This window comes from Melanotaenia boesemani, chromosome 2 (assembly GCF_017639745.1).
Source record: "Melanotaenia boesemani isolate fMelBoe1 chromosome 2, fMelBoe1.pri, whole genome shotgun sequence".
Taxonomy (NCBI): domain Eukaryota; kingdom Metazoa; phylum Chordata; class Actinopteri; order Atheriniformes; family Melanotaeniidae; genus Melanotaenia; species Melanotaenia boesemani.
In genome coordinates this window covers 18,937,211-19,078,632 of record NC_055683.1, presented here as the reverse complement: position 1 = coordinate 19,078,632, position 141,422 = coordinate 18,937,211, and the positions used below count along the sequence as shown (strand labels likewise).

At 38.4% G+C, this 141,422-nt stretch overlaps 11 protein-coding genes and 1 long non-coding RNA gene across 26 annotated transcripts; 10 read left to right on the top strand and 2 right to left on the bottom strand.

The window, feature by feature from the left end:
* The first annotated feature begins 21,292 nt into the window (after nt 1-21,292).
* On the top strand, nt 21,293-39,823 carry LOC121657072 (neuronal pentraxin receptor-like). The gene is made up of 6 exons (XM_042012441.1): nt 21,293-21,400; nt 28,228-28,950; nt 34,178-34,460; nt 34,907-35,148; nt 36,537-36,716; nt 37,848-39,823. Exons 1-6 carry the CDS (start codon nt 21,293-21,295, stop codon nt 38,076-38,078), a joined length of 1,767 nt encoding a protein of 588 aa, XP_041868375.1. The 3' UTR covers nt 38,079-39,823.
* Nucleotides 39,824-63,952: 24,129 nt separating this feature from the next.
* LOC121657064 lies at nt 63,953-67,557 on the top strand. The gene is given in 2 exon segments (XM_042012431.1): nt 63,953-63,985; nt 66,409-67,557. Coding segments are annotated over 2 exon segments (1,182 nt in total).
* A 2,392-nt stretch (nt 67,558-69,949) lies between these two features.
* LOC121633475 (extracellular serine/threonine protein kinase FAM20C-like) lies at nt 69,950-82,834 on the top strand. Of its 3 annotated transcripts, none has more exons than XM_041975567.1 (11): nt 69,950-70,036; nt 74,961-75,497; nt 77,410-77,588; nt 78,954-79,032; nt 79,125-79,217; nt 80,511-80,626; nt 80,712-80,892; nt 81,921-82,030; nt 82,169-82,250; nt 82,395-82,454; nt 82,540-82,834. In XM_041975567.1, the coding sequence occupies exons 2-11, from the start codon at nt 74,962-74,964 to the stop codon at nt 82,772-82,774; spliced, it is 1,671 nt and encodes a 556-aa protein (XP_041831501.1). In that variant the 5' UTR covers nt 69,950-70,036; nt 74,961; the 3' UTR covers nt 82,775-82,834. The 3 variants fall into 3 exon arrangements, with proteins under 3 accessions (XP_041831501.1, XP_041831492.1, XP_041831484.1); XM_041975558.1 differs by lacking the exon at nt 69,950-70,036 and adding an exon at nt 73,477-73,772 and having other exon boundaries at nt 77,416-77,588; XM_041975550.1 differs by lacking the exon at nt 69,950-70,036 and adding an exon at nt 73,480-73,772.
* Nucleotides 82,835-85,006: 2,172 nt separating this feature from the next.
* Nucleotides 85,007-98,644, top strand: LOC121629919 (nuclear body protein SP140-like). Its single transcript, XM_041969846.1, has 16 exons — nt 85,007-85,410; nt 87,809-87,983; nt 89,489-89,698; nt 91,936-92,055; nt 92,329-92,462; nt 92,563-92,607; nt 92,691-92,730; nt 93,286-93,375; nt 93,488-93,580; nt 93,720-93,859; nt 95,207-95,275; nt 95,488-95,621; nt 96,457-96,574; nt 96,659-96,733; nt 96,892-97,035; nt 97,161-98,644. Exons 1-16 carry the CDS (start codon nt 85,267-85,269, stop codon nt 97,257-97,259), a joined length of 1,830 nt encoding a protein of 609 aa, XP_041825780.1. The 5' UTR covers nt 85,007-85,266; the 3' UTR covers nt 97,260-98,644.
* Nucleotides 98,645-98,789: 145 nt separating this feature from the next.
* Nucleotides 98,790-103,678, top strand: LOC121629924. Its single transcript, XM_041969858.1, has 4 exons — nt 98,790-99,331; nt 99,462-99,530; nt 100,682-100,974; nt 102,624-103,678. The coding sequence occupies exons 1-4, from the start codon at nt 99,109-99,111 to the stop codon at nt 103,488-103,490; spliced, it is 1,452 nt and encodes a 483-aa protein (XP_041825792.1). The 5' UTR covers nt 98,790-99,108; the 3' UTR covers nt 103,491-103,678.
* Nucleotides 103,679-104,129: 451 nt separating this feature from the next.
* On the top strand, nt 104,130-110,871 carry zmp:0000001062 (GTPase IMAP family member 7). Of its 2 annotated transcripts, XM_041969879.1 has the most exons (3): nt 104,130-104,438; nt 106,698-107,632; nt 110,637-110,871. In XM_041969879.1, the coding sequence occupies exons 1-3, from the start codon at nt 104,390-104,392 to the stop codon at nt 110,649-110,651; spliced, it is 999 nt and encodes a 332-aa protein (XP_041825813.1). In that variant the 5' UTR covers nt 104,130-104,389; the 3' UTR covers nt 110,652-110,871. The 2 variants fall into 2 exon arrangements, with proteins under 2 accessions (XP_041825813.1, XP_041825804.1); XM_041969870.1 differs by lacking the exon at nt 110,637-110,871 and having other exon boundaries at nt 104,342-104,438; nt 106,698-107,750.
* A 190-nt stretch (nt 110,872-111,061) lies between these two features.
* On the top strand, nt 111,062-119,112 carry LOC121632619 (cyclic nucleotide-gated cation channel beta-1-like). 7 transcript variants are annotated; one of them, XM_041974275.1, is made up of 13 exons: nt 111,062-111,088; nt 113,478-113,716; nt 113,832-113,891; nt 114,303-114,436; nt 114,515-114,565; nt 114,648-114,675; nt 114,784-115,029; nt 115,144-115,229; nt 117,188-117,233; nt 117,540-117,734; nt 117,866-118,057; nt 118,135-118,222; nt 118,304-119,112. In XM_041974275.1, exons 2-13 carry the CDS (start codon nt 113,527-113,529, stop codon nt 118,488-118,490), a joined length of 1,503 nt encoding a protein of 500 aa, XP_041830209.1. In that variant the 5' UTR covers nt 111,062-111,088; nt 113,478-113,526; the 3' UTR covers nt 118,491-119,112. The 7 variants fall into 7 exon arrangements, with proteins under 7 accessions (XP_041830209.1, XP_041830249.1, XP_041830224.1 ...); XM_041974315.1 differs by lacking the exon at nt 111,062-111,088 and having other exon boundaries at nt 113,302-113,716; nt 115,144-115,199; nt 117,567-117,734; XM_041974290.1 differs by lacking the exon at nt 111,062-111,088 and having other exon boundaries at nt 113,302-113,716; nt 117,567-117,734.
* ccdc97 (coiled-coil domain containing 97) lies at nt 119,097-121,879 on the bottom strand. Its single transcript, XM_041974330.1, has 7 exons — nt 121,394-121,879; nt 121,129-121,293; nt 120,464-120,617; nt 120,112-120,200; nt 119,856-120,033; nt 119,638-119,761; nt 119,097-119,377 (listed from the first exon to the last, which is right to left on the bottom strand). Exons 1-7 carry the CDS (start codon nt 121,544-121,546, stop codon nt 119,230-119,232), a joined length of 1,011 nt encoding a protein of 336 aa, XP_041830264.1. The 5' UTR covers nt 121,547-121,879; the 3' UTR covers nt 119,097-119,229.
* Nucleotides 121,880-122,597: 718 nt separating this feature from the next.
* On the top strand, nt 122,598-126,002 carry rpusd1 (RNA pseudouridine synthase domain containing 1). 5 transcript variants are annotated; one of them, XM_041995364.1, is made up of 6 exons: nt 122,598-122,682; nt 123,370-123,592; nt 123,679-123,802; nt 124,406-124,508; nt 124,790-124,891; nt 125,071-126,002. In XM_041995364.1, the coding sequence occupies exons 2-6, from the start codon at nt 123,402-123,404 to the stop codon at nt 125,466-125,468; spliced, it is 918 nt and encodes a 305-aa protein (XP_041851298.1). In that variant the 5' UTR covers nt 122,598-122,682; nt 123,370-123,401; the 3' UTR covers nt 125,469-126,002. The 5 variants fall into 5 exon arrangements, with proteins under 5 accessions (XP_041851298.1, XP_041851283.1, XP_041851288.1 ...); XM_041995349.1 differs by having other exon boundaries at nt 122,610-122,682; nt 123,347-123,592; XM_041995354.1 differs by lacking the exon at nt 122,598-122,682 and adding an exon at nt 122,689-123,003 and having other exon boundaries at nt 123,381-123,592.
* A 658-nt stretch (nt 126,003-126,660) lies between these two features.
* Nucleotides 126,661-129,864, top strand: slc25a17 (solute carrier family 25 member 17). Its single transcript, XM_041968376.1, has 9 exons — nt 126,661-126,815; nt 127,142-127,202; nt 127,312-127,378; nt 127,563-127,714; nt 128,090-128,206; nt 128,313-128,461; nt 128,805-128,900; nt 129,026-129,111; nt 129,453-129,864. The coding sequence occupies exons 1-9, from the start codon at nt 126,759-126,761 to the stop codon at nt 129,604-129,606; spliced, it is 939 nt and encodes a 312-aa protein (XP_041824310.1). The 5' UTR covers nt 126,661-126,758; the 3' UTR covers nt 129,607-129,864.
* Nucleotides 129,865-130,810: 946 nt separating this feature from the next.
* Nucleotides 130,811-131,634, bottom strand: LOC121628958. The gene is made up of 2 exons (XR_006008305.1): nt 131,581-131,634; nt 130,811-130,928 (listed from the first exon to the last, which is right to left on the bottom strand). It is a non-coding gene; the product is annotated as an uncharacterized LOC121628958 (long non-coding RNA).
* Nucleotides 131,635-131,728: 94 nt separating this feature from the next.
* On the top strand, nt 131,729-140,512 carry znf598 (zinc finger protein 598). 2 transcript variants are annotated; one of them, XM_041968364.1, is made up of 13 exons: nt 131,729-131,828; nt 131,949-132,068; nt 133,176-133,288; nt 134,107-134,236; nt 134,904-135,115; nt 135,222-135,439; nt 135,530-135,623; nt 136,280-136,473; nt 136,595-136,670; nt 136,763-137,634; nt 138,816-138,981; nt 139,093-139,240; nt 139,344-140,512. In XM_041968364.1, exons 2-13 carry the CDS (start codon nt 132,012-132,014, stop codon nt 139,716-139,718), a joined length of 2,655 nt encoding a protein of 884 aa, XP_041824298.1. In that variant the 5' UTR covers nt 131,729-131,828; nt 131,949-132,011; the 3' UTR covers nt 139,719-140,512. The 2 variants fall into 2 exon arrangements, with proteins under 2 accessions (XP_041824298.1, XP_041824291.1); XM_041968357.1 differs by lacking the exon at nt 131,729-131,828 and having other exon boundaries at nt 131,835-132,068.
* The last annotated feature ends 910 nt before the right edge of the window (nt 140,513-141,422 follow it).

Genomic DNA, 141,422 nt, shown 5'->3' with positions numbered 1-141,422 from the left:
GTGATGATTTATGGATGTGATGAATGTTTTTATGTCTTTTAAATGTTTTATGTGTTCTTACTGCTCAGCACTTTGGTCAGTATCTACTGTTTTTAAAGTACTTTATAAATAAAGTTGTCTTGGCTTGGCTATTTAAATTATAAATAGGAGTTTTAGGGTATTTATGAATTTGTATCTGTCAAGAATAACAGGACACTAAAGGATGAGGCCTGCATAAAGGACAAGTTTTTTCTTTCTTTGACTTTATGACTTAAAATGCAATGACAAGTATCAGCTTGTAGAGTGGATGTAACTGTTGTATTACTAAGGCACAGGTTTTATCTGTTTTGTTTTTTTTTTTTAATAAAAAAATCATGTATTTGAATTTTCTCTTTGCCAAGTTAGTTACATATTTTAAGTTTATTTCTACTTTCTTACTTGATCTAAGCTTCAGTGGAAAGTTGTTTAGCTGCTCCGCTTATCAGAAAGCAAGTCAGTAAAACTTTTGTGTCAAGACTTACAGATACCTTTTTGCTGATGCTACAAAGCTAAAAAAAATGAAACCAATAAGTGAAACTGTCAGCACAGATGCGTGACTTTATTAACAACGTTAAAAATGCACAATGGACACATTTACTTTTTCTTGTTGCTGTGCAAAAGTTGTAAACCTATTTGTGAGGGTGGACAATTTCATTTATGAGGTTAAGGTGTTGAGTCAGCACCTGTCCATGTTTTATAGGCATAGTCAAAGTTGTCTTTTATAATGCTAACACACTTTTGTAACGGGACTGAACACTATCTGTTGATGAAGCCCAAACAACATGGTAATTAGTCTGTCTGTCTTCAGAAACTCTTTATTTAGCAGAAACTAATGTAAAAATATCCTTTTGTTGCATCACTTTGTTTTTATGTCAAGCTAATCGTATCCATTTTGTTTAATCAGCTTTTGACTCATAAATTAGGTCAAAATAAAGGAGCTGGAAGAACATTGTAAACCCTGATTCTGAGCTCAGTCTGTGATTCGTTAGCAGATTTTGCCCAAAGCAGTATGGATGGCTAATGGCTAAGACATTAACCAAATGCAGAACGTTTACTACAACTTATGTAGTGGAGACTGAATTTGTCCAGCCTTAACCACTAGAGGATCAATTCTTTTAGTTTGTTTTGTCTTTTTTAATAATTCTTCATGCAGCGCCGTCTCTGGTAAGGAGGGTATTATGTTGCTTGAAAGGTTTGGTTCATTTGACGTGAAGCTACAGCAAATTCAGATCAGCTGAATGTTGTAACCTCACAAGTACGAAGCCTAGCTAACCTTTAAGTGATTAATCGGAAACTGCATAAGAAAATAAATGACCAGAGTTTAACTGCCCCCTGTTAGCAGGCAATCTTTTAATGTGGAGCTTTAGAGTTACTCTCCACCCCGATACATTATTTTAAACACTCTGTTACACTTTTCTATGGAGAAGAGGGAAAGCAGAACCAGCATTAAACTAAAGGTTTAGTTCTTTTTTTTTTAATATTGTTTTTATGTGTAGCAGATGCAGGTTTAAAAAAAAAAAAAAAAGTAAGCACACCTCCTCAAAGCTCTGTCTAGCACCATCGCAGAGTGATGCCTCACCTTCACAGTGCTGGCAAAGCCCAAAAACAGAGAGGAAATCAAAGCACAGCGTGATAATTAATGTAAGGAAAAAGAGGAGATAAATCTGATCGCACAGAAAGTTGTAAAATGCATGCAGAGAGGAAGTCGGTATTATCTCCTGCTCGAAATCATCTGCCCATTTAAAGTCTCTTCTTGAGGCTGCACCCCCATGTCATGAGGTGTTCTTATCGGTCAAGATTAAGGTCAGAGATCAAGTGATTTAACTCTGAATGCAGAGTGCGTTGTGTGTGTGTGTGTGTGTGTGTGCCAGTGACTGAGAGAAATAACTGAACTCTAATTTAGAGTCTCCTGCGGCTTCATTATCCAAGTTGGAGAATCACACACTGAGGCAGCAGAAACACCTAAAGCTGGACTATTTTCAGCTTATTGGAAATAAAAGGGATAAAAAAAAAACGTACATTCATATCACAGTCAGTAATACTAAAACATATTCTACTTTCTAAAACGTTTATTGACCATTAAGTGATGAAAAGGTATTAATTAGCCATGCTTACCTAAAAATAAACAGCAGGATTTATGTGAAAAAGCCAGGTGGAAGATAACAACCTTTTGTCATGTCAGTGATATTTGGCTGTTACATGAAGAAGATGACATTTCAGATCCACCAGAAACTGTAATAATATTGCTGATTTATTTGTTTTTGGAATTTCCCTAACTTCAGGTTTTTGAAAATAGATCTGTTGAGGCCTGATGACTTTAGTCAGAACTTTGATGTCAGTGAAATAAATACTTTGTCTTTCTCCTACAAGGCCTTAAGCAAGCATTTAATCCAACTCATTGCCCAAATATCATTACACTTAGGCCAGAATATACTTGCTTGCAAATTACACGTCCTTGTGTTTGTCATGGCTGCCTCGGGTATTTTGCCTTCATTTGATGTGTTGTGTGTGCACATCCTCAGAAATGAATTACGTGTTCACAAATTGCAAAATGCAGATAACCGATAAGGTAGGAGTAGGGGCCAATTTGACCAGATGCACACCAAGCAAAAAATTATCACCATTATGTGAAACATGTCAAAGTAACTTATAACATTTTGTTGTGACTTACCAGGAGAAGAGCTAGCTTCGAGCCAAATTGTCGCTTCTTTAGCTTTCACGGTGCTTTCCTCTGGAAATATCAGGCCAATGTTAATCTGGATTAATCCCAATGACCGTTGTTTTTTTTGGTTTTTTTTTCAATGCAATGTCGGTTCCTGGTTGTCAATGTTTCATGCCGCTCTCCACCATTTTGCTTCGAAAATATGAGCTGCCATTACTCTCTGGCTGGAGCCTTTTATAGGGCAGAAGGATCGAAGGCTCAGAGAGAAGGGAGGAGGCAGCAATTCACATGAACATACATTTACCAGGCTGGTAAACACAAGGCTGGAGATCAACATAGAGAGAGGGTGTGTGGCGTCATGCTATACTCCAGATGAACTTACACCTCTAGTTCTTTACATAGCCATTTTTTAATTTCCCCTAATCTAGAAATGATGAATTTGTCCTTATTGCCCCTTTAAGTTGTATTTTATGTCAAGCCAAGGTGTCCAAATTGAACGTGCTGCAGTCTGTTTTACTAACAATCCTCCTTTACCTCCAGATATCAAATATTGCTGCAGCTTAGGGACAGCAGCTTTTAGGAACAGTGGCATTTCCAGGAATTTCTAAGGAATGAGGAATCTCTTATTAGAGAGATTTCCATTGCTGTTTTTGATTCTCGTTTAGAAGATGTAAATGAGACAATGTGATTGGAAATTGTAAAACTTTTTGATCTTTTGAGGGATTACTTGTTTTCAAGAAGAAGGGAAACAACTTTGACCTGGAAAAAGACAAAAAAAATAATGTGACTCACCAGCTGTTTGAAACAAACTTTAATTGAGCAGCATCTTCCCAAAAATAGTCATAAGTTCCCAAATACTGACAGAGATGAAAGTAAGCCTAAAACATTCTGGTGGCATCCTGCTGCTGTGCTTCTTATGACTGCCATCAAGTGCCACCAGTCACCCCATTTGCCCCAATAGGAAGTGCTGCAACACAGCCTCACACCTGACCAAACTGCTGGCTTTTGTTGTTCTTCATAGTAGCTGTCAGTTGTTAATAGATAAGTTGAAAAATATTTGTTTTGATTGGTGATATGTGTTAGAAGCAGCAGAACAACCAACATAACAAAAATGTTAAACACATCTGTCCGCTACATGGTAAAAAAAATAGTTAGTATAAAACATGCATCTTTGTTATTAATATAGTGACTCATGAACTTCAAGATAAATTATTTTAGACTAACACATTGCTGAATAAATCTGGAAATATTCTAGCTAGCTAACTGTAACAAAGTTGCTACAGTTACTTACAATAAAGGCCATCATCCTTCTCTTTTTTCTTTTTATTTTATTTATTTTTATTATTTATTTTTATTTTTTTTTTGCATTTGTTTTCACAAATCTCCTCACCTCCCTGATATATTTTACCATTTAGCCAAACCTGACAAAATAAAAATGTTTACAACTTAAAAAAGAAAATCAGCCATATCAAGACATTTGTTAAGTTTTCAGTTTGGACACACTACTTAAACTTGGGGACCTATCAGAGGAGACATTATTTTCATAGGATTTGATGATGAAGTTGTATAATTTCAGTTATAAATAAGTAAATAGCCTAATCTTTTTTTACAAGTATGTTTGTTGTGTAACATTGTGCTATGAAAGAAAGAAAGAAAAATTGCTAAAGTATCATAAACAGGGTGCTGCTCCACTTGAATGGAGCAGGTGCAATCAGTGAAAGAACCTTTTTTTTAGGCCTGGCAATGCTTGCATTTAGGACAGTGTGGGGAATTTACACATTACACACTATGCCATTGAGAAGTCAGTCACTGCCAGTGTGGGGTCTATAACGGACACTAATAGGAGCATATGTTAACATATGTTATACAAGGCTATAAGTTCTTGAGCATGACTTAATTTTCAGATTTGTTTTCAATTGTTAAGGTAAAAGCTTAAGCTAAGAACAAGTTATTTGTCATCTAAAACTAAAAAACAGTTCAAGTGAGAGCTGCATCGCCGAGTTATATTCCACATCCTTTCATGGGTTACTATAAAGTACTTTAAAAATGTGGTAAAAAAATTAATTCCTTTCATGGCCACCTTCTGAATAACGTTTAGCTTAATTCACCAGAAAACCTTCTGATTTTCCAAACTGAGAGTAGCCTGACTGCTGCCAACTGCAGGTAAGACACTCACTACTTATAAATACTTCATGCACCCACATTTGTACGAAGCCCATCTGGTGACATTGATAGAAAAAAATATTAGCCTGTTAGCCTACTCTGCAGTAACCCTGTGGGGACATGTATTCTACTCTAAAACCCCAAAATATATTATATGGGGTGGACACTGGGCAAGCTGTGTACGCATTTTTAATCTATAGCTATGGTCACAAAATAACATCTCATTCCCACCTATTAGTAACACCTGGTCTAAAGCTGTTTTATTTACTTATTTTTTTAATATATCACCAGATGGGTTTCATACAGTAAAAAATAATAATGATTAACTATTAAAACAAGATTTTTCTGTTAACATTGAATATTACAGAAAGTTCCCTCTCACATTTCAAAACCATGAAAGCAGTGAATCCTAACAGTGTTTAATACCCACTATGCTCCATGGAGTCAATGGCCCGTTCAGTCATGTTCTATAAGAACACAGTCTTTTGAAGAGGAAGAAATACTGGAAAATGAATTTCATGGAGTGGAATCCAAACCAAGGCTTAGAAAGTTTCCAGCTCTCCCATCAGTGTCACAGCTTGCGACCACGCAGAGCTCAGGCTGCCAGTGTCCTGCAGGGACATCCATTGTCACGATAACCAGAGTACATGTGACAGCCAATCAGATGAAAACCCCCGGCCCACGTCAGGTCCCATGATGTCTTCTTTTTGCTTGCAATAAATTGTGTATGTGGGTGTCTGTATGTGTGCATACGTGTATCTGCTGGGTTACAACATGCCTGCTAGCTGTGGTGTCCATCTTGGCTGTGTCACCGTATGCTGACCTGTCAATGTTGATGGTATGTGACACTGTTCTGTCCTCTGCCTGTCTGAGCTGTATATTTATAGGAGACCATTTTGGAAAATGTGCATGATCATTGTGCTTCACTCAGGATAAAGTGTAAATAAGGAAAATCTTACGTAACCAACAGTTTGTTTATGTTGTTTTATGTGGATGATGATGTTGCTTTAGTTGCATCTCTAAAGACATTTCTTTACATCTTGACCAATAAGAGTTAGGAATGACACTGAGAAATAAGAAGCTTTCATGTGTGTGTGTTTTTCTGTGTGAATATGCATGTGTTAAGTGTGTTCCTGTAGGTATGAGTCTCCTGTTTACAGTGTGGAAAGTTTGCTCTCGGTTTGACCTCAAAGAGTGCTAGGCAAAAACTAGGACACCACGGGAAGTACACATTTGCATAAACACACATACAGAGTCAGCAGATTAATATCAAGCTGGCCAAAGCACACTGAAATGCATTTTTCATGTTGCTAGTATGTGCAATAAGTGAAGTTTCATGTTTGCTGTCATTCTAAAGGATAAAACTGACCTCCTTGAAGTATAGCAACACATAGAATTTTAAATACTTTTACCTTTATCAGATAGACATTAAAAATACTTCTCCAAGTGGATCCAAATGAGTATTTTTTAGCCCGAAATAATGATCTAAGACTTCAAATCAAAGAGGGAAATATCTTGAATCAAATTCAGTTGCACTTTAATTGTCCTAAAGAAACAGAATTTTGATTATTGTAGCATTTTATCAACCATGAAAAATACGTTGACGTTCAATACTAATAAAAGAACATTTACATGCTTTTCAAGGTTTTCCGTCACTTGACTTTTGCAGGCTCACATACTCGCAGCAAACAAACTGATGATCAAATACACCGAAATGGACAATATCATAGAAGGAAGATCCAAGATGTATTTTATCTTATCCACCTTAAAATAGTTGAGCTTTGTAATAACATAGATCCTCACATATTATCCAAGAATGACTTAAGCACTGAATCAGAAAAACATCAATTAATTTATTTCAAAGGGTTAGAAAATAACCTTAATCAGTTTAAAAATTGAAAGGGTTGGAACAGCGACAATCCAAGCAAATCCAAAGTATTTCCCAATACACCTAATATGGGGTTTCTGCAAAAACAATTCAGGATCTTCATTTTCAGTGTCATTATCAGCACATTTCATGTGTCGTGTATTTTGCCATGTCTTCTCATCTTGGTAACATGCCAAAATGGTAGGGATTAAGGTGAAATCAGGCTTGACATTTTTTTACAGTAAAAAAAATGGGGGTCCCTCAACTGCAGTTCTGAAACTGCACCATCCAGTACTACAGATGTCTCCTACTCCACACACACACTAGTTTCGATTGCGCTAGGTTGACTATCACTTCATGTTATGTACAACTAATGATTTAAATGTGATATTGAATTTCCCTTTTAAGGCCGTCCAACACTGCCTTGATAGGCTTCAGTTGTGTTTGACACTCTTGTTGCAGGAGTGTTTACTTTGGCCTTGATTTCAATACTTTTCTGTTGAAATAAAACCATTGTTATTTGGTGACATCCTTTAAACTATTTTGTGATCCATAAGTGTGGATTTAGAGTGTGTTGTTTCTGTTTTTTTACTCAAAAAGCTGTTAAGTTGTTTTAGGGGGATGTTCAAATCTTGATCTGAAGTCAAGGCAATTTCCAAAATTCATGGTGATAATCACCATAAATGAACCATTGATGCATAATAACCACTCACTTTACTTGAATTGGCATCTGGTTAATATGTATGTAATTTTTGCAAGACTATGAGGGATTACTCTCACTTTGTAATCCAGCCAGTGAAGAGGCTCTTCCATGGTCTCAGTAAAAGGGTACTAAATTTCACATGGATCTTATGGGAAATGAAGGACCTTGATTCATTAGTGCTATTGAAGCTGTATCAGAATGATACACCTATCCCTATCGGCTCTCTAGGAAATAGTTTTTGGCTGAGGATTAAAAGAGCTATTTTTCCAATATCAGTTGTCAGCAGATATACATCACTGTCACAAGCTAAGGACGAAGAGTTTGTTTATCTTGAAATTTATCACTTTCCTGTCATTCCTTTCTCCTAACCTTCATTTTTTTCCTGATCATAAATGTTTCATCTGAACATAAATTGTTATTTTCATCCTCACCTCTTTAATCTACACTGAATATTGCTTTTTAGGTTTATTTCCTTCAAGGATAATAAACCCATAAACACAGTCCCCAAACACTCAGAAGTCTGTGCATAACTTATCTTCAATTTTTAGCCACTAAATTAAAAATCTGTCTGACACACAAATATGAGCAAATACATTAGCAGAAATGTACTACTGAAGGAGCTAATGTCTGTCACATTCCACTTTTTCTCATATTATTTTCATCGTTCATGTAAAGTTAAATGGGCCACAACAAGTAGGCTTGTCCACTGATTTTTGTCCTTTTTCTCTAATCTCAAAATATGTATTTTTATGTTTCAGTCAATATGTATTGACAACTACTGGTCAAAGTTTATTGCTGTATTTTTCTCTCTCTCTCTCTTTTAATGAGAGAGCATTAATAAAAGGAAAAGCGGTGAAACTGACGAGCACACATATAAAGTCCGAGAGGCTGCAGCTAATTGGCTACATGTTCCCACGGTGGCTGGAACCACTTCCGCTGTTGTAAATGTTGTTGGTGCTGTTTTAACTTTCATTTGAGAAGAACCTTCTGGGTGGAATTAAATATTTATGATAGAACAGAAAGAAAACATCAAATTTAACAAACCTACTTTCAGCCCCATACTGTGAAAACATGCATACTGTGTGACAAAGTGCAGGGAAGGAGAAAATGAAATATGTTGAAGTATGTGTAATTCGTGTTTTGTTTTGTTTTTGTCTTTGAGTTACTGTTGTAAGAAGGAGGTTTTTTTTATTATTATTTACTTTCAGAAAGAGAAACTTTGCAATGCACAAGTAATTTTTCATCCAAACTTTAGAGCTTAATCACAGTTTCTTCTTCTTACTTTTACTATCTAGGTCCATGTCTCTTTGCCCTGTGAGCAAAAAGACATGACTTTTACCTTTAGGCTTTTACCTTCAACATTTTCTCTTGGAAGCTTGCTCTCTGAAATATTGATGTTAAATCTTGTCAAGCAAGTATGTTGCATTACCATTCTTTACAGAGTCATTTTCAACCGTTGGTATTTAACTACTGCTTTTTAAAGTTGGGTATGGAGGGACTAAAATGTGGATAAGTGAAGTAGTTGTCAGTTTTAATCAGTATTGTTGTTTGTTGAAGTTTAATCGGTTTCTTTAATCAGTATGTAATGTATTTTGTAGTGTATATTTATTAATGTATGTATCTTTTTTTAGATGTAACCTGCTTTTTATGCTCTTAATTTGATCTATAATTTTTATCGTTAGAGCTGTCTGTAAATGTAACTAACTCTTGTAAATGAGTCTCTGTGTGTCTCAGTGGGACTACCTGTATAAACAGAGGATAAATTAAATAAAATACTTGGTATTGTGTTGTAACTTGTCTTTCTTGCATGTAGTTGTCCAAGCAAAGTGTGTGGTAGTTAGAATCTGTGGATGTGACCAAAGATCATTAGATGGGGTTTTGTATTATTTACTTTTACACAGAAGAATCTTCTAGCAAACTTTGAAAGAAAAAGTGATGCAATAGTACAAAAGATACCATGTTTGACTAAGTTAATTTGCTGCTGGTTACCACATGGCTACTTAAGCAGGTTTTCTGGACTAGCATGGAGGAGCTGGATTATAAAATATCTGAAGCTATCTCTATGATAACATCTCAAGATGACAAAGAAAGATGTATGAATGTCATGACTTAGGCGGTTGGACTCAATATTAATCAGATGCCCAGGGATAGGTATGAGGATGTTTATTGTACAAAGTGAAAATGTGAGATAAACAATCCGGTCTCTCTCTCTGTCAGAATTCAGCCGCAGTAGTCCGTGTCTGATTCTATGAAAACTCCGGGACCAGATAAGGGGGAGGGAGACCGAAGGATGACCACTGGCTGATTAGGGAGAACTGCTGAACAAAGGACAGTTAGTGTGGAAGCCACAAACAAGGAGCAAGGGTGCCGAGTGTGGAAAGCAGCGGGCAGTGCTTCTGTAATTCTCCTTTAGGGGAAAAAGGGTCAAGTCCGTTATCCAATATCCAATCCAATATCCAATATCCAGTATCCAGAATCCAAAATCCAGAATCCAATGAACAATCCAGTATCCAGAATCCAAATAACAAAAGACGTTACCAGACAGGGGGAAGGCAGAATCAGTAATCCAGGTCAAAACGGGTCGAGGGTCAGGAACAGGTAGGCAGGCAGAATCTCAAGGCTGGAAGCATACAAGGAAAAAACCAAGACGATCTGGCAGGGGTGAGATGCCACTGGCAGGTATATAAAGGGCTCAGCGCAGGTGGAGCGCATCACCAATCAGTGAGCGTGGAGAGGAGGTGCATTCAGGGCTGCAGGAAATCCAAACTGTCAGACTGATCATGACAATGGAGGAGATTTGTAACTTTGCCTGTAAATGCTATGGAAAAAGAAAAGAGAATTCTGAACTTGGAACACAATTATGTAGCTGTAAATGTTCTCCAGACTTAATGTACAACATACAGATGAACGCTTTAACAACAGAAAAAATGGGTGGCAGGAGATATGAATACGAACAACTTTATTAATCCCGAAGGAAATTGTTGTGCCAGAGTACAGAAAAAAAATTAACAATAAAAATATTTTATTTTAAATATTGTCTAAAAGTAAAAGTAAAAGTAAGATAATAAATACAAATACAACTATAAAGTGTCTTAAGAAGCAAAATAAGTAAAGGAATGTTGTATAGGTGTATGAACCATCATCAGAATGATTGGACATTTTGACGCTAACAGTAGTTACTTGATTACATCCACTAAGAAACCCCTGATGAAAAGAAAGCACCCCAGAACTTCTGTATTTGCATGTTCGGAGGCAATGAAGTCTGCAGGAATACTTTTTCATTTCTCACAGGATGAGCTTCGTAATGTCCCAGTTAGCTACTTCATGCTAGCTGGCTATAAGTTACATAATGATTAGCTAACTCACTGTTTAACATTTTAAGTCACTTAAACTTGTGTGCAGGTAGAATATTTTAGAGGTTATCAACATACCGAGGTAGAAAAAAAGATAACTACTGTGAGGGTTTGGCTTGTTCTAAGTAATGCAAATGGCCAGCTTTTATAATCGCCCCACACCTGGTTTCCCTTTCTCACAAACTAGCACGAGGAGTGCAAACATTCAAATGGCCATATATTCACATTGCGTGATTATTCATGTTTTCTGGTGGTGTTTAAACAATGTATTATTCCTTAAACATCATCATAAGTTTAAAAAAGAGGTGTATTTATCCAGTTGTCTCTAACTCTCACTTAATGTTTTTTCAGAAGATTAGCTATAATCCCTTTATTGTTTACCTTGTAAGGTCAAATTTTCGTGGCAACTAGAGTATACACATTATCCACAGTGACAATTTTATTAGCACAAGTTTTTGAACTGCAGTAAACAACTCCTGATTACTCCTGGGCTGCAATGTATAGATATTTAGCATGTTGTGTGGGGAAAGGAGGGAATCAAAAGCTAGCAGACACCACAATAACAAGCTGGATACCTGGGAGATTGCTTCCCAGATAAAACAAGCGGTCCTGCTGGACAGAATCTGGTGAGCAAGCAGGTGACAGAGCTGTTGCTGACATAAAACAGGGGTAATAAGCAATTTAGGCGCATTAGGCTAATTGATCATTCAGTGGGGAAAAAAAAGTAAACAAAGCATGAGATAAGATCAGGACATTCTCAATCATCTGAAAAGAAGAAGCGTGTTTCTGTAACTTCTGTATGAGGCACTTCTAGTTACAGATGGTACGTAAGTTAAACACTGACCCCAAATATTTACATATATTTGACCACCTTGCTTCCCATATCATAGTTACTCAAGGAAAATATCTGACATCTTGTAAACTGATTAATATTTAGAAAGCTTGTTGGCCTGGTATGGATTTTTTTTTTTTTTTTTTTTCATTTTTTAACATAAATTTCTAATCTTTTGGCAACTCTCCATTTTTCTGCTTGCAGGTCCTAAAGGACCATGCAGACTGCTTTGGCATGTAGATAACTCTGTATCATGTAATTCTTTAGTTTCCAATAGAGCCAGCTCATACACAAGGTAGAGCCTGCAGCGGTTGTGTGATGCCTTCATGAAATCTATCATGACTGTTTCTGCAAAATGTGAAATGTACACGATGTATACTTAAAGGTTGTGATTAGCCCCTGTTGTTGGTGGTTTACATATTATTTTGCTGTTCGTTTGATGTTGTTTCATTTTATTAAAGAGGCATCTGTACATCATTTAACTTGAATAAATATTTTCTCATTTCAGTGTTACTTAAGAAGAAAGATTATGTCAAGTTTTTAAAATGTGAATACATTCAACCCCCAACCTTTTAATCAAAAGCAGTTTATATGCCAGAACTTAAAACAGATAGGTGTGTCAAGATTAAAATATGAATATGTGACACACACAAACATGGCACAGGCTGCCTCGTAAAGTCGTATCCTTTAAAATACATCCCTCTAGTGTTATAACTTCATAACGCAGTGGAAGAACATGCAGCTGTTTGATTTCCATAATCTCATCAGCCTTTATGTCTGTTTGTCCAACATACAAGGGATGTCACCAGTTTATTAATTGTATCTGGATATATATGAAACATGTTTTCCAATCAAGAAAGTGTGTGTGTAGAAGTGGTTATAGTAAGCCCTTGTGTGTGTCTCCATCTCTTTGTGCAGAACACTTACAAAATGTTATGATCTTTTGAACTGCAGTTATTTCACTCTAGTTCCTGCTGAAGGAGAACCCCTGGGTCTAAAAACTGTAAACAATCACACTTTGTAGAATGTTGTTTAAGGAATGTTTTTTAGTATTTATTTCTTGAGTGAGTACTCTCCCAGCACAGGCTAAAAATCAATGAAAACAGTATGGTTTTTTTCCCCGAGAGTTTCCTTGTGTAAACATTATTAAAATGTTGGTTGTGTGAACAACCTCCATGTATCTGCAAGAGACACTGTACCTGCCATTGGGCCTTGATGGAGGCAATAGGACACAAGGTTTGCAAGCAGAATTTGAATCACTTTTGTAGACGCAATGAGGCACTTATAAGTAGCTGAAGATTAGCTTGCATCCAAAATTTGGACGCAAACTTTTATTGTTTGCCCATTGCTTTGCTTTCGGCCATTTACAAGACAGGATGGATCTACTCTTTCATGTTATTTACACCCAGTTCTGAATGTGGCGGCTGAAATAGAGACTTATCAGACCAGACAGTATTTTTTCAACTTCTATTGTCCAATTTTGGTGAGTCTGTGTGGATGGTAGTCTTGGTTTCGAGTCCTTAGGTGACAGGAGCATCATCTGCCCATTTGCTTCAAGGCTGGATGTCTTGTGCATTCAGAGATTGCATTCTCCATACTTTAGTTGTAACCAGTGTTTGTTTGACTTCCTTTTGCTTTTCTATAATTTCCAAACAGTCTGTCCATTCTCTTCTGACACCAACAAAGGACTTACCTGGCACTTACTTAATGTTTTCTCTCTTTAGGACCATTCTCAGTAAACCTGTGGAGGTGGTTGTGTGTGGAAATCCCATTAGATCCGCAGTTTCTGAAATACAGCAACTATTTCATATTTAAAGTTACTTAAATCCCCTTTCTTCCCCATTCTGATGCTCAGTTTAAACTTCATCTTGACTCGTCTATATGCCTAAACACACTGAGTTAGCTGATTAGTTATTCCTGTTAACCAAATATTGAACAGATGCACCTAATAAATTGGCCAGTTAATCTATATGACAGTTATCTCATATGTTTGTTTTGTTGTTTAGATTTTAAGGTGTTAGAATTAATTAAAATATTAGAGAATGAAAAGCAGCTTCATCATCGTGTGCCACAAGAGTTCAAATGTCTCATCAAGTTCATAGACTCAAACAGCTCTGCTTCCAAAATTAGGCTCAAAGTAGAAAGTGAGCATCCTGTAATGGTGATGGAGTGCCCAAAAGTAGTTCCACTCCACAAAAGGCTGTAGAGGATGCATACAGTTTGACCTATCACACCTGCAGTGTCAGGGACCAACATTGACCTTCACACAGATAGGAATCGGAGTGGAGGATATGGTGGTGTTTCAATCTGGGAGCAGCTCCTTCATGAGGCGGCGTGGCTCAGTGGGTAGAGTGGTCGTCTTGTAGCCTGAGGGTTGCCAGTTCGATCTTCAGCATGTCAAGCTCATGTTGAGGTGGCCCTGAGCAAGACACTGAACCCCAAATTGCTCCTGATGGGTTGTGGTTAGGGCCCTGCATGGCAGCTTCCACCATCAGGGTGTGAATGTATGAGCGAATGTGATGTGAAGCGCTTTAGGTATCAATCCAAGTGCAGTAAAAGCGCTATATAAATACAGACCATTTCCCATTTTACCATTTACCATGTATGCAAACTGCTCCAAGCACTGCTCCCAGCTTTCTGCAGCCAGCTAACCTGAACAGTCAGACAGGTGTTGGCTGTCAGGTACAGGTGAAACACAGAGTGGAGGATAGGGACAGGTGTCTCTGGTGTTTTAACTATAAAGATACTGGCCAGTGTTGATGTTTTAGGACAATCTGAGCTACGTTATTCAAAACTGTAATTTCATTTTGACATTGATTTAAATAGGCTCTGCAATGGACTGGTAAACCATCCAGGCTGTACTCTGCCTCTTGCTTTGTAGCTGCTGGGATGCTGCATTGGAACAAGGTATAGATGGATGGATGGATGGATGGATGGATGGATGGATGGATGGATGGATGGATGGATGGATGGATGGATGGTTGGATGGATGGATGGATGGATGGATGGATGGATAGTTTAAAACAGTTCGGTGGTCACTATTTGTAGTGACTATTTCAAAGATTAATAAAGAAACAGCTATTCTTAGATTATTTATTTCAATTTAATTTATTAAAAATAATTTTTCATATCTAAACACAATCATAAATTATGTCCCCTGAATGTGACTAACAAGAGCAAAACCCTTCCCTTTTATGATAACTGAATTGTAAAAAATTTTTTTTAATTATTCTTTGCCTTAAACAGCTATTTTATTTAAAAGAAGTTGTAAATCTGAAGTTCAGTAAAGGATGCTTTTTACCTAAAAGGTAGCATTTAATCTCTTTAATCTACATTCTGCAGTTAAAAGCAGTTTTAATGTTTTATTGCCATCTGGTGGACAGATGACAACACAGCAGCATTGTATCGTGTCTGTAGTATGTGTGTGTGTGCGTATGTTTGTCTTCAGGGGATTAGTTTACCAACAGTTCACCTCTGTGGTTATGTCACTCATCCCCCTGTTGGATTTCTGTAAATGTTTCTGTTACTGTGCAGGAATGAAGAGGTGTGGTATGAAATCATTCCTGTTGCTCTTCTACTGAACGCCTGCAGTTCACAGTAAGTTTTCTCTGGATAATCTAGTCAAAATGTTCTTTTCTTCACTCCTGATCTGAGTCAGTGGACAGATGTCTGCAGGTATGCTCTGATACTCGTGATCTCATTGCTGCACTTATGCTGCCAAAACACAGCGACTACCAAGAGTTTCCATCAGCTGATGTGTGTTTAAACTGAGAAGATGAAGAGAAAGAGACAGCTTACACCAGCTCTGATGCTCATCTTCTTTTTTTTTTTGTTTCTTTTTTTTTTACAAATAGCCTACAGAGAAATTAGTTCAACATTGTTATTAACCATTAATTGGGAAATCAGCTCAGGGCCAGAAAAAATGGAAACACCTTCTTCAGACATGTACCTTAAAGGTAGATCGTGTAACATTTTCTGTTGTTTACTGGCCAAAATCGATGTCTGCATGCATATAATGAATGTATTATCCATGGTGTATTATGACTTCCGCTAATGATCTGTCACATTCTCGTAAACGAAGAATTTTAGATTTGTTTATACATATGATGGGTAAGCCGGTAGAGCAGTGCCATGATGGTCTGCCATCTTGAAACTACAGCAGCAAGGGACAAATAGCACCAACTACACGTATGTCCTGCAAGCCAGCGCACAGCGATTGAAATGTTGGATGAAAGATAAATGAGAGCGGCTTACTACTCCTGCAAGTTGGAAAATCTGTTAATTTGTTATTCACAAAAATGCGGGACCATGCATGTTGCAGAAGCACAGGAGCCATTTTCATCATCACCAAGAGAGCAAAAAAGGGGACTTAAAAGGCAGCGTGACCAGGCCCTACAACAAAAAAAGGAACATCACGCTAGCCTTCCCCAGATGGAAGGAGCACAAGAAAGTAAAATATTTTAAAAGGGATGTGGAAGTTACCAGCTGTCTCCTTGAAAAGTAAGTCAGTGGTACTGCCTTAATGAGCCCAAAGCTAACTTTTTTCATTCAGTTTTGACAGTTTTTCTCACAATCATGGGCACCATAACAGTAGATCCTGCTAAAATATACCAGGCTCGTTGCTATGGAAGGGTATGTTTCCAAGGTTTCAATCACTTTCATAGCCACAGGCCACTAAAGGCCAGTGGGAAGGCTTTATAAGCTGTTTTTTGCTGTGTGGAGGCCAGTTTTCCTGTTGAGATCTGGTCTCCCTGTGAGAACTATTCTTCTTCTTCTGCTTCTTCTAAACAAAGAGGAACGATACCTGACAGTCCGATGGGATGCAGTTTGCAATGTTTATGAAATCGTGAACCTCTTCATCTGAGTAAACTCTCCATGAACTATCGGATGACATGCTTTCATTGATGTTGTCGAGACACATTGGCTACCGTTGTTGCCATGTTTGAGAAAGTGAGAGGCTAGGATGCACTATATGTTAGAATGCGATATACAATTCCAGCGTTAGATGGAAGAAAAAAATCAGAAAAGCCTAAACTTTCCCAACACATCCCTATCATGATTCATGAAAAACCCACAAGAAGCAGCTGGTACAAGATCTAACCCTCTTTAAAAATGATTAGTTTTGTATTACAGTGAATGTCTTCAACCAGCCCTTTCATTTGATGCTGTTACATTTATTTACTGATTCTATTTAAGCATTTATAATATTAGATAAAAAATATATTTTTAATATTAATTAAAATGTTTTTCTGTGTTTTCTGTATTTTAAAAGGTACTTTCTTTAATATTTTACTGTATTTTTACAATTTTTAGTACTACTTTACCGTTACCTGTAAATGTGCTGTGTTTTCTATACATAATTTATTTCTGTGTGTCTCAGTGACTGTAGATGGAAATGAGCTCAGACAAGTATATTTTTTCTCTATGAATAATGCTGCTGTACATGGTCCCTGTTCAACAAACAATATAAACTAAACTCAAGAGTCCATATATATATATATGTGTGTGTGTGTGTGTGTGTGTGTGTGTGTGTGTGTGTGTGTGTGTGTGTGTGTGTGTGTGTGTGTGTGTGTGTGTGTATACAGACACAAGCAAAAACTCTTGCTTGACAGATCAGATCCTCCTCCCTTGTCGTAAAAAGACAAGACCTTCCTCTAGATGGCAGCATGCTTCATGTTGCTCCACACCCTGAGCCTGGATGGTGACTCTACTATGAATCATGTATGTTTTTAATGCAGTGCTGCCTGAGAGCCATAACGCGGTCAGTCATTGGTTGTCCCTTGTGTACAAAAATTTATCTGGATTTTATGACTTATTAATGATATAATTTATGATAGTTTCCCCCAAATTATTTGCAATTTCACACTGAAGAATGCTTTTCTTCCATTTGTAGTCTTTTTAGTGGTGAACACCTTTACTGTACAACCTCCCCCCTCTCAGGGATAATCCTTTTCATTTTCACCCGATGTGAAATTTTATGTATGAGAGGTTCCATCAAATTTTTGTGTTTTTTTTTTGTTGTTTGGTTTTTGTTTATGTACAAATCTTTTAAAAGTCCCTGAGATGGACTAGTTACCTGTCTTGGATGTACCCGACCTCTAGCCCGATAGATGCTTGGCTAGGCTCCAGGATTTCTCATGAATATATGTGACATTGCAGCATTTAGTTCATAGCTTCAGCTTTGCTTCCAAAAGTATTAGAGGCAATTTTACCACGTGTGAAAACCAACAGTTAGTTTTATAATAAATTTTATCTGCTCTGTTATGACTTTAAAGTGTGAGTGTGTGTGTATGTATGAATGGCTTTTAAACAAAAGTATGAAATGATTATATTTCCGGTCCACTGCTTTCAGGGCTGTTGTCTCCCCAGTACAGCTGCACCTCCATAGCTAATTATAATCTGTCTGGTCCCTTAGTTGATCCATCAGAAATGGTTTCAATAGAAGGATGTCAGGAAGAGCAAGAAAAGGCTGAGGAATGCCAGATGACAACAGAACTGGACTGAAAATCTGTGGTGATGGTGATGAATCCTTACTAGAGTCCAGATCTCAACATTATTGTAGCCATATGGGATCATCTTGACACAGAACAGAAAAAAAGGGATGAAGACATCTAAAGAAGAACTTTAGAAAGTCCTTCATGAAGCCTGAAGAACTATTTAAAGAACTTTTAAAAAAAGCTTGTCTAAGAAGAAAAGATAGTCAAACAAAATGTTGAATTTTTAAGCTTCTTAAAATTATATAATTTTTTTTTATAAAATTATTTCTTATAAGACTTCAGCACAGTACTATAATAAGGCCTCTGTCTCCATTAACCTAGATTAAGTTTAACATCAAATCTGTGATACAGCCTCAAGGAAATCCAAAAAATTTGCAAAATATTTCTCCCTAAAGAAAATTCAGCGAAGAGAGATCAATCTGATAGAGAAGCAGATTTTTTTGTTGCTTACCTTTGAGCACACAGACATGAACTGTTTTGTAAAAGCAGCACTAAAACCAGCAGTCACTCAGTGTTCAGTCTTGTGTGTTACTATAAGTGAACAGAGAGTGACCTGCTGCCTGTGCATCTATCATTTATGCTCCATGCTGACATTAGATGCATCTGCCAACATCTTCGGACCATGCACAAGCACATTCAGATGTACATTACACCACAGCTGAGCTTTGAACTGTGGAGTTGTCGTGTTAAAGAAATAACCCTGAACTCAGTACAAATAGCGTGATGTCTTTATAGGTGCTTTTAGATGTTATGTAACTTCATAAATTGATATCAAAGAGTACATACATATTGCACATGTATGAAAAAATAAGTGCTACCAGGGGTATATTTTGATATTTATTGCATAGAAGAAGATTTAGTTAAATTATTTACTTTAAAGACAAACAACTCATTCCCTGGACAAACACTCTTTGCATTTCTTGCTTGAGCATCATTAAGGTTGCATAAGGCAGTAGAAATATAGTAAAAACATGCTATGAAAAGTACAAAGAAGTGTCACAATTAGACAAAAAAAAAACAAGCTAAAACATTTTGAAATACAGTGTAACAGATAGGGAATAACTAATAACTATACATCAGACACTGAAATTGCACTTGAACCAAGCAAACATGGAGCCTAGAGCCGCTGCATCCCTGCACATTGCCATCTTTCCATGATTCAGGCTTCTCTATACTTGGAGAATAAGCCTTACTGCACATGTTCTGTTGTTACCTCACTGTATTGTGTGGAGGATGTGAAGCATCATCTATTACATTTAGCAGCTTGTGTAGTATTCCTTTCTATAATCAGCTCCAGAGTTGTCCCCAGCACAGAGCCAACAGTTTGTTTCGTTTGTTTTATTTATTTCTACTCATGTGTAATGACAAATGTTGTTAAATGTTTATCCTGGTGCTGTGTCAGCATCCTGAACAGCACTGGGTAGAACTACTTGTCTTTTTTTATTTGACTGAGCTTTATGGCCACTCCATGTTATTTTTAAGAGATTAGGCTGGATTTTAATAAGAACACTTCTCTGATCGTGTGTTAACAACCAGCCACACTGCGGTTTCTTTTCCTCATTGTTTCAGATTTTTTTTTTTTTTTGGCAAACTCAAGTTGTATTAATTCCTTGTTTTGACAAGAGTTCAAGATGAAGTTATGACTCAACCTGCCCTCTGCAGGTGGCAAATAGAGCTTTCTTAATCTATATTATATGTCTGCAGGGCTATTATCTGCAGGTAGTGTTGCTACTGATTACTTGTTGATGTAGCATTTATACGCTTTGATATTTTGAACAAAAGCTTGCTATGCAATCTATTTCTGCAGCCTAAATTTATTTCCACTTCATTGAAGTTTAAATTATAACACAATGAAGTTATAAAATGGCCATCATAGTGGAGTTTAATTCAACATCTGGGTTTGCTTCAAACGGTATAGGTAAAACCTCAGAAAAGAAAAAGGTGAAAACTGGACTGTTAAAAAAAAAAAAAAACTCTTCCTCTGTGTGTGGAATTTAAATAAGGGCTTGCTATGTTCATGTTCTGTCTACTGACAGCATCGTCATAACAACCTCATGTTTACAATCCTAAAAGCAAGACTATAATAGCAGGATTTCTAAAGCATGTGAACTCTGCATTGACTTCTAGAGAAACAGAAACCAATGCTTAGTATACAGCAGTTTTTAAAATATGAATATGACACAGAAATAACACTTTTCTTTCTGACTTTTTTGCCATTAAAATCTCAAACAGGATATTTGCCCAAAGACCACGGTGAAAAATATTCAGAACACACCAACAGGGGAAAAATAATTCTTATATCAGACTGCATGTGTGTGCATAAATACTCTCCCCAAACCCAAGACTTAAATTTCTTCTGTAATCAAGATGAGGAAATACTCTTAGAATTTTAAAATGAGTTTATGGAGTCACATTTCTGGCAGAAATTCTATTTAAAAGTTGTACACAGCAACTAAATAAAGCCTTCAGAAAGTGCCCCAGTTTCAAATCAGTTTTGTTTGAGTTAACTCACACAAAAAGCCACAGACTCTGTCACCTACCAACTAAATTCCCAAGATAGAGTGGTGCAGCTGATCACTGTTATTCCTTGACATGTATACATCTAGAATATTGCAGCAGACAGCAACCTTGAGATCCGCAAACCATTCAGCCAGGGTTGTGCAGCCTCTGAAAGAAATGAAAGTGAATTGTTTTGGACTGGATGTAGAGTTGAGGAGAAGAGGCAGCCTGGTGTGGCAGTAATCGACACCACCATTGCCTGAAAAAGACAGGAGTAAATAATTAAACGCGACTCAACCATAAAACACACTGACACATGCAGTGTGTGGTTATTACTGTGTGCACGCCACACTGTATGTTTTATTCAAGACTATTCTGCTTTCATGCTGTGATAAGAAATCAACAAACAAAGAAACAAAAAACAATCGTATGAACCTATTGCAGTTCTTGAACCATGTTGGTCTTTTTACCTTTTGGACATGTAATAAAATGTGATTTATTTACTATTTTTATTCATTTAGGAAAATAGTGTTCTGCACTGGCCACACATGAAATAGTTGTTAATGGAAGCTCTTCATGACCTTGAAATCACCCCTTTAACATGGTGGTTGGATCTGAGTACCCTTGTGATCCTGAGAGCTCAGGGTCTCCCAAGATAGATAGGTCTCAGGGGAGAGGTCAAACAAAGCGAGTCCTGGATGGAGCAACATCAGAGCCACATCAGAGAAACTAGGAACCCCACCCCACTGGAGACGGTTATCAACCCTCCAGAAAAAGAGCTGGAGAGTGTTACTGGGAAGAAGGATGTATGTTGCTCTTACACCGGTTGCCTCTGCAACCCAAGGATCCCATGGGTGTGTGGTTGAATGCATGAATGAGAACAACTCAGTGCTAGTTTAATGTCTTTATGAGATCAGTTAATGATAAGAAAAACAGAAATTCTCTTGTAGGAGCCATTATTTCTATTCATTGTTTGGTTCAGGGGAATGGCACAGGTGACCTATATTCCTCTTAACATTGGTGGCGATGTTGAGGGGAAATGCATATAGGCGTGCAGGTGACAGTGCACGGGGTGCTTCGGTGACGGGAGGTCACACGGTTTTTATCGGTAATAGTTTTCCGCTTGCATTGCTTCTCTGCTCCTTAAAGTTTTACCGCTCCTTAATGTTTTTCCACTCCTCAAATGCTTTTCCATGCGGCTTCCACCATACCTCCATACCTGTCATAACCTCAACACCATCCATCCATCCTGTTGCCGTAGACCGCCATCCTGGACTTTAGATATTCATTTATCCATGTGTCTTATTCCTTCAATAAATGGGAACACACCCCAAACTTGCTTTGCAGTCTGGACATTGGTTTAATGAAGCGCGTTATGACCAGGATCGCCCACACCCAGAGCGACTAAAATGATAAGACCAGATAGTCGCTACACTTATATGGGACAAACTTAAAATTTTTCAATTAGCCAAGATTGATGGTTTACAGCAGGGCCATTCAACTCTGACCCTTGAGGGCCACTGTCCTGCAGAATTTAGATGCTTCTCTGTTCCATCATACCTGATTCAATTTAAATGCATCCAACAGCTTGCTGTCAAGTTCTGTGCAATAACCCATTTATTTGAGACAGGTGTGTTGAAGCAAACATCTGAAACCTGCAGGACAGTAACCTTCGAGGGCCAGAGATGAATAGCCCCGCTGTCAATATGGATCTGTAATTTTTTTAAGACTAACATGTTTTAAAAAATACACTACCTAGGCAAAAAGCAACTCAACTACCATCAGATGAAAGATAAGGTACACCCTGGACATGTCGCCATTCCATCACATACAACTGTATTCATATAATAGTTCATAAAATGTTGCTAAGTAGCTGAGGAAACCAACAAAATATTAGTCATGTGCTGGCAATCTGCTTGAGAGTAATGGATGAAAACAAAACAAATATCACAACACCAGTCTAGTGATACTTACTAAAATAGAAAGAAAAGGAAAAAAGTTAATGACAGCATTAGGGACATATGCATGGAAAATCAAGAGAAAGAGAGCAGGGTGCATGATGGGAGATCCCACAACAGCCTAGATTTATAAAGGGATGGGGAAAAAAAAACATAAATAAAAAGGAGAGTTTTAAACCTAATTTTAGTGGTAGATAGGGTATCTACCCCTCTTATCCAAACTGGGAGCTCATTCCATAAGAGTGAGGCTGGATAACTTGGGCTCCACTTCCCATTAAACATTTAGAAACTCTAGGAACCTGAAGTAAAACTACAGTTTCTTTATTATTATTATTATTATTATTATTATTATTATTATTATTATTATGTAGAGTTAGCAAGTAAAATAAGATAAAATTAGAGGAATGTGATCTGCCCAGCTAAGTGTCCTCACAGCTAAGCTGCAGTATTTTGGATCACCTGAAAGTTTTTTTTAATAATTTTATGGGACAGTAAGACCATATGGAGCTGCAATAGTACAATCTTGAAGTAACATGGATTCAGAGTTTGCTTATATTTTTAAACCCTTTAATAAAGAGATGATTGCTTAATTCTTATTTGAAAAATATGTTTAAAAAACATAACCCTTACATTTGTACCATTTTGGAAGTTATAAACTATAATGCAAACAAGAGTAAAGTTGAATTACTATCATCAGAAATATAGGCACTATGTGCTATGTCAGTTGAAGCAAGGACAGTTTCCAAAGTCTGAGGAAATAGAAAAAAAAATCTTTGTCTGTTTCACACAGAGACAAAGTGTGTTGTTTGGCCTATTTGATCGAAACATCAGATGAAGGGCAGGAAAGATATTGACTTCTTTCTGTACATCAAACTTTACCTTCTAACTCCTAGTGCCCGACCTTCGTGTTGCCAAGCAGAAAAAACATACTGCCATGTGCTGCTCTGATCCTACAGCTCTGAAGACTGGAGGAGTTTTTCTTCTCTAACACATCAGTGAACTTGCTGTAGAAATGTGCTGAATGCATGGTGATCTTCTCCTATGTTAAATGTTAAATGCATACATGTGTGAGGGCTGATAGTGTTGTGTTTCATATGGAGAATCCAGGGAAGAAACCGGAGCAGTGCACCAAAAAACATTTGCTTCCTCAGTTGTTTATTCACACTGTGAGTGAGTGTAAACCCTAATGGAAGAGAAGAGATTTGTACAGTAGATGGCATCATAAACCAACGTGATGCATGACTGGAAAATTAAACATATACACCTACATTACAACAGTATACACATAACATCCATTGTCTTTTAATCTCTTTTTGTGTATTTTTCTTTCTCCTCTCCTCAATTAATTTCTGAGTGTTAAGTGTAACACACTCCATTAAATATTGATTAGAGATCAATGCAGGAGGAAGTATTCAGATCCAAACTTTGACAGGCTCATTGCAGCATGGTGAATGCACATCAACATTTGTGTTGGGATCTATGGATTTTCCTGTGGTTTTTGTTAGTTTCTTTTTTTTTTTATTTATTATTACTTTTTTTTTCTTCCTCCCTCCTCCTCCTACTGCCGCATTCCCATGGGCATGGCTCCCCAATCACACCTGATTGATCATTCTGCTCACCTATGACTGCACTCATGGCATCCTCCTTATAAATCTGGGTCTTTAGTTTATCGCTGGTATTGAAGAGGCATAAACTCTAAATCTCACGTTCACAAAGAATTGTGTGTGAAATTATCCAGTTTTTCCCACCCTCTGCCTTTTTTCAGGATTCTGTTTTCATTTCTGTATTTTCTGTTTTGACTGATGCTTTCTGTCTGGATTCAAACAGCCTTTTCAGGGCTCCTTCGTTTACCGAGAAAATAAATTGCTAGATATCTGTCAGTCTTAAAGGCAAAATAAGTAGCATGGACACCTAGTGTTCAAATCAGAACTGCAGTCAAAAGAGAAAAACAGGGAGAGCATCTCAGACTTCTCCACCTTTCAAACGATTCTCTTATATTGATCCTCGTTTTATTCTGTTTTTGGTTGTTTGCTTGTTTAGCAGGTTGCCAAGGCTTTGTAGGTTTTTCTGAAACTATTTCTGGTCCGCTTCTTTTACTAGCTTCCATACCTGCACGCTGCTGCTCTTTCGCCCACATTAAATACCAAACACTGGCTGTTGTTTGGCAACCGTGGGGAGTCGCATATGATTGGATAAGGAACCAGGAAATAGGAAAGAGCAACACAGTGCAATGAAGTTATTCCGGCACGGAACTCTTATTTTAAAGGAGAAAAACTTGACAAAGACATTGTTGATGTAGGCGACAGATTCTTTTTAGGGAAGCTTTCTTATATCCCTCTCAAAAAATGAGAACATTTTAAATTATTTTTACAGAAAATATCCTAATTAGTCAGCCTTTAAGCCACTCACCTTTCAGCTTGCTACTCTGCGTTGCTGCTGCCATCTGTCCTGGACGGTAGTTTCATGTTTATAAGGAGAACTTTCTCATGTTAGTTAAGCTCTGGTTTTTGTTTTGTTTTGTTTTGTTTTTTTTAAAGTCTCTTTTCAAGAACATTTAACCGGGGGACTCGTCTGTTGTCTTCCTTCCCATACTGTTTCCATCCTTGCAGGAAACATCATTTATTTAACAACAGTTATTTATTTAACTGGGACAATGCAGGTTAATGAATAAGTACAAAAGTGTATGATGTAAACAAGCCAGTTGTTAGCAAAATTGCTCATTTCCATCAGTAGTCTTATAAGGCAGATAAGAAGACATAACTGAAAAAGGATTTGTATTCAGACATAATACAGAATAGTATCTTAGAAGAAAAGTTCTCATGCGAAAAACTTTGGTTGAACTGTACTTATACTGCTTATGTAGTAATATGTTGACCACCCAAAACACTTACACTGCATGTCACATTCTCACACACACTGATATAGCACTTCAGTTGTTATTTATAATAAATGCTTTTCACAATCACATACGTTTGCACCCTAATAGATACATCAGGAGGCAACATGGGGTTTAGTTTCTTGCCCAAGGACACTTTGGCATACAAGAACTTTAGACAGCTGCTCTTCCTCTTCAGCTACAGCCACCCTGTCTTCATTTATTTCAAAAAGCCAAAAACATACTAGGAATATAAATTACAAAAAGAATATTTGTGTTTAGTTTATTGTATCTCTGATGTAACAACACATCTTGACAGTAAATCATAAACCATTGGAAACCCTGTTTATTTTTCTTTTACACGATGCCACATTTTTAGAGAAATTGTATTTGTAACATGAGCTGAGTTAAATACGTGGATTGTGCCAATGAAAAACTGATACTGGTAATTTCATAATTTATTCATTTATCAAAGAGAGGCCTTCATAGCTTGTGGAAGAACCATACACAGCTTGGCACCTACTCATGCTGGTGACCAGCTTAATAGTGCTGTGGGGTGGTATCCCATGTGGTTTTGTTGGTCACTCTGTCATGAAAGGCCAAAGCTGATCCCAAAAGTAATCAGTAGGGTTGAGGTCAGGACTGCATGTAGGCCACCCACTCCACACCCAACTTCTGGAGGTTAAAACCCAGCTCAGTGGGTTTTATCACAGACATCTCAGAGGAGTCCTACACTGTGGAGATATACAATTGCCACTGGCTGAAGGATGTCATCGTGATATCTCTGTACTGAGATTGCCTTCAATGATGACAAGACTTGTTTTTCCAGTGAGGGAGGTGCAGCTCCACACCATCACACTGCCTTCACTACAAGCTGTTGCTCTATCAGTGCAGCTATCAGCATAACATTCTGTGTCTCCTCCACGCTTTTATCTAACTGACTGCTGCAGCAGGGTTCATGCTTTAAGTGCATGGGGTACCAGAAGCTCAGAACAAGAGTCAATTGTTACCGTACGCGGGAGGTGAGGATCCAAATATAGGCTGACGAGGCAGGAGGTAGAGCAGTGCAAAGGTTAAGGTTTTAATACTGAGAACTAGACTTAAAAATACAAAGATGGGGGAAACACAACAGATATGACAAAGAACTGGCAGTGATAAGTGAAACCAAGGGGTATATATACAGAGGTAAACTAACATGGAACAGGTGGAGTAAATGAAGAAAATTAAGCCAGGTGAAATAACAACAAAAGCTGAAAGGAAAACAGAACACACAAGGGAAAACCTATGCAATAAAGCAAGGAAATCAGAACGAAAACATGACAAAACTACAAGAACCTAAACCAAAAACTGACAGATCATAATATCCATAGCTGAATAAACTGTTTGGTATTGAGAATATGTGGCAGGTTTTTAATTGGCGAAACCAACTCAGCTCTTCTGCTAATTCCACATGCATTCCCTTTACAAATGTGGCACCATTTAAAAAAAATCAAAAGTTTTTTTTCTAACAGTATAAGATTTATTGCTGAGAATTGTTAGAACAAAGATATAATCCACCAAACACAAATACCCTTATATATAATTACAACAAAATATATTGTTGTGTGTTTACTTTACAGGTTAAATACAAATCAGTGAGTTCAGACATCATTGTCTCTTATGTGTCTGTTTTCTATCTCAGTCTCTTGTTCCCATCTTTATAGGAGTATTTTTACTCTTTGGCTATTCTTGTGATGCAGTGAAGCCTGAGATCTTGAGCTATTTCTGCTTTGTGATGCTCCATCCTTGTTTTTGCACCCATCTTACATTAAAGCCTTTAGCTCCTGCAACTTTCATGAGTTTCAGCTTCAATCCAACTTGTTACATGTATGAGAACGCACTTTTTTTTAATCATCACACTGATTAACATACACTTAACATACACTTACTGGGTCAGGCAAGCATCAGATTAAACTTCTAAGAAGCAGCAGGTATTTATCATGCACTGACACACTCACACATGCTCACACTTGCAAGAGTTATCGTTCTCATGTCTTCTGCTTTAGAGCTGTTCCACAGGGAGCCTTGACGCTGATTTATGGCTATCACACATTACACATTACAGTACCCTGTAATGTGCAGCTCAGCTAGAAAATATTAAATCAGGGGAGGGAAAGCTCATTTCCTGATGTAATGTGGATTTTATGCATGCAGGAAATGTCTGATTCTGAAATGGCGTTTTAATTAATCTTTAGGAAAAATAAAATCAATATTTCCACATTTCTCCAATAAAATGCCCTCATAGCTCCAGCTGCAGCATAAAATGTTACGTTTTGCTTTGCAAGAAGACAAAACAAGGGTTACAGTTAAAACAAGTTAACTCCACTTTATATAATCGCGGAGCAAAATGGGTTGGCTATCAGGCTGTAAGAAGCAGTCCTGCATTTTTTATTTTTTTTTTTTTTTTTTTTTTTTTGTTTCCCTCCCTTTCTCGCTCCTCGCTTCATCTCACTATTAATAAGATGGATTTTGCCTGAATACGGGGACATGCGCATTGAAGGGGAGGACGTGTGGCACGTTTGCCTGTGATGGTGTGTGTTGATTCCACGATCACTCAGTTATGTTGCGGAACTCTCATTTTCTCAACCAATTTTCTCATAGTGAGGAAGAAAAGTGAAAGGTTTTCCAGGCCGTCATTCAAACGCAGAGAAAAAAAGGTTGCGGCTTTGCTGTGTTGGGAGCTTCTAGTTTCTTACATATAAAGTGTTACCCAGTTATTTGATTTTTCTAATAATCGATTTAAAAAGCCGCCAACCTGAAGTTCATTGTTATTATCTTGGCCGCCGGGATGGTGGCCTTCATCGGAGCGGTTATCTGCATCATCGCGGCTGTCCACACCGGATCCTCCAAGGCTGCTGCCGCACAGCAGCAGCCCGCAAACGACAACCACTCGCTGTATCCGGACGCGGCAGTGCAGACCCCGGGGACCGGGGGCTCCGTGGCCCGAGCCGGATCGCTGGGCGCTCTCCATGGTTCTGAAACGCCTGATTCAGAAGCTCCTACTTTCAACATCGGGCTGAGCGGGCTGGATGGGGTCAGTGGACTTACTGGACATGATCCGACGGTCAGTCGGCTCATCTGCACACCGATCCCCACTGGAGAGTGTAACCCAAGAAACTTTCAGCAACAAGCGGATGACCCGTCGCTGTACGCGGGCGAAGATTGGGGTTATCTCCGCACCACCGCGGAAGAACTCCGGCAGACGGTTCTGCAGCAGAAGGATCAAATATTAACCGACCAGCGGACCATCAGAGAGCTGACGGGGAAACTATCGGAGTGTGAGAAAGGACTAAGCAGCAGAAGCAGCGGCGCTGCGGCGCTGCGAGGGGGCAAAGGCGCGATGGAAGACATGCACCTGGAGCGGATCATGGTGCGGGACAGCCCGGCCTCGATGTCCGACGGTGTGCATTTACTCACCGTTAGAGCTGTGGATGAACTGGAGCAGGCTATCACTCAGCTCAAAGACCGCATAGAGAAACTGGAGGTAGGTAAAGGGTGAAAAAAAACAAATTAGCCCACCACAAAATCCATGCTTTGTAAAAAACTCAGTAATACTTGAAAAGGGTTCAGTTTTATCATAAAGATCATTATTAGAGCTATATTGGGAGCCTGGAGACCTAAATAACCTGTTTGTCACCGTTTGTCCTTTCATTCGATTTTTAGGGTTTTTTGGCATGACATGGCAAGCAAATGTCTTAATTTCTCTCTCTCGCTCTCTCTCTCTCTCTCTCTCTCTCTCTCTCTCTCTTTATATGAGCTATTTATAATGGTCAATCAGTATCTTGGTCAAGACAGTCGGTTTAAAGTTGGTTCCACTTTTATGTCAATTCAAATCATTCAGTCATTCAGCAATGATTTCTTTACCAATATGTATTGATAGCTTTGCAAAGGCCAGTTCCCATATACCAGAAAACATAATGAAACGTCAAAAAAGTGAACAAATATATACATATGCCAGGACTGAGGCAGGGAGAGCAGAGAGAAGGAGGTGAGAGAGAGGTACCAGGAGGAGGAGGAAAGAATAGAGTGTGAATATTTTTTCTTGACCAGAGTCAGATGATGTATAACCTCATTTTTGGCTAAAGAAATACCATACATAATTTATAAGGTGCCTACATTTGTTGTTGTGGATAATTTGTTCCTCTGTGGTGTTCATTCAGTTTTATATAGGACATGTGTCTGGGTCATTTTCTTTGTTTGGTGTTTTTTTTCTGTAATGCCACTGCAACATGCAGGCATCTGATATCCGAAATTACACTTTAGGAATTAAGAAACCGCCTGAGCAGCATCAAACAAGAGATGTTTTTGCAGGTCTCACAACAATGGCAGGATGCTGTTTGTTTTTGTTTTGTTTCTGTTTTGTCTTCCACTTTTCTACACTTTTTTTTTTCCTTTTACCATCCAATTCAGATGTAAGTCAGGTTTGTGTGATCAGGAGCTACTTGACCTAATTCAGTTTTACAATGGGCTTTTACTCCAGAATTTATGTACTAGTCAAAATGAAAAGACACCACTATTTGTTGGGTTAAATTTCCCCAGTTTTCCTCTTGGATGCATCCGGCTGCAGCTGTTTTGCTGATCGTACACCGACAGCTCTCAATGCTACAAGTAACTTTATGTCAAGTTGTGAACAATGAAAATATTGCATTTGAAGACTTAAAAACAGTAGAAATAATGGCATTGGAGTAATTCCTTTAGCTAATTCTTTTATTAATGTGTTTCAGGATGCACGTTTTAGGTTTTCTTTCCAGAGGATCTGCATATTAAATAGCTAAGTTACCTACATCTAACCTCAGGCTGCATTATTCGGCTCTCAGAATTCCTTGTGACCATCTTACCTGCCATGTCCAGAAAATTGTTTTTAAATTGAGGGTCATCTTCACTGTGTGCATGTTTTGCATAGATTCTGTTATTTATTCTATTTGTTTGCACATACACAGTAAATGCAGTAATAATAAAAATAAACACACACTTGGTAAATGACATGTATGTATAGGTGTGTGTTTACATTGATGTGACCATGTAGCCATGTTTTTATCAATATTTGAGACAAAGCATGTCTTTGATTATTTTCGTTTTTGTTTCTTTGCTTGTTTGTTTCTTTATCCCAAACAACTTTAATCATGATTTTTCTATCTAAATATAACAATAATCTAATGCCATTAAGGCCCAACCCATGAAAAAATAGTAAGAAAGTCCAATTTTTTTAATATAAGGTCTTTATTTGACCCTTTAACAAAATGTAACAAAAAAATTAACATTTTCTTGGGGGGTTATCTACCATTTATTACCATGTGGTGTATTAAAAATATTATAATGTGGTTTTCTGTGTATGGATATCTATTAGGGGACAGAAGACAAGTATCACATTGTGTTCAACAGGATTTTGAGCAAAGTTTATACCATGAATTGAAGCAAAATGTCTCAGAAACTGTATGTAACAAATATGTCACGTCTGGTTCTTATGGGTTAATTGTGGCTCACAGGAAAGTTGAAAAGTAAAATGTTCCTAGACAAGACATTACAGTCCATATAAAGTAATAGTCTATACAACAACATCACTATCAACACCGTTCTACAGCTTTATGAACATTTTGTGACATCTAACCCTTTCAGAGCCTTGAAAAATGTAATGTAATTTGTTATGGATGCTAAAACCTACATGAAATGTAAGACACAGATACACCACCAGTCTGGACACACTCTCCCACTAGATTTAATGACAAAGTGTGTCCAAACCTTTGACTGCTGCTATGTTATGGTTTACAAAGGCAGTCGGGAGCATATTGTGTTTTTGTAGCCCAGAAAGTGTGATGATTTGATTATTGGTTCAACATATCTAACTATCAGGTGGGAGACTGCCTTAGATGCTCTAATATTCTGGACTTTATAGCTCTTCTATAGGAATATAGAATATAATAAAGGCAATTATTTGTTTATTATTAAATTTTGTTTCTTAGAAATAAACAACTGACTGAATTGGCAGCAGGCATAACTTCCATTAAAATATTTCTTTTTTCTAAACAAGAACATCCATTTTGTTGAAATAACATACAGATTGACCCCTTGACAGCTTGTTCCAAATTTGTGACAAGCCACTTCTTGCCTTTTATTAATTGTTCTAATCTAACTAATCCATTTAATCTTCTTGCTTTCATTCAGTCTTGTTTATGTATTTCATATTTTTATTATTTATATTTATTTATTCATTGTTATTCATTTATTTTAAATTTAATTGTAAAATGTTATTCCAGTCTTTTTGTTATTTTTTCAGATATTATCCAGCATTTATTAAATAAATTAAGGTTTTAGGTGGTTATGGTGGATTTTAATGCAAGTTTTAATTCCGTTTTTAAAAGACAGTTTAATAATTAGAGCTAATGTGTTTAACCTTTAATTAATTTTATAGTGTTGAGACAGAAAAGGGAGAGAGGCAGGCGAAACACAAATATTAAAAAGATGTTGCAATCATTTTATTGGAAATTCAATCAGCCTGCTCTCTGAGTCTTTAGCTAAACAGTCCTATTCTCTCTTTAAAACAGGACTTTTAGTGTTAAACCCGACTGCATATCATCCCTGTTTGTCACAGTGAGAAGATATAGCTTCCCATTTAGTGTTAGAATATTTTTGTTAGAGTATGTTTGCTGCACACGGCATAGCTCTATATGTTGAGTAAAGAAGGTGTACTATTTGACATATTATCTGGTGATCTCTTTATATTTTAAATGAACATAAATAAATAACTCAATAATTATGATGGACTCAATTAGTTTTAAGAAACTTGGAGAGTCTGTATTTCCCATGTTTCTCCCTTTGTGGGTTGCATGTTTCCTCACTACTATCCAGCTGAGCTTAGCAGTTTCTTGGTGACTATTCTCTTGGCAGCTTTCTTGCTTTGTATGATTCATACTTAATTGAAAAAGATATCCCTTTAGACATGAGGGGGTTTAGCTTCATTAGGAACTGGACAAATAATCTTTTTTGTTTTGTTTTTTTTTTCTCTGTACCAGCAATACTTCAAGGTGTATAGCCTGATAAAGGCACATGTTACATATATTTTTACAGCATTTGTAATGCAGAACCTAAAACTCTATAGAGTCAGTTTCAGGCAGTGTTGCTGATGTAATGCTCCACCGAGATGTTAAGCTGTTGTAAGCTGTGAGATGCAATAATGCAGATTAAATGCAAATTTATGGTAATAGTTCAACATTTACAGAAATGCATGGAAGCAAACAGCCGCCACTATCCTCCACTATGTTCAGCATTAAGGCAACTGTCGAAAACACGAGACTAGAGAAAACTAGAGACTGCTTCCTTGTATTTACCGTCAGTATGTTTACATAATCTGAGAACAAAATTCAGTTTGTTTCTTTTTACTTTACTTTTACTTTATTCAAACTACACTACATGTAAACATGCCAATCAGACTGAAATCATCCTAAATCTAAAGGTTGGACCAACCACCAGATTTAGTTGTGTGTAATTAAATTATTCCTGCATGTTTATGTTTCAATGGACATAAGTATGGTAGGACAGAATAGACCTACAAGAATAATCGCAAGGGACAGCATTGTAATAAATTTGTAAATAAAAAAATTAAGTCTGAAGTTTTCCAATTTCCCAGTTTACATCATATCAACCAGCTAATATGCTTTAACGCTTAAATTATGGATCAAAACACTGAACAAACAGTTAAAAGGAGACATATCATCATCTAATGTAAAGGAAATGGACATACTTAAGCCGACTAATAGTTATGTAATTAAATTGATAGTTATGTAATTAAAAAGCCTAATAAGGGTATAACTTGGTAGGTGCAGGATAGTTCGACTTAATTGTGCATCTAAACATGCTCTGTGTTTTACTATTTTTTGTTAGCAGCCGTACTGCCACGTATTACGTATGAAAAAAGATCAAATTGAGTCCAACCAAAACTGGGCCTTTTTCCATTAACATATGCTAAATCCAACTAAAATCAAAGTCAGGCAAACCCACAAATGAGCGATCTTGCATGCTCATGCTCAGCTGACCTCATGCATGCTTCACAGTTCCTACCAAGCTTTAAAAGTAGAAGAAACTAGCAGATAGAAGAACAGGACAGTAAAAAACAAAGACTTTCAAACAACAACATGGAAAAGTCCAAACTACATATCTTTGGATTAATAAAAGAAAACAGTGTTCGTGTTCTGTCAGAAAAAAGGTTAAATAAATTTGATGTGGTGCCAACTTACAGACAGCAAAATTGCTTATCAATTGTTTTGGTCTGTGACATAATGGCTACACTTGGAAAAGTCCAGTACTAACAAGGTGAAAGTGGGCATATCACCCCCTTGAATACTGGAACAATATAAAAAAAATCCAATAACCTGATCTTGTTGAGCTTTAACTGTAGATCCAATTAAATGCACAGAGTGCCAGGACTTTCCATAAAAAGTTTTCTTCATTTCCAAAGTATATTAATTTAAGGTAAAGACACACAAAATACCTCACAGTGTAACCACAACTCAATCTGTTTGTTTGTCCTTCTCCAGCCTTAATGTAATGCTAAAAAGACATCAATTATTAATAGGGTCTTTGGACTTTGCTGTACATATAAAATATCTGCTTTACTGATAAAGACAGCCCACTCAGTCTCTGTTGTTAAGATCTGAATAAAAACCATCGCCCAAACTCAGATCCAGTTTTCATCCACTGTTCTCAATCCTCTACAGTCAGACATTGGCCCATTTCCACACAACCGGACAGACAGCAACACCTCAGATATGCCATGGGAAGCCGACATGTCTGGCGGCCCAGAAAGGTCAGCCGATCCTGGGCACAGAGCTGGTGCTGACAGACCTTGGAGGATTGAAGACTTGGAGGGGGAGCTGGGTAGAAAGGTGGAGCTGCTGGAGAAAGAGAGAAAGGCCCTGAGGCTGGAAACAGAGAAGCACAGACAGGAAATCGACCAAGGCATCAATAAACTACACCATCGCATCTCGGGCCTGGAGGAAGGTAAAGTATAAAAGCAAAAGAAATGAAAGATGCAGAAGGTATGCTTGTTTATGGGCTTATGCTTATGTGTGTAGCAAGATGTAATTAAAAAGAAGAGCACAATGACAGTAGAGGTACTGAGGGACGGATTATCACACAAGATGCTAATGATGGGAAATAATCTAGCTTGAAAATGACTTCAGAGATTTCATTTTCATTTACATTTAATTAGATCAAGCCACAGGGTTTCTTTATGATGAATAAATTATGTTTAAGGGGAAAAAAGAACACATCAGAAAGACTAAGAAATTCACATTCTGCTTAATAGAAAAATCCACCTAAGATTTGGGGGAAATAAAAATATAAAAACTTCTTTATCTTTATTTTTGCCAAATAACTGCAAATTACTTCACTGGTATCTCTCTCTGTTCTGTCACTTTACTCCACATTTATGTTAATTTTTCAAGGTATAGCGGGACACTCATTTCCAGAGGGCTACAGATTGTCCTTCCCAGCACGGACAAACTACATGTTCGCTCTAGTGAAACACTCCATTCCAAAGATGCGGGCTTTCACTGCCTGTTTGTGGTTGAGGCCTGCGGGGGGAGGCATTGGGACCCCTCTGTCTTATGCTGTTCCTGAACAGCCGAATGAACTGGTCCTTCTGCAAGGCTTGCATACGCCTGCTGAGCTACTCCTCAATGACAAGGTAGTCTGCAGTGGTAGGATCTATAGTAAATTAGCACAAAAAATAAGGAAAATTGTGTTTGGTTGGTATTTCTCCCCTTTAATAACGCCAGAAGATGTTGTATTGTACAAGTTGGAAAGCCTGATTAGTCACCTAATGATAATTTTTCTGCATGAGCAACACAGCTAAATGTGTAAAATCATCCCCAAAAATGTGCCAAAATTTTCTGCAATACTCTCATGTTGGTGTTCACTCTTGTTCTGAGTTGTTTGCTCAATTGGATGATTGCACTCTCCCACAGTAACAAGGAAAAAACTAATATTTTTACACTTTCTACACATTTTAATTTACATTGTCAGGGGATCAGTAGCATGTGGAAGATCCATACACAGCCACAACAACCTGGTACCTCCCCCCTTATTCTGGTCACCAGTCTGGTCACATCTTGCTGTGGGATGGCATCCCATTATTCAACCAAGAGTTGTTGAAGGTCAACCAGCATGGTTGTGGTGGTTGTGGATTTTGGCATATTTTTTGAGGCACCACCCACATGTTTAGCTTTGTTGCTTATTCCACAAAAGCCTGATCCTTACAAGCCACGCCTCATTGTAAAGGTAATTAATGAGGCTTTTCAATGTTACAATGCCAATTTGTAGCATTAAAGGTGAGAAATTATTGACTAAATGCAAAGTGTCTTACTTGTTGTTGTGTTCTAATTTGCCCACTGCTTTAGTGCAATTAATTTTCAAAAGGAGAATCTTGTCAAGGTTTGTGAGTCATTCTTTGAAATATTCATCCATTTTTGACTGTTGAAATAGGTTTTCCCTAATAAAACCTTTGGTACATTTATATGCAAGTTAACTTTTTTCTTTTCTTTTCATAATTTTTCATTGCCGGGTATGTTTAAAACGTCTTGGGTTATAACTTTATTTAGAATGTCTAATGTTTTTTAAAGAGAATACAGGACTGTGAATTAGCATGAAATTAGGCACAGCACATAAAGTGAAAAGATCAATTTATGAGACAAGCTAAATAGTCCTGTTCATGTGTTTAAATGAAAGATTAAAGCACCACCTTGACAGCATCACAAGGTTATGAGGAGCTGTGAGGAGGTTTTTGGTTTTATTCAGTGAAATCATTATGATAATAGATGGCTGGAGGAAAAGTTTAGCATCCTTGTAGTAGCTAAATGTCTTTAGGGCAGAGGAAATGTTGTATAATAAACCAATTTGGGTGGTTAAGATTCATAGAGGAATAAAGATGCTAAAGAAAAAAGAAATATACTGCCACACCATGCTGCTCATCTTCATGATGCTAACCCAATTTCACCTCTGGCTGCCTGATGACATCCTTTATTATTAAATGTGTGGCACTCACAACAGCCTACATTTTTGCTAACCAACTTTTAGGTGGCCCAGTTGCCTCTGAATCTTTCCCGAGGAAGTTGGCAACACATTTGTGTGAGCTGGACTCAGAAGGGAGGAGTGTGGCAGGCCTATCAGGGGGGAAAGCTAAAGGGTGAAGGAGAGGGACTGGCTACAGGACATCACATAAGACCCGGAGGAGTTCTCGTACTGGGACAGGAGCAGGTGAGTAAAATACATGTTTTGTCTTGTTTTGTTTTAGCTTTGTTTTAAGGCTGAATGAACAAATGAAGTTTTGAAAGATTAGAGATAAAGCCTGACTTGTTTACTCTAAAAGAAACTTCATGCTGACTTCTGGACTGTAAACAAAGGTAGCAATGACACTGCAGTCGTGAGTCTGTTCATTTATTGACCTCTATGAGTTGTAAATGAAATCAGAAAAGAAACACTTCAATGAGTATTATTAATCTGAATTGATAGATTTAGGGACCTTCCCCACGACGCCGGATTGCAGCAAAACCGCAAAATTATTTTAGCAAACCACCCTTTCATCCCCACGAAGCCAGGGATTAGCCTCCATGAAACAGACCATGTCTGAAGCCAGGTACCAAAGTGGATAGGTTTGAGTCCTCTACTGTCTGAGGTACTGTGCATACAGCGAAGCCGCACAACTCGAGGATGTGATGAATACGTGCCACACCCAATAAACCCTTCCTCAAGTTTTATATTTATAGTCAAGCATTTTTTGAAGAAGAAGCTCAACTTCTTTATAAGTCCAACCAAATGTTTCTCTTTTGCTTCACAGTGAATCCTCAGCTATATTCTCTTCTTTGCCTCCGATGTGAAATTCCTGCAACACGCAGTGAGCCTTTATCTGCGCATGCGTTGTTTTGCTCTATCGTTGGCGTGTTACTCTTTAGCACCCCCCCACAGCCTGTAGTATGTGCTACAGCGGTGTCGTGTGGATGTTGAAGCCTTTCTACTAGTTTTCACCACCGTTTTCACACCTTAACCGGCTTCAGTGTCATGTGGACATAGCCTTAGTTTACTTTTACTAGTGTCTTGCAAGCCAAAGCTCTGAGGTAATTGGCCCAGGTGTGAAGTTGTTAAGCTGTGAAAGAGGATAGTCAAGGGGATCATCATTCTGGGCCAGAAAAACCTTTCCCTTATGGCTGCTTTGCATTGTTGGCTTACATTCAAACCCTATCCTTTTTACTGCATCTGAAGTCTTCCCAAAATTCCTCTTGCCAGAGGCAAGAGTTGAACAGTTGAAGCTGAGCTTGTATGTGTATGAGGATAAACATGGGTCTATTTTTAATTATCTAAGCCTCTAATAGTTGTCTAATTCCTTTCCAGGACTCCCTCAGTGGAGGTTTTGACTCATCCCAGGCACTGGTTGGAGAACTGTCCCAGGTGGGTCTTTGGGACAGAGTCCTATCGTCTACCCAAGTGGCCACCTTGGCTCGATGCGGCAGAGTAACCCAGGGCAATGTGGCCCCCTGGACCGAGAATGGCGTTGAGGCATATGGTGGAGCAACCAAAGATCCAGGCGAGCCTTGTAGTAAACACAGCAGGAGCTCCCAATGACTGATGGTGGGGAGGGGGGTTGAGAAATGATTCCATCTGCCCAGTTTTAACACTGATTTATGATGCTCAAAACAAAAACTCTATGAGGCATGGAGTAATGTGTGTGAAAGCAGAGAAAAAGTAATAGAACATTTTGTGAGTAAAGACTTTTCATTTACTTGATCACACTTCTAACAATCCAACTGATGCTATTAAGGAGGTCCACAGGAAAATTTCACAATACAGTCGCCAGCTAAATTAATCAACCTCCATTGCTCTGAATACCCCATACAATGGAGTTTGATCATTTTGTTGGTTTACTTATAATTGCAATTGTTTTACTGGTATAGATTCAATTTGATGAGCTGCAAGGTACGTACACCAAAAGAGCTATCTGATGAGGTGTTCCTAGGTTCAACACACACTAGATTAATGATTAGTATGATTAGTTATTTCTTCTGCTCTTTCCCCAAAATCAACTGTCAACAAAAGCATTTATTGTACATTTTAAATAACAAGCCAAACCTTCTTCTAGCTACAGAATAAAAAGGTTAAATATGCTAATATGCTGTTTCAAGATGTGCCTTTGTTGAGTATAATTTTTTTGTGAAATATAAGAGGCAAATGGGATTGAACCAGAGACAGAGGTGAAACTGCCTGTATGTGCAAAGCAGTGCTATAGCGACAGAGAGTGCACCAATCTAACCAACAGCCCTGGTGCCACTCAGCTGAAGCAGCAGTCAGCCATCTCTGTTTTACTTGAGTGAATTACCAAAGTGGAATTTTGACGGCCTATCAAGGTCACCTTTATCGAAATAACAAGGGACCACTTTGTGATAAATGCAGTACTGAGCTAACCGCACTGACTGACAGCTAAAGAACAGGCCATTATCTAATGGCAGTCACCGTCTTATCTGCAGTAGAAATTGGTAGTTTGCTCATTTGGATAAATTGCAACATGGGAGTATTAGAAGGTTATTTGCATTCTCGGCTAAAGAACATCCCTCCTCATCACTGCATGCACAGAAGCTGTCTAATGTACCATGTGGGTCCATCAAGAGTTGTGTCAGCAAACCAGTAGGCATATAACGGAAGGTATCAAGGGTAAATTTTGAGACTGTAGGCCATAAACTCGACCTTCTGCCAGATAGAGACTAAAAAGCAAGTAAGTAAATACTAGTTGTTATCTAACCAGAATTAATGAACAGCTTAGTAAAAGGCCATAGTTTAATACTTAAAGAAACTATTCAAAATTTTAGGAAACACTGTCTTGCAACTTCCATGCATGTGCGATAAAAATTAATGTATGGCCAGGAGGTGACAAAAGTTATGTAACTTATCATATTATTTCTTGGCCCAGACGAGACAGAAGCAAAAGTCACCTTCAAGGTGTGAATTATAAGAAAACATAACCATATTGTCTTTAAAATCACGTTATTTAGCACAGATCATAATAGATTGCGATGCACAGTGCAAATCAGCCTGTAGAAGCACAGGTTAAAATCTACAATAGCTATTGGATTATTATGTTTTCTGTGGCTTTGCAGTTGTGAAATTCCTTATAAAGAATATAAAACTTTGTCAATAGCAATAGCAAATTCAATGACCAAAGCACAAATTTTGCAACATGTTGAATTTATATCGAAACTGTCAGTATCAATGGAGACAATGTCTTATAAGAAAAGCACAAAATAAGATTTAGTGCTTACTTTCTCTAAAAAGAAAAATCAATTTGTACTCAATTGAATCAGTTGTTCTCAGCCTCACAGAGCAGAGAGATAAATATGAAAGGCATGAAGTCAAACCCGGGCAGCTGAAATCCCTTCACACAGGATCGGAACAGAATTAATTAAGGGCTGTGACGGCTTTTAGAGTTGGAGTCAAGGTAAGGTGATGAAAAATGCTGGAGAAAGTGGGGTGAATATTAAGTAGTAGATGGCAGCCAGGAGTAGATGATGAAAGACAAAGGAAAGGGGAAGGAAAAGAGAAAAAGATAGATCAGATACTTGCCATGAGTGATGTTACATTGTTTTCACCTCTGCATGATGTAATCTTGTATGTTTAATGTCTTGCCACTGCAGTGTGTTTCTTACAAGTGTCACAAAAGAGAGTGTCACGGTACTTGCATGAGTGCAAGACGACAGTCTCTCCTGCACTCATTGACTCGTGGTTGTCTCTTGAAGGTTTATGGGTCTCTTTTATTCCTTCAATTAAAATGTCATAATTAATTAATAAATAAATAAAGAGTGAAAAGGTTATATTTTCAGAGCAAACTGATACTAATTGCAGAATATTAATTTTTTTCTGATATGTTAATTTTTAATTAGACCAGCTTTTGCCCCACTAGCCAAATCTAATTAAAGAATTCTACCATTTGGCTTAGTCTTATAGTTTATCTCAACTACCTGCAATTTCCACCTCTTTAACACATTCCATGCATGAGTTGTATCTTGCTTTACTGATCTTAAGAAGAACCCTACAAATAACTCTAAACTGTTTTTTTGTGATTTGCTGGTAAACACAAACTGTTCATTTCTAAAAGAAAAAAAAAGCTATTTAGTTGCATAAAATTATCCTTAGTGGAAAGTGCCTGGGAGGGTGTTTGTACTCATGTAAACAAGTCACCCACTTTATTCTACTGATGGAAAGTTGTCACTGCAAGATGTTTTGAACTAATTAAGCATCTGAGGACTCCACAGCGAGGCTTTAAGCTTGAAGAGGTTAGTTAAGATATTTGAGCTTGTCGACACATTGCTTTAAATTTCTGCAAAACTGATGCTTAATCAGGTCAAAATCCTCTTGTTGCACCTGATGATGTGTTTGATGATGCCGCTTGGTCTTCTGTGTTTGTATTGTATGTAATGCTTAGTGTCTGTTCAGCTCGTGTCAGAACTTTTTGCAGGCTTTTTGATAGTATTGTGCCATCATGTTTATGATTACTGGAACAGAAAATTATAACACCCTTTTTCACTATATGCATATCTGTTCAATGTTGTTGATAGTCTTGTATGGTTATATTGTTCTGCATATGTGCTGTGTACAAACCTCAAGTCTTTATTAAAGTAATCATTTTCAGAAAGAAATAATGTGATTTTTCTATGTACCGAACACCTTGACCAGTGCTGGTAAAGATGTTAATGTTTGGCCCTGTTTGTGCATTGAACTGACGTACTTTAAAAGTGCATTTGAAATATTAAACACAATATCTGCCACAGTTCAGTTTTATCACATGAACTACTTAATATTATTTAAAGTAAAGAACAATGATGATATTTTACTGGATTATAATACTACTGACATCAGTGCACACACAACAAAATCAATAAATCTTAGTAATTTGGTAATTACTTCAAATGTTTATAAATACTTCAGATGATCATAATTTATTTAATATGGTCCACATTCAGTTCCTCTATAGGACTAATCACCTTGTCAAGGGCAGAGGTTCTTAAACGTTCCTTTTTTTGTTTTACGCTGGGGCCCAACTCTTCCTGTACAAAGTGATCTGGGCCCATTCAGATATTGTACCTTTGGTTTAATTGATCTCACACTTGGTTTAATTTGTTTTCAATAACTAAACTCAATCCAGTTGTTGTTTTACAAGCTAAAACCTTGTGAAATATCACATCATGAAAAACTATGACATGATACAAAGACACAAAGACATTTAAATATCACAGGGATGTGAAACTGCACATACAAGAAGAAGCCCAACAGGATAATTCATTAAACAAAATCAGGCACCTACAAAAAACAATTTAAAAAGCTCAAGTCAAGGTTAGAAACACAAAATCTACTAAATATTCAAGTTTCAAGTTGTTTATTTGTCACATGCAAGGTGGCATTAAAATGCAATTGTTCATGCATCTGAGGCTGTGCACACCCATTTACCAGTAGTAAAAGAAATTTAAAAAGCAACACGGTAATCCACTAAAAAGACAATGATAAGACACACTGCAATGATTGTGCAGTGATGTGCATGTTATACAGTCTGATATTATATATTCTTTCATTATTCTTTAAGAAATCTAAAGCACAAAACCTAAACTAGGCTATTTTTGCACTTTTGATCCACACAGAAACAGATTTTTACATTTATTTTTTATGTTTAATTTTTTTATTCCGTGACCTGGAAGGAGCTGTTTCCTGCTTTGTGTGTTGACCAAGTGGCGATATAATATTGTGTGGGCTCAGTGTGGTAGTCTAGTTGTTCCCAAACATTTTGAGCCATGACCTCCAAGATAACATACAATGGTGTTCAATAGGCTTTTCGGATTCTTCCATCACTCTCTGGTCACAATCAGCCGTTATGTAGATCATAGATTAAATGACAATTTCCTCTTGTTGTTTTCTTGGTGGTGGTCATGCAGTGATGTGCTGCATTACTGCCACCAACTGGTAAGGAGTGTGAACCAGAATGATAGATGTGACAACTGAGTGGTTAATTGTGTGATATATTAGATGGGTCATCCTGTACCAGGCTTTAAACATGTTTATTTCTACTGTGAAGTTGGCCTTTTTAACATGGGAGTCTGCGGAGATTGATTCTGTTTTGGAGCCAGCCCCTAGCGGATGAGGGGTGAACTGCAATCTTTTGCACTTCCGCATAGGCTTCACATTTTACCGGCCGAGGTTGCCATCTGGACCATACTCTAAATGTGACGCTTGAAAGCTATCAGAAGCTTCAAAATTGAGGGGGATACAGGTGTTTTCGGTAGATTCGGTTCACTGCTCTGACAAGGTATCTAAATGCCAGCTTCTCCCGCTGAGATAATACCAAATTCAGACTTTGAATATGGCATTAGTAATAACTTTGTTGTTTATTCATTAAAAAACACATTAATTTCACAAATTAATCTCTTTGCAATTTTGACAGCCCTATTAAAACACCCTAATTTATTTGATAAATGTAACCTATTTTTTTTTTATTTATTTATTTATTAATTATTTTATTACAATGATTTGGTGACCCTTTGAAATTATCTTGGGACCACCAGTTTGAGGAAGGCTGTAGCTATATCACTCTCCCCAGCTCCTCCCAAAACATGGGTTGCTTTTGAGTGGATGTTGGTCCGTCAGAGATAAAAGGTGGTATCCACCACAGTGACTCTCCTGATGTAGCAGCAGGGGCAAAGTCTAAGCACCATTGATAGAGTGACTGCTGCCCACAGAGGTCAGCTGGGAGAGAGTAAGCGGCCCCAACCACAAAAGCAACAGTTCAGACTTATAACAGAATAATGGAAAACTAGCTGATTCTATTTTGATTTTTAATTTTCAATTGAATATTAAATGAACAAATGATACATGGACCGACCACCAAAGGAATCTGGCTAATGACGAATCATAGTCATGACATGTTTATATGTGAAAATGTTGTAGTATTCTTTTTCTTCAGGAATGGTTACATGTGATCCAGTGTTGCTCACGAATATAAAATACACCCATATATGTAGCAGTGGTCCTGCTACACGTTATAGTCCTGCAGAGTTTTAGATTATAAAAAATTAAACAGTCGATGTAATCAAGTGGAGCAGTCAATACATTAAAATGTAAATATTTTTTTTCCCAGTGAAAAAGGACTTTTAAAGAAGTGTTTACATTTGGTAACACAGAAGTATTGTTATAGCAAATAAAGTAGTGACATAACCAATTACATTTGAGTGAATTGTTAACTTTTAAGAGTAATGTTGCCCAATGCTTACTAAAATGATGATAAAAATACAACCAACCAAATACAAAAATACAAACAAAATTAAATCTATTGATGATTCCGTGAACTCCTCTTTTAATTAGGGATGTAGACAAGCAACCGCTGCATGATAAGTGCAGCAGAACACAGTTCTTCCAACTCTTCCAAAAAAAAAATTACAATGCCAAACTGTAAATGAATGCATAAGTCAGTATTGTTATTGCATGTCTATGTTCATTCTTTTCTCTTTTTTATTTTCCTTTTTTTCTTCTTTTAATTAGCAGAATGCCATGGTCTAAAATATTTGCACTAATAATATCAGTGTATGGTACATCTTTTCACTGCATTAACAAAATCATGAGCAAATCAAGAACAATGTGTGGCTGAGTGTCTGAACAAGGACAATTTGACATGTGCAGTCACTGGAGACAGAGCCACAAATGTTCTGGTTGGAGGGGGACCCACTCACATTTAGTAAAATGAGGGGATCACTATCACTTTCATATATGTATATATATATATATATATATATATATATAAGTATATATATATAAGTATATAAAAAGTATATATAACAAATCATGGAGTTATATTAACCAAAACCAGACTTAAAATGCATCTTAGCATTTTAAATAAATGTGTTAACCCTAAATAATTAAATGTGTGGGTTAGGTTTGATTCCCTCCTGCATATACTGTATAGACTCAGCTTGAGTGAACGTGCTCCAATATTCCATATTCTTGCATTTTTTTGTAAAAATGGCAAACTTCAGTGTATATTAGTACAGTCAAATTCCCAATGTGTCAACTCACAGCCACTGTTGCAAGACTGTCACTCTGCTGATAAAATCCTGATTTTTGAAAAAGTATGGAGGCCCATTTAAACAGCAAGACTCAACTCTATCCATAGCCACATTCAGCTGCACATGCAACTGTGCTCAATAGAAATGCAAAAATCCAAGGTTTAAAATAAGTTTTTAATAACCTCAACGAACACTGAGGAAAAATTAGGTTAGGATGTTTTTACTTCTGTTTCTCCAATAAAGTCATTGAAATTGTATGAACGTATGCCAAAGAAAACGGGAGCACCTGAGTTTTCTCCTGCACAGCCATGCTGTTGTGATGGATGCAGTATGTGGTTTAGCTTGAAATATGTAAAGCCTTCCTTGAAAGAGACATTGTTTTGGTAGGAGTTTATGGTAAAACACCTACTTTTCAGCATTGATGGAGCCTTCACAGATGTCCAAGCTGCTCATGCCACTAATACAACCCCATACCATCAGAGATGAAGGCTGTCCACTGATGACATGCCACCTTGTCCATGGTTTCCAATAAAGATTTTCAAATATTCATTCAGTGTTTCACAGAACAGCTTTCCACTTTGCTTCAGACCATTTTCAAGGAACTTTAACCCAGAGAAGATTGCATTGTTCCTTGGTATTGTCATATATGGCTTCCTCTTTGCATGCTAAAGCTACAATCTGCACTTGTGAACTGTGTTCACAGACAGACATTTCTGGAAGTGTTCCTGAGCCCATGCAGATATTCCTGGTAGAGAACATCTAGTTTTAACACAATGCTGCCAGAGGGCCAGAAGATCACAAGCATCTAGTTTGGACCTGCAGCCTTGACCTGTGAGCACAGAGATACCTCCTGATTCTCTGAACGTTTAAATGCCATTAAACACGTTAGATGGTGTAATCTTCGAAGTCTTTGCAATTTTGCTTTGGGGAGTATATAAAAGTGCTCTACAATTTTTAGAGGCAGTTTGTTGTACATTTATGAATCTTGGGTGAACAGCATCTAAGAGGCGTGTTCTCTGTCTTGTTGAAATGCTCTCTTTATTCTCAGTCATTGCCTATTGGCCTAAATACTTGGCAAATGCTCCTGCAGTTGCTTTTGATTTGTGTCAAGCCTTCTATTGCCCTGGTTTCTATCCTTTTGCATAGCGGGACTGCCATCAAATTCATAATTAGGTAATATTTTCCATTAAACAGTAAAATGTCTTAATATCAGCATTTGATAAGTTATTTATTTATGATTTGCAAATCCTTGTATTCTGTTTTTATTATTATTTTGCACAGCGTACCAACTATTTTGGAATTGGGCTTGTAAAAGGATCTGCTTACAGCAAGTTTTTACTCTCATGTACACATCTATCTGTATAGCTGTCAGCACCCACAGACTGGGGCATTCTGGGTAATTTTTTATGACAAATGGGACTCTCTCTCTGTATGATTATTGTCTCTATTTTGCATACTCATTAAAAAGCATGTACAATTTTCAGTCATCTTCCCTCCTCTCTGCCATTCTCCATCACCTGCTTTCTATTTAAACTTCACATTCTTTGTGTCTCTTTCTTCTGCAAAGACATCTTTACTGTGTTTCTAGACAAAAAATAAATAAATAAATAAATAATGAAGCATTCAGAGATGAGGCTCCTACATTTCAAGGCTGCTGTCATCTTCACAGATATGCTGGGGAACTGTAGGCAAACACAACAGGGAGCAAGCATACAAGATATCAGAAATAAAAGAAAAAAGCTAACAAAGCTCTGGGAGGAGATTTAAAAACAAATCTTTTTTATCTATGCTTCTTTGCCTCAAGGCAGCAGTCATGCAACATTACATCTGAGTCTCTGTTAGGTTTGTATTAAAAAACTATAGTAGTGGTTTGACAAAATAGTTAAGTGACTAATTCTGAAAGTGAGACAAATCTCTGGCTTGTGAATAGAGTAACTAACAAATATCATTTATGTAGCAGAGCAAAATGACAAACTCTACCATCACTGATCAGTGTCAATCTGAGTAACTTTTCCCAGTGGCTGAAATGCAACTGAGCATTATTTGTTCACACATTATCTTTTAGTGATGGACTTAAGTCACAGCATCACAGCAGTGGTTCAGACATTAAAGTCAGCCATCCAATGTCCTGCAACGTGGGTCTAACAGGAGTCATGATGTTGACAGATTTCCATTCAGTACTCAGCTATGTCAGATCTAACGATCTTATCATGGTACAACTAATCCCATTTACTTTGCTTAAAATAAAAGTCCTGAAATGTCATGTCATGTTGAACTTACTTTGATCTTTTTTTTTTTTAATTTTGAACAACAATATTCAGGTGCAGTAGAAAAATTCTTCACCATGCACATTTATGAATAATGAATCTACTGTTTGGTATTTGAAGGCTTGTTTGTTTTCAGGCTCCACAGCCTGATACTGGCTTTTAAATAGACACGCTGAACCATGCAATATGCAAGACTTATATGCTACTTGTTGTTTTTATGTCTTACACCTCGTGTAGTGTACTTTCAACTAAACTGGCTGCCATAGCTGGTTTCTCACTGCAACTGGCAGGCTACCTGGTGTTAACTTCTTACCCAGAGCTTTCTACATTTGTCAGAGGCTGCAAACGGAAGAGACGTGGGAGGAGACACAAATTCACCGTGTGATCATTCTCCTCCTCACAGCTGATTCTTTTTTCAGCACCTCAAACAACAGCATCAAACTTGAAAATATGTCCTTTCTTCTCCCTCCATCACATGAAGTGAGCAGTCTGCAGCACATGCTGGCCAACGGAACATGACAGGAACGGATGCAGGCTGCAGAAAGGTTTTAATCTGCAACCTTTCACCTCCTGTTAAACCTTTCTGACTGTCAGGCTGACCATCTTTAGTGTTCAACACATTTCATCCACATTCCCTGAGGATTACCAACTTCCATCTAATCCGTAATGCTCCAAAGGAATGAGCAGATTGCAATTCACTGTAATCCATCAAATGGTTTGTCTTATCAGGCCAGCAGACGGTGCAGCCTAATTCATGCTAAAAGGAAATAGTCCATGATTTATTGTCAATTCATGGTCAAAAACTTAAAAACTTAAGTGTTTTTCAGCTTCTTTCCCAGTAAATTATAGTATGTACATCCTACAGATTCATGGCTGTCCAAAGACATTTCTTTTGGGTTCAGAATTAAACTTTGAGAAGCTTTGAGAAGTCACTGCTGATTAAAAAGTGAAGTGATGCTGTTGTGCTGGATTAGACTTCAAGTTGGCAACAATGTGCTTACTGCCACAATTCATATTGACTGAGCTATTCCATAAATCATGGCATTAATGATTTCAAACCACAGAGATGGAAACCCTGCAACAAAAAAAAAACAACCAGAAGCAATGAAATAATTTCTGTTTACAGCCAAGAGTTACTGTTTCTGATTAATTTCTGTCCTAATCAACAGGGTAATGATCAAAGTAGGTCCCAGAGTAATACAGGCTGTATTGTTTAATTAATCGAACACTTTTAATTTGAACTATAATCACAGTAGATCCTCTAAAAAGCTAATTGTGAAATTAGGAAGCCATGTGTTATATGCCTGATGTGATGCACTTATTTGTGTTGTGTCACTCTGTAAATCAGAGATTAGGCTTACACAGGCCCTTAACTGGTTGAAGGCTATCTGACACTTTAGTTAGAGTGAATTGATTGGCATTATCTTTAAGTGTACCTTAATTAGCTTTTCCCATACAGCCATGCAGTGGCTGTGCCAGCTGGCCAAAGTGGGCCAGCACAGTTTGGTACTGACATTAGGTACCAAAAGCCTGAAGTAGATCATGTCAGGCCTGTTCCAATAGAGCAGACTGTTTTTTCATTCAGCTAGCCTGCAGTGAGCTTACTCTGCAAAGTTGACAACTGCTGCTTTAATTCCTCCATGTTGGTGATACTTCATGATATGTATGCTGTTCAGGGACATAAAATGTAATGACCAGAACTTACTCATATAGCAGGCCTAGGTGGTAGATTGCTAGGTAGTTGAAGCACAAGTGATCTTAATCCTCACATTCCCAACTTTGTGTACAGTGTCTTGAAAAAGTATTCATACCTCTTAAACTTTTTCACTTTCTTTATTTTAGATTTTATGTGATCAACCAACACAAATTAGCATATAATTGTACATATATAATACAATATAAAAATAAATCGTTCCAAATTTTAAGCAAATAAAAATGTGAAAAATGTGGTGTGCATTTGTATACAGCACCCCTGCGTCAATACTTTGTAGAGGCACCTTTTGCCACAATCACGGCTGCAAGTGGGATTATGTTTCCACCAGCTTTGCACATCTAGATACTGACATTTTTGCCCATTCTTCTTTGCAAAATAGCTCAAGCTCAGCCAGACTGGATGAAGAGCGTCTGTGAACAGTAATTTTCAAGTCTTGCCACAGATGTTCAATGAGATATAGGTCAGGACTTTGACTTGGCCATTCTAACACATTGATTCTTAGAACTAAACCATTCCACTGTAGCTCAGGCTTTGTGTTTAGGGTCACTGTCTTGCTGGAAGATAAATCTCCTGTAGTCTTAAGTCTTTTGCAGCCTCCAACAGGTTTTCTTCCAGGACTGCCCTGTATTTAGCGCCACCCATCCATCTTCCCATCAACTCTGACCAGCTTCCCTGTCCCTGCTGAAGAAAAGCATCCTCACAGCATGATGATGCTACCACCATGTTTCACAGTGGGGATGGTGTGTTCTGGGTGATGAGCAGTGTTCCACCACACATAGCGCTTTGCATTTAGCCCAAAGAGTTCAATTTTGGTCTCATCTTACCATGAGGGACAGCTTCGCTCCTGACCTGTTCAGGCAGAATACATCTGTCTCAAAAAAGTGCCTGCGGTCCCACAAGAAGTTGAAGTTGTCTATGAAATGAACTGGGTGTGTGGTACATACAGCCAACAGCCATGCATTCAAACTAAACAGGCTACTGAATTTCTCCACTCCTCCTCTGACGAGAGGGAGAGGCCCACTGATGAATATTCAGGCATCCAGACAGCTGATGGTTTCCAGCAGTTCAGAAAAATCCTGCTTCAGCACCTCCGATTGTTGTTTAATAACATCATTCGACCCTACATGCAGGATGAGGTTTTCCGCCGGCACAATTTGTGTAATTTTGCCTCTCACATCTGATACTATATCCTTGGGAAAGCACAGTACTTTTGTATGTTTTCCACACACATTTCTCACGTCTTTCACACCGAAGTCACCAACAATCAGAGTCTGAGGCCCAGCCGTTTGCTTTTCTTTTAGCCTTTTACTTTCTGAGTTGTTTTTTGGTCTAACCTTGGTGTGTAGGGAGATTTCATTCCGGTCATCAGATGTAGATCCAGAATACTACAGCAGTGGAGCAAACCTGTTCAGAAGTTGCATGTTCAGTTGTTGTGGAAAGGATTTGTTAGTTTTCATTCTGATAACTGGCCATGACTGTGTCTTGCTAATGAGAGGGGTTGAGGATGTGCTTGGTCTGGATGGCAAAGCAGGCCAGTCAGTTGCGTCGCTAATCTCAGCAAACTGGGCTCTGCCTGTTACCTGCCCTCCTATTTCCCTGTGACATTATTTACTCTTTGGCTTTGTACAAAGAGCATTCCAGGGAGGACTATCAGTGAAGAGTTATTACCTTGTACATTGTCCTCCTTTTTCTTTCCAGCTAAGTTTGTGCTAATTAGCTGTGTGTTAGCAAGATCTTGTCCGCTGTTTTTTATTAAAGGGAAGGTTGTTTCATTTCCAGACAATCCATTCACTTCCACATTCACCTCGAGCTGTTGAACCTTTGTTTCCAGCATGTTGATCCTCTGTAGAAGTTTGTGATAGTCATCTGTAGAGAAGGGAGACATCTTGCAGCTAGTTAGCTTTAGCTCCTGAGTAACTGTAGCTAAGGCTTCTGCTATTTGTAGGCCACACTGACGTGACACTGACAAGATTGTAAAAGTCTTAAAAGATAGTAGTATCCAACCAAATCGACCACAAAATATAATCCCAGTGATTAATGAGTATCCAGGAGCCGTTGCTCATAAGTTTCTTGAGTAGAAAAATTAGAATATTGGCAGACAAATGCAAGCGAGAGCGAAGCAGTAATAGTCAGCAGGGGAAAGACATAGGAAGTCAGGAATCACCTGTACAGCTGTAGCAGCTGGTTGTCTGGTGTTAGGTTGGATTGAAGGGTCATTGCCTCCTATCTGCTGTATCTTTGTCTCTTCTTATTATTTTCTGCTTTACTTTTTACTTCTCATCATTATTCTCCTATTTTTTCTGTCCCCTCCATAATTCTAAAAGAATAATCAAGAGGAACCTTGATTGGCAAAGCAAATTTGTTTGGCACAACACAGCAGCCGGTTCATCATTCTGCTGCTACCACGCTGGACAGGACAAGTTTAAAAAAGACAAGAAAAAAAAAAACAAGACGTGATTGTTTGTTTGGAATTTGAAATAACTGTTCAGTGTAGTAATTTTTGTGTTTATTCATTTTTGTTTAGCCTTATAATTGATTAAAGCTCATTTAATTGGCTTAAGCAAATGGTAAAAATAATTACCTAAGTACAAAAAGTATATTTAATATTTCAGGCTGCACTTTTATTAAAACATAGACAAACATTGAGTTGTCAAACATTGTCAGAGTGAACTGTGATGTCATTTATGATTATAAAAAACCTATATATGGACTCTCTCAACAGAAAGAAAGGACGGACAACACTAAAGCAGGGAAAGAAAATACCTTTTTAGTTCTGGCAGATGACAGAAAAACAACTTGCTCTTTTTGTAGTATGTCATTGTACTTTTGTAGTACTTTATTGCATTCTGCTCATTGATTCAAATCAGCTTCCCAATATTTTTGGGAACAGGTTTGCAGTTGTATTTAATTTATCTTGATATAGTAAACATACTTTTTGTAATTCAGTGATTAAGCTTAAGCCTAAGTTTGTCTCGTTTCTCGTTTCGCTCGTCTGCCATCATTATCTGGCATTTGGGCTTTCATCCTGCTACACTTTGTCATTTCTATTTTCCTACTCTGCCAAACCCACCTCATTCTTAAATTCTGCCATTGCAACTCTTATGCAATTCTATCTCTCTCTCTGTTCTTTAAAACTGTCATTTCCAAATCCCTCCTCTTCATCTCCACCTCTTCCTAATACCAGAGTTTAATCATAAATATTTGCCACCTTCTAACTTAGCTCACGTAGACTCTAGGAAGTGAGCCGTCTAATCACCAAATGAAACAGTTTTTTCATTCAAATCTTCCACATCAATAAATATTCTCACACCTTTTCATTTGATCACACTTAACTGAACTTTCAAGAACCATGATGTTAAAACTAAAGGTATCAAATATATGTTGATATTGATTATTGTTTCTAATATTATGTTAATAGAAGAATATCCAAAGAAGTCTTTTGGATATTTTGTTTTTCTTTTTAGTTTAAATGTATTTTTGTTTGTTAGTCCAGTTAGGGTTACAAATCATATGTACATTCCTATAAATACATTTTAACTGTAATTCTTGTAACGAAAGAGATTTTTTTTTTACTGATAAGATAATTATTTTTTTCATTTTTCACCAATAATGTAATCACATTATTAGTTCTACTGACAACATCATTTATCATTTCAAAATCTGATGTGGCAATCCAAGGTTTTTTTATTTAAGCTTCTTTAACTGGCAATGAAATAATGAACTCTAAAACCTGCCGATATTAAACAAACATTTTAGGACACAATTAAATGTCGTGTCTTGTGATGAGACTGAAAGGAATACAGAAAAGAATAAAAGAAAAAAACAGTTCCTGATTTGTGTTATGTCAATTGAACCAGAAGCATCGTGGCATCTTTTAATCTTCTCTGTAACTACTTTCCACCTACTCATCATTTTCCATCTTTTAACTAGAGTGGGTAATCCACCTACACAGACCCACGATGGTAGTATAAAATCATTATGTCTCTCTCTCTCTCTTTCTCTCTTGCAAACAAACAAACACACACACACACACACACAAACAGATACATGGTCCAGATTCCTATGGAGGCTCCATCTGGACAGGAACTAGCTCTTCCTCCATTCTTTGTCGCCCACTTTGAATCTCATATCCTTCCCCGTCTCCCTCACTTAATCTTTACAACTGTATTATTTTGCAGCCGTTATTCAAATACAGGCAGAAACTTTGTATTAGCTTGGCTGTAATGCACCCCTAGCTGCTAGGTTTTTTTTTTCCTTGAAGGCCCTAAAAATATAAAAAAAACATATATTCTACTGTTAAATTTTAAATCTACCAACAGTTTTATCCAGAAATCACCATTCTCTTAGTTTGTTAAATACAGTTTAGGTTGAATGGTATGTGTTGCTAAAATAAGCTGTCCTGATTCACCTGGTTGTGTAAGCCACCAGTAATAACCTGCTGTAACACAGTTTCACCAAGAAAAAAAGAAACAACAAATCTTATGTTAGATGATGATAATCTCTTTTAAAATGTTAGATATATACAAAAAGGTTAAGGAAACCAACGGATTGCATTGAATCTTGACTTCAGTTCAATCCCCCGTTCTGAGCATGCATAGAGGGGGTTGGAGACAGTGGAAAGGAAAAAAAATCCTGCTGGATGTAGGAGTTCCTTTCTATCATCTCCAACCAGTTTGCAAATTCTCCTCTGACCACTGGCATCAACAAGGCATTTTCATCCAGATAACTGCCACTTTTCTCTTTTTCAGACAATTCTCTGTAAACCTCTAGAGATGTTTGTGTGTGAAAATCACAGTAAATCGTCAGTTTCTGAAATACTGAGACCAGCCTGTCCGACACCAACAACCATGCCCCATTCAAAGTCATTATAATTCCCTTATTTCTCTAGTTTGATACTCAGTTTAAACTTCAGCAAGTCATCTTGACCATGTCTGCATGTCTAAATGTACTGAGTTGCTGCCATGTGATTGACTGATTAGCCAGGTGGATTTAATAAAGTGGCTGAAGAGTGTAAAACAGCTATACAACTGATGACAATGCCATATGGCTTTGGTATACTCTAAGAATACATATTATGCCACAACATGTCAGGATCTTTGTTGTAGTAATTCCTGCATCTCAGACACTGTGCACCTGCTTGATCATATTTATTAATGCAACCTTCAAGTGTTTTCAATAACCAGTTGAACACATTTATTTTTAGTACTATATCCTTTTGTTTTGGGGTTTTTATGTTCTGTATCTCAGCATTACTTCCTATTACATTTTGAAAGGTTGTTTATTTCCACTGTAATTCTACCTGCGTTTACTGTTTCACACCTGTTTCTTGTTTAAACGATTGTCCCTTGCCAGTTTCCGGTTGCCCATGTGTATCATTTGCTGCCTGTTTTGCGGCAACTCTGTTTCATGTTCTGTTTGGACTTTCACATTTCTGTTTTTGTATTTCCTGCCCTCCAATGTTTTAATTTGTTCATTCATTAAATGAAGTCTTTTGTTTTTATGTATATCTGCCTCTTGTGAGTCTGCAAGAGGTCTGCTTCATACGACTAATAATTCACGGTAGAGTTTGTGGTGAACTGGTTATAAATTGTGATTAAAATTCTCTTCCTTGTGTAGGTTATCTTTAACACTGAATGTGTCACAACTTTTCCTTCTCAATTTTGATACAAATAAATTTATCTTAACAGTTTAATTATGTATCAACACTAACAGAGATGCCAGTTTCCCTGTACCAGTGGTATACCAGTGGTTGAACTCGACTAGTCAATATCAGAGATTTTTGTTGTAGCTCTGAAAAATGTCAGGTGTTATTGGATAAGCTTTACTTCTCATATGAGGAGCTACTTCTCCATGCCGATGTTTGGTGGTTGCGTCGCGACAAAGTGCCGGAGCATTTTGTTGACCTGCTGCCTGAAATAAAAAAGTTTCTGTTAAAAAGGAACAAGGATCACAAGGAACTATCAGATGATGAGTGATGATGAGTGACTATTGGGCCTGGGGTTTCTGACGGACCTAACAGCAAAACCGAACTCACTCAAAAGTGAGCTCCAGGGAAAAGACCGACACCTTCCCCACATGAAACCGTGAAAGGCCAAGCTCAGTGTCTGGACCACACATCTCAAGGAAGGAAGGCTGATAAACTTTCCCAACATGAAGAAAATGTCATAGTCCACCAAAGACAACCATGATTTCCGCCCTGAGCAGTACTGTGTGTACCTGGATGAACTAGCAGCAGCGAACCTATTCCTGCCTGTTAATGTAGAGGAGGTAGCATCCAAATTCCAGCAAGTATTTACTTTGTCATGTGGAATTGGCATGTAAATGATTGAATTGCAGAATGATGGAGAGCTAAAAGCCAGATCAAAGCAAAATGACTTTTGGGAACTTTGGAGAGCAAAAAGAAGTTTCCTCTCCTCAGCAAATGTGCTTTAAAAATGAGTGCCTTTTGGATCCACTTACCTCTGTAAAATGTCGTTTTCACAGATGAAAATAATCAAATCAAAGTACTGGAGCCAACTTTTTGACAGACACCTCACAGATTGCCTCAGACTGGCTCTTTGTAGTTATGAGCCAAACTACAGGGTCCTCACAGACAGCGTTGAGTCACAGCCATCACACTGATTTAAGACTGCATCAGTTTTGCTTTGTGATGGAACACATGAATGATGTATGAAACACAGAACTGCATTTACCTGAAAGTTCATTTGCTAAACACATTAAATGGATAATGGGTAGTTTGTATGATCTGCTCACTGCAAGTGTTTTCTTTATTGTTAATAATTTCCTCAGATGTGAAATAAGCTTCTGTTTTTTGGTGTGACCCTGATAATAAGAGTTTAAGAGTATAAGTTCTGATGACGATTGACAAAACAGTGAGGGCCTTCTTATAACAGAGTTACAGCATGTTCTTGGTCACATCTATTTGAAAGCTGGACCAAATTGTTTGATGCATGTTATTTACAATTAGCCTGAATAAAAAGTCTGAACTTGTAAGCATCATCTGGACAGTCTTTCAACCAACACTTCAGTAGGGTCACCCATGCAGAGGTAAGAGATAGATAGATAGATAGATAGATAGATAGATAGATAGATAGATAGATAGATAGATAGATAGATAGATAGATAGATAGATAGATAGATAGATAGATAGATAGATGCTTGTCTCTGGCCTTGCAAAGTGTAAAATTACATGACTTGTTTCTAATAAATATACTTACACAACTGGCACAATTTATACAGCGCTTTAAAAACAAGACTGTGGCTCTAACCTCACTCTGGGTTGAAGGCCAGGGAATAAAAGTGCATTTTTAAACGAGATATAAAAACAGCTATTGAGGAACTCGATCTAATTTGCTGTGGAAGTTCATTCAACAGCTTGATCATGATCACCTCTGATTTTCTTCTGCTGCCTTTGAACCACTAACAGTGTCTGATCAGCTGACCTGAGGAAGAGAGAAGGGACATATGGTTGCAATAGGTCAGACAACTAAAGAAGAGCATGGGCAATAAAAGATTTAAAAACATAAGAATTTTTAAATTGATTCACAAATGAACAGGAAGCCAGTCAAGTGAGACCAGCACTGGAGACATGTGCTGTCGTGTCCCTGATCAGTTTTCTAGTCATTTTGTATCTAACTTACCATTAATTAACCATTCAGTAATCATTAGCAAATTTATCATTAATAAATCATTAACCCCTGATTCATTCCTTGTTAGCTGCTAAGTAACTATGCCAATTTTTGTAAAGTGCTAAAATATTGTAAAGACCCTTATTTTTAAAGTGTTACCCAGGGGCGTTTCCTGGACCTGGGAACCTTAGGGACTGAGCTCACACCCTCATAAATGATAAATGGACTTGTACTTATGTTGCGCTTTTCCAGTCAGTTTGACCAATCAAAGCACTTTACACTACTCATCACATTCACACACACATTCACACCCCGATAGGCACATCGGGGGGCAATGTGGGGTCAAGTGTCCTGTCCTGAAGCAACACACACATGCAAGAACCACCAACCTCATTAATACATAAAGTAAACACCCACACAAAGGTGAGATCATGAAAGACTGGTTTTGTATTCCAAATATAAACGTATTGTGAGCAACATAAAATGTAAAACACTCTTTAAAACTCTTTAACTACTGACCAGCCAGTGACCTGGAGGTGAACAAAAACATCAGTAAATAAATTTATAATAATGCTATTCTTTATTTATCTATACTTAAACTAAAGCAGCATCTAGAAACCAAACATCCAACGTTGGGAAAGCCGTTTCCATCTACTACAACACAAACGCATGCACGCGTGCACATACACTCACAGCAGCAGGTAAACCAGCAAAATAGATAGACTCACCACTGGATTTAATGCAAATGTGTAGAACAGAAAAGGGCAAGGCTAACGGTTTAGTACAGCTAGCTTAACCTTCGAAGTATCAAGTACTGTCACGAATGATCTGCCTAATGTTCATTTAATTTTAAGATATACAGGGTTTAATTTATTTGTGGTTTACCTGTTTCGTATGTTGGCCAGAGTCTTGCTGCCCATTGTTGCTGCCCATTGGCAGCGACCACAAGTGAAGAGTTGTCTCTCTTCTCTAAAAAAAACCATCTGATGTCCATTTTTGACCGCTAATAATGACACTCGAAATAACACCAGAGTTCGGATTAGGGATAAAACGCCAGACTGTCAGCCAACACGGAGGATTCCCCACTTCCAGAAAATTCCTCTGTGATTGCTCATATTGTACCCGTGTTGCATTCACATAAGCCAGGAAATTACAAAACTACCAACTTCTTTAATGATTTAAGGCGGCTGAGAGAATGTAAACTTATTCCTTCTGGGATGAAAAAACATTTGTGAAATGTTCGGGCCAGGCGACGCCCCTGGTGTTACCAATTATATTTAGATGTATTTTGCTAATGAATGGAAACCAAGCTCTAATACTGGCCTAGATCCACCCAGCATGTTCATGTGGGGCCTATAAGGGTTAAATATGGGCTGCAGATAAGGGTCCCATGTGGGTTTGTCCTGAGTTTCCATGGTGGCCTCACCTATGTTTGCGCATATGGGTTTGAAGTTGGTTCTGACTGGGTTATAACTGGGCCCCACATGGACATACTGGCTGAGTGAACACTGTGTGTGTGTGTGTGTATGTGTGTTTCCAAGGAAGTCGTTTTCTTTTAGTCTGACATGTTAGATATAAAATTTCAAAGTGCTGGATGGTTTACTCTCAGTCTTTACAGCTGATGCATTTTGTAAAACCATCCGTTTTTATGACATGTGTTGGCCCATTTCTGCACAAAACTTGCCAAGAAAATGTCAAAATGAACTAATATTAACAAGATAAAAAGATGTCTAGATGAATGTGAAATAATTGCTGAAACATTCGAACCAATAGCAGAAAAATCAACATTAAAAGTGTCCAGATTGATGAGCACACATTGAGAGTATTTGTAGACTGTGGTGTTACTGTTAACTCACAAAAAAACCTCTCCAGCTCCTCTTCCCTGCATCTGTGAATAGAATATTAAAAAAAATAATAAAGTTCATCTGTGTTTCTGAATAGATCTGTTAAAAATGCATCCATCTCTGCTTTGTATTTTGTTCTCCAAATTTATTCTGAGTGCTCACACTCTCGTGTCCTCTGAGAGCTTTTCATGCCATCTGCTCAAAATCAATTTTCTGCTGGATGGTGTTACACACAGAGGTAAGTTGTGTGCACGCACACACAAACATGTACAGTTTACAGTCCATGTTTTCTGCTGACAACCTTATTTAGACAACATAATAGATTATATCTTGTTTCTCCCTGTGTTCTCTTAGCTATTTTCTGTGTATATAAAAATACTGTCACACATTCTCAGATTTGAAAAGTATTTATCCTTCAAAAGTATCAGGCTTTCACTCGCAACAAAACTCGCTGAATAATAACCATGAGCATGGCGCTTTTGCAGCATGATATCAATGCAGCTGAGTCATGAACAGTCTGCCCAGCTACACAATTACAAACTCTGAAGACTTACCATGTCTTTTAATTCCTTTCTACCAACATCTGTCTTTATATATTCATTTATTTGATGTGCTGAAGACACCCAGCCTTGTTATATGTATGCTTATAGCTAAATATTAGTTTTCAACTCTTAAGATTTAGATTAACTTTTTGCTGCCAAATGCTGAGAAATAGTAGAACCAGCCAGTTACTGGTAAAAGAAATTTGGGTCTGAACATTGATGGCTTTGTAATCTAAAGCATAAATATAACAAACATTTTTTTTTGTTTGTTTTATTTTAATTTATGCTTGACATTCAAATTTTGTCCCCAGGCTGTCACCATGACAGCATTTTCTTCATCTCACTAATATAACTAAAATCCCTTTTGTTCTAGAAGATCCCAAAAGAGTCATCCATCTGCTGTATCCTCAAGACTTTATTACAGTAATTCTTTACTTCAGCCTGTGATAAATGCTGCAGGTAGAAACTTGACAGAGTGTGCACATGAAGTACAATCCAAAGGGCGCATTTACAGCCGGCGCATTTACAGCCGGTGCATGTGCGCCGCATTCTGGCTGCGCCGCGGTTTTGTTCTGACCTCTGTAGCATGTCAATCCACACTGGAAGTGTGTCAGATGCAGAGCGCCCACTAGTGTGATCCACCTAAATGGACCTGCGAGATCCCGAAATCACAAAATTCTGTTAGGGTTTTGTTATGGTTCCTGAGTTTTTGTGTGTTTCTTGGTTCATTAGATTCTGATTATGGTTTGGGTTTCTGGGTTTTTGTCATGTCCAGTTCTGTTTTCCTGTTTTCCGTCATGTGCTCTGGTTTCTGTTCCTACCCCGTTACTCCACCTGGTTTGATTCCTCATTCACGTCACCGGCGTCTAATTACTCCCTCTGTCTATAAATCCCGATGGTCTTCAGTTCTGCCTTGTCAGATCCTTGTGTGTGTGTGGTTCATGCACATGTACTGTGTGTTTCCTGTTTCTGAGTTTCAGTTAATAAACCTCCGACAACACACGCGTAACAAATTCTCCAATTACAGAATAAACATCTCGTCATCCATGATGGAAAATAAAGGGGAAAAAAACACTGAGCTATAATGACATAATGTTTATGTGGTTTAGCAATCGCTAATCTGCATGGGGCTTTATTTTGAAAATTACCAGAAGTTTTCACACTGCTCCTGTCTGATTTCCTGTCTGGCCCTATCTGAACTGCTGAGTTTGACACATTCTGGATGCATGCTGTCAAAAATAGACTCAGGGCATATGTTTAGCAGAGAGACGCTTCTGGGACACTTCTGGCATACACCGTGGCGTGCCCACTGTGAACCAAACATTGACTAAAATGACTGCAAATAGCTGGAGGCCACGGCACACTCACACCCGGTGTAAATTGGGGGTAAGGGCAATGTCAAGTAAACTTATAATTTCCACAAAAATGATAAGAAATGAAAAAAATGTTGATGTGTTATAGCTGTATATGATTTTGAGCTGCCATTTAAGGTCTCAGAAATATAACAACTCTGATGTATGGGCGGCAATGTAGTATTGTTGTTGGTGCTTTAGTTTTCTCCTGCTGTAGAAAAAGACTGAAGTCACAACAGAGTAAGATCTGTTGTGTCCTGGGCGGTATTCCACCAACGTAGCTAAAGAAAGCCAGGCTGTATCGGGAAAGCCTCACTTGAACTAACACTATCTCTGAATTAAGGCTCAAGTCGTTCCACTAACACATTTCAGCTGCATCTAGTTGAGGCTCATTCAAGCGAGGCTTACATAGCCTGGCTATGTGGGAGGTCTTGAGGAACGTAGGAAGCCCTGATGAGTGGATGGTGGAAAAGAGGAGCTGGCAGAAAAGAGAGCAAGCCGAGAGCTGTCATTTTCTCAGCAGCTGAACAAAGAATGCTGATGGAAATCAGTGACGTGCGGTGAGGTTCATGAAAGAGAAAAAAAAAAAGAGACAGAACACAGGGGAAAACCTACAAAATAAGACAAGGAAAACGAAACTAAACATGACAAGACCATAAAAACCCTCCATCATCTATACCGCTTTGTCCATTAAAGGTTGCGGGGAAGCTGGAGCCTAACCCAGCATTTAGCAGGTGAGAGGCAGGTACACCCAGGACAGGTCACCAGTCCATCGCAGGGCCAACACAGAGAGACAAACAGCCACTCACACTCACTCCTAGAGATAATTTAGAGTGACCAATTAACCTAACATGCATGTCTTTGGACAGTGAGAGGAAGCCGGAGTACCCGGAGAAAACCGACACATACACGGAGAGAACATGCAAACTCAACACAGGAAGGCCACTATTTGAACCTCCTCCCAGCCGAGGCTCGAACCAGTGACCTCCTTGCTGTGACGCCACCATAAAAACCAAAACCAAAAACTTAGCTCATGACAAAACTGGAGAGGTAGTGTGCAAGAGGCGGCTTGGGATTGAGCCCAGGAAGTGTGGGTGGCATAACAACAAGTCCTAAACCCATGGATTTGTGTCGTCAAAGGTTTTTTCCGTTGGTTTTTTTTTTTTTTTCTAGTTAGTTTGTTAGTTTGTTTTTTATACCAAATTCAAATATAAGTCCACAGATAGTCACTACTTTACTTAATTACCTTTTATGAAAATGGATGCGTCGTAATCTTGTATCTGCTATTGGTTTTTGCAGCATTTTGCTACACGTGCTGCTTGACAATACAACCACAATGCTAAATGGACAAAATTCTGTATTTTTGTTGTGAAGCACAGCTTTAGAAAAGAATTAAGTATTGTGCTTTCAGGGTCACTATCTTCCCCCATATATGTAAATAAAATATATATAAAATAATAATTAATAAATACATAATAATAATAAAATATATATAAACGCTTTTTTTATGCTGTTGTCTGCTGGGGGGGTAACATGACAAAAAGGTGTGCTAACAGGCTGGAAAAACTCATCAGGCGGGCAGGCTCTGTGGTTGGCATGAAGCTGGACTCCCTGGTGACAGTGGCAGAGAGGAGAACACTAAAAATTGTGTGAATTGGCTATTGGCTATTGTGAATGATGCCAGTCACCCTCTGCACACTGTCATCAGTGCACAGAGAAGCCTGACCAGTAACAAGTGCTCCTCCCCAAGAGTAGGACCAACCGGCTCAGAGACTCCTTTGTCCCCCGAGCCATCAAACTGTACAACTCTGCATTAGGCAGGAGGGGGAGAAGGAGGGGGGAGAATAGTGCAATAGTGAACTGGGAATCTGTACCACCTCTACTGTGTGCAATGCTTATTTATATTGTTTTATTTAACTTATCTTATTGTTATTTATTGCATTCTATTTGTGCTTTTCTTGCACCTTGTTGCCTCTATTTTGCTTTGTACCTGTATATATTGTGTCTTGTGCTTGTCCTGCTTTACTGTTGGTGTAGTATTGCTGCTGGTACCCAAATTTCCCTGAGGACTCTCCAAATTTCTATTAATTAATTAATTTCTATTCTATTCTATTCTATTCTATATATATATATATATATATATATATATATATATACCATGGTCTGGGTGAATATTCGATTCTGATTGGCTGGAGGGTGTCCATTAAAAAGTAATAATGGACACCTATAAAAGAAATTCCGGCCAAATAGACTTATTGCTATAAATTATTGCGCTGACTAAACCGTGGCAACAGAAACTCAGACGCCGGGCTGTAGACACACCGGATCAGAGCATCCTGCAGGCTTATTGAACATGTAGGAAACTATCTGTGGACTTTAACTGTTTGAAACAAGATGTTGCATCATCCTCTGGACACACACAAGCTGTAAGAGCTGCACCTGCCCTCTGAAATGTTTGTATGTATGTATGTATGTATGTATGTATGTATGTATGTATGTATGTATGTATGTATGTATGTATGTATGTATTTCATGCTGCCATATTGAAACTGATCTTTGCAGCTGCAATAATGAACCTGCAAACCTGCAAAAACCTGAAACAGCTAGAACATATTTGGTTTTTAATTGCATGATGTGTTTAGTTGTTATAGAGAAAAAATGCACTAGGGTTCATCAAATAAATTAATGATTTCAAAGCTGTTCTTTTAGCAATTATTAAACCCAGAGTTGCAGCTTGTTAAACAAAATATATCACAAAATTATGTTCAATTAATAACCAATAGATTTAATTGAATTAATAAAAAATGAATTCATAAAATAAATCAATAAAATGAGCAAAAACAATATATTTCTAAATACCAAGTTGCACCTCTGGATCCAGTGGTTCGTACAAGACAGTTGCACTGCTTTTCTTTAAATAGTCACAAAACAACTATTGTGTCACATTTGTTGTAGGTGAAGGTTTTCACAATTTGGTGGAATTGAGCCTGAGTTTACGGTCCCATTTTAAAAATCATTAGCACAGAAGAAACTGTAATGATACTGAAAGTGAGCTGCACACTCAATGCTAAAAAGCTATTTCTCCCAACAGTTTCATGGACAGAACATACAGTGGAGTTGTATGTAATGTAACTGGAACATGTTGTTGCCATGATATAGCAGCAAATTGCTGAAAACATTAAGAATATGCTTTTCAAGCACGAGACAGTGGGGACTAAATGGAAAAATAACAGCATGAGTACAAGACAGTACTTACAACATTATGCTAGCTTATAATGAACACCTGTCAGAAGGAGTATTGAAAAAAATGCTTAAATAATTCTGTAATTTTAAATGTATTTTTGCTTGAAATTCCTAGTTACAAGTTACAAGTACTAACAAAAATTACTTTTATTGTAATTAGGCATTACAACATGACTGCGTGGTTCATTAAACGCTGTGGCTAAGCTACTGAAATCTACATGGTTAAGGTTATAAATCCAAAAATTCTATTCACTATTGTAAGCTTTTACCATGAGACTGGATTTTTATAGTTTTCAGACATTAAAATAATACAAGTATGGAAGTATTACATCAATTCCAATTTGATACAGATGGCTTTTATCAGCAGTATACGTGCTAACATTTTGCAATATCAACATGTTCATATTGACGACACATTGATATTCACTTGCCATATTAACAGTCTCTATTACTATCTGCTCAAAGTACAGTAGTTTTCAGTACAAACAGTTTAGCTTTGCGATATGTCTAGTTTGCATTAAATGAAAATTTGCTTGCAACAAAATGTTCTTCTCAGTTTTCTTGTGAAAGTGACCACTAACTGAAATTACTGCAAAAGTTAGTAGGACATGTTGGTTCTTTTACATTAATATGGGATAACAGAACACTTTGTTTTCACATTTTTGGACATTTCCTGTCTATCTTAAGTGCAGTAGCAACATTCAAAAACAACACAGATCCGCTGTTCAGCTACAGCTGATGACAGATTGTCCCATGTGTAGAGATGCAAGATTAGATTATCTCACAGGCTGTCACCTTGAAATGGATGAGCACAATGGAAAGAGAGAGGAAAAAGGAGAGAGATGCAGTAAGTTGACAGGAAGATGGATCAGAATTACTCTGTACATACACAAGAAAGTCAGATTGTAGAGGGATTTATTTGATTTTGCGTGTCTCTAAGCTTTTTTTTCTCTCTCTCTCTCTGGATAAAATGTGCATTACAAACAAATTGATGCTTGTTCTCTAGTTGGTATTCCACCCGAGTTTCCTCTCTCTGGTCTCAATCTCCAGTAACATGTATCTCACCCCTTCTTCCTCCTCTTTATTTTTATCATTTAACCATCTGCTCTTAATTTACATTTGTTCCCCTTTGTATCTCTTCAGTCACAGCCTCTCTAACTCTCCCTTTCATTTCCTTTTTATTCTTTTATTTATTTATTTATTTATTTATTTATTTTGTCTCTCATGTTTTTAGTCCTCGCCTCCCCCCTCTCTTTTCCTTCTCCCACTCCCAAGATTAAATATTCATACTGGGAGTGCAGCAGCAGCAGTTAGAGCCACAGGAGTCAATGCTTTCAAAGACATAGGGCTTCAGAGCTTACAGTCAGAGGAAGAGAAAGAAAAAGAGGTGGTGAGGGAGGAAGAGTGGGAAAAGGACGTAAAAAAGAGATGTGGAGGCAGAGGAGAGATAGAAATATATAGATACGATGCGTCAGAGCAAGAAAGGATGAGGGGGAAGTGGTGAGTGGGAAGATGAGCGCTTCCATCACATCAAACACCAAGAATCACATGAACACACATTAAACAATAAGTTTGCTAATAATATACATTTCTCATTTTTAGTAACTTTGTGGGGACTTTCCCAGCCTTAACCCTTAGCTGATCCCTAATCCTAATATAAGAGCCATGAGTCTAAAATACAGCTTTAACCCTGAAACACTTATGGGGGGGGGAGTTGTTTACCATTTTGTTCTCCACAGAAATTTCATGTTAATAGTTCTCCTGGCTTTCTAAAAGTCTTTTCAAGTCTTTCTTTGGGCAGAGGCTGCTTTTAATCATGTCCTGGGGATTTATAAAGTTCTTTTTTCATTTAATTTTCAGCCCAGTCCTTTTACTTTAGCATTTTCAGGGGGATGTGTTTTTTTCATTCAGTAATCTTACTATTGACTTAGGCATCATGGAATCATCAGAACCATCACTTAACTCAAAAGAGTCATTCTCAATGAAAGGAAACAGGAAGAAAAGGCTGAGGTTTACCTAAATGAGACTAGAAGTGACAAATCACCATCAGTGGCAACAGGTTTAATGGAGTGCTGAACCCTTCCCAGATTTGAATAGTACATGTTTTCTTTATTCTTTATATTATCCTTTTTTTAAACATTTGTTTTTGCCTTGAATAACATTTCTGTCTGCATGTTTTAATAAATCACTGCACCTATTTCCGGCTTTCCTGCCACAAATAAAAAAAAATTTGGTGGCAAAACACTTCTGCACAGAGCTTAATATTACACCTCCAGCACTTCAAATATGGACTAACACAATATTAAACACATTGCTTTCATTGTATTTCATACTCCACCAAAAATCACTCACACCCAAGAGGAAATCATAAGCCTATGAAAGATATTTTTGTTGTTGTTCTCAAACACACATGCACATTCAAACCAGTAGCTCTGGACATTTATTTTACTTACATAACAGACCAAACACTAAACTATTACACACACTGTGCTACTGCTAGATGAACAAGCACACAGGCAAGTATAAGAAACAATTACAACACTAAAATGCATATCCTGCAGTTTCATTGGTCAGTTCTCCACATCATCCAATTTTCCCTCCAGTTTTCCAGATGTGATTGTGAATTCACTTAGTCTAATTATCCTGAGTTTGCACAACAGCCACAAGCCGCCTGCCTGCCAGATGCAGCAACCGCTCGCTCCAATTAGCTACCAAATTCTGGGTTGTTTCCAAGCAACCTACATTAAGCTGCAGCTGCTGTGAGGGAAAGGCTTCAAAGCTTTGAAGGATGCTTTCGCTGTTTGAAGCATTTGGGAGCGTTTGGCTGTGTTTTATGTGAGGGTAAATATGAGGAAAGCAATACAAATGAAAGAGTGAGGATGTGAAGAAATTGACAGCAACAAAATTTAGCAATATGCTTTTAAAACTGGATTTGCTGACAAAGTAAAATCAGATTAGTGCACTGACAGAACAAATCCCTTCAATGTGGGATTGTGCTTTCACTGATCGGAGCAGCTCAGCAAAAAAAAAAGAAAAAGAAAATACTTATTTTAGTGGCTATTGTAAAACAGCTGACCAAGCATGACTCATTCTGTGAATAATGATAATGTCTGTGTCGTGTATTACTGTGTAATCTGAACAGGAACCCTCTGTTTAGTCAGTCTATCCAAAGCCCAACACTCAGCTCAGGCCTCTAAAATATTTTCTTTACTAACACTGTCCATCATTCTGAAGTCTAGTTTAAAAATCCAGATGTGTTTTAAGTGTTAGAAGCAGCTCCCTCGACCGAGTAGCCTGAGCGAGGAGTTCATGATCACTCGGTCGAAGGAGCTGCTTTAATACCGGGAGTCCAGTGACCCAAAGGTCGCCCAGGCTGGGATCGAGGTTGGGACAGGACACAAGTGGAGAGCTTCCAAGGCTGAGGGTGTTGCAGAGTCGAGGCTACGGCAGAGGGCGCTGGTGGGCACAGTAGCACAGGGAAGAGCTGGTTTAGGTAGCGGTAGAACACCTCGCTATGGTAGGGCACAGGGGAAAGAGAAGAGGTCACTGATCCTTGAGGAGGTGCGAGCTGGAGTAGAGGAGAAGCGGGTCAGCCAGTTGGTGGGAATGAGGCAGCAGGAAGCCTGGACAAGATGGGAGCAAGCTGTGGAGTGCAAGGTCACATGGACCGAGCAGTGGAAAGCTGAACCCGATTACATAAAATTCTTGATCCAGGCAGGCTACGATGTGCTGCCTAGTCCATCTAACCTCTTTAGCTGGGGAAGGGTGGAGACACCAGCTTGCCCCCTCTGCCAGAAAAGAGGAGCCCTGGAGTACATCCTCAGCTGCTGTCCAAGAGCCTTGGACGAAGGGCGGTACCGCTGGAGACATGACCAAGTCCTGAAGGCTGTAGCGGATGCTCTCTGCAGTGAAATCAACCACAGCAAGAGCCTTCGCCCAGTTAGGAACACCATCTCTTTCGTCAGAGCTGGGGAGAAGCCTGCATTGACTTCCCGAAATACCTTCCCTGGCCTGTTGACAACGGTGCCTGATTGGGAGCTTAAAGTTGACCTGGGGAAGCAGCTGAAGTTCCCAGAAATGGTCGCCAAGACAACATCAAGGCCAGACATTGTCCTTACCTCAGCAGTAATTCTCCTGGAACTCACTGTGCCATGGTAGGACCTGATGGAGGAGGCCCATTAGAGAAAGAGGGCAAAGTACTCGGAGCTAATGGAGGAGTGCCGGAATAATGGTTGGCAGGCACGATGCCAACCCATCGAAGTGGGATGCTGAGGATGTGTGGGCCAATCCCTCTGCAGGGCCTACAATCTGCTGGGCATCACAGGAGTCAGTCAGCGAAGGGCTGTTAAGTTGGCCACCGACGCAGCAGAAGTGGTGTCAAGGTGGTTGTGGATCAAGAGGGCGTGGCAAGTAGGGTAGTGCTTCCTGGACACAAGCTAGGACTTGATCAATCCTGGCTGGGTCGCCTGGAGGAGGGGGTCTGATTGTTGAAGGATCCGAAACCTCCTGTGATCCCAGGTTATGTCACTGATGATGTGTCCAGGGGCACCATAAGGTGTATCTAAGAGTTATGACCCATGCTTTTTTTGACCTAACTAATATCTGATAAATCCTCTGCATCTTTTAAAAGTTGTTCCAAGCAGAGGTGTTGCACCAGTTAGAAATAACGCAGATTAAACCTTATGTGCTGATGAAATATTTACATCTTAATTCACAGGAATGAACAGTTCCCATTAACAGTGTGCTACATATGAAGCCCAGTGCTGCAAAAACTAGAATCTACTAGTAAGATTAGGCTGTGTACGTGTCTATATCATTTCACTGCGATAGAATATTCCACATAAAGTTGATTAGCTAACTCTTAACCTTAAGTGGGTTAAGATGATTGTTTACTGTTTACATCACAGATTCTGGGGTCCTAATTTAGGCTAATGTCAAAATATTGGTGTGCATGTAAACATACCCACTGGCTGATATTTTCCCACCAAAAAGAATCTTGTTTTTGCAGTAAAAGTCCAAACAGTCCAATCGAATAAGATGTTGGTCATTACATTATTCATCTCCCATCTTCTGCTGTTTCATTGCTAATAATTAGCAGATTAATGTCTACCTTACACATGTTCTCTGTTAAAACTGCTGGGTTTTAATTGGCCCAAAGTTATGATATCTAAAATCGTGTTTCTTCTAAGGTGACAATCAAAAGGTAAAATCTTTTATTAAGTTTTGATTGGCAGCTCTTCTGAACTAAGAGGGGCTTCCATGACTCGAAATGCTGTTAGAAAGTAATGACTGATCATCTATGTCAGTGTATAGACTGAGCCCTTATCCATTAAATCATTAGTATTTTTACAAACAGATCTTTGGTCTCCTAATTCTTTGTGCCTGGTGAAAACCTTAAGTATTTGAAATCATTGATCACAGTTAAAAAGGAATCATGCTCCACATGTAGATGGATGCATGTACCGTAGTATCTGGAAAAAGAAAGATACCTCCTTCTCACAGGTTGGGTCACCGGAGTGTTTTGGCATCATGCCACAACAAGCTAATACTCTAAACAAGAGGCAGTGGTAACCTCCACAGATACCATACTCCTTAGCAACAGACTGACACATTGCAGTCCTTCAGGATGAAGGACTTCAGTTATGTTACCCATACTGAAGCCTAAAATAAAAGCAGTGAAATTAAAACAGCAATAAAAGAAAAAAAATGACTTGTTTTAGTGCCAACACAAAGAATAGCACAACTTTGTTCCACCAACACATAAATAACATCCACATAGATTCTCAGCCACTTTTGCACTTCAACGTTCTTGAAAATATAGTGTGTGAAATCATTATATGACTGTAGCACATCAAAACATGAAGAACAGAAGCTTCATATACCACAGCCTATTGCTGCAGGCTTGACAAACATCAGTGTATTCTGCTGGGAAATGCTGCAACATACAAGAAAAATATGGTCTCTCAGAGCAAAGCCAGCTAATTAACAGGAACATTATGTCAGAAGACTTTTCAACACAGAAGAAACAAAGTAATGAAAGTCAGAGGAAAGAAAAGGCCTTAAAGTCATTGCCGGAGATTAAACAGATGGTATATTATGAAGGAAGTTGCAGATTCAAAGAATGAAAAAGGGGGAGATTATGTTAGGAGTATGAATATTTGATTTAATCTGTCTTTCTTTCAGAATATTAATTCATTTATTTCTATATTTTTATTTATTTTTACATCTGAATGTGCAGCAGAAAATGAAAGGAAAATGAAACATGCTTTTTTCCATTTTTGCCGAGTGTTAACATAAACCTTTGTACATAATAATAAGAGAGCCTCCTTCAGTTAACACAATGAACTCAGACTACATCAACTTTCATTTCAAAAGTCAAACCCAAAGGATAAAATTCTTAACTCTGAAAATGGGAGAGTAAAAGATGGAAGATGATGAGAAAAGGGAGGACAGCATGAGATTAAAGAGGTAATTCAAATTTAAAGAGCATATATGCATATATTAACCATATTCTTACACCTATAAGGAGTCTAAAATGTATTTACCAAAATGTCAAACTATGCTCGAGGGTCATATTGTTCTCTGGTAATACTCCATCAGCCCTCTGTACAGGACTCCTGTTTAGCACTGCTACAGTCAGCCAACCTGCATTGATCTTGGCAGACTAAAAGATCACTTGGCAGTGTTGTGCGGTTGCCTTCACCCTTAACTGTGGTCAGGCTGACACAGGTCATCACAACATGCCTGTCTTCTCATTTTTATTTGCATTGCCATGATCACATGATAACAGACTAGGAAAGAACATGACAAGAAAATAGTCCTGAAATTTCTGTCTCATTTACAAAAGAGAATTACGGAAACAGAGGTGGAGGAAAAAGGGACTTAAAGGCAAAGAGATGTGAGTAATTTCTCCAGTCTGCTGCTCCTCATAGGGAATCTGTAAGCAGAAATTTGTTCAATAATGTATTGATTTTCTTTGAGAGCTTTTTTTTTTTTTTTTTTTTTTGACATTCTGGTGTAAATTACTATCTGACATTTTACTACTGAGTGACTGTGGATGTAGTCATGGATTCCTGTTCCTCCCCCCTTATTTCTGACATTTTAATTGCCTCCCAATACACTGAAATTAGACTCAGTTAAACTCTCAGAAAAGCAGAAAGTTTCAGTTTGCTGAATTATTTCCAAAAGATGAAGGAGGTTAAACATTTATCCCTGGACATATTATAAAGTCATTGTTACATTTACACTGGGAAAACAATCACATTCTATAATAGGTGATGATCCCAAATCCACTGCTGGGTTTTGTTAGTATATTTTTTATCTAATATTATCTGTGGTTTTAACTTGATTCGGCATGAAATTTATTTACTTTTAGGATGTCTGTGATGATTTTTCCCTTTTCAACACCATGAGTTTAATAATTCAGTTTGAAAGCAGTATCTTCATAATTTGATAGAGTTCCATTTAAATTAGTTGACTGAGACATGGTGAATAATGTTCCTGAGAAACTGTGAAAACAGAAAGCTGGCGAAGAAAATAAAAACAGAAAACGAGGCAGCAACAAGCTGCAAAACTTTAATCACATTTTTTATTGTCACCTTTATCATCACATTGCATACACTTTGTGTTGTGCAGTGGTTATAATGTTAAAGCAAGTTGAGAAAGGCTAGAAATCAGATTTGTTAATTCTGAACCTTTGTGTGTCTTGCTTTAGTATCTCATCAGGGGCATGTTTGTCTGACAGAAGACTGAATCCCTGATACACTAATTAAAAGACAGCATTACTGCTGCACCAATCACAAAGAGACAAACAGAAGAGTGATGTTTTTGCCTTTTGAGAAGTAAATCCAGCATTTAAATCAGATATAACAACTGCTCTTAAGTTAAAATCACAGACAGATCTGATCACAATTTCAGATTCAGATAAAGTTCCATTTATGCTCCCTTTACGTATGTAAATAGGTATGTATGTTTCAAACATTATTGCCTTCATACTTTCACACATCCGTTACATTAGCATGGTTGTTAGCCAGTGCATCCACCAGAGGGCAGCGCAGAGTTCATAGTTCACCTCTGAGTTCTGACGTCAGTTTCAGACAATGGCAAACATGGCATCGGTGGAAGAGATCATGATGATGTACATTCTCAGAAAAAACATCAAAAGACGTAGCGCCACAGACTGTGGTGTTCTTGTGTAGCCATTAAATAAATTCCAGCAGCTTCTTCTTATTCATTTTTTTCGCAGGCTGCATATTGGCTGTACTGTTCAGCACTGCCCCAACAGTTTCCCGTGGTATTACTTGGTTTGCTCTGTCAGGCTACGCGTCTGCAAGGGCCACTTAGAGCTGGAATACAGTATACATGGGCTCGATCCCAAACCGCCCCCTACGCACTACTCCTTCACTACTGAGTGTCATTCCCAATGAAGTCATGCTAGCAGCTGTGGAGGGCATTTTAATTGGAGGCCGAAGGTATAAATAAGATGGACAGGAATGAGATGCCCTCTTTCCTCTCTTGAAAAAGGGAAAGCACTCATCGCGATGGCAACACAAAGAGGCCCCAAATTTCTTTTGTTAGTAAAACGGCTGTCATATAAATGGCGGAGCAGCACCAGTTGCCTTGTTTTTTTCTACTGTCCACTAAATTCAGCAACCATTACATTGACTGGAACTACATTATACTTTAAATTCTTTTAAATGAGTCATCACCCGGAAATTGCACTTTTCCAAGTTAAAACATGTGTATTGGTGTTAACATCCCTGAAAGCCTTTCTTTTGAAGACGGTGGAGTTTTTCGGTCTGGGCCCTTTGTTCACAGCAGAATCGCCAACAAGGGTAAACTCTCGCAAACGCGTGATTTTAATTTGCTCCTGGGATTTCGTCATTACAGGAGGCTATTTGAACAAGCCAGCCCCTCTTCCACACCTAAACTGCTGATGCAGCTAATGAAACGCTAATGCCAATGGACAAGTCTAAAAATTTAACCCCCTGCAATGTACATATGCACCCCGTGTTTTCTTTTTTATAAGTCGGGGGAAGTGCTCTGCCTCGTAAATTTTTGTAAACATTTTGTCGTAAACGTGCTTCTTCCACCATCTCGGTATCGTCGCTCTCTGGCTTGGAGTCTGGTTTAAACATAAATGGCTGAATTCCATAAGCTGCTGCTCGGTCAGGTTCACTCGCCATCACTAAGTTGTTGATGTTTTGGAGTCAAACACACTATGCATGCACTGGGCCAGCCCCCCTTCCAATCTTGTCCTTCCTGTGGCCAATCAGCGCGCACCTCATTAACATTAGTCAAAAGCTTGCATCAACTCACATGAGACAAAGTTGTGGTATGAGCAAAGAGTCAAAACAAGCTCTATGTTTTGTATAATAAGTTTTCAAAAGAACATTTAAAGACACTTAGAGAACAATGAATACATGAAAAGACCAGGGGCCTCATTTATCAAACTACAGCGTTTGCGGTGCAAAAAGGAAATGCTGCGCATTTCATCTTTCAGATTTATCAAAGCGTGCGCATGCACGTCCTACACCTGTTTCCGTTTATAAATTAGAATCAACTCTAAAGCGGGCCTTCCCATGCCCATATGGTGATGGTGGCTATAAATGGTCAGGTGAACGCCTGTAATACATATTCATCACATCATTTGCATGATGGCTTGGGCGGGAAAAAGAGGAAAGAAGTGGAATTTTTCGGTGTGTGAAACAGAGATCCTCATGGACCACGTTGACAAATGTAAAAATGTTTAATTGGTGGGCACGGCATGGGCATTTCTTGTGTCAGAGAGGCAAAATAGTGGCAGATGCTGACACGCCAGCAGGACAACAACAATTAAAAAAGCATTGTGTAAGAATAAACAAATAAAAGGAAATCCACCTCTTGTTTGTTTCATTAGCATTGCATCACTTCTAGACCCCCAGCCTCCAGTCTGGTCCCACTCTGCTGGAATGACTTTCACTCTGACATGCTGGCAGCAGATTGTCCACCTTTTTTACCAGGAATGTATTTTATAACATGTAATGACACAATGACAGAACATATTTTAGTGGTTGAGATTCTTATTAATATCATCTCCCTTTGTCCAGCTTTATAAATGAGGCCCCAGGTGATGACACCTTTAGGTAAAGCAAGGCAGTTTATTTGTATAGCACATTTCATGTACAGGACAATTCAAAGTTCTTTACATAAAACAAAGGCATTACAGATATTTAGAAATAGTAAAAGGCATCAACACATAATCACAATAAAATAATAAATTACATTAAAATGATTAAAAGCAAGTTTAAAAGTTAAAAGGTGATTCCACAAGTCTTTTAACCCCATTACCATTTCACATTTCCAATCAAACAAATGAGTGACTGCTATGAATTCTGTTTATATCAAATCAAACATCAGCATAGCCAGATTTGCTAGTTTAATTTTATTTTCCTAAATCTGTTGTGGTTTTCTCTTAGTGTGACAAACATGTTGGACATATGCGGTTCCTTCATTTTGCCATTGCACTAGCTTCAAAATTCATTGTGAGTTTGGAGCATTGCAGGCTCGCTATTGCAGAGCTGAACCGTCTACACTACATGATTAAGGACAACCCTTAATATGGTGGAGCCTCCGCAAGACTGCACAAACGGAGGGTAAGGGTCATTTATGTTCCCTTACGTACATAAATAGTAATATCTGTTTCAATATCTGTTTTGTCATACCTCGCCGTCCTCGTACTTCCATGCATGTATTGCGTTGCCATGGTTCTTAAGTCAGTTCCTCCACTAGTGGGCAGTGCTAAGTTCAGAGTTCACTACCGCGAGCCAATGTCAGTTTCAGATGTCGTTTGGCCCAACACTCCCTAAACATTCATACATAGTCTTTTTTCAAAAGGTCGTGCAGTTTCTACAGTTTTTGCACTCGTCAATTTCTGGTGGTTTCACTCTGTATTCTGCATCAAGCGACTGATACCTAAGCTTCCTGAAAATGGACCAAATTACATGTGTAACCAACACAGAAGACAGACAAAACCGTCTGCTGCATCCAGCATAAATGGGCCTTTGGTGTGTGGGCGTAGTGTGCAAGGGTGGTCTGGGATTGAGCCTTGCTGTTAGCAATGCGTTCGCACATGTTTCATGGTTGCCATGCATTCCTAGCATTTGTTTGGTAGGTAGGTTGGTCACATTGATATAACAGATCAAATTATGCACATAAATTATGCAGAAGACAGACGAAATGCTCCATATCCGTCTTTTGTGTAGAGCATAAATGGACCTTTATTTTATTTATTTTTTTGGGTGAATAGATCAATGCACGATCCATTAGCCTCAAAAAGGTTAAGCGAGAAAACTCAGTAACTGTATTAGGCAGTTAGTTGCCTTATTCCTAAGTTTAATAATCTCAGTTCCTTTTGCCATTGTGAACATCAAAAAAAAGAAAAAAACACACTGCAATGCAATCTGATTACAATTTCAATATGTAACTTGATCCATGGAAAACATGAAAATGCAACACCACAGTGAAGGCCAGACAGTTGTGTAGTAGGTACATTCTTCTTCCTCTCTTCTCACTCCTGAAGAGGTTTCCAGTAGCTTGCTAGAGCTTTGTGATTTCTACCTTATGCTTGATTAAGAGTCTAATTTAAAAAGATGTGCTAGAGTTGCAGTAAAGGCAACTAATTTTGGCGTGTACAAGAATAGCTTTCTTTAAAACTGGTAAATACAGCTATGATTGTGGTAGAGGATGTTTTTAATGCCTAATTATTCAGCTATGAAATTATATGATGACTTTTGGAAGTGCTGACGAGGCTCCATGGGGTTTTCTTTCTTTCATTCTGCCAGCATGGTGAGACTGCGCTTGGGTCAGTCCACTCGTTCCATCTATCTGGGCCTGGCATGCCTGTCCCTCACTCTCCATCTCCTTCTGGCATTTTTCTGCCTCACAGTCCTCCAAACAGCCTGTGTCCTTCCCACCTCCTCCTCTGCCACCTCTTCCTCCTTTCCAAGAACAGAAAATCAGCATCATCAAACTGTCTCACACTCCTCCTCTTCTTCTGCTGCCTCTTCCTCAAATAAACTGCCAACCGGCCCCCAGAATGATGAACATCACGATTTGACTGCCAGCACCTTTAATCATAAACGAATTGGATTATTCAATAAAGCCACTGAAAAGGCAAAGAAACTGATTGAAGCTGGAAACGTGAAACAAACAGGTCGCTCTAAACTGGAGGAGCTGTTTAAACATCCACTGTACAACCTGCCACGCCCCAAGCTAGAGCAAGATGATTGGCTGCTGAGGGTGAAGACAGATGAGGAGGCAAAAGAAACAGGAAGTCAGGAGGAGGAGGAGAAGAACTCCATCACTGATGACAGTGAATGGTAAGTGAGACGAAAAGAAGAAAACATATCAATAACATCCAAACAAGAGGTGCTCTGGAAAAAATCTGATTTATTTCATCTAAATGTCCTCCAGAGTAACCATCACTGGGTTGTAAAAGTTTAGGTTTTCATGATGCTAAGAATTTTGTTGCATCCAGCTAAAACAGTAATGTAACTGTAACAGCAATATATCTTTATTTTAACATTCAAAGATTTAGTTTTCTTTTCAAAAAACTACTATGGACCAGGATCTATGGATAAATTTGTCCACATACAACCATGATCCAGACTGCAACTTTTTATAGGATGGAGTCCAGAGATTTAAACCTCCTGACTGCCCCAAAACTTTTATCCTTATTTCCTTGATTTTAGATATATCAATCTATATCAACAATAAAACAACAACATAATAAAAGACTACAAGGATCTCTGTAGAAATAAATGCTTGTTCCAGTTCTTCCAAGAACAGGAGCAACACATTCTATCACTTAGCTGGCTGGATTAAGACAATTTTTGTTTCTATTATTGAATATATGAATTTATACATAAAATCCTCAATACAGCATGAAAGGTAGGTACATTATTAGATACAAGCGTCTTGCATCTTGGAAGTAGAAGTAGAAGTAAAATATGTGAACACATCTTGAAATGTCACCTGAGGCATTTTCATTTTAGCCTTACAATAATTACAGCACAAACGGGCTGTATAGAAATGAGTACAATATACTCTAAAACTGGCTATTTTAACATCTTCTGTACACATATAAAACTTGCACCCCAGCATATTTGCTTGTGCATACTATTTACTACACTGATGGATGGGTTATCATTATCATCTCATGAATTATTTCTAATTAAATGATCAAAATATTTGAGATTGTTCACCAAATCGAACACTTGGTCACCTAAAAAAATAAAATTAAATAAAATTTAAAAATAAAAGGATATTTTAACTTCTGGTCCTCCTTGGTTCTAGCAATCGTGTCCATAGTCTTTTTATGAGTAAATATCATTTCATACAGCAAACCATAACTTTTAGACTAGAAGAAATTGCTGTAAGCCAGCACTGAAGGGGGACAGAATCTTGTTTTTACTGTCATGATTAGGATTACTTATCTTTGCTGTCATTGGATATAGTTTTTCAACTAGGTGAAAAATGTGGAAGGTGTTGGTGAGAATTTTTACCTTTATTATCACCACCAAGCGTCCTCTGACCACATTCTCTTTTCTCAGAGTATGTGCCATTACTCTCACCTCGGTCCGTGTGCACACAGCTCCATACTGATCAACTGCGGTACCTCATCATTACCCCGGCCCTTCAATACACCGAGTATGATGAAATTCTCTGAGCTGGTGTGTTGCCAGCTCCGCAGTGCTGCTAGATTTAATCTTCATTTTTCACAAAATGTATTTCTTCTTCATGTTCTTTTCACAATATGTGAACAGTCCCCTAATTCTGGCATCTAAGAAACAGATTTCTGTGATGAAGGCAGAAATACTAGCCAGCTATTAATCAGATATATGTAAGATAGCGTTGTTGATAGTTTATTGCTAATGCATGTTAGTAAACCTATTTATAGGACCTGCATAGGCCTTGAGGTTGGAGTGGGTTGTGCTGAGCTTAAATACCTTCTCTGCTTGAGCTCCACTGCAACACTAAAAACTTTTATACTTCACACAGTTTCGTACTATCAAATAAAACCCTTTAAAATCAAATCCATTTAGTATTTTACTGTATTTTACATTACTTCTTATTTTACATTACGTTGTGAAGTTGAAGACAAATGCAAAATAATTGTGAAACCTTAAAAGTAACTTTATCAGAGAAAAAAACAAATATTTTCTTTGTTGTACATTTTAGCTCTAATAGCACTGCCAGTTTATTGTATTACCTCTGAATCCCCTCTTGTAGGCAAAGTACCAGTCAGGAGAAAGGTTACGATAAAGTTACTTGGACAACAGATAAGGAGACCCACCCTCCCTGGTTAAGGTTCCACCTGGGCATCTCTCGCTGGGAGCTATATGACAGGAAAGACCCCAACCTTGCCCAGCTGACTCATTACTTGGCAACGCAGCGCATCCTTGGAGCTGGTGAGCAAATGGGGAGGGGCAGGTGGGAGCAAACAGGTGAAAGGAAAGGATGAGGTCCAGGAAACACTACTAAAACCAGCAGGGATGATAAAAGGTGGTGCACAGGAAGCTGGTGACGGATTACCAGTGATTAAAATATCCTTCATTCAACTTTCTGTTCCCAAAGACAACATCCTTTTGCATCAGCTAGGTGGACTACATGTTCTGCCAAGATCTGCATCAGTCTCTACTATGTTTTATCATTTAGGATTACTGGATTACCAAAATAAGACACCTCACTGGGATTTATGTCTTAATACTGCAGAATTAAACTTGGAATCTGGCCCAGTGTTTGCTTTGATTGTGCTAATAGCACAAGGATTTTGTTGTTTTGCTTTCTCTTTTAAGTCTAATCCGTTAAAACAAACAAGAAGTCCCGTGAAAGAGCCAGAGGCAAAACAGAGTATTTAATAAAGTTTTCACGGAATGAATAAAATGTTTGCTAAAGCGTGTTTGAAGAACAGTGAATGTGACATTTGTGACAAACACAATGTCATATTTTCATAAAAAATCATCATCAAATGACATTGTGTGTGTGTGCGTGCGTGCGTGTGTGTGTGTGTAAACAGATATTCACACAACTTCTCCTCTCATCATGTTTACATGAGGTCCTGTCTTCAGCATGCTGCAAAATAAATAATGTATTGAGATCTGTGTTATATGCTGCAGATCAAGCTCTAATCTCAGCTACAGGCTGCCTTACTGTATCATCCCTTTTTCATTTTCAATACTTCAATCAAGTCAGTGTATAAATCTATGAATTGAGGTAGATTTTTTTTCAATACGAATAATTGATTATGTGAGGATTTATTTGCATAAGTTGCTAAAAAAATGTGACACCATGTTTTGAACTAAGGTTGACTTTTGCTCATTCAAATTGCCTAATTGTCTAAGATTTAACTGAGGTGAATTAGATTTCTTGGGATCGAAGAAAAAAAATTTAAAAAAGCAAATTCTCCAATATAAGCTCAGCTGGGTAAAAATATATTTTAACAGCTTGCAAAAGGAACCTAAATACATGCTAATCCTCTTATTATAAGCTACAGAGGAAAGTTTATTTCAAGGTTGCAAAAATTATCACATATTTTGCTTAGATAATGTGTGACAAATGTAATTTACATAGCTCCTGTTAAAACAATCAAAATCAGTTCACAAAGTGTTTAATCCAAGTCCAATGTCATGCTAAATGGATGGTTTTATTACGCAATAAACAAATCTAATGCCTACCTTGTTGAAATTTTCTATCCATCTCATTCTCTGCATAGCTTGAATTTATTTCTTATATGTTCATGTGTTCTCTGCATTTGCTTGATATGTTTCTGTTAGTTCAGAAAACAGGAGGCACTCAGCTGAAACTGCTCATATCATTCCCAAATTATGGACAAGCTCTGCTCAAACCCATGAGGTGAGACAGCATCTTTCTGACTGACTGAGAATGACACTGCTGGAGAGGTGTCGCATTTCATAATTCCACTTGTGTGTGATTCTCTTGTCCAGACAATCCAGAGATGCTGAGACAGATGTAAACCTCTTCTACTTCTCAGACTTTGAGAGACACAATGCAGAGATATCTGCCTTTCACCTTGACAGGTACTGATGATTATGTACACTGTCAGCAGGCATCAGGTGTCTGTCTGAGCAGACTGGCTCTTATGTCTCACTGGACTGTAACTGGTCTGTTTTCTAACACTGGAATAATCTTTTCCTGACCATCTAGCAATTGTTTCAAGGAAGGGTGCACATTTTTGAACATTAACATTAGACTAAAAGTATAAAAGGTAAGTGTAGACATTTAGTTAAAAAAACAACCAAAAAAGCTTTTTTTGTGTGTGTGTTAAAAATGCTTTAAATCAGTTTCAAATTTTAGAATTAACATCAATATATGGCCCTTAAGGAGTCCTTTCTTATGGAGAAATTTTGGATTTGAATAGAAGAACACAGTTTTGTTTTTTGTTATGTTTTTTGGCCATCACTATGCCTTTTCACAGGCAATAGAGGTTTGTAGGCCATATTGCTTTTATTGGCATCACATGCACCTCATTAGTTGTACCTAATATTAAATGGTGGTCATGACTGACCAGAGCGTGTGTGGCGAACATGTTATTGGTAGCTGGAAAATGCCTTAAGCTGACATTGTTTCAATCCTCCAAATCATGAAATTGACTGAGGATACTTCAGAGTGAAGGCAGAGCAAGTCAAGGATTTTATGAAAAAAAGTTGAGAAAAGTGGCTGGCGAACCTTTTGTTGGGATAAAAAGAAGCGGCATCAAATCATGCTTTCATGCATCCATCACTTTACTGCGTTTACCCAGGATCCTTCTATTAGCTTCTGCTATTTTATGGGTTCAAAATTAAAGCACACAGTTGCTTTCTTGTGTTATTCCACAAGACTGCAGTTGCTAAGCAAGAAGCTAACAACATTCAAGGTGAGCTCATTGTAAGATGAGCTGATGTTATTGCTCCATTCATCAGAACATTCTAACAATATTTATAATGAAGACAACATAAAAGAATCGAGGCTATGACAGAGTGAAACAGCTGCTTGATGTTTGCTTTCATTCATCCACACACAAAGTAGTTTTTTCATGCTTTCACCTGCTTGGCCGTGTACTTGTCTACAGCACTGGTTAGTGCTGGGGGGTGGTATAAATGATTTTAAACCAACTGCTATCTACAAAGATGATCAAGATTTTGATCTTGAACTCAGGAGTTAAAACTATTCCTGGTTTACACCAACATCCAGGTGTAATGTGTGAATGTGATCCTGTAAGGACAAGACCTAATGTTTTTTTTCTCTCTTTTTCACGTCTTTCTTTTTCTTTATCCCAATTTATATTCTTTTATACCTCATCTCATCTTTCTTTCTATCTTCTGCCATTTCAGACTGCTGGGCTTTAACAGGATCCCTCCAGTGGTTGGACGACTCATCAACGTCACCACAGAGATCAGAGAGATTACCACTGACCACAAGCTGTCCAGGACCTTCTTCACTTCACCTGGTATGTGTGTGCTTGCATCTATAAGTATGGGTCCACAACTTCTCTGACTTTCTACTAAAATATTTTTTTTTCTGATTCTCTGTAGCTGGAAACGTTTGTTTCTATGGTCAGTGTGAATACTACTGTTCAACAGAGCACCCAGTGTGTGGTCGGCCACATGCACTTGAGGTTTCCCTGGCATCCATGCTGCCTGACCTCTCCCTTGCGCCACGTAGGTCCTGGAGGTCACCATGGAGACGATCCTACAGCCGAACCAAGCTGGCACAGTGCGTACAATGGTTTATAATGTCATCTCTCAGATGTAAGCAGAATATATGGATTTTGAAATTTCCTGTGGGCATTTCATTTTAAAGGTATACACAAAAAATTACCAATTAATTCATGACTGCTAATGGTTTTATTGACCATGTAAGGATTTTTTTTTAAACAGCTTTTTCAGCTGATATTTTCATATACTTTTGCTGTGTGCACTACCCCGAGTGTATACAGAATAATTGTTGATGAGTGTTCACTGACCTCTAGTGGTCATAAAAAAGAATTACAACCAAACAATATGCAGAGACAATTAATAGATTAATATAAATAGTCTAACAGTTCATTATTGTTTCTTATTTTGTTTTAAAACAGTTTAGAATATATTGGATCTTACTGGTTGTAAAACAAACGTGTTACAGGTACTGACCTCATCACAGTGTGAATGTTATTTATGTCTTATGATTTGTATTGTAATTGTGTTTATGTGTTTGCTAAAATTTGCCAGCTTATATAACTAAGTCTTGACTATGATTTTTATTTAATTGCACTACCACTCTTTCCAAGCCTAGCAATGGTCCAGTGGCACATATCTCTCTGTCTTTTTAACTTAAATTTTATTTAACAGCTATATCCTAATAAATGATTGCCATTATATTCTTATAAATTAAGACAATTTCTCATTTTTCCCTTGTAGTTATCCTTACTTGACATTATTACAGAGACTATAACACTGTGGCAACTTGTGCTGTTTTAGGTCATTTCTTGGTGTCCTTATGTTGTTTGTTATATCTATTCATACACTTTAGCTCATTCAAACTGGTCCTTTAATGTCGACATTGTGTCTATGGACACTTCCCTTCATTCTAACATAAAGTTAAAGCAACATAAACTAAGCAACAACAAAGGAAATTTGTCTTTGCCAGGTCTTCAGACACATATTTTAGAGAGAGTGCATAAGAAAAGATGGCTTACATGTAAAACTAATTTGATTTTTTTTCTTCTTCTTCTTCTTTGATTCTTATTGCTGTCTTGCTCCCAGGTGGGAAAAGAACCCAGCCTACTGTGACATAGTGAAACAGACTCCTCCTTACAGCCACGGCACCAGACTGGTGGATCTCATAGACATGGCTGTGCTAGACTTCCTTATGAGTCAGTAAATTCAGTTGTTTATTAGTGTGCTCGTTCATCTGTAAAATCATTTACTAATGTAAAAGAATGCCTAAATTAACTAAAAACCTTTATATTTTTACAAAACATAAATGAAACATTGATTATTTTCTCTTCAAGGTAACATGGATCGACATCATTATGAGACGTTTGAGGCATTTGGCAATGACACTTTTTTGCTCCACCTAGACAACGGGCGGGCGTGAGTAGCATATCTTCTATGAGCTAATCTTAGCTCTGCCAGCCTGTTATAGCTTCTTTTATAGCTCATGTACCACTCAGTTGTAAAACAATGTTATATCATTATGTTGATGTTGCTTTAAGAGTTGCTGTTACTGTTTTCCAGGTTTGGGCGTCACTCTCAGGATGAGCCATCTATTCTTGCCCCCTTAAAACAGTGTTGCAGGTAGAGATTATTACATTTATTAAATGAGTGTGTCGGTGCAAGTATCCTTCTTTCAGTTAGTTTCCTTCCTGTTTCATATTTGTAGGATCCGTCGCTCCACCTTCCTCCGCTTGCAGCTCTTGTCCCTCCATGACTTCCGTTTGAGTGATATAATGCGGGAATCGTTGGCTCAAGATCCTCTGGCAAGTGTTGCCCCCCTCCTCTCTGAACAACACCTGTTTGCTTTGGACCGACGCCTCAAAACTGTCCTGGAAGTGGTGCAGAATTGTCAGGAGACGCACAATGACGTCATTTATGACGATTTGGAGACAAATATATGATCAAACCCATGACCATTACCTGAACTAAGGAAAATTCAAAATAATAAATTATATATTTTCTATATGCAGTATCTGTCTCATATTTTACCCCAGGTTAATTTTGTAACTTAGAACTATGTTGGCACAAGTACACATTTCATTCATAAGGGCTATAGCTAACTATGTAGCAGATTTGTTCTCATTCATTCTAATAACTTCAGTTGATCAGCTGAAATAGTGTGAACTCTAAAGGGAAATGTTGCAGTATTAAATAAATGAATACATCAAATCAAATCAAACTTTATTTATAAAGCACTTTTCATGCTTGGGCAACACAAAGTGCTTTACATGAAAAATCATTTCTTCCATATTAAAACAAAAAGAAACTGCATAACAGGGGAGAAAGAAGAAAAAAAAAGAAATTACAGTTGCACGCAGGAACATGCATTTATACACACATAGCATATAGCATATTCGGCACACGACTCTTTGATTTCTTTCTCTGTACTAAAAGTAGTATTAAACACTTGAAGTGATAACCATCTGGCTTGATGTTGCTGCTGTAAGGAAACAATATCATGGGGATCCATCCACACCAGGAGCCAGTCAACCCATGTCCTACAGAGGCTGCCATCACGACAACCACCCGATCAGGACAGACACACACCACAGCCATAAGGCTGTAGTATAGGGGCCCCAGCCACCTAGACAAGGGCGATCACCGCAGCAACAACCCCAGACTGAGCAGACAGAGCCCCCCGCATGGAGGATCCCCATGAGGAAAACACTGGAGTAAAAATAAATATTAAATAACCTTAAGAAACAATAAGCTAAGAGTAAGTAAATAAATAAATGAACAGATAACTAAAATAAATACAATTGAGTAAAATGACATGAAAATAAAATAAGATAAACAAATTTAAAAGGTTAAGATCAAATAAAAATTAGTTAAAAGCTAAGCTACATGAGTCATTCATCATTTTAGGCATTCATTATGTTGGGCTGCTGACCCACTGTGCCATTCTGTGTTGCAGCAGATCTGAAGAAGCCTCTGAATGAACACACTCCATTGTTTAATCACTGTGTTGTTGATAGGTAGTGCTGTGTTGCCCATTATGTTGAACAACTTGCATATTTTGCACAGTCAGCTCCAAACATTCCTGAGACAGCCTTCTTTATCATTCTGTTCAGGTTCTTTGAGTCACCAACTCTGGTGCTGTGGCATCAATGAATGATGAAAAAAGCTAAAATGCACTCTCCACAACAAACCTACAGAAGTTATGCAACATCTTCTATAATCATACAGAAGCACCATTAAGTTTCATGGATGGAGTATTTGGAATTTTTCAGGTAATAGGGGTGACTCTACAATTTAAAATGTCTTTCTTACGAGTAAGATTCCAATTTTAAAGACTTTGTATAGTAAAGATTATACATAATAAGCAAAAAAACAACATATGCCCACACCAAAAGGGTGTCAGCAATGGTACATTAAAAAGCCAGCAATATTGAATAATGTGGCTGGGTGAGGTAGACATGATTTGAGTTATTTTAGATGCAGCCAGGTGACGCATTTGCTATAAAATAATAAGTGTATTTTTATAGTTATGTCATGATGAGTGGTACCTGCAGATGTCAATAAATATAGGGTAAAAAAGTATTAAAATTCTAAAATATAGTGGCATTTTAGAAGAAAGTATCTCTGTATGCTGTAACTTTCTTTTCTTCTCTTTTCTCATCAATTGTTCATCTGATATACTTCAAATGAGTACTTTAATACTTTGAGTTGAGGAGATGCTGTCACCCAACAGTCTGGCCATCACAATTTTACCAAAGTCAAGTTTAAGCTCAGATACAAATTTTTGCCTTTTTTTTTTCTTCCAACACATGAAATTCAACTAAAGTGCAAAATAAAATGTGAAAAATCTGTCCAGGACAGCATGTACATACTTTATATTTCTATGTTGTATCCGCTGTATATAACTTATCGATATGTCTTATACAGTAGTGAACATTAAAGAAAAAAAGAAGAAAATCAAGCCCCAGTCACATTTTCTGCAACACTCTAATAGACTGTCTATAAAAGTACAAACTGTGTGAAATATCATGAATCATAGACCTAATTTAAACTCAGTCCTCTAGAAACGTTTCTTTTTTAAAAGAAATATTTTTATGATAATTAAATCTCTGCTCCCAAACCATCTCAGCAAAATAAAGCTTTAGTTTTGCTTTAGCGCTTTGTGTGGTTTTTGCAGTTGTGGGCAGGCCACAAAAAGTTTCACTTTCCAAACGTCACCCCAGAGCGACAATATTTCCGGGCAGTTGCACAAAACAAGAGGATTTTTATGAGTGAATAGGGAGTTTGGGGATTGATGCACGGTGAAATAGCAGCGTGGGGGGGCTTATAGGCAGTTTGTAAATGTCAGTATAAAGTACCTTTATCTTTGATCTGTTTCAAGCTGGTACTTCAGCAAAATAAAGCATTTGAGGAATCTGCGCACCGCAGTCCAGAGATGGATCCGCTGGATTTCCTAGAGCCCGAGGAACTGCTCCAGTTTTTCCACTGTCATAAAACCGAGATGTCCTGCATGGAGAACCCTCGCACCTTCCTCAGCCAGCTCAAGGATTACAACCTGATCACAGAGGACAGATACAAGGTAAGATGCCGTGTCGTCGCACCCTTTCCCGCGCACGCGAGCCTATTTGATTACAGAATGCCGATGTGAGGGCGGTAATGTGAGGCAGCTCCTCACACTGAACAAAGCAGCTTTTATACTGTGTATTCTACGATAGAAGTAGGTCATGCAAGCCAATGCTTACATAAGCTACAAATACAAATATTACAATGTTAATACATGTAATGTTAACTGACCTTCACTTGGGTAAACATCAGATGTCCAAGGGTCAGTAAATGCAGCATGTAATTTACTTCTCTAGTTTGTTTTGCATCATCTCCCCATGTTGTATATCATAATGGAGAATTCAGACAGCATCATCTCACCAGTCATCCGGTGATAATATCTGTCATAAAACCTCCACTGTTGTGTGAGTTCATGCTTCTAATGAACTAGTTCAAAGTTCAGTTCATTCAGTTTAAAATGAATAGTTCACATTTATAGTTCACCATTTCAATTCTTAACAAGTTCAAAGTTCATTTCAGTTCAGTTGTTTTAAGTTAGAACTGAGAATGAAAGACAGAACTTGAGAAACCTGTAACTAACCATCTAACCACTGTGCACGTTCATAACAGCCAGTGGGTTGATATCCACTTGCTTGCGTGTGACGCGGTGAGTAAAGAAAAACTCTGCTGCAACATCATACAGCACTCTGTAAGAAAAAGGTGGTCAAGTGCGGTTTCTCAGCTTCGGGACACTACTGGGCAGCTACAGCTTCATAGATTAGCATACATACAAACAAGTGAAGAACGTGGAGTTTTAAAGTTGGAAAGTTGCATAGTTTATCTTTAAGATGCTATGGAGCTTGGTGATTCAGAGCTTTACATGTGACTGAAAGAGTTTTTAATTCTACTTTGATTTCAAGAGTGAGCTGGTGACAAAAAGCCAAACTGGTCAATTTTTCTCTCCTTTCAATTTTGATGCTTGTTGCTTGACAAGGAGACGCCACAGCTTTGTATATTACAGAGTATTAGTGCTACATTTCTTTGTCACCATATTAGCAACATCAGAACAACATCACTACATAAAATTATGTTATTCTATCACAACAACATCGTTATATCTCTCAAAGAGTTTGTAAGTGGTTGAATTAATAAATGAGCAGGGAGCACTTGCATTTATTCCATTATTATCCTTCAGTTGATGATGATTCACTCCTCACTCTAAGCCGCTTAGCCGCTGATGGATCAACTGGTTTTGCCAGCCTTGTTGTTGAAGAAAAATGTTTACAACATTTTCTCTTTATAAAGTCTGTAATAATTTTGCATGCTGGAATCATTAAAGAGGCATGTTGGTTCTTGCCTGCGTTCAACCAAATTCTGCCTAGTTGCGTAGTCACAAATTTCCTTTACCAACTGCTCCAAAAATGTTTAGCATGCTAGACATGCAGTGTCTGCAATGTGATGGCAAGCCTACAAAAAGTTCACATAAAGTTTGATTGCCCCCAATCTGGAGTATCTTCTGAAAATGAGTCTGTGACATAATAAATCTTATTTAAATCTGTGTAGTGTGAACTGGACACTAGTAACAATTCTAAATAATAATAATAATAAAAAAAAATTTAAAAACAAAGAAATGAAAACATATTAATGGGCTGAGCTGAAATAACAAACTTTAGAAGATTATTTGTTTGTTTGCTACCTATTTTACATTACACACAGCTGGTCATTTTTATTGTCAAAATATTAAATAGTTGTATTATTCTAGCTGAAAATGGGCTTTGCTGGTCAATGAATTAATATCATCCATCCATCTAGTTTCTATACCGCTTAATCTAATTCAAGGTCGCTGAGGAGCTGGAGCCCATCCCAGCAGTTACTAGGCAAGAAGCAGGGTACACCATAGACAGGTCATCAGTCTGTGGCAGGGCCGACACACAGAGACAAACAACCACTCACACTGACTCATAGGGAGAATTTAGAGCAGTTCTACTCAATTCGGTCCTATAAGGGATGCTGCAGGTTTTCAATGTCTTCCTGCTCCAACACACCTGACTCCAATTAATGAGTCATTATGCAGAACGTCATAGGCTGTTGGATCCATTTAATTTTAGTCAGGTATGTTGGAGCAGAGACACAACGAAAAGTTGCAGGACTGCAGCCCTTGTAGGACCGAATTGAGTAGCCTTGATTTAGAATGACCAGTTAACCTAACATGCATGTCTTTGGACCGTTGGAGGAAATCGACATACCTGGAAAGAATTCACACATACGGGGGAGAACATGCAGACTCCACACAGAAAGGACCATGTTTGAGCTGTTTCTGTTGCTCTTTTCCCTCTATTTTACATTGTAAATTGACCGGCTGCAATAATTCAACCCACCACCAGCAGTTCTAATGTTGGTCATGTTTCATTTTTTTCCTGCTTTTGTGTGTCCAGAAGGTGAGTCGTATGAAGAGTAAAGAAAACATGAAGAAAGCTGTTTATGAAATCCTGGACTGGCTGGAAAGAGAGCAATCACAGCACATCGATGTGTTTTGGAAGTGCGTCTTTAAGGACATTATCTTGACCCAGTACCCCACCCTGAAAATGATGCGCAACAGCCTCTTGGATGGTGAGACATTTTATTGGTATCAATATAATACTGACTGTAATACTACTCTCTATTTTTTAGTGTATAAAATTACAGTAAAGACAATTAAATTTTGTCTTGAAATTTATCAAACTCAGCTTCATGCACTCATATTCATTTGCACATTCAGGTATAAATAAAAGATGAAAAGTCCTAATCCTCTTGTTGGATTAGAACATGATAAGAAAGACTAAGCGATCACTATGATTTAATAGAATAATGGGCAGAGGTTTTAGGCACCTGAAGTACACACAATACAGCGAAAACTTATTAAAATACTTTTTTTATTTATCATGTCATCTGTATTATCTGATAAATGCCTTAAAATGACTTGCTTTTAAATTTGTGACTTTTACTAAAAAAAAAAAAAAACGTATAAAAATGAATATGTATGTTTTAAATGTAAAGTTATTTCTTGGACCCATACAACAGAACAAACCTAGGTAGGAATGTTGTTTGTGCTTTTCATTTAAAACAAATTAATGCAGTCGTCAGAGCTAGCTGCTTTCAACTTAGAACCCTCTCAAAGTTCCTCTCATTTTATGATTTTTGACAAAGTGATCCATCTTTCAACTCGTCAAGACTTCTGTAACGATCTTTATTCTGGTTTGAGTTAGTCTCTGCTGTCTTACCTGCAGCTTGTTGAAAATGTGGCTGCTGGACACTAGCTGGGACATGTAATCATAACCATCCATCCATTGTTTGTGCCCATTTATTCCAATGCAGGGTCACAGGGGTGCTGAAGGGCTATCCCAGCAGCTATAAGGCAAGAAGCAGGATACACCCTTTGACTAGTCGCTAGTCCATTGCAGGGCTGACACAGAGAAACAACCAACCATTCACACTCATTCCTTGAGAGAATTTAGTAATCTAAATATGACCATAACCGACCAATTTTAGCTTCTCTGCATTGACTACCAGTCTGTTTTAGAGTGGGTATATTAGTCTTATTGTTTTTAAGTGGGTCATCACAAAAACAATTTAAATAGTTTCTCAATTCCAACAAAAATAGATCATATCGTTGGCAATTGGTTGAACTTTGTTTTGGAAAAAAAAACCATATTGGATATTGGTTAAAATGCAATATTGAGCATCCCTGATGTATTATGTAACTGAGTAGTGTTTTGGTGTGACATAGCACCAGTTCCTTTCAGCTCAGTTCTTCAAGGTATTTGGCTGACTGCTCCTCGTTCCTCAGATAACCTGGACATCCTTTTCCTCTTGCTATTGTTCTAAACAGTTCTAAACGACAGAAAGTAATGGAAGTTAGCTCATTAGCTAGCTAACTGCTAGCTAAAAGTTAAATAAAGCATCCAATTTTTTTTCAAATAGAATAGTATAAATCAGACTTAAGTTAAATAGCAAATGAGTCACCCCCCACCCCCACTGGTTCAGTTAGTTCAATAGCATCTAACATAACTTATTTTTTAGTTCTGTTTGTGTTGCATTTGCTCATTTCTGTATGCCTCATTGTGATGTATTGGCAGGGTCTTTCCAGTTTGACACACCACTGCCTGAGAGGGTGGAAAAGGAAGAGCGAGACAAAAAGGAAAGGCTGAGCCCTTCAGAGAACAAGGAGAAACAAGCCAAGTCAGAGAAAAAAAAGAGGAAACTCAGGAGTGATGATGATGAGCAGCCTGGTCCATCAGCCCAGCTTACTCCAGGTCAGAGGAGAAAGTCCAAGAAATTATCTTTTTGTAAGTCTCTTGTCTTCTGCTGTCCTTGGGCTTTACTGTTGTCGGTATGACTGTATGTCCAGAAATTTCACTCTCCAGCCAGCTGTTTCCTGCTGCTTATAAGCAAAGGTTCAGAATCTGTCGTTTTTAGTTGTCATTCCCATTTATTGTGTCTGGAAAAGTGAAATACATAGTTTTAGCCTTGCATGAATTTCTCTCTTCTGGGCTTCTTTTGCAAACCGGGGGTGTTTAGGACAGATTTGTTACTTCATTTGTTACATGATTTCCCAACAATTTTAGACACACTTTGGTGGTGGGCAGCCATCCTCTGCTTCACATCCACCGTGATGTCAGACCGCTTCTTTTTAACTTCTGCTTGTGTGCGCTTCTCTGACCCCACAGCATTGACAGCCTCACACACACTCTCCCACTCACTCCTCTTGCATTTGCTGCTTATCCCAGAGGAAAGTGTGTCAAAAAGCACATTTTTATAGGCTCAATATTAAGTCATAAAGATTTTACAGTTGTAAATGAATGTTTGCACATAATCATAATCAAGCTTGTGACCCTGTAAAAACAACCTGCCTGAAAAGTTCTTTGCAAATGTGCAAAAAATGGATTTGCATGGTTGTAAAAATAACTTTTTTAAGAAAAGTTCTTTTGTGAAAACCCTATTCACAGATGCAAAGCATTAGGGTTGCGAATTTTGTCCATATCTTTGCACTTCGATCTGATTGGATGGTGACAAATCAAACTATCCAATCAGAGAACAGACAGCTTTCCCGTTCTTCCGCACTACGGTATGCTCTTAAAGATGAGTAGATCAATTTTAAAGATGGGTGTTGGTGCGGCCAGAGTGGTTTATTAAATTAAACTAGGTGCGACAATATCAGACAAAATGAATGTGATTAAGTCTGTAACATTATCAGACAAAATTATATGATTCAGTTCAAGTGTGGAGCTGCAAAATGAAGGTGATAAACTGTTGCCTCGCTTCTTTATTTCTCTTTTTTTTCCATTTGGGAGCGCCCTGCCGATGTCTCTGCCGATGTAGACACCCCTCACACATAGTGAACCTTATAAAGTAACTTAAAGGACACATACAGGAGACATGTTGCTCAGAACTGTGTGTGTTGTGTCCACTCTGCTCCTGCTGCGGAGAGGAGGCGCCATTCTTCTGTCTGGGACACTCACACAACACAACAGAAATGACAGATATTGCACTCTTAACATATTATTCAGTCTGAGACTCAGCAGCAGGTGCTTCGGACTGTCTTTCTCTCTGCAAACCACAACCACCCGGTTGCTCTCCTCCAGCTGGTCTCCATGCGCCGCAGTAACTATTTCAACTGTGCTTGGATTCCAGGGTAACAGAAATACTTCTGCCTTTGTCCATGTTGAAACTCTACTCCCCTTCAAGACTCTGCAGCGGTGCGGGAAGCCACCTGCTCTCTGATTACATAGCTTAGTTTGTCACCATCCAATGAGATAGAAGTGCAAAGATATGGACATAATTCGCAAGCGCAACTTCAGAGTCTCGCGCACAGTTTTGTGCTTTGCATCTGTGAACAGGGTTTTCACAAACAAACTTTTCTTTTTTTCCCCCCACAAGTTCAATTTTTTTTTTTTACTACCATGCAAATCCTTTTCTTGCATATTTGCAAAGAAATTTTCAGGCAGATTGTTTTTACAGGGTAACAGACTTGATTTACAGATGCAAACTCAGAAATTATGTGCAAACATTCATTAACTAATGTAAAATCTTTATGAGCCCATCCATTTTTTCATGCCTCCACTTCGCTTTCCACGAAGTCGTTTTTTTCCCCATCGTCACACCCATTCTCTTGTAATTTTCTGACCGTGAAGAGAGGGGAATCTCAGGTACGGGCTCATTTAAATATGATTTGTATATTTAAATTGGGGCATGGACAGAGAGGAGTCGTGTACTCCCAACACGTGCGTTCAGTTTCACGTTTATTGGGATGTACTAAGGAAACATTCATACATCTGGATATTTTTGTGCATTTGACATTTTCTGGATTTTTCTGTTCCCAGTTCTTTTACTTAAACCAGATCGCTACTTGTTTTGCAACCTTTGTCTATCCGCTTCAAAGTGCTGTCACACTGTCAGTTACCGGTCTCTGTTTCAGTTTATTTGGTATAAATGTCTAGTTTCTTGCTGGAAAACAAAAACCGGAAATTGATTGCGCAAAATGTTTCTCAATCATTTAAACTGGAACTTGGCCTTTTTTTTCCAGCTAGTCCTTTGAAGAAGGGAGAGAAAGGTGACATTTGGACATGGCCCCTCTATAAGTCCCAGCTACCTGTCAAATGTGGAGATGCCAAGGGAACACTTCAACGAGACAGACTGGCTAAAGGTTAGACAGGCAAAGTAAAAACTGATGTAAAAGTAAACTATTTTCTGTGTAATTATGCATTTTCTTGGCAGTCTGGGTTAATGATCTTTATTCATAATTACTGAAGCAAAATACTTCACTATATAAATAAACAGAAAGAGCAGTAATGCCCTGTGTAATTTACTTAAAAAAATGCATGATTCACAGGAGAAACTTTCCCTTTATAATTTATCTTTTATTTTCTTTATTTGTGTGTATAAAATAAGTATTGGATGGTTCCATCCTCTGTTTTAGGAGAAAAATGCATTGTGGTTGACAAAAAGTGGTTTACTCCTGCTGAATTTGAGAGGCTTGGAGGGAAGGGGAGCTGCAGGAACTGGAAGTTGTCCATTCGATGTCAGGGCACCCTCCTGGGGAAACTTATCAAGGTTTGGTTAATAGTGATTTTTGAAAATGTGCAATACCTTGACGTTTATCTTTACCATGTTCACCCAAAGTTATGTATTTTGTTTGTTTAATTCCTTGAAGGACGGTCACTTGAAAACTGCATGCTACAAAAGAAAAAGAAAACAGGTAAGGCCAAACTGGTGAAAATATATATAGATTGTTTAGTTTAGCTCTGGTTTTAATTCATGCTTTCTTTTTTTGCCTGTTAGACCAAGCAACCTCCTCCTTCCTCCAACTGTTCAACCACAGGTTTGTTATATTAGTCCAAAACACTGAGTTTTTATATTTCTTTCTTTCTTGCTTTGGAAAGAGACTGCAGCTCCAGATGTGCATGTTGAACATCATAAAATATTAAAACAATAACATCCAATGTTGTCCCAGAAGGCAAGCTGCCATAGTAGATCATTTTAATCAATCACTCTTTCTTTCAGATATGAATCTGCATTTCTTTAATGGGTTTTAAATTCTTATATCTGAGAATATTAAAATAATGAAATATTAATATATTATTATATATTAATATGTTGATAATACACAGAATATATTTTTTATTTTATACTGGATGATAAAATCAAAACTTCCTCTAAGGATTGATTGATTTTTGTACAATTTTTGAAAGTTTCCTACATCCTACATTGTTTTTCAGTTGCCAAGAAAACAATGGACAAAAACTGAATAAACAAAGTTTAATTAGTCAGACATTATATATATATATTTTTTTTTTTTTTTCTGATTTTTCACATCTCCATGCTTGTTGTTATCTTCTTATCTGCTTATTTTATTTCCTAAATTTCTCCAATTTAGAGTCTACTGAAGAGGAAGATGAAGAAGAGGAAAGAAGCCTGGAAGAGCTGGAAGACCAGTCTTCGTCAGGCAAAGAAGAAGAAAGCACAGGTGTGACAGTCGCTGCTCACGACAGAAGTTCTTATAATTCTAATTATAGAAGGTATAATAATGCAACGGCCAGGATTTTGTATTGTATTTACACATCTATTGTCTCACACAGAGGAAGAGGAGACAGAGCAACAGGGTAACCAGCGGTTCAAAGTGACATGCGGAGCTTTATCTGGGACTTTGCACCAAAAACGATTTGCATCAGGTAACTATATCACACGCTGAAAAAACATCCTGTTTCATTCTCTGCAACAGATTTTCATAAGAGATGTGTGACTCAAGTAAACAGTGTGACATGTAGAATTTAGAGAAATGTCTTTCTCTGATTTTGTGTCCCCCACTAGGGACACAAGGAAAGAGCATTCGTACCGAGACTGCCTGGATGAGCCCGGTCGAGTTCCTAAAAGCAGCATTAAGTCAGCCAGATGTTTCCTGGAGGAGAAACATCATACATGATGGAAAACCAGTCAGCAATCTTATAGAGGTAACAGTGATCAGAGCAGGGTCACACACACACATACACACACACACGTGTTGTCATCACAAACCACTGATTCTTTAATTCTCATTTTTATTCATTTTCATTCTGTTTCATTAGAAATAATAGAGTTCCACAGGTTGCAGTCATGCATGTTGAATTTTTGTTTCCGCTTGTGCTGTCGATTCAGTCATGTTTTATATCAGTTGCTTTTGCTTTTTACACTAAATCTGTACCTATTTTGTTCATATTTCTCTTTTACTATCTCAGTTTATCCTGTTTTTATGTTATTTTAACATCTAGCTAAAAAGCAGCTGTTGAAAATTAGCCTTTTGACTAATTCCTAAAAATGTGAATATAGGCAGCAAGCAATGGTCTGCAAATCTCATAAGACAGACAACAGAGCATAGAAAATAAATCAGGTGCAACACGTCTCAAAAAAGTTGGGACTTTGCCATGTGTCTGTAAACATCTGGGATCTGAGGAGACCAGTTGCTTGATCTCTGGAGAGGAATGCTGTCCCATTATTGTATGATGCAGGATTCTTTGCAAGATATTTTGCACCAAATGATCAGAACTAGGGAAAGCTGGTCATGCTGTTGTAATACATGCATTAAGTGTTTACAATTTGTTACAATCCTGGGATTGTTTCTAATCCCACGCAGTAATTTCCATGCCTGATATGCTGCCTGAGGGCCCAAAGATCACGGTCAACCACTGCTGATTTTCAGCTGTCTCGCACAGAGATGTCTCCAGATTCTTGGAAGCTTTAGAGGAAATTATGTTGCATAGATGGTGGAATATACAAAGTCTTTGCAAGTCTACATTAAGGAATACTAGTCTAAAAATGCTCCACATTTCATATATGCAATGTTTTGTAGATTACTGTACCAGGCTTCACTCCTGAGAGACTCTGCCTCTCTGAAGTGCTCTTTTTAAACCCAACACCATGTTTCCAGTGACCTAATTAGTTACACTACCCTTTTTTTTAAACTGAGGTGCTGAAATAACACTGAAATACATTTTTCTTTGATACTGATAGAAATGCGTTATTCCTGGAAAAAATAAACACACTACAGAATGGACTATAACTAGTACTAATACTAAATAGGGTTTGGCTTTGAATTATTTTGTGACTTTGTCACTTTAATGAATTAAGACACAGGAATTAACAAGTAAGTACACTCAGGTCTGAAAAGCCACAGCATGAATGATGCTGTTTCATCAAACTGTGTCTTGGCTCTAAAACTGAATGTAGATGGGGAGTTCATGAGAGAGCTTCAGGGTGTTTTAAGCCCAAAGTACTAAATTATTAAACAAAGACGAAGACACTGTTAATCTTTGTTTTATCAGGCAAACATCCTGCGGATCCACTCCCCGCTGTGCGACTGCAGTCTGTGCAAACCAGACCAGGAAGACCTGGTAAGCCTTTGATCACTCAGGTTCATGCGGGTAGCATATCTTCATCCTGTACTTGTCTCTGTTTTAGAAGTAAAAGTGGAGCATTAGCTCTTGAATATGATATTTAAATAGTACAAAGAGCTCACAGTGAGCTTTTATCTGAACCTGAGTTTTCATAAAAAGCTAGACTGTATATGAACAGAGCTGCTGTTTTGTGACGTTTGCCTTTGCAGGCGAATCAGAAAAATGATGATGAGTGTTGCATTTGTAAAAGTGAAGAAGAGGGAGAGCTGGTAGTATGTGATTGCTGTCCATGCTCCTTCCATCCATGCTGCCACCTGCCTTACGTAGAAGACAGCACTTTAAGGTGAGATTTGCAGCAACAGGACATTACTAAGACTTCTTTTCAAACCTGTAGGACTCTATTAACTCTGCAATTAACACAAAATACATTCTCCTGCATGACTCCTTAACAGCTCAAAATCTGAAAATCTTTCTCTGCTTTTTGTGAAATTAATCTTTTACTTTATTAAAATGTAGAAAAATAAAAAAAAATAAAGAATATAATGATTTGCAAATCTCAGAAATCTATATTTTGTTCCCAGTAGATCATAAACAAATTTAGGCCAGACAATGTGTCTTTCCCTGCCATCAAATTCAGAATGAGCTAATATTTTCCATTAAAAGGGGAACTGTCTCAGTTTAACATCTGATTATTTCAGAGGTGGCACTAGTTTGCAAATCTGGTCTGAATCAGTTTGTGATTACACACATTTCCATTAAATTTTGTTTGCTTGTTTTTTATGTGATACAAGACATGTTATTAACTACATTAATCATAGTAATAGTGGCTGGTGATGTTTGTTTTGAATCTCCTGAGCACCGCCCACAGAAAGGCAAGACCAGACCGGCTGTATGTTCAGGAGTAAGAGTAAAAGAATTAATCTTGATTACTAGCTCAGTGGCTTGTTCACAGCTGCTGATTGTTCAGACAAATAGTTTAAACTCACCTGAAACATAAATGTGTAAATAAGAAACTATTATTATCTTAAAAAAAATCATAAATGCATGTTAATGGTTACATAATGTGTCATGTTACACACCTCATTGTTATAAGTCACATTAGAAAAGCTAATCAAAACAAAAATGGAGAGGGGTCTACGTTCTTTATTGATTGCTGTGTGTTTCATGGGTACGAACAGGGACAACAGACAATGGATCTGCACATTCTGTATTTTTAAAGAAAATCAAGCGTACCGCTACAAGGATGAGCAGGAGACAGAAGCTGTCATGTTCCTCTCAATAGCTCAACACATGCTGGTTAGCATTTATCTCTTTCCCACTTTGTCCATCTGTCTCTCTGTCACACTGCTGTCCTTCATCTGTCTTGTCTTATATCAACAGGAATGCCAGTATCTCCTCATGTATCTGTTCAGCACTGCTGAGGAGCAAATATTTGCCACATACCCCAGGTTTTATGTAAGTCTCTTTCTATTCATGTTGGTCCATTTGTGATAAATAATGCTACTTCTCTAATTAAAAGAAAACTAAGTCAGCTAAATATGAATTCTACTGGAGGAGGAATATTATCAGCAGGCTTGAAATAAATGCACTTTGTTTGTGTTTGATGCTAACAGTCAGAAAACCGTCCTAGCTTTATGACATCTCCCAGCTGGCTGGGCAGTGTAACAGACAAACTCCAAGGGCATCATTACCAGACTGTAGGTCAGTTTGTCTCCGACATCCGGTTCATTTTCACCAACTGTGCAACAAACAGTCAGGTAAGGAGCATGCATGGTTGGGTTTTTAAATAGTTTTCATATGTGGTACTCAAAGTGTAAAATAACTGAAGTTAGGAGTTGTTTTTTTAATAAGTAATATCTTGACAGTCTATCATCTCTTGCAGGATGATCCTGAATTACTTTCTGTGGGCGACCATCTAAAGAAGCTGTTTGACGGAGAATTTAAAAAGGCCTTCAACATCTGCAGCTCAGCTGCTGACTGATGGGCAGCGTTAAGTTCTTTAATTACTCACATTGAGGGAGAACTCTAAAACTAAGCACATATAGATGTTCTCTCTAACGTGGGCGGAGTTTCTAATTCAAAATAACCCAAAGACTTAACTGTTAATCAAAAGGAGGTTCTGACCCGTATTAAATCAAACTCTTCCAAGTCAACGTAAAATGTTTTTACAATGTACTATTTGCATATTACTGTGTTTTAAAGTTAACATTTAAACTGAAAATGAATAACAGCGTAGTTAAATGTACAATACCTGCACAAGTCCTAAACCACGCCTCACTTCAGAGGAGCCAGATTTCATTTTCTCATCAATATTTTTCAAGTGATCTTTAGCAGTTGTTTTCCAGGCTTTCTGAAAGTTTTTTTTTTTTTTTTGTATATTCAGGCAAATACTGAGCATGTCATTATAGGATTATACTCATCATATGAGTATAGGTGAAATACTGCTGGACTGGTGGTGGTGATTCTGTTCAAAGTTTGTCCTTCAAACATGATTCCATGTTATTCTTTTGCTGGATATTACTTTTCCAAAGATATCAATGATCTTGCTGTTTTCCCAAGTTTTCCATATATCAGACTGGATCTGCATAACTGTGACTCAGCTTATCAGAAGAAGGATACAATAGGTAGCCGTTGTGCATGTAATGATGAAAAGCAAGAAGGAATTTCAAAATATCCCTTTAAGTCAGACAGGCTGTTGTCAACAAGTGGAAGTGGAAATTGTGGATTTCTTTTTAACTTGAATAGGAGGATGGTAATAACTCACAATCAGGTGTATTCAGGATTACAGAAAGATTCCAAGAGTATCAATGAGGTAATGTTTAACCTTTTCCCATTTTAAGGATTTCTATTTTCATGTGTAATGTGTTGACATGTTGTGTCAGTTAATGACCTATATGGAAGTCATATAATTGAGAGAAATATAGAATATATAAATGTGTCTGGATCCAGTCCAACAGTTTTACATGAAAGCAAGTAAATTTTACTAAAGTACATCAGGAATGTCTTGTTTGTTTCTTTGTTGTTGTTTTTTTAAACAAAAGGTTTACATAGAAAACGCCCAGAAATAAAAAAAAAATGCACATGACAGTCAGGATTTTTATTCATGTTTACAAAAAAAAACATTTTTATAAGCTATAATGAAGTAATGTCTTTTATAGTATTTGATTCTATTATGATCATGCAAATGTTTCCACATTTTTTGCCTGTAACACTTATTCATTCTCAGTCTCACTCTCTGATCTGTTGAATGAGGATGTCTGTTTCCAAAATAAAGACAAAAAAAATCCTCACAGTAGCATGTCTTTAACTGGCATTACACCTTTAAAGTACTCTCCAGATTTATAGACAGAACGGATTCCTAACCCTTTGCTGCAACACAGTGTTTCTGATCGTCTTTTAGACACAGTAGCATAAATATGATTCCTGTTGATGTGGAAACGAATCAAAATACTTTCATTTTGAATCTTTGTTTACTAAGCACGTGCTGTGCGGCCAGCTGACGTCACTGTCACGGTTGCCAGCAGCAAATCTGTGTTGAGAGCTGCGCAGCCGCTCTGCGCATCCGCCAGCTGAGCCGAGGTGGACAGCGCAGCCATTTCTCTGCCCCTCGCCATAAAATACACGCACGGAGTGGTCTTATTCCACGGCTGCACGCCGCTTCAGACGTGCGGGACTCGCGGCTTTTGCAGCGCGACTTGAGGTTGAAGTCTGCATCACTGATCAAGAGCCGCGATCTCCAAACTTTCTGCCAATTCACCGCCTGCGCAGACAAAACGAGCTGTTTCCGCCGCTGGGTTCACATGTGTGTATATATATGCTGTATGTGAGCCATGGAGGGGAATTTTGAAGGAGGCTGCAACGAAGTCGCAACGATGCATGTGAAAACCGAAGCGGATGAAAGCCCATCTGCTCTGGTTTTGGGCAGTCAGGAGTCGCCTGCGCCCTGCGGAGATACCGCATGCAGAGGAGGAGGAGGAGGTGTGGGACAGACTGCAGAGGAGCTGGCTGACACGGAGTTGCAGGCCGCCACAACAACCACCCCTGTACTGCTGTGTGAGTGTCCACATGAGTTCAGCATAATAAGAGTGAAATGGAAGAATAATACCTGGAGTTTTACTTCTGTTTTAATGTCCTATACACGCTTTTTCAGGTTATCTTTCTTCTTTTTCTGCTTTGCTTTCAGATCCAGTGAGCACAGACCGCTTCTTCACCACATCAGCAGATGGAAAAACATACCTGAAGATTGCCCCAGGTAAATAGCAGGTCCATGATATGTGTATCTGCGTAACATCACGTAGTATAAATAATATACGTTTAGTTATTTACTATACTGTGCCACTTTCTTTTATGAGTGACATTAAATTTTAGTGGAAAAGACCCTTTTTCCATCAAACAGACAAGTTGGTTCCAAATGAAACTACGATTTATTGCTGAGTGGTGTCAGCTATCATTGTAAAAGGGGCTTATGCCAGCCATGATATTTAAACTTGTCATACACCTCAGAAAACTCCTGATGGGTCTAGGACTATTTTGGTTATTTGAATACTTTTAATTTTCCCTTTATGCACCACATAAAAACAGAAAATGTTTACCATTTTTTTCTCAGCACAGCCTCACCCATATGATGACAATGTTTTTACTTTAACCTATTTTATTAAGATATTAGGCCCAAAAATATACAAAAGATCAAACCGAATTAAAAAATAAAACAACTACTTATTACAATAAGTAGTACACCATGTGAAACAAGAGAGATGATGGTTTGAATTTGAGAATAATTTTATCTGTAATTTACAAAAGTGTGTGTCGGGGCAGTGTTGAACAGTACAGCTGATATGCGACCCGTGAAAGGAACAAAGAAGAAGAAGCCCTCGCGATGTATTTAAGATCACTGACATACTTAAAAATACTTTTTTATGTGCCTTTAAGAACGTGGATTTTCTCCTTTACCATGACCATGTTTGCTAATCTCTAAACTGGCATCTGAACTCAGAGGTTGAACTTTGAACTCTGCACTGCCCTCTGGTGGATGTATTACCCAACAAAGCTGCATTCACACTCGTTGGTCCACCTATAAGGCCCATTATGCTCCATTCACATGCCTAAATAAATATGTCTGTTTCAAACGTCACTGCTCCTACTTGCTCATGTGTCCTTTGCTTTGTCATGGTTATTAGGCCATACACCCACCAGTCTGATTCACTTTTTTTCCTGGTTTTTTAAACCAGTGTTCTGATCTTAGCATGACATCAGAAAGTCTCACATTTTAAAGCCGTCTAACTCAGTGCCTTTAAATATTACCTTTTACCTAACCTGTCTGTGTCTGGTATTTTCCTTCATTCACTATCCACATATAAAGTAATCCCACACAAATTAATCAAAGTAAATTGTTTCCTGTCCCAGCTGCAGTGATGCCACCTGCTTCCTCAGAAAAGACGCTTTCCTCTGGCTCAGATTTCTCCTCTAAAGCCGTATTGTGTCTCATTGAGGCTGTCGGGCGCCGCTGGGGCTTGTACGAGACTCGAGAACGCTCTCAGCTTTTCCAGAGTGTCCAGGAAGAGATGGCCTCCAAGGGACACGTGCTTCCTGTTGAAAAGATCCGCCGCAAGTGGAACAACCTCATTGTCACATATAAGAGGGTTAAAGACCGCAGCCGGGAGACAGGACACGCTAAGACGTCCTGGGAGTTCTTTGATGTAAGTGTGTAAGCAAAGCTTGGGAATGAGTTTCCTCAGTACACTTTACTAAATGCCACACTGGGAAGATTTCTCTCAGAGAGGATTAAATGTGAAAAACATCATTTGAAGAAAACATCAAGCAGCTTGATATGTTAAAAATATGTTTTGCATTAGTTTGGACTTGCCGCTGGCTTCAGAAGTAGAACTGGGAGTTTTAAGAAAAATAATTAATTTGAATTAAACTCCCTGGTACACTGTTGCTTTCTGTTTCTACATCTCTTTCTGATTTTCGCTTCCTTTTGTGAGTGCATGTCTCAGACTTGTGTAGACATGTCAACACCATTAGCAGTCGGTTTAAATAGCAGCTCATAAATGTGACTCTTTCTACATCTCTGGTACATTTCAGCTAAAAACAAAATATGAGGAACCACAAACTCCTCCCTATTTTAGCAATGCAAGCCATGTGAAAAAGAAAGTACAGCATATTCCAATTCCCAAAAAAATAATAAACATCTGGTTTTTACCAGGTCCTCCAAGGGGTATCCAAAGAAACTGTAAAAACCCAAGCGCAAGATCTCTTTAAGGTTACGACGTGTACAAGACTGAACACGTTTGACTTGTCTGAAACTGTTCCTAGGAGAAAGCCTCTCTCTAAAATAAAACACAAAAGCACAGTTAGAAGCTGCAAAGTTGCATGTAAACAAGCCATCAAACCTTCGAACAATGTCCTTATGACTGAAAAGATCACAATAGAGATGTTTGGTGAAAATGGACAGCACCACATATCTGCTTAAACACCTCACACCAGCTGTCAAGCACGGTGGTGGAGGGTTGATGATTAGTATACCAAAATATACTAGAGTCAATGTGTCTGAAAGATAAAGTTTGGCTGAAAATTGATCACACAACAGAACAGTGATCCCAAATGCATTATGATTTAGCTTTTGATTAACAGGTAATAAAATAGTCTAGTACTGCTCTAAAAAATAGTTGTTTTTTAGAAAGTTTGATAAGATTTTTGTTTGTTATTTTTTACTTGGAACAACCAAAGCAAGCTCCGCTCTGCTATATCCACCCATAGTGACATACAAGCAACAGCTTCCAAAGCTAAACAAAGCAAAGCAAAAGCAGTAGTGTCAAATAACTACAGTTCTCTGAATGACCAATGCAAGCCAGCTCTGAAATCAAGACAAACCCTGCACCCCTGAATGTTAATAAGCCTAAGATTGGACTGGACAGGATTGTGTTACCATAGACAGAGCTCCTTTAATTAATGTTAGGTGAGGAACCCACACACGAAGCCCTCAGATTCTTGTTGAAATCCATCCTCTTCTTATGCCGATGGATAAATGCTATTCTCGTAGCACAGCAAATGAAGCCTGACATGTTTAGATCAGTTGGATCTTCAGCCTCTACAACTATTAGGAAGAACTACAGAAATAACTGAACATTTGATTAAATGTTGGTTGTTAAAGACTGAGTCAATTATCGTTGCACTTTTAAACAATTTTATTATTAAAACTTGGATTACAGAGCCTTTTGAATAAAATGAAACTGACACAGGTGCAATATCTGAGAGGTTTATCAACTGATCTTGGTGGGAAAAGTAACAAAATTGATTGATTTATGCCCTTTTCTCCATGTTCTTGTCTGTTTTTTCCCGCTAGCTGATGGATGCCACGCTTTGTGACACTATTGGCACACAGATCATCAACAACAAAAGAAACAAAGCAGCTTCTACACCTCCTGGTCCTTTAGCAAAGATCGCTGCAAAGCCAGGGCAGCATCAGCAGCCGCCCATCATTCGCCCTAACGGTGACTTTGCCACATCTGGTGGTGTGGAGTCCGTAAGCCTAGGGGTCGCCAGTCAGATCATCAATAGCACTGCTACCAGTACCTCACTGAGTACAGCAACTATTAGCCCAATAAATGCTCCAGACCTCAAGCCCCTCATTGTCCTCAGTGGTGATATTGCTACCACAAGTGTTCAGCCGGCCACCATCGTACCATCTCCATCCTTTATCTCCTCGCCTTGTTTTACAGAAACAGCCTCTACATCCCCCTCCCTTGGGTCAACTAGCTGCACAGACTCTAATGTGTCAGGCTACACGAGCCGTAAAGCTTCATCTTTCGCATCCAGTGTCATACCTTTTCGCCTCAATACAACACCGCTTAACCACAATCAGAATGTCCTCGGGCTGTCTTCGTTCCCCCCTACGTCTTCCTGTCTCGCCTCTTCTGTTCCCTCCTCGCAATCGACAAATACTTTTCCGGGAACAGAAGGGCAAAATCAGAAAGGAAACAAGGAGCAAAGCAGCATCCCGTTGTTCCAGGAGATCTTGAAGCGGCAGGAGGAGCAGGCCTACCTGGATCAAGTGGCTCAGCGTAGGGTGGAGGCCAGAGAGAAGAGGCGAGAGAGGAGGGAGGTGCGGATGTCTGAGTCCCTCGGAAGGATAGCCACAGCCTTGGAGCTGCTCTCATCCAAGCAAGACACAGTCATTGCCCTCCTGCAGAGACTGGCAGATCGGAAGTGAACTTTTTATTATATAATATATATAAAGGACATACAAGTGAAAAAAACTAACTTCAATTCTTCATCATGGAAAGTGAAGTGTTGTGTTGTTCTGGGTTTCATGTTTCAGTTTGCTGCATTAACCATGGAAAAAAAAGCACTTTCAGCAAATAAATTAAGTTGGCACCACTTGAAGTAATGGAAGCAAGAATAAAAAGTCAAAGTAATTCTTTTTGGAGTTCAATTTTTAATGAACAATTGCCTCAGCACAGTCACGCAGTTCATACAAGCACACGACTAGTAAAGATGTGAAGTTAAAGATAGAATATTTCCCTCAGAAATTGTGTTTAGAAGCCATCCTATGTGTTAATATTCAAGTTGTTTTGTTTGTTGTTTTGCTTTTTTTCCTCCTCTTCAAGTCAACTTAAGTCTTAAAGTCCATTTTAACCTTTGGTTCATCAATAGTCCATGTCCAAGGTACCCGGGACATCGTCCAAAGCAATTAAACACACTAGCCACAAGATGGCGCCATTTCACTGCTAATTTAAGCTTTTTGTCCGCGAAAGTGTGAAAAAGCCCATATCCCAAGAGAACGAAACATTTTAAAAGCTATGACACAAAGTTGTAGCATGTGGATGTCAAAGTATGTGGCGGTTGTTTCTGCCCTCTTTACTGTTCCTTTATACTTTTTTAAAGTTTTATTTTACTGTATGAAGTACAACTTCCTGAAGTACGGAGAACAAAGTGGGGGGGAGCTGATCTGAGCAAAGGGGACTGACCTAAACAGAGAAAGTGAAAGGAAAGACTCTTCTGAACTGTTTTTGATCCGTTGGCTGTTTTTTTAAAACGCTTTAAACACTACCATTACAATTACACACAGTATATTTGACAACTTTAATTATACCTGGATCTGCCTCTGCAATGAGCTCTGAAAAGATTCCTGATGCTGGACAAGAGGACAACTTTCAAGGTAAATAAAAAATGAGCTCTCAGCTTGCTTCTCTTCAGTTTAGGCATCCATGCTTCCCATTTCATTAAAGCAACTTTGTCCTAAACTCACCAATGGACTCAGGTACTTCCTGTCTTGTTAACATATGTCTTAATATGTCATAAATTGTGTTAAATCTAAATAACAGCAAACATTTTTTTGTGATTTTACAGTCATTGAAGGTCAGTGGAATTTAAATTCAACATAAAAAGTATAAAAATATAAGAAAATATGGGGACACGAAAAATAAACCTTTATGGGTGTGATGAGTACACAGTGGAACATTGTTTGTTACATAACAGTCACTTTTATATGGACAAAGTTGACATCATTTTCCTTGTCTGCCACCATGTGGCACCCCCCTCAGTGAGCAGCAGAAAGACTGAGATGGAGCTGAAAAAGAACTGTACACACTGAACCTGTACAAAATTGCATTTCATTATTGAAAGATAAGCACAGGACTTTAGTTAGATGGAAAACGTATACATGTGGTTTAATCATTTACTAAACTAAGTAAGATATGGATTTTTGAAGAAACAGATCTTCTGTCAGTTTTGAGGTTTTACATATCAGGACATTAAAAATGATCAAGTACTGAGCAGGTTTTAAAATGAGGTAAACTCAACTTAAGATGAACAACACATGACATATAACAACTTATTGTAATATGTCATATCATTTATTTTACAATTTACTGTGTTGTAACTTATTGTTTAGATTTGTTTTCTACATTTATGGATTTTAAAAAAATTAAAATAAAGAGAAATGATTCCAGTTCTGTTTGCGGTTGCTGGGAAGATGGCCACATGAGTGTCTGTGTCCTTGCCTATCTACGCAAACCTTTAAAAAGTTTAAATTATCCTTAATAGAAGAAGCTCTATCTTTAATAGAAGTGACAAAACTGGTTATTTTCTGACACTGAGGTTTGATAGTTTTTGGTTTGCTTTCTTTGAACAACTGAGTTCGTTGAACAGCATAATGGCTGATAGTACTAAGACCCAGACTTAAATGACCATGCGGCTGCGTGCACTTAGCACAAAAATGGATACTATGCAGACCATAACTGTTATAATGTTGACTTTTCCTTTGTGCATTTGTTGTCTATAATTTATATTTATATTTGTGGGGACCTAAATAGTCGTATTGCGTACAGAGACTATGTTGATGAGGATGATGTTACCAGAATGGTGTTGGATGGACATGGACTCAAACAAACATGGAGAAATGGAGTGTATGAAAGGTGCTATATAAAATAAAGTTTGAATGATTTTCCTTAAAGAGTCAAATTTGTTGTATGTTGAATGGAAGGATAAACCTGGAGAATGATAAATTTACATCTATTTCTATTATGGGTAAAGCTGTTGTTGATTTTATTGTGACCCAACATGAAGATTTAAGAATTTATATTAACTTTAAAGTATTTACGCCTATTGAATTAATGGAAAGAACTGGGTTTTAAGAGATAACAGAGGACAGAAGCAGGCCCACAGATCACTCTGTGCTTTACTTCAGTTTTCAAACAGCAATATTTAAGAATAGTTTGCTTAAAGATCCCTAAAAAACCTTAATGATGATTTTTCTCACCTCTAAGATTTCTGCTGAAGCTCTTAAAAATGTTTCAGTGCAACTAGAAAAAGGACAAGAAACACAAGACAATATAGATTGTTGCTACAGACATTTTTGTATGGTACTACATACGGAATATAGAGGTAACCAAAATAAATATTATAGAATTAAACAACCATATTGTAATAGTGAATTAAATTAAATATCTGCTTGGCAGAGAAAAGATATTTAAAACGCAAGGTGCATGGTTTTAGAAAGAACCTGTATAATACAGTTAAAGCCTGTCAGCATGATAAAAAAAATTGGTTTAAATAAAAGACTTTATAAGAGAGGAAAAGTACTTCAGATAGAGCTGTCTTAAAACACCAATTCACAGCAGTTTTGGGAAAGAAATAAATAAGCTTGAGCCTAAGAAAAACACATTAATCCCATTAGAAATACCCACAGAAAGTAGGGAGTCTACATTTGAGACAAAATACTGGACAGGTGGGAAAAAGATTAGAGCAACTTGAAGACCTTCTTGAGTTCAATAAAGATGAGGCAGGAGAAAAATAATTTAAAAATTAAGGGGCAGGTACAACCCACAAGAAAAAAACAGGGGTACTGATTCAAGAAACAGCTCTTATATTATCTTCACACTGCCATAAAATGTTTGGTTTTTTTTTTCATTCACAGTACCCCTCAGGATCATGCTTCTTGGAAAGAGTGGAGCAGGAAAAAGCTCAAGTGGGAACACAATCCTCAACAAAACATTGTTTAAATCTGACATGAGGCTGAAGAGAGTCACCGTCTACTCTGAGAAAGAAGCTGGGATGGTTGACGATAAGCCTGTCGAAGTCATCGACACACCTGGGCTTTTTCAGAAAGACCGGAACAAGGAGGAAATTATTCGAGAAATCCTTAACCGTGTGAAGCTCTATGAGCCAGGCCCTCATGTCTTTGTGTTTGTGGTTCCTTTAGGAAGGATGACACAAGAAGACAAAGATACCAACACACTGATTGAAGCAAAGTTTGGCCCCAGCGTGTGGGACTATACCATAGTGCTGTTCACGCACGGGGATCGTCTGGAGGGAAAAACAATAAATGATGTCATAACTCAGAGTGATGACGACCTTCGCAACTTCATACGCAAGTGCAGCGGTGGCTTCCACGTCTTCAACAACAAAAATTCAGAAGATCAGTCGCAAGTGACGCAGTTCATGGAAAAGATTGAAACCCTGGTGGCCCTGAACGGAGGACGTTACTATCGCACGGAGCTTTATCCCAAACAGGAGAGAGAGATCAGAGCAAGACAGGAGAGCATCCTGGAAGAGAGAAGCAATGCCATAAGCAACAAAGAAGATGACTACAAGGAACACTATCAAGAAGAAGAGCTTAAGATGAAGATAAAGGAGCTGTGGAGAAAAGAGGAGGAGGATGCAAGAAAAGCTGCAGAGAAGCAGATCAGTAATAACAAGGTTCTGAGAGGCATCTTGTTTCTGGTGTTTGTGGGTCTTCTGGCAGGCTGGGCTCTAACAAGTCCAGGTAAAGAACTGTTAGCAGTGACATGCATTTGGATTGGGATGTTCTTGTGGATGTTTCAAACTTTGCCAAGCTTAATTCCATGGCATTTAACACTAGAAGTCCCAGGAATTTTGATATCTCCCTAAAGTCCCAGAGAAGGGTCGAAAGACCTTTAGTCCAAACTGACGACTCTGCTGGCAAAAATTAGCATCTCTTCATTTGTAAATGCAGCCATTACCTGAGGAATGCACCCATTGCATCCAGCCCCTCCTTGTTACCTTGAAACGTCTGGTAAATTCTGTGGCAGTGGGGGATGGTGGGCTGAGGGGGATAAATAGTAGCTAGCTTCACCTCCAACAAATAGAAGGAAGCAAAATGCAGAGGCGGCTTACAACTCAGCAGGCATTGGACCTGATCCTCAACGATACAAACCCTTGTGACTCAGATGGAGAAGAGATACAAATTCAGCTGGATTCGGACTCTGACTCTGAGCAGTCTTCAGGTAAGATTTGAAACTATTATTGAACTTTTTGGTATGACAAATTTCTTTCTTTCTGCTTTGTCCTGTACTGTGAGTTGCAACACTGGAATTTCTCCATTTTTGTACAAATAAAGGATTTTTTTAATCTTATTTCCAAAACATCCTATTTTCGTCCTCTGAAATTGTGAAATTGTTTACCTTGCAGATGATGAGACTGCTCCACTGCCAGAAAAGAGGGCTCGGTTGGGAAGTGAGAGGACAGAGATGGCTAAAGATGGCACAGTGTGGCATGAAGAACAGCTGGGGACATGTCTCAATTTCACCCCAATAGAACCATACGGCACAGATGGAGAGCCAACTGCTAAGGCCAGAAGAAGTATCCGGACTCGTCTTCAAAGCTTCTTCTGTTTTATAACACTTGAAATGCTTCGTAGCATTCAAGAATGGACCATTCAGCATGCACGGCAAAAGGAGCAGGCAGATTGGTTCATGAACCTCCCAGAACTAATGGCATTTATTGCAATTATTATCTTGCGGGGGGTGAAGAAAGTTCCATCACTACGTGACAATTGGTCAGCAGAGCTGGGAAACCCACGAATCATTGCTACTATGGCCCGAAACCGCTTCCAAAACATCATGCAACACCTACGCTTTGATAACATGTTCACACGCAGTGAGCGAGTGGAGACAAATAAGTTTGCTGCAATTTCTAATCTGTGGGAATCTTTTGTCAATAACTGCATCAGATCTTATAACCCTGGTCGATACATCACTATTGATGAACAGCTTTTCCCGACAAAGACTCGCTGCAGTTTTCTGCAGTACATTGCAACAAAACCGGACAAATTTGGCATAAAACCGGACAAATTTGGCATTAAGTTTTGGCTGGCTTGTGACTTGAAATCAAAGTACATTTGCAATATCCTGCCATATCTTGGCAAGGACCCCAGTAGTCCCAGTGGAGAGAGACTCTCTGAGAGTGTAGTGATGAGGCTGATGGAGCCGTTCATGGATAAGGGCAGAACTGTAACAACAGACAATTTTTTTACATCGCTGTCCCTTGCGCAACGACTGCTTAGCCGGAAAACCACCATCCTTGGCACAGTCAACAAGATTCGCCGGGAAATTCCTCAGTCAACTAGACAGAAGGACCACACTAAATTCACCACTCGAGTGTTTTCCACCACTGGTGCAACACTCACAGTATATGCGCCGAAACGGAAAAAGACTGTCTATCTTCTCAGCAGCATGCACAATGTGGTTGAGACTGAGAATACCACCAAAAGGAAGCCAAACACTGTCACACAATACAACACCACAAAGTGTGGTGTGGATGTGATGGACCAGATGGTGCGGGAGTACAGCGTGCGTGCAGGAACACGGAGATGGCCAGTCGCCGTGTTCTACAACATGATCGACATGGCGGCACTGAACGCTCATGTTCTTCATAAGGAATGCACCGGAGTGCAGGAGAGAAGAGTGGACTTCCTGGTTGAGCTCGCGAAAGAGTTGGCCAACTCTCATGTGAGTCAGAAGAAGGCACATAAGGAGCAACTGCTTCAGCAGCAACCTCCCACACCTATCCCTGGGAAAAGGGCAAAATGTCAGGTCAACCATCGATGCAAGAACAATTGCGCAACTGTAAGATGTGTTGACTGCTACAAATACACATGTGGCAAATGCAGGATGGAGATACCATGGAAGTGCCAAGCATGTTTGGACTTAGCACAGACGGACTGCTGAAAGAGCAGAAAAGCCATTCACACAAGGGCATGCCACTGTAGCCTTGTGTAAATATTTGTGAAATTGTTTCATTACTTGCATTATTTTAACTGTTTTGTTGTTTTTTTTATGACAAAAATAAAAAGCATTGGAAAAAATTCACAGTTGTTCTTTTATATCTTTGTCATGTTGACATTTATGCCCTCTTGACTTAGACACTAATGCTTCTGGACATTTTACTCACAGACCCTGCCTGTACCACCACAATCAAAAAATGTTCATTTTAAATATTCAAAATTGTTCATTGCTTGGGCTTTTTGGACATAAGGTACATGAACATTGGGTTAGAAAGTTTGAAAAATTGGTCAAAAATTCTGAAAAATTTGTATTTTTTCATTTGTATGAAAAGAGGAGAGCTGGACCTTTTAAAGTGATTTTTAAAAAAAATATGAATTCATCATTTTGTCATATCATTCTAAATTGTTTGCTTTTTTATTGAAGGCCCACAATGATTATCTTTTTTTTTTCTTCTAAAAGCACACAAATGTGTCGAGGAGGTATATATCATATATCATATCAAATATATTTTTAATTATTTGAAATATACTAGAATGCAGGAAAACCTTTCTGAATCTGTTTGAGGTCTACTCCAATCTCATACTCAGGGGACCAAGCAGTGTCTCAAGCCAAGCTTTGGGCAAAAGTTGACAGTCCGGTTTCAAGAGTCTACAGTGTCTCCCCTAAGTATGCGCCCTCCTGGGGTGTGCCAGTAATTGACTCGTCTACAAACAAAAGAAGCTGTTCGCAGCTTAAGACAGGATTTTAGCTAAAATCCTACTGGTCAATCGACCCATCTCTGGGTTGTAAAGGTAGAAAGGTCCATTGACCCCTCTCTGGGACTTCTAGTGTTAAAAGCAAACTGAACAAGAGTGTCACTAATCTGATATGATACGTATTATCTTACTGTTATAACAAGTTTTTTTTTGGTTTGTGGTGAATGTAATGGGTGTCTTAATTGTCTAAAAATGGTAAGAATCATAAAGATATCTGGCATATATTTTGCTCAGTCATGAGGACTTATTCGCGATCATGTGACAGTGGCATGAAGTTGAATTGTCAATTAATCCAGATTTTGTCATTCTAAGAAAGATTTTAAGATAATCTTGAAATAAACTGTTTCGATTAAGTCTGTTTATTGTTATTATTATTATTATTAGCTTCTTAGAGTGAACGGTGTGTGTGAGAGAGGTTTTTTTGTTGTTTTTGTTTTTTGTTTTGCACAGCTGATCTGAGTCAGAAAGTGGGCGTGTCTGCAACTACAACTTTCTGTTTCATTTCACCGGCGCTGTGGATAGCGGAGGTAAGACTCTTACTGGTGTTCTTAAAGTGACCTAATCTAGTGTATTTTGAACAGATGTAAATAAGGTTCTCCAACATCGGTACGGTTTTACAAATGTAGAAACAGAATTGATGTGCTAAATGTGAGTTTGCTCGTTGCTGAACCGCTTTAGAAGTCACTGCTTTGAGACATTGCTGCACAGTTGGTAGTGGTAAATGTCACAGTGTGTTTTGTGTTATTCATGAGGAAAAATAAGAGAAACAGTCTCGTTTTCTAGCCAGATTTGTGACTTAGGTTAACTTCGTTTAATCAGTGAACTACATGTGTTCATACTGGTGCAGGAAACAAGGTTTATTTTTGTCTCGCATCTGATGTTTTGTTCGGTGATTCTCGAGTCAACACAGTTTTAGTTAGTTAAAAAAAATTCACAGCATCAAACATGTGAAGCGATGTGTTTTTAAAATAGTCCTTACTGGGACCCTGCTGTCTCTAACACCCTGTTGTGAAATTGTTTCCTCTGACCTACTAAAATACTCTTCTTCCTCCTCTTCTTTTATTCTGGCGGCATTTTTCTTACCCGACATTCGTGATTGATTCACTGCCACCTGAAAACTCGGAATTTCCAGTATCCGAAAAAAAATAGAAAATTGCTCAAAATGTCGGGGTTATATATATATATGTGGTAAATTGACTGGTCTCTGTTGATGGTTAATTTTATATTGGTTAATTTTATTTCATGTTGGAAAATAGTCCAAAAGCAGTATCAAAATTGCTAGAGCATCACGTGGACTAGAACAACATCTCTGCGTTATCTAAACTCTTCATATAGGGATTTTTCTTGGTTTATTAATGCTTGTATTTTTCTGTATTACTGATTAATAACCGTTATTGACCCAATGCCCACCGTAGTAAAATCACATCACGTTTAGTTGCACTAAAGACAAGCCAGCAAAAGATTTTACCTTTAAAAGAGCTTATTTACATAGTCATCAGAGCCTTGTTTAGCCATGCAGTGCCATTGAAAGGTAAACGTGTAAATAGGTCTGGCCATCAGGCCATGAACTCAAACAACTTGCAAATGTTCCTGTATGCAAACCTCTAAATGAATAAAGGATTTCTTGTTGCAGTGCTTCAAGCCCTTTCAGTCGCAGTATTTGAAATTGTGGCTGTAATACATGTCAGTAAAAATATGTACATCTGTTTCTTTTGCCTTTCTTTGTTTGATGAAGTAATTAAAGTCAGGCTGGTTGTGTATGATGGTCATTGTGTGGGTACAGGGAAAGGCATGAAAGTACTTAACTGAGTAGTCTGTGGGGGTTGTATGTTGGTGTCTGGGATGTAGTCTTGGGGTTTCTTTTAGTATGTATGTGTGGCATGAGAGAATTACTCCATTCAAGGGGAAGTTCAATTAACAGAATGCAAAGCTAATCCCACCAACAGGCCTTCAAATGATGGGTGAGAATTTGAAGGTTAGATTTTTTTAAGCCTATGATATTGATAAAAATATGACTGATGTGTGATTAATATTCATATTTACTGTTATGTTGCTTTGTAAGCAGTCCCCATTGCAAATGAATCATTAGTCGTTCTGTACATTTGTTCTGTATGGATGCAAATCCAAAATTTCTGCTCAGTGTGGCAATATGTCATGCTTCCTTTTAATGACATCTAAGGGGGAATCACCCCCGCTACTTTGCATTTAATTTTAGATCAAGGTTTCAGGTTTACTTGGCTAGGATGTTTAATCGTTTTATTTCTTATTAAGTTTTACAATTTTGTTAAAGTATTAAATGGAGCAGCCACATTTTAAACCCAAAAGTTTTCATAACAAATTATTCAGGAATAACTTGATTGATAAGATTTTGGAAACAAAGATGTCTTTAGAAAAAAATAATGCTAGCTGTTAGGCTAGCTGTTTTATAAGCCTGACAAAAGTCTATACAACTCACAGACATGTGAGAAATGCATTTTGATTTTAAAGTTGCCTAATTTACCTTCACTGCTGAGACGGTCAACAATGGCCTGTAACCCACGCTGAAGCAGTCTGATAGAAAACTAACAATCAGTTTATATGAAACGAGTCAAAATATAAAAGAGAAGACTATGCCCACGTCCCAGTTTCTTACTCCAGTCTTGATATTAGAATAGTTTTCTGTAGTCAAACAACTAGAATTGTTGTTTAATTGCTCCAATGGACTAATGCTAGCCATCATTTTCCCTCAGGGCCAAACCAGCCAAACCACAAAAGCTGCTACATGAACCTGCATCTGTCAATCTGCTGAAAAACTTTCACCCAGGCAAAAAAGAAAAATAAAAGAAAAGAAAAATTTAGCCTTCCTTTCAGGAGAGAAATGCTTTCTTGTTTTTTTTTTTCTTTTTTTTAATATTGCTCTTGTCAACAACCTTTTAGGAGGAATTGTGGCTGAGTGCAACACTGTTTAGTTTGGAAAGGGGGTTAAATGGAGAAGAAAAGAACTTGGTTAAGAGCCTTTCACGAGAATGGAGATGAAGATGAAAAATCCAGAGAGAGAAGACTTGGATTAAGAGAAAGAAAGCGAATCAGTTACACTGTAGAAGGAACTGTCCACGAGGATGAGGAACAAGAGAGTGCAGAGGAGGAGAAAGACGAATACAAACATGTATCATCAGGTTTGTGCTTTTCACAACATACAGCATTTATAGCAAGATGCACTGAGGTAATGCAGTCTTGGAGAGTTTTACTGATGAATAAACTGCATCCGCCATTTTTTTCTGCAAAATCTAGAATTGCCTGTAGTTTGTGGAACCAAAAAGGGCCTCCTGGATGTCAAAAAGCTGGAAGGAGGTAAGCAGATGAGGTGTGAAAAAGCAAGTTTAAAACCCTTGAAAAAGATCAACTTTTTTCAAAGTTTCAAAGTCAGGTAAAAGATAAGAGTTTGACACATTAGCTGTCAAGCATGGTGGTGGAAATGTCATGGTCTGGGTTTGTGTTGCTGAATCGAAAACAATAAAAAAAAAAATGGGGAAAAAGTTGCTTACAGCCACTGAGGCTGAATTTCCAAAATAATATAACAATTATTGAATATTTTGTTAAGTAAATGATTGAAAGTAAAACCACCATGTTCCACTCCAGCCATGTGTAATTATTGAGTAATCAAGAAAGAAAAAACACAGGTTCCATGAAGTCTCCTTTACTAACCCTTTTATTTCCTGTTTTTCCTTTTTTTCTGTTTTGTGATGTGGATGTGTGGATCAGGTGAGGCGTGTATTACGTGTGAGGGGTATTTGCTGACACCACCTGCTTTTGAGTGCCTTGCGGGAAAGGGTACTGCTAAGAAATGGAAAGCTAGCATATTTTATAATAAGAAACCTCTACAGTTTTGGTTTGAGGTGAGATTTTTATTATCTTTTATTTTATGCCATAAAATCTTTAGAAAATGAATAACTGTCCAATCTAACTTATTACAGCAAGGTTACCTGTCCACAAAAGGATATAATAAGGGAAAAAGAGCCATACAGGTAATTGAACATCAGAATAATCTCTGATTTAGTAAAACAACTTTCCCAGTTACATTAAGTGTTTGTTGTTTTTTTCTAATAGGAACCGGAGCCGGAGAAACTGTCTGACGGTTTGTCTGCTCATTCTTTAAGCTGTAACTTAAAACCAATACAAAAGACATCCAGCAGATTAAATGTTAATTGATAAACAACCTTTGCACATTGTTATGTCCTCATAGGAGAATCAGAAATAGATTTTGCAGAGGAAACTGAAGAAGAGGATGTCAAAGATGATGACTGGCTTTCAAGTAATGACGAGCAGGCACTAGAGACAGAGGAAGAGAGCGAAGACGGTGGAAAAGATGAAGCTGGCATAGAAAACCTTGAGAGTGACAGTGAAGATGACAGTCTGGAAATGTTGGATACTGAGGATGAAGATGTAACTGACATCTCTGGTAATTCTGCGGCCCAAACGGCTAATAAAGGTGATGTTTCCTACAGGAATTATCCACCAAAATGTTGTTGCTGAGACAAATGTTTGTGTGTTAGAAAATGTGGGTACTTCTCATGGTTTTAAAAATATCATATTTATTTTCCAGCAGAAGACCCTAAAGTGATTACTTCCACTCCTGAGAAACTTTGCGTGCAGAAGGAGGTAAAAATAATCATCAAAAGGCTTTCAGTGGTAAGAGGGAGGGATGACTTTTGACATGTTTTTAAACACCACCAAAGTTCATGGCCGTCCAAGTGTCTCTGTGGATCTCAGTATCGCATTGTTGACTAGCGTTTGGTACATCCCTGCGCTTAATATGCTACTACTAAATAATTACTACACCCTCTATGTACACAGGCTTTCACACTGGCTGATTTGTCCAAATATTAAAACTGTTCTTGGGCTAGTTCCTGTAAATCTCTACCTAAATGTCTACAAATAAGAATCAAGTTAGCCTTCATTCTCATTAAATGAATGACTTAGAAACTGATTTTAAAATTAAGAAAACAGATCTCACTGGGGTAGTTTCTTTGCATAATTCATCTCATGCCGTATTTCATCTACCTAATATTGAAAGCTACCTTTGTTTTACTTGCTATGGATGGATGGATAAATGTATTTTCCGGACTATAAGTCAATAAATTACACTGTTTTTTTTGTATTAGTTTGGCTGGTCCTGCGACTTACAGTCAAGTGCGACTTAATAGGCTATATACCCAGAATATATATAATTTACCATGTTTTTAACTGTTAATTGACTGAAATGAACCAAGGAGTAAACGTTACCGTCGACAGCCGCGAGAGGGCGCTCTAGGCTTGTAACAACAATGCGACTTTAGTGCCAAAAAAAACCTAAAACACTGGGTCCGCTCCTTTACCCTCAGCCGGGCGATTAAATTGCCGGTAGAAAGAGGCTTTGCCAAAACCATAGACTCTATGGGCGAAAACAAAGAGAGAGAGAGAGAAGCATGGATCTTTAAGGGCGAAACTGATCATAAAAATAATAAGTGTTTTAAACGCATTTCTTTAATGTTGTAGTCCGTAAAGTGCAACCGTGTCCATTGTAGATCTCAATAGTAACTTCGCTAAAGTAGCTAAAAGAATCATAAAATCATCTGAAGTTGCTTGAGGAATCATTAATTCGAAGTTATAGATAACTTCGAAGTAGATCTACTGAAGAAATAAAGGCCACACATTAACATTATGAACATTTTCTAAGTTCATCTGTGGACGGATTCTGGTTTATTTGTTCGACCCATGTGGTTAAAAGGGGCATTCTCGCCGAACAAGCTGTCGGATCTGAGGGGGTCACTTTGCCCACCCGGCTCACCGCCGGGTCACCCGGGCGGTAAATGATGCGGACCCATTAACTTAAAGCCAACTGAGACTGGACACAAACAAAATGCCGCTCAAAAGAAAATCCTATTCTGCAGCCTACAAACTGCAGGTAGTTAAATATGCAGTTGAAAACGGTAATCGAGCTGCAGAAAGAAAGTTTGGAGTGAGTGAGAAACTTGCGAGGGACTGGCGAAAATCAGAGGTTATTCTTTCTGCTATGAAGAAAACAAAGAAAGCGCGTCGTGGGCTGAAAGCAAGATGGCCAGTGCTGGAGGAGCGAGTCCACAGATGGGTGCTTGAGCAACGTGCTGCCGGGAGACGCTTGTCAATGATGCAGTTACGTCTCCACGCCCTGGTCGTTGCCAAGGAGATGAAAATAAACGACTTTGCAGGCGGGCCGTCTTGGTGTTCCCGCTTCATGCAACGCAACCGCCTTGTTAATAGTAGATACTTTATTTTTCCCAACGGAAATTTGGTGAATAAATTTTATGTTTCATAGTTGATCTTTGTTTATTTTGTGGTTTTGTTGATATCCAAGTAACCAGTAGGGGCACTGTAGGACAATATGGGCCCAGGGTTAACAGCAGTAAAAATTACGAGTTTCAGAGATTAGCTTGTTAACCAAATCTGAAAGTACCCTCAGCTTTACGAAATATTTTATATAAAAACAGTCATATTTTATCTTTACAATATATATTTTTTATGTAATTTCACATTTTTAAATACAATAAGGTCTGGATTTGTTAAAAATGATGTAAATGAAGAACTCAACCCATGGAGGCTTTCTAAATGAAAACTCTTCTCTGTTTAAGGCCGACAGTGATTGTCAGACCAACCTCATGGAGTGTCCGCTGGAAGGTTGGGAAATAATAATGTAGACCAGGGGTGCCCAAGTCCAGTCCTCGAGATCTACCATCCTGCAACTTTTAGATGCAACCCTTCTCCAACACGCCTGAATCAAATGACTGGCTCGTTACCAGGCCTCTGCAGAGCTGAATGACATCCAAATGACATCTGATTGAAGCGTGTTGGAGAAGGGTTGCATCTAAAAGTTGCAGGATGGTAGATCTTGAGGACCGAACTTGGGCACCCCTGATGTAGACAAACAAAAATTTTGTATAATCTAATGAGCTTGTTATTCTGAGCTGTTTTATTTCTGCGCAGACACATGGAATAAGTCTTTGGGTGCAGGCAATCACAGCGAAGAAGTGACTGATAACAGCAGTGCAACACTGGATGACCTGTTCTTCACATCAGCGAAGGAAAATCAGCCCTCACTGGTGGCAGGGGCCGCCAGAACTTGTGGATTTAAGGGAAAACCAGATCGACAGAGAGGAATCAAAACTGAGACCTCTTCATGTATGTCAATTTCCTCGTCTTTATGCACAATTAAACAGAAAGAGATGGATTGAGTTATACACTGAGGCAGATAGTAACCCAATGAGTTTGCATCAGTTTTTGAATTAATCATTTTTCTTCTTTTTTTTAAGATGAGGAGAAAGAAGATGGAGAGTTGGAGATATGTTGTGGGAAGGATAGCAAAATAAGCAAAGAGGAGCATTTTGACATGTCAATATCTCAGTACAACATCCAACCACGTGCAGCTGAAGACAGGGATGTGACGTCGAGGAGAGTACCTGAACAGCCACTTATTATAGAGAAAATCTTCCAGCCCACTCCGAGTGAGTTGTCAAACCAAATGCAGTGGCAAGCTTTGGAGAAACATGTCAAATGCAAGTGTTTTCTATCATTTATACAGGCCCTGTCTCTATACCTGTGACTGTGCCGGTACATCAGGATCACACAAACGTCAATGCACATTTACAAGGGATGACGTCAAATGTGTGGTAAGACGAGTCTCAGTATTCAGATCAACAAGAATGTTCCATTTACTAAATTTTGCACAGTAAAGACTTTTCCTTTTACAGCACACCCCAAACCAGCCAGACCCCAGAAATTGCAGAGGCCTCTTCAAGAGCTTCATCTGGCTCCGATGTGGAAACAATGGATCTACATCAGCTGAAGAAGGAAAAAATTAAAATGCAACTCAGAGTTTTAAAATTACAAGAGGAATATTTCATCTTGAAACTGGACAAATTAAAAAAGCCACAATGACACTTGTATAAATTTTATTAAATAAATGCTTTTATTAATTTGCTGGTATGATGGATGCTCATTGGCCCCAGTCATTATATGAGCAGGATTATACCATCCGTGTTGGATGCTAGCATTTCTCCAGGTCCAGGGTATTTGCAACATTGCTGGCAATGTGAAGCTCAGCCATGCACTCCTTTCTCAGAGAATGTAATCTTTTTTGTTTCTTTGTGTTTTTGTTGTACTTGTCCTGTTCAGCATGGCGGTGGCAGAATGGTGGTCTGGCTGCTGTGTTGTGCCGAACAAATTTTCTATACCAAGGGGAGCTTTATGAGTTCAAGGCTCCTCTTGATAATCTGATTTTTTTTCCATGTAAACCAGTTCACTTACATAAGGTTAGTAAATCATGCTGAAATTGAAATAATTCTTCCAGATAATGACTGATGATTTAGTCTACCACCAGCACATATGACAGGTTTCTTCCCTGTCTTTTTCCATTACTCTCTGGGATAAATGAAGTAATTCATTCATTTTATTTCATTATATTTACTGTTAACATCTGAGTCCCCAAATATAGCACGTCCTCCATTTCATGTTATTAAAAAAAGAAATGTAATACTTGTAATAAAGTATTCCAAACCTTTATTGCAGCCTGTGTTAACAGATTTAAAATGAGAGGGAAAAAAATAACATTTTTTTTTGTACATTTATTTACAGATCAATCATAGCAGAGATGAGCTATTACAAATTTGGACAGATATTATTCTGTCATCTTCCCTTCTTCGTGATCGTTTTCCATCTCCTCTTCCTCTTCTTCTTCTTCTTCGTCATCTTCATCAAAGTATCTATCCTCTGCATCTCTGCTGACGATGTCCAAGTTGTCATAGTCAGGGTTTTCATCCACCTCACTGTAAAAACAAACATTTTTTCCTCCAGTTTGTAATTTGAAGAGTCATCCACTCAGAAGTGCAGTGTTTTGTGGAGCTTTAACATTGCTTGTTGAGATTTAAGTGGGTCATAACAGGACTTAAGCTGTTGTTTTATCCCCTGAGCAGATACCACATCACCCAGTATCTTCTTCACAAAGATGCAGTTTTAATAAACTGCTGTATTTTTCTTTAAAACAAAAAAAAAAAAAAACTCAACTTCAAATTGAACTGGGGCTGACCTGTAGTTGAAATCCTTGTCTTTGCCATCTAAGAAGCGCTGGTGCATCTGACTGATGAACTCCTCCCTGAGCAGAGCCTTCTCCGCTGGGGTCGGTTCCCATTCTGTCCGCTGGACTCCAACATCTAAACAAAGAAAAACAAAACAAACAAACAGCCATCTGTTAAAAACCTGTTTTCTGTTAATTCCATTCAGTCTGCAACCCTAACAAAATCTCACCATCATCATCTTCATCCTCCTCTTGTGCATCATCCTCCCTCTCCTGCTCCTCTTGCAGGCGGTTTTGGATGAGTCGTTCCTGGTAGGAGTCCAGGAGAAGGTGGGCAAGCCCTCCTGTCCCTCCTCCTGGTGCCATCTCTGCACCATCTAACATGGCATCCTGGGAACGTTCCAGGACCTGGAATAATGATGGAAAAATATTACAAAGCAACCCCAAAAGTAAAAAGAAATGTTTGGATTATGAAAGAAAATTCACCTCCTCATCAGTCAAGTACTGGCCAATATATTGTTCATACAGCAGTGGCTCCCTTATCCGCATCTGTTCTTCACTGAAATATTTACCCTCTAGAAGAGGTTAAAAACAAAGAAAAGAAATTGACAATCTGTGGAGAAAAAGACTAACTGTGCTTCACATAGACATTGTTAGGCCTGCAGCAGGTAGCTCAATGGTGGATTTTCAGAACCAAAATTATTTTGATTGCTAGTGAATAAAATGTTTCCTACAAATATAAATTCTATGAAAATTTACTTTAAAAATTAAAGTTTGCTTTGACAGGAATCATGGTGTCCTTGCATTTATAGTCCTGACTGAAACACTGAGCCCCGACCTCTCTGCAGAGCCCTGAGGGCAGCGTAGCGCTGGTTTCTGACTCTGGTCCTATTGGTGTGTCCAGCGGCTCGCACCACCTGGCTGTAGTGCTGGGCTCTCGGGTCAGAACTGACGTGGGCAAATGCAGGCAGGTGCTCAGGCTTCAGACAGGCCTGAAAATTAGAGAAGGTAAAAATAACAACAAATATGATATATTCTTAACTCCTTGACTAAATTATGTGATAATTCTAACAGAAAAATATCAAACCTTTCTCAAAGCATAACTAAAATATGTAAATATGATATAGTCCAATAGATTTCTTATTTTAAACAGACAATTTTTAGATTAAGCCAACAAAAATAACATGTTTACGTTGTCATTCCACATCCTTTTCATTTAAATCAACCAGTTGTATTTCTTTGAGTATACTGATAAAAAGATGGTTGATCTAGTTGCAGAACTAAACATATTTTGGGTTATTTTTTTGCCACAAATTTATACAATTTCATGTTTTCTGAGCTGTATGACACTGAGTTTCTAAGTGAGCTGGTTGAAAAATGACCACACAAGCACAGAAAATAATTTTTTTAATCTTTCCCTCAACTTGCCAACATTAAGCTGAATGAAAAAGAACTTTTCAGGCTTTAATCACTGTATTCATACGATGTTTTGATGACACATACTTGGTACCTCTCCAGGAATACCAGTGGTCTGGTCTGGTACTGATGCAGCAGCTCATCTTTGCGCTCCCCTACGGTCAGTTCAGCCTCTCCTATCTGCTGGCTCTTCACGGGGCTGCCACTCATGGCTACGGACTCTATCATGGCAGCCACACAACTGGTTTCACCCTAAAAACAGAAAAGCATCCAGCAAAGTCTTAAAACTGAAATGAACCTGTAATGGCCAGGCAGGTATTACATTACATGTGTAAGAATCAGCTCATCTCACCATAGTGACGTGCAGAGGTTCCTTGCTGTCAGCGTGTCTGTTCTGCTGGGATGTCAGTACCGGTGCCACAGGTTCCTCTGAGGCTTCGCCCTTATATCCTATCTCACACAAACTCGGTTGTTTTTTAACCGGAGGGTCGATCTCGCCCCACATAATTAAAGGTGTTGACTTGGTCAGTGTTGTGATTCCAGTGGCTTTAAACAAACTTAACGTGGTTGATTTGAATAAGCTAACGTTGCCGTTTCGGTTGTCAGGTTACCTGGACACTAGCAACCATCGATCCGAACTTACTTTACTGAATATGTCGCAACGAAAAGTAGTGGATATGTCATAGTCTTCACAATTCCGGATGAACATTTTCCTATAAAAAATAAATTGTAGCTTAGAATTAATTACGTACCCATATTTCTTATGTTATATTATGTGAAACGTTTTTCTGCCATACTTGTCCGTCAATAAATATCACCGTCTTCTCTGCGGCCTGAAGAATAGTTCCTACACCAAACATCTCGACTTTTAGCGGTTGGCTTATCATCATCTAATAATAAAAGATTAGTTCAAAGCGAGAGCTGTTAAAAAAAAAGACGGATTATAAATTAGGTGTACAGACTTTGAAAAGTCCATACTCTCCTCAATCGACAGAAAACAATTGGGATGAAAGAGAGAGAGAAAGTCATTTACAGGCGTAAATAAATAAATAAATATTGCCGGTGTATCGAATTTGTCGCTAGGAAACAGTTAGATTATTTGGAAATTTAAAAAATAAATAGATAAATAAAAGTTCTTTATAAAAATACATCCAAAAAATGAACAGTGATATGCAAATGACATGAACTAATATTATATTCACAACAGAATAAAGAAAACAGATCAGACGTTGAACACTTAGTTGGGACAGAATCTGTTTCTTCTTAGCTGACACAGAAATGCCACCAATGCTTAAATGATTAGCTCAGTCGCCACGTTTCACATATCATTGGTGAAGTAAAAAATAATAATAATCCCCTCTGAGATGTGGCAAAGTCAAATAAATTGGTCTAAAAAAAAAGGAGTCTAATGAAGTAAAAGTGTTTCAAATGCATTTAAAGTACAGTAGTGCCAGCTATGACCGCCAGTACTTTCTGAAGAGGAAGTAGCTCCATGCCAGTTGGGAGCGTAATGTCCTGATCACACACACTCACAACAAAGATTAGAAATCTTCGAAGAAGACATCGCGCCTGCGCATTGATGCCGTCTGCCACGTGATTGTGTTTATATATTTCGGAATATTTACACGTTGATTATTTTCGGTGAGTTATTATGTTTATTCAGGCTGCGCATTTAAGAGGTATTTGATTAAAGCAGTTAGCTTAAGGTAATATTTTACTAAATATCTGTTAGCAAACAAACGCTGCTGACATGCTAAGTGCATTATCCTTAGTGTATGATTTTAGGCCACCAATGAGTTAACTACCCTAATGAAGTTGGCATAGTGTTACTTTATTAAATGAAAACTAAACGGGAAAGAGAAAATCTGTTGTCGCATCATAAACCAACCCCATTAAGCAGAATATAGAAGAGACGGCAAAGGCAGAAAACAGTGAGAGAAAGAGATGCGCAGAAAAAAACAGGTGGGAGGAAACATCGCGACTTTTGTTTGTACAGGCTGAATTTAAAAGTAAAGTGATCAAAATAGGAAAAGGTAATACAGGCAGATGGGATGACAAAATGAAACATGATGGAGTGTTGAAGATTTAAAGCAGGTAGAAGACATACAACTCGTGAAGAAGTCAGTCATAAAGTCCAGACAGATATGTTTACATATAAAAATATATTTGGTTCTTCTTATAAGTTAAGTGAAGATGCTCTAAAAGACAAAGAAATAAGCCCCTTTGGATAGTATTGCATAATTTATAAGATTCTCAACATTTCAAATTCTCAAAAATATCTGCTTACTTGTTTTTAAATCCGTAGTAAAGAGCACTGTTTCCCTGCAGGGCTGCCTTAGTCAAGAGATTGATAGTTGCACATGATGACTGTAGAGCCTGCAAGCCTGGAGAGCCTGAGAGTGCTCTACCAGAGTGATGACTACATTGTAGTGGACAAACACTGGGACATCCGTATTGACAGCAAAATGTGGTATGAGAAACAGACTGTGCAGGCGCAACTTCAGCACCGCTTCCCTCATCTGGCAGACCCTAGCACATACTATGGATTTAGGTTCGGAATAATATAAATCAATCTCCTTAATTACATATGTTCTGATAAAAAGCAGTCTACTCATCATTTGAATGCTCTTTCATCAGGTTCTGTCATCAGTTGGATTTCTCCACCAGTGGAGCACTTTGTGTTGCTCTAAATAAGGCTGCTGCCGGCAAGGCTTATCGTTGTTTCAAGGATCGCACCGTCACCAAGGCCTACCTTTCACTGGTATGGAACACAGACAAAGTTATGTGCTTACAGCAGAATTATTAGGATTTATAACTCTATGCAAGAGTTTTGGCACCACAAGTCAGAATGCCTCTGAATTATGATTTTTTTTTAGACGTTCATTAGACACTTGCATGGACTTTTCTAACTTCAGAAATCATAGACTAAGCCTACTAAAGCAATTTCAGAACTTAATAGAAATATCTATGGTGTATATGGTGGGTGGTATCTCAATGTGGTCCTGTACACATTTGTGTTTAGACTTTCATGATGTGGCCACCAGTGTCCCAAACCTCCCCAGAATGTGGCCTCAGTAATCAGATCTGAATGCATACATACAGACAAAAAGAATTTATTAAAATCACCCAAAGAAGAACTTAAATTGATGCTAAAAGAATTTAATAGTTGTACACAACAAGCAGAATTATATTCTAAATACTAAAGGAGTGGGCCATCAGATTCAAACTTTGGCTATCAATTTTGTATGTCACTGTATTTATGTTTAAAAGTAATGGCTGTAATGACTAATTGTCACTAATTTGGTTCGTGAAAAAAAAAAAAAACGATAAAGATTTCTTCATGATTGCTTCTTCTGTTTCCCAGGTTCGTGGGTGGGTTGAACATGAGACGCAAACTTTGGACTTTTCTATTGGCAAGAACTCCACTGAGGGAAAAACACATATGATGTGCATTGAGGGAACAGAAGGTACATGAATCAGACTTGAATTGCAATTTGTGAGTGTGCACAAAACTTTGACCAACAGTGATGCATTTCAGGTTGGAATACGTAATCAATTTTACAAAGAAATGCTTTTTTTTTTTTTTTGCTAAAGCAATGGTGGCATGCTAGCTTGGGAGTTAATCGCTGTATTTCATCATTGATTTTAAGTATATATATATATATATATATATATATATATATATATATATATATGTGTGTGTGTGTGTGTGTGTGTGTGCTACTTCATTTTTTCATTCTTTCATCAGGTTGTGAGAATCCCAAGTCCTGTCAAACTGAACTAACAGTGTTGGAGTATGGATTGTATGACGGGGATCCTGTCACCAAGGTGCTACTGCAGCCACTCACTGGTAACCATGCTCATTTCTATCCTTTCAAATAAGGAGTCTTTTTGATAAAGTTGTTACTTTTTGCAAATGATATTGTCAAACTTGTAGTTTCACCATCTACACTACAAGCAACAGAACAGATTTAGTTTTCTAAGAAATATTATGTAAATTACATATTTTCTCTTTCTTGCTGTTCTCAGGCCGAACCCACCAGTTAAGGGTCCACTGCAGCGCCATTGGCCACCCCATTGTTGGAGACTTCACCTACAGCTTGGGAGCAGACGACTCTCCGTACCGTATGATGCTGCATGCCTACCTCCTTCACATTCCCCTGGAACCCCAGCATCTTCTTGTCATCGCCGGAGACCCCTTTGTCCCAGCAGTTGACCCAAAATGGCTCCCACAGCGCTCATTGCGGACATTGCCAGCTACTGTGGAGGCCCTGTTGGAGAACAGAAAGACTAAAGAGGAGGAACAGAAGGGAGCTAGAAGAAAAGAGGAAAAGCAGAAACAAACGAAAGGACAGACGATTGAAGAGGAGACTGAGGAGCAGAGGAGGGTTTGCCAGGAGTGGTTGAGTGAATGGGCTGGAGACTGATTGTGGAGGAGTTTTTTTGTTATTTATTTTCCTTTATTTTAGCTGTCTACTTATACAAAGCATGTTGAGCATGCCCCACACCATCTGAGAGACCACCTGCACTTTGTAAAATTTGCAAATATGTGGATTAATGTATTTTATTCCTCATAAGCAGCTTTAAATCACAAAAACGTTGTGCAATAATATTTCATGCTGCTCTTAAAAATATTTTGCTACAGGTATTCTCTCACTAGAATATAAAAACTAATTTAAAATCACATATCAGCTTCATGTTGATAATAATGATGGTCATTTCTCTTTGAAACAAAAGAGCTTTTAATTCAAGAAAAGCATGTCAAAAGGCGAACAAATACCAAGGAGACTATTTAAGTTTGATGTGCCTGGACTATGACATACAAGGAGCAGTCCATGCAGGTTTTGCCCAGGAAAAACTGGTTGTTATGTGCTGTATGATGTATCACACTGACATACATGACATTCTCATGTAAAATAGCTAATAACCAAATTGCATCTATTAAACTTCTTTCAGTTGTGTCTTTTGCAGTTTTATTGTTTGGGGGCAGGTGAGGCCAGCAGCAGAGCTAGTAGTTTAAAGAGCAGTGCAGTGAGTTGAATATAAAACAAGTGTGTGCAATCAAGGGATGTGTGTTGAATACAGCTGCACCTGAAAAGCCAGTAACAACACTACAAGACAAAATGGAAAAAGAGCTAATAAAATAACATTTGTTAGTCCTTTAAAGACTGTTAAGGAGTTAGCATTGATAAAAGCTAATGTCAAACAACTAAATGCAATACTATGAAAAAGAAAAATACTAAAAGAATAAAAAAAAAAAATTGATGTGACTGACTTGAAAGTGCTCACAGTCTCTGAGTCAATATGAATATCCTTTGTCAAACTATTACATTCTCAAATGTACTCTTTTACAAGTACAGGTAGCAGTGTAATGTGTAAATGTAAAATAAACTGTCTTTTGTTATTCATGCATTCATTTAATATCATGATTTTTTAAGTGAAATGGAAATAAAATTAATTTATTGTGATTAATATTCAAAAACTAAAAGTAGCTCATATAATGCATTGTGGTTGGATAGCTTGAACGACAAAAGGCTTTTGGATGTAGACGTATGTAGCTTGAATTGAACTACATTACCCATGATGCCTTCGTGCGGATCATACACAAGGAAGTGATGAACCAAAACCAGAACGTAACAGAGGCAGACAGAAAGACTGTACAACACTAACAGGTTTTATTAGCTGACCAACAGTTTGGACACATATATGTGGTGACAATGGCCTCAGAGGTTTTTTCGTATGAGAGTTTGGTTCATGCAATGGCAGGAGCGGTGGTAAGTTAGCATCGGTTTCTGTTAGTTAAACAGTTAATTTCTGTTTTTGAGCATTTTAGAAATTTTGCTTACTTTAATAACGGTACTGTCAACGTTTATACAGTTTATATCTCAAACACCTCGATTCTGAATTTTACACGTCCTGCTGCTGAAGGCATAATGCCGTCAAATGTAATCATTAACAGAACAGTATTAAGCTAATAATTAACCTAAACAAATTTAAGGGGTTGTACGTTATTATTTTTTAAAATATTTTCCCTTTTCTATTGCTTTTGGTGGGGTTTTACTTAAAAGTCTTGATTGACATTTTTATTTTATTTTTTTAGGGAAGTGTGACTGCCATGACTGTATTCTTCCCTCTTGATACAGCCAGATTGAGGCTTCAAGGTAATGTTTAGAGTGAACGGAGCCTCATTTTCATACAAACTGTAATTATAGAAATCCGAGTGATATATATATATATACAGTAAAATACTGCTCTTTTGTTTGTGTTCAGTGGATGAAAATAGGAAGGCCAAATCCACTCCAGCCATACTGGCCGACATTGTCAAAGAAGAAGGACTGTAAGTGGGTTCATGTTAATAGATCAGGGTTTGAAGATGGCAATAGAGAGACTGTGTTTTCAATGTGTTAATTATTCTGAACCATCATTTAAAGTATATTTTAGGGTGATATGGAAGTAGAAATGGTGTTGGCAGCAGTGAAAGGACTGAGATGTGTTCCCATGTCTTAACTGCCTTTCTGCAGACTGGCTCCCTACAGAGGCTGGTTCCCTGTCATCTGCAGTCTGTGCTGCTCCAACTTTGTCTACTTCTACTGCTTCCACTACCTCAAAGCCAGCTGGTTGAGAGGAAAGCAGTCAGCACCTGGCACTGACTTAATCATAGGCATTGCTGCAGGTGAGATGGTCATTATCCATGATTTTAAAAAACAACTTGTTTTAGAGAATCAAGATAATCTATCTAATTTTAGATTAGAGTCTCGCATTCCTTTTCAACATGACTGAACACTGCCAACCGTGAATAACACCTACACTGACACTCTTGGGCTTATGTCACACTCAGTGATTCAGGGGGAGAAGGTGCATTACATTACTGATAAATTATTCAGCAAACAGACACTTCTGCATGTGTCTTATGTCAATAGATGAATGTCATCTATCTTGTATGGGTCACCTTAAACGTGTATGAGTTTTTGACAAAGCGTAAAGATCTACAAATAACCATTTTTAGAAATATTACATCTTTATTTTCATCCCCCCCTCATGTCATCAGGTGTTATAAATGTACTAGCTACAACCCCTTTGTGGGTGGTCAACACCAGGCTGAAGCTTCAGGGCTCCAAGTTTCAGAGTTCGGACATCCAGCCCACCAACTACTCAGGCATTCTGGGTAATTGACCATCTGCATGAATCTTAACCTTTGTGATTTTTACATTTTTTATTATTATGCATTTGCACATTTACCTGCACACAGAGTCACTCTTTTATGTTTGCAGATGCATTTGTGCAGATCATCCGTGGTGAAGGCGTTGGAGCCCTGTGGAACGGGACCTTCCCGTCCCTGCTGCTGGTTCTGAACCCTGCCATCCAGTTCATGATTTACGAAGGCTTGAAGAGGCAGCTGAGGAGAGGAGTTCCCAGGGAGGTAAGTGAGAAAGAATTAGTTGAGTTAGGGCTTAGAGGCATTATGTGGATGAGAAAACACTTGATACACTGGCACTTGGTAATTCTGTGCAGATGACCTTTGGGGAGACTTAAGCTGAGATCAGAGCTCAGGCACTGCATGTGTGGGGGTTCTGTTTCATGCCACATGCATTTAGACTTTTCTCCAGTCTACTTGATTATTTGTGGAAAAACAAGGTATTAGTTATAAACAATGTGATGGTCATGGAAAGAAGGAGGAGCATGTGAGGGCATTTGAATCCACTACAGCTGATAATTTTCTGCCAGATCGCACTCTAACGAATCCTCCTCCCTTCTTCCCAAAGCTGTCATCCCTCGAGGTCTTCATGATCGGCGCTGTCGCCAAAGCTGTCGCCACCACTGTTACATACCCACTGCAGACCATACAGTCCATTCTTAGGGTGGGTTTTGTGTGTATGTTGGTGTCATGAATTGTTTACATTTTAAATAGCAGGTGGTATTTTATAGAAAAGAAACTGCTGAAAAGATGTGAAAACTTACCCGTAATTTTATGTTTATTTTACAGTTTGGTCAGTTCAACGCATCAACAGAAAAGTCAAAACTACTGTCCAGTATAAGAACTATCAAGTGTTTACTTGTTAACAGGGCGAGGTGGGTGTTGACACAAAAAAATACACAGCAAGTTATAAAATCACATTATTTGTCTAATTTATTTTAGTATATTGATTTAAATACAGTTTATAAGGCAAAAATATTGACTTGGAGCACATGTGTGAGCTTGCATGTGAATTACAAACGGTTTTCTTAAGAAATGTGGAACAGTGAGGCAATCGATATTTGGCTCAAAGCCAGAACTGGTTTTAGCATTTCCAGTTTAGAACTTAGATAAATTTTCATTACTTCCATAGTAACCACATGTCTTGTAATCATACAGTTATGAGTATTAAACACTGCATTGATGGTTTTTCTTTTACCCTGGGTTTCTGCTTCAGGAAGAATGGCATGTTGGGCCTGTTTAAAGGCCTGGAGGCCAAGCTACTGCAGACAGTGCTGACTGCTGCCCTCATGTTCCTTCTCTATGAGAAGATTGCCAGCTGTACCTTCAGAGTCATGGGGCTCAGCAACAGCCACCTGAAGAAACGCTAGATAGTGAGCTACAATCCTGGATACTTGAGCTCATAAAAGCTCTGATGAATGGTAAATTATCTGATTACAAGCCACTGGATAGAAGGTTTAACTTCCTAAAAACCTATTAACTTCTTGAAAACACTGTCCCTTTAAATGTGAAATCTTGCAAATATTCCATCCAATAAATAATTTTAAACCTAAAAGTTTCTTGTTTGTTGTGCTGACTGCAAATGTTTTTCTGGGGAAAATGGGAAGAGGTGTGGTTATGTTACAGACTGTTTGCCTTCCTACAGAGATGGAAACAGCAAGATTAGCAAAGTTCAACTAGTAGTCTTCCTCTAACTCTGGGTTCTGCTCATACATACATTGAATTGATTAGAAAAATGTCATATCTTTCAATGTGGAGTTGTTTTAAAAAAAATAAACTTTTAGCAAAAACGTGTCAACTTAATATTTTGATAAGACATATTGGCTTTCTTTGAATGGGTGTGAATAGGAACCAAAAGTGTTTTGGTGCCGCCACCTAGTGGTCATTAGTAGTATTGTACATTAGGCATTTCCGTATGTTTGACTGCGTGATTAATTTCATCCTTTATACAATCTATGACTCTGTTTCTAAAGGGTTCATATATAAGTAAAGGAAATGATGACATCAATCTTTTCATTGTAGGACTCTGGTGGAAATAATTTGCTGTTCACATGCAGAACCAAAAAGAGTTCAACTGCACACATTTTTACACAAGTACATCACATCACCCCTTTTTTGTGCACCTTACACTGGCTCACTGTCTGTTTACATGTGAAATTTAAGGTTTTGTTGATTGTTTTTAAGGTGTATGCACTCAATGGGCCTATCTTATTAGAGTGAGTTGTTGCGGCCCTACACTCCACCCAGAGCCCTGAGATCAGCTGACCAATAGTATTTTGTTTCCTTATGCTGAAGGTGTGTAACGAAAGTGACAAACTGAACTGAATTTACTCACGCTGAAAGATAGCATCTCCTAGCAAAAACATTGCATTTATTTAGTCTTCAATATACATTGTGTGCACAATTAGGCAAGTTGCATTTTTGAGAATTTGATTTATTATTATCCACTTTATGCATTATCCTGCATAAAAACCATGGTGTTGTTGAAAGTACAGACTTTTTCTTGCACTGCTGCACACTTCTGTGGTCAAATCCTAATATTTAGGCAATTTTAAGAATGCTGCATTTCTGAAAGATTTTTTTTTTCTGGACAATTTTGCCTGAGGAAAAGAAGCTGCCATATAATTGCACACCTAGGGTGTTAATCTTCTTAGGCCACACCTTCCCTCAAACACATACACTACCTTGTATGCTGAAATCAAAAAGGCAGTCAATGGTATACAACATGCAGTTTGAAAATTTGCATTGAAATGACAATATAGTCAAAATACTCTCTTGTCTAGTAATTGTGCGCAGTGTCTTGTATCTTTTGCACACTTGAGGAAACCAAATGTCTAAAATACATGTTTGGATGGTTATTTTTATATATATATGAACACATCTAAGTACACTTCAGAGTTAAGAACATGTATCTAACTAAATAAAATGGAAGTAATCAACTGGTTTCATGGTTATATCTGTGATTTATAAATTTAGGTGTTTCGGTTCACATTCTTCAAAAAAAGATTTGAACAATATTCCTGAAAATTATAAATACCATTATATTATTGTTGTCGTTGATTTGAAAAGACATATATTTTTTCAACTGTTGACACATTAAATGGGGTATTAAAATCTACCAAAATAAATGTTTTACAAGGTTATTAAACATAACTTGAAAAAAAAACTGGTGGACATTAATTTTCTGTTTTTCCACGTAATACTTGTCACTTTTCAGAAAATTTGAAAAACAAATCTGTCTTGTAAATTATGTAAACCATCGTCAAATGGCATGTCTTGAATAGAAATGTTTGGCCTAAGCCTGTTTCAAATTTTAACGTTTTTCAAGCGGAAATCTAGCCTACCTGTACCCATGTGCTTTCCAGAACTTTGTTGCACCTGATGGTTTTTCAGAGAACACCACTAACAGCGGTGAACGCCACAGCACACACGTGGAACAGTCATGACCGCCTGCGCAGATTTCACACATGTGTTGGATCTAAGCGAGGTGCAGCCGCCCGTAACTTGGTTCATCCTCATGGTATACAAATCGTAGATACTCCAAACGTTACGTGATGCGGCAACCGGCAGTACTTCACACTTTCGTAATTACGTAAGCACTTCAGTGTGGCTGTGGCTCTCTCAAATAGTATTAAGGTTGACTAGTGCCTTTTCCGATATGGATTCAACAGCCACAAAAGACTCAGAGAAGACTTGTGTCTTGTGTTGCCAGGACATCGAGATCTTCGCCTTGGGAAAATGTGATCACCCGGTTTGCTACCGTTGTTCCACGAAGATGAGGGTGCTGTGCGACCAGAAATACTGCGCCGTCTGCCGGGAAGAGCTTGACAAGGTGCGCGTTTCACTGCTACTGTATTCCGAGGTTGTAGCCTGTTGGAGTCAGCTAGGCCTTGCCGTTACTGCCGTCAAAATTTTAGGGAAGGAAAAGAAAATAACTAGTTTTCTGTGATAGCATCTTTGCTGAAGAGAAGTTATGCGAAAGAGAATAAATTAACAGCGTTTGTCTGCCATTCTGGCTACTTATTTCCTGGCTGTCATTTGCCTAGCTGAACAAGCTAATGCTAACATGAGCAAGTCAACTCTACAGTCACGCAGAGTTAGCTAACAAGTTGGCCTCTGTAGTGAGCAATAAGCATATGACAGCTAGTCTGAGCCGGCATTGCTAGCCTTCTCTAATTTTTCTGTTTATAGCTTTTGAATTACTAACATTTACATTACACGCTAATTGACATTACTCGTTTGCTGTGTATTAAAATTTTATACCATATTAAAAGTACGGTGTGCTCGGTTTTTATGTTATTTCTGAGATACAGATGACTTGAGTGTGTTGTAACAACTGTTATGAATAGCTTTGGTCAAGAATAAATATACACCCACCATGGACCTGAACGTGATGTGCATATGATTGGTGTACAACATTTGGCGCACAGTTACTAATCTGGATTATCTGAACCTAACATGGAATAAAAAGTCCATACACCAACTAAACTAATATATTTAATAATATCTTAACTCGCAAGGTCTCATAACTCCCTGTTAATTTATTATAATTGACTGCAGCTGGGAGCTTATCTATACAAACGCAATAAAGGTTTGATTGACAGAACTCTTTGGTGTCCCCATCACACAATACACTGGGGAGGACCAAAAAGCCCAGTGCAGATACAAGAAGTGTTGCAGAACTTCACATTAGAAATTACTTGTGGAGCCATTTCCAATCAACCAATCATTAAAAATCAGGTCACAATTGATGTGGCAAGATACTGGAGGGAGGTATAAACATTTTAGATATTTGTTATGGCCTTAAACTATTTAGAAGCAGGATCTAAAGATCATCAAGTGTGGTGATTTTTTTTTAAACAATGTCTTGCTGCCTTTCCTGTCAACCTTATAATACAGTGGGTTGTGAGATGTTATGTTCTGTCGCTGCTGCTCTCAGGTGGTGTTTGTGAAAAAGCTGGAGGCCTTTCAGTCTCTGCCCTATCAGCAGTTTCCATGTGAGAAGAAGCATGACATCTATTTCAGCGGCGAGAAGATCTATGCTCAGTACAGGTACAAGGCGACTGTTCATTCTGATTGTGTTGCTCTGGTAATTAACAAATATAGACTGAAACTGGTGACATTTAGTTTATTTCTCAGTAGCCAGAATGAGACTTGAAGATGAGAATAATTGTGCAGGTACATGTAATTTTTTTCTTACTTATTGTAGGAAAAGCACAGCTTCCCACCTCATCATGCATCTATCAATCATTTGATAGATTTATCTGAGAGTGAGTGAAGTTTATGCAGTTTTAGAGAAACTTGGTAATTTGTTGGTTAATGTCTTCTTATGACCATACACATGAAATTTCCATTAAACAAAGTTTAAAGACTTAAAATGTTCCTGTGATGTCAGCTTTAATTTATAAAAAGGACCTCTCAATCAGCCAAGATAAATGCAGACAGTATATCTTTAAAAACATTCAGAAGATAAAAAGCTTGCTGTTCATCAGCAAAAGACTTTAGTTTTATCATCCAGTGATAGCATCAGCTCATGGGTGGAGTTGATATAGTACTTAACTTGGGAGTGCGTGTGCATCATCGTGGTAAAATGTGCTCCAGGAGGATCCTATATTGGTTTCTTAACAACAGCAAAGACTATAGCCTGAACCTTGGCAGGTGTTTATCTGTGGACAGGTTATTGTAAACACAGTTGCATGGCAACCATGCAGAGTGCAGCTTACAAAACTGTAGTAAGCTATTAAATGCTCACATGAACTCGGATGTGATTCTGGATTAAAATAAATATTAATGGTTGCTTAATTTGTCTTGGGTTTGCTGCATTGAGCAGGTATTGTACTTAACTCTAAGCTTTTGATGTTTTCTATCAGGCATTTGCTGTTATCAGAATGTGTTCGCTGTCCAGAGCCTAAGGTTTTCTCCAGGTTTGAGGAGCTTGAGCAGCACATGAGGAAGCAGCACGAACTCTTCTGTTGCAAACTCTGCTCAAAACATCTTAAGGTATAGTCATCTCTAACCACTTGGGATTACATTTGCAATAATAGCACAACAGTTCATAAGATCAGTCACTGTTATCAGGTTGACATAATGATTGCATGATTAAATTAATGATTCACATGGGCAATATAAAAATCAAACATTTGTGATTACTGTTTCATTGGCTTTATTGTTTCCTTTTTGCACTGTTTTTTTTTTATAATTCTGCTGATTTATTAAGCCTAAAATGTGGTTAAACTTTTGCACGAGTTGAGGGCATCAAAGCATTATCATTTCCCACATTATTTGCAAATAATTCTAAACAATCCCAAAAGGTCTTGCCATCTGAAATAATATTGAATGCAGACAGAACAAATCTTTTTAATGTCATATTTGGCAAACATTGAAACTGAAAGTTTAGCATCAGAATAGCAACTAGAGAGGGGAAATCTGTTCTGGTATAGACGTATGTGATGTAAATACTAGTGGATTTAACTGGCTGATTGTAATCTGTTGTGTTGTAGATATTGGGAAATCTTTTTTTTTTTTTTTTTTTTTTTTTTTTTTTTTAAATCAACTTATCTATGCTTTTTCCTGAGTTGTGAGGACAGATGGCTCAAGAAACAGAAGTCACTTTAATATTTCAGAACAACTGACAGTTGTGTGTCTAAAACCTGACAACTCCCACCAGATCTTCTCCCATGAACGGAAGTGGTATAACCGTAAGGAACTGGCACGTCACAGAGCACATGGAGACCCGGATGACACGAGTCACAGAGGACACCCGCTCTGCAAGTTCTGCGATGACCGTTACCTCGATAACGATGAGCTCCTGAAGCACTTACGCAGGGACCACTACTTCTGCCATTTCTGTGACGCTGACGGTTCTCAGGAATATTACAGGTGTTTATTGCTATTTCACAATAAACAAAATAACCACTTTGGTTAGTTACACTCAGTTGTTGCACCAGATGCTTACACTTTTTTCTTTTAAAACTGTCATTATTAGTGATTACAAATATCTAAGCGAGCACTTCAGAGAGAGCCACTATCTGTGCGAGGAAGGCCGCTGCGCCACTGAACAGTTCACCCACGCATTCCGTTCAGAGATTGACTACAAAGCCCACAAGGCTGCAGCGCACAGCAAAAACAGAGCGGAGGCTCGGCAGAACCGTCACATCGACCTGCAGTTTAACTATGCCCCGAGACAACAGAGGAGGAATGAAGGTCAGACGGTTGTTGTGCTGTAAAGCCAAGAGGTCAACTTTTACTGAAGTTTTGAGGCAGTAAACGTGAAGAAAGCTTGTACATCCTCAGGTCTGGTGTCAGGAGAGGACTATGAGGAGCTCCGTGGCAATCGAGGAGGAAGAGGAAGGCCTCAGGGGGGACAGAAGAGCTGGAGGTACTCCCGGTGAGTCTTTGCAATAGATTTAATCATGAATGCTGCAGGATTCGCAGTGGCAGCTCTGGTGTTGTAGGACAGATTCCTGTAAGTCTGCACACAAGGAAAAAAAAAAACAACCTTGTAGGATAGTGTTTAATGAATCAGTCAGAGTTCTCCCTTAGCCTTTCTCTGTTACTGTAGGGTTGTGCATGTGTTTTCAGTTTGATCATCGAAATGTCCAAATAATTTGTCATGGTGTTTTTCAAAGATTGTGGTTAAGTTGGCAAGCTAGTTTTCCCCCAAAAAATGTTGGGCACAGAGAGGGTTACGTGAAATGCAGAGCATTAATTATATATCTCTGTTGTGACGTTGGAGAATGTCCCAGTTGTTTTGTTTTTTAATGATCTGATACATCCTTTATGCAAATGTGACATAAAGCCAGATCAGTATTGTTCCCTCCCTACTTTGTGGTCATAATAGTTTCATGTTAGCTCTGCACTCTGTCACTTACGCAATACACACACACACTGCTTTGCCTCTTTCATCTCTTGTTTTTGTAGAAATTTGTTAATCAAAATTAGTATCTGCCACAGTGAAAATCTTATTGTCCTCGATGGTGGCTTACTGTTGCCATGTTGATGGCATCTTCCAGCTTTTGACTGCTTGTCTGCTTTTCCAAACAGAGAAAGAGAGGAAGAGGACAGGCAGGTGGAAGCTGCTTTAAGGGCTTCCATGGCCGTGCGTGGACAGGCGGAAAGGGCTGCGATGCAGGAGAGGAGCGCTCCCAAACACAGCAGGGAGGAGAGGATGGAAAGAACAGAGCCAGAAGAGCCCAGACACCAAATGGGACAACTCAAAACAGTTAGCAAACCTCCAGGTATAACAATAAAGAAATGTGTTAATTAGTTGAAATGCAAAGCATTTATGTAATTTGGCTGATTGGCTTGTCATAGAGAGACCAGCAGCAGTGGTTCTAATTTCTTTGTAATCTTTAACAGTGAGAACAATGAAGAGCAAAAATCCAGGGGATGAAGATGACTTTCCAGCTTTAGGAGCCACAGCTGTGACACCCATGTAAACCTCAGCACTCCGAACAAACTTTGCTTCTTAAAGATGGCTTTTGGTCTTTGTGGAAATGTTTAAGTTGTTTTATTTTGTCCCTCCAGTGTAAAGCCAGCTCCTGTGGCGTCCACAGCGTCTCTGAAGGAAGACGACTTCCCCAGTCTCTCAACCGCTGCAGTTACAGCCCCAATGACCCCGGCTTATTCCACCCAGCCGAAGAAGACCTCGTCTTTTCAAGAAGAGGATTTCCCTGCGCTCGTCTCCCGAGTCCGACCCCTCAAACCTGCAGCAGGCACCAGCTCTGCATGGTCCAGTCACACTGCTGTAGCTAAGCCCACCACTCACCCCCCTCCTTCCTCCAGACCTCCTCCTCCTCATTCAACAGCATCCGCTGGCCCTCAGCCCCTCTCTTCTTCAAACCCATCATCCTCCCGCAGGAAGAAGAAAGTTGGGGAGAATGGGAAAGCATCATCCCGTCTCTCTCCATCTCTTTCTGATGATGAGAGCGGAGGAATGACGCAGCAGGAGTTCCGCTCGGTGCCCACCATGTTGGATATCTCCTCCCTGCTCACTGTTAAAGGGGGCAACAGCAAACCCTCGACCATACCCTCCACCTCTACAAATCCAACCCCCAGCACGGATCTGCCCGGCTCTAAAGCCAATAAGAAGAAAAAACAGAAGAACACAGCTACAATTCCTGCGTCTGTGTCCGCGGCATCAGGGATGACGACGACTGTAAATACAATCTCAGTGGAAACAACGGCACAAAAGGAAAACGTCCCTGAGAAATCTAGGAACAAACCACTTTCCAACGCTGTGACGGCAACAGTGGCGAGCGGATTAGCAAATGGCTTCACTGACGTATCACCAGCTGTTGACAAAGACTCGCCAGTGGTAACCCCACCCCCCAGCATAGACCCCGCCCCTGAACAAGAGGAAGAATTCCCTGCTCTCATGACCAAGAAACCACCACCAGGTACAACCTCAGCTTAACATCCACCTATTCTGTCATGTTCATTTTAAATGCTTATGTGGGGATGTTTACAGATGTTGACTCAGATCTCAGTCATGGTAAAGGTCACGATCATTTTTAATTTATGAGTTAACTTAATGAACAAAACAGTAATGATGTATTTTCTAATCTAACAGCAGCACTTTGAAATTAAAATGGTTAACAACTTGGTTTTGATCCAAACACATGAAATCTGTGCTCCTTTTTGAAGTGACTAATGGTGGACAGGTGCAGCAAAGTAGCCAGTATTAAACTTTTTTTTTCCAGCCAGTCTTAAGTAATCTGAATGTTTTGGAATATTTTCTTACATTGCTCCACTTCACCCGTTACTTCTGCTGGATTTGCCTGTTTTTAATTTAATTTTTTTTTTAACATTAATAACCATTAAGGGCACACAGTGACACACACAGCAGACCCAGTTCAGACTACCACACACCAAACTATGACAGTCTACCTTTCTGTGTTGAAATTTAAAAAAAAGATAATATCAAGAATGTTTGTCTATTTGGACAAAACTTTACTGATTTTACATGAAAACGTTTGGTATGGCAGTTCTAGTATAGTTTGGTTAGAAATGTAAAATCAGAATTTCCAATTGGGGAAAAAAGGAAGAATAATAAGTCAGATTTTTTTTTTTTTTTGCATGGCATAAGGAAAAAACACTAGTAGAGCATCATCAGTTGATTTATTTTAAAATGGGCTTCATAACTACTGATGATTGTGTTGTTAATAAGAGCAGAAAGGTTTTCAACTTCCCACTTCCAAGGTACAGTGAATGCAGCATGATTTGAAATTGGATGAAGAGATACTTGAAATCTGAACAACCCTCTAAATGAGATAAAAACAAAAATTGTTTGGTGGGCTCAATAAGCCAGGGTGGTGTTTATTCTGGGTTTTTGAGTTCCTTGTCACTTCAAACATCCAAATATATCCTCAAGCATTTTTTTTATTCCTTCTTTGCAAATAATATGCCCCATTTGAGATTTTAGACCCAAAGAATTGACAGCGTAGTTGCACATGAATAACTCAGCTTGAGGCTTTTTCAGTTATTTAGTAGCATAACTGCGATTCAGACATAAATACATTGTAGGGCGTAAATTGATTGTCTCAGAAGAGACTAAATAAATGTACACATTTGTTCTCAGGCTTCAAGACCTCTTTCCCGATGAAGGCCTCGAGCCCTGCCCCATCCACTGCAGTGCCCACACCTCCCCCTGGCCTGGGGGTCTCAGCCCCTAAGCCTCCACCAGGCTTCACTGGAATCCCCCTCAATAGCAACGTGGTGGAGCCAGCACCCTCTGCAGTCACCCTGTGAGCAGTTTTCACTTTTCACATTATCTCCTCTTAAATGTCTGTGATTGACAAAAACAAGATGTTTTGTTTTTTTGGCAGGGTCAATAGCTTTTTGTTTGTTGATTACAGGCCACCCAAGGTGCCAAACAGTGGTTACTTGGTGCCAGACGACTTCCAGCAGAGAAACCTGGAGCTCATCCAGTCCATTAGAAAGTTCCTCCACTATGATGAGTCAAAGTTCAACCAGTTCAAAAACTACTCTGCCCAGTTTAGACAGGTACTCACAAAGTTAATTTATTTATTCGTCTTTAGGTCAGTCAATTTCAAAGTAGTTGAACATGTGTTGATAATGCTCACTTTGTTCTTTTCTCTGTTTCTAGAGTGTGATATCAGCAGCCCAGTATCACTGCAGCTGTAAGGACCTGCTCGGAGATGACTTTAATCGCATCTTCAGCGAGCTGCTGGTGCTCTTACCGGATACCGGCAAGCAGCAGGAGCTCCTGACTGCCCACGGGGACTGCAAAGCTCTGGAGAAGCAGTCAGGTGCTGGAGGAGGAAAGAAGAATAAAAACAAGAAGAATGCTTGGCAGATGCCTGCTACGATGGCTATCACGGCAGCTGAACTGGACTGCCAGGTGTGCCCCACTTGCAGACAGGTACTGGCCCCCAAAGACTTCAACTCCCACAAGACCCTGCACATGAGGGGAAATGAGGAATTCCCTTCTTTGCAGTCAATTAGCCGTATCATTAGTTAGCCCCCTTAATCTTCCTCTTTTCTGTTTGCCATTGTGGGGTAGAATGGCATTGCCCCTGAAGATCTGTTTAAAGCCCTGCAGCAGCCAGCGTGGGGAAACAGCAGCCCGTCTCCTGTTTGACTGCATCCCAGAGGAGCCTGAGGCCTGTCTCTCCTAATGAAGGACAACAGGTTATGGTGTGTTGACTCTCTGATGAGGATTATATTGATTGGTTTGAGAATGATTTCACGGTTGAAAAAAGAAATGCTCCATCTTGACTCTTGTTTCAACTCGCATCTTTTGAGGATGCCTCCAGCTGGCACTCACACAGATGGCATCTAATCAAAACCCCCAGTTCAATGGGCGTGAAGATGGCATTACTCTGACAGAAAGTAAAAATTAAACCTTTTTTTTTTTTTTACCTTTTTCTTTTATTTCAACAGAAGATTACCCGTTGTCTTGTTAACATTGGAGTTGATAAGGTATGCATAACTCCAGCGGTGCTGCTGTGTTGAATAACAAAATAAACATGTTCAGTTCATTTATTTAAGTTTAGCTGTTTAATTGCTTTTGTTGTTTCATGCAGAGAAATGCCTGTTAATTAATACCATGCTGGGGGGTTGACAAAAAGTAAGCTGCTTCAGAAATCAGAACAAATGTTGGTTCATGATATATCCGTTCTCTCGTACATTTCCATTTGTTCTGTTCAAATTACTCACCAGTAAATTGGGTATATTTGTTGAACTGGGACATCAGGGCTGTTGTGTTGCACATGATTTCAAATGGAAGCTCAAAATAAACATTGAAAGAACTTGCCTGTTCTCAAGTTTAATGTTTAGTTTTCATATTTTCAAAGATGAATTTTTAATTAGGGTAACTGGTTATATCTAGCACAAAATGTGTTCATCTTCTCCATTTACGAACCTTCAGCTTGCGAAACCACTAGTTTAATTGCTGAGCAAAATGTCTTCCAGAGTCTTTTTCTGCACTGTTAGGTTGGTGTTGTGCTTATTTTCCCACTTACGAACATTACAGAAATGGATATTTAGGGAATAAATGTTTGAAAATATAAATTTTTCTATTGGTTTTGCCCAAATGTACTTTTATTAATCAGAAATATGTCAAAAAGGAAACTAGAAAAGCCAACATCCTCCAATAAAAAATACTTCATCCCAAGATTGTATTATCTTTTAAAGTTGGAAACCTTGTTAGCAAACATTTCAAGTTTCTGGCGAGTGTATTGTTTGATTTATTCCAGACATGTCAACATCATTGTGCCAAACATAATACATACCAACACAATAAGAAAACAATCTTAACACTGATTTGAAACTATGTGTACATATATATGCATAAAATTAATCTATAACAGATCTGGGAATTTAAGTTGGTACCAGTTTCTAAATAGTGTGGTCCTGGAAACCAGCCTTATGAACCATCCTGATAGCTCTTTTCTGGAGTGTGCACAGTGGTTGGAGTGTGGATTTGTGTTGCCCTAAACTTCCACACAATAGGTCAAATATAGTAAAATAAGAGCAATACAGAATATGTAATGCTTTAATATTTAAGCAATATTTGGCTTTACAGAGGACTGAAATACTTTTCGCTGCTGTCGGGCAAAAACCTCCTATGTCCAAAATTCGTGATTTTTGTTGTCCTTCTTAAATCCTTACTATTGATCAACCTTTATGTCTGTCTGTTGTTTTACAAATATTTAACTAAAGA

Excerpts from the sequence above, each read along its gene's own strand:
- LOC121657072 (XM_042012441.1), top strand. The coding sequence starts at position 21,293 with ATGGAGCAACATCAGAGCCACATCAGAGAAACTAGGAACCCCACCCCA. Across the intron at positions 28,951-34,177 it reads ACCGCATAGAGAAACTGGAG|TCAGACATTGGCCCATTTCC; the intron begins GTAGGTAAAGGG and ends AATCCTCTACAG. Across the intron at positions 34,461-34,906 it reads CATCTCGGGCCTGGAGGAAG|GTATAGCGGGACACTCATTT; the intron begins GTAAAGTATAAA and ends TAATTTTTCAAG.
- LOC121633475 (XM_041975550.1), top strand. The coding sequence starts at position 73,738 with ATGGTGGAGCCTCCGCAAGACTGCACAAACGGAGG. Across the intron at positions 82,031-82,168 it reads TGTGCTAGACTTCCTTATGA|GTAACATGGATCGACATCAT; the intron begins GTCAGTAAATTC and ends TTTCTCTTCAAG. Across the intron at positions 82,251-82,394 it reads CACCTAGACAACGGGCGGGC|GTTTGGGCGTCACTCTCAGG; the intron begins GTGAGTAGCATA and ends ACTGTTTTCCAG.
- LOC121629919 (XM_041969846.1), top strand. The coding sequence starts at position 85,267 with ATGGATCCGCTGGATTTCCTAGAGCCCGAGGAACTGCTCCAGTTTTTC. Across the intron at positions 93,376-93,487 it reads CAAAGAAGAAGAAAGCACAG|AGGAAGAGGAGACAGAGCAA; the intron begins GTGTGACAGTCG and ends TGTCTCACACAG. Across the intron at positions 96,734-96,891 it reads CCACATACCCCAGGTTTTAT|TCAGAAAACCGTCCTAGCTT; the intron begins GTAAGTCTCTTT and ends TGATGCTAACAG.
- LOC121629924 (XM_041969858.1), top strand. The coding sequence starts at position 99,109 with ATGGAGGGGAATTTTGAAGGAGGCTGCAACGAAGTCGCAACGATGCAT. Across the intron at positions 99,332-99,461 it reads AACCACCCCTGTACTGCTGT|ATCCAGTGAGCACAGACCGC; the intron begins GTGAGTGTCCAC and ends CTTTGCTTTCAG. Across the intron at positions 99,531-100,681 it reads ATACCTGAAGATTGCCCCAG|CTGCAGTGATGCCACCTGCT; the intron begins GTAAATAGCAGG and ends TTCCTGTCCCAG.
- zmp:0000001062 (XM_041969870.1), top strand. The coding sequence starts at position 104,390 with ATGAGCTCTGAAAAGATTCCTGATGCTGGACAAGAGGACAACTTTCAA. Across the intron at positions 104,439-106,697 it reads ACAAGAGGACAACTTTCAAG|TACCCCTCAGGATCATGCTT; the intron begins GTAAATAAAAAA and ends TTTCATTCACAG.
- LOC121632619 (XM_041974275.1), top strand. The coding sequence starts at position 113,527 with ATGGAGAAGAAAAGAACTTGGTTAAGAGCCTTTCACGAGAATGGAGAT. Across the intron at positions 115,030-115,143 it reads GGCCCAAACGGCTAATAAAG|CAGAAGACCCTAAAGTGATT; the intron begins GTGATGTTTCCT and ends TTTATTTTCCAG. Across the intron at positions 117,234-117,539 it reads CATGGAGTGTCCGCTGGAAG|ACACATGGAATAAGTCTTTG; the intron begins GTTGGGAAATAA and ends ATTTCTGCGCAG.
- ccdc97 (XM_041974330.1), bottom strand. The coding sequence starts at position 121,546 with ATGTGGGGCGAGATCGACCCTCCGGTTAAAAAACAACCGAGTTTGTGT. Across the intron at positions 120,618-121,128 it reads TATTCCTGGAGAGGTACCAA|GCCTGTCTGAAGCCTGAGCA; the intron begins GTATGTGTCATC and ends TCTAATTTTCAG. Across the intron at positions 120,034-120,111 it reads AGTACTTGACTGATGAGGAG|GTCCTGGAACGTTCCCAGGA; the intron begins GTGAATTTTCTT and ends TCATTATTCCAG.
- rpusd1 (XM_041995364.1), top strand. The coding sequence starts at position 123,402 with ATGATGACTGTAGAGCCTGCAAGCCTGGAGAGCCTGAGAGTGCTCTAC. Across the intron at positions 123,803-124,405 it reads CCAAGGCCTACCTTTCACTG|GTTCGTGGGTGGGTTGAACA; the intron begins GTATGGAACACA and ends TCTGTTTCCCAG. Across the intron at positions 124,892-125,070 it reads GCTACTGCAGCCACTCACTG|GCCGAACCCACCAGTTAAGG; the intron begins GTAACCATGCTC and ends TGCTGTTCTCAG.
- slc25a17 (XM_041968376.1), top strand. The coding sequence starts at position 126,759 with ATGGCCTCAGAGGTTTTTTCGTATGAGAGTTTGGTTCATGCAATGGCA. Across the intron at positions 127,715-128,089 it reads AATCATAGGCATTGCTGCAG|GTGTTATAAATGTACTAGCT; the intron begins GTGAGATGGTCA and ends TCATGTCATCAG. Across the intron at positions 128,462-128,804 it reads GGAGAGGAGTTCCCAGGGAG|CTGTCATCCCTCGAGGTCTT; the intron begins GTAAGTGAGAAA and ends TTCTTCCCAAAG.
- znf598 (XM_041968357.1), top strand. The coding sequence starts at position 131,895 with ATGGATTCAACAGCCACAAAAGACTCAGAGAAGACTTGTGTCTTGTGT. Across the intron at positions 132,069-133,175 it reads GCCGGGAAGAGCTTGACAAG|GTGGTGTTTGTGAAAAAGCT; the intron begins GTGCGCGTTTCA and ends TGCTGCTCTCAG. Across the intron at positions 136,474-136,594 it reads AACAGTTAGCAAACCTCCAG|TGAGAACAATGAAGAGCAAA; the intron begins GTATAACAATAA and ends AATCTTTAACAG.